General features: G+C 38.1%; 1 protein-coding gene across 1 annotated transcript; it reads left to right on the forward strand.

Moving 5' to 3' along the window:
- Positions 1-62269: 62269 nt before the first annotated feature.
- On the forward strand, positions 62270-119755 carry TBX20 (T-box transcription factor 20; the record flags this gene model as incomplete). Its single annotated transcript, XM_083379087.1, has 8 exons — positions 62270-62396; positions 68539-68779; positions 75183-75347; positions 79425-79533; positions 80052-80210; positions 100670-100746; positions 113814-113926; positions 119415-119755. The coding sequence occupies 8 exons, from the start codon at positions 62270-62272 to the stop codon at positions 119753-119755; spliced, it is 1332 nt and encodes a 443-aa protein (XP_083235213.1).
- Positions 119756-129825: the final 10070 nt, after the last annotated feature.

Raw genomic sequence — 129825 nt, forward strand, 5'->3', positions numbered from 1 at the left:
ATGTTCTTCAATAAAACTTGGATAAAATGCATTGACAATCTACTAAGCATGACAGTCTATGAATTTAGTTAGTCCTAGTAAATTGATGTATGGAATAATAGTTTTCTTGTTTTCTACATAATAAATTACAAATTTACTCTGTAATGATCCAGGGTCATCATAAACTCCATCTGGATTTTTATTCCTAACTGGGATGTATAAATATTACTGTATTGCACTGAGGTTGCTGAATGATTGCTACAGCCCTCTAATGGATGAAATTGACATGACAGTTTCAGTTCTGTTAAGGTCTTTGTGATATTAAGAAAATTAAGCACAAAATTATTTCAAAGAACTGTCTAATGAAAAATATGTGATGCAAGCATACTTTAAACAAAAAAACCTCCATGAAATAATCTTAAGGTATTTTGGACTATAACTATAAATCCCTTCTGATTTATCATGTTGGGGGGATGGATGTGAATTGATGAAACATATTGAGGATCTCAGATTACCTGTCCCCATCTTAGACATGTAGGGAGAAATAGACTGCTCATCTTTCCCCCATTCCCCCGCTAAAATTTATTCAAATATGATCACCAATTGCACATATTTCTAGATATCACTATCATTACACAGTTTTGCATTTAAAACCAAAGAAATATCAGTTTCCATCCAACCTCTGCTTCACATTGTTTTGTGTTGATTAAATATTGATGTCAGCCCTTTTGAAAATCCTTATTCAGCAGCAGCTCCATGTTTAGTAAAGTCAGGCCATTTCTCACCTTAGACACATTAATTGTGCACAATCCTTCACTGTGCTCCGAAGATCAGATCATAAAACGTATAACATAAAATAATATGGTTGGAAGGGATCTTGCAGTCCAAACTGCAAGATCCAAACCTCTGCTCAAGCATGAGGCCCTATACCATTCTAGACAAATGGCTTTCCAATTACTTCTTGAAAACTTCCAATGACTTCTGGAGGTAACCAATCCCACTGCTTAATTGTTCTCACTGTTAGGAAATCTCTCCTTAATTCTAGGTTAGATTTCTCTTTAATAATCTTCCAACCGTTACTTCCTGTCCTACCTTTGGGAGCTTTGGAGAATCAGTAAAGGAAAATATTTGTAACTCAGAGTTGAATGAGAGGTCCTTGGTGGCTCTCAGGTTAGTTGTTTTCTTTCATACATTTCATTAGCCAAACTAGATAACATCATCAGTATTATCATCAGCTTTGGAGAACAGATCAATCCCTTCTTCTCTGTAACAGTCCTTCAAGTACTGGGAGACTGCTATCATATCCCCCCTAGTCCTTCTCATCATTAGACTAGACTCTTTCGTTAGCTTCTAGACACCTTATCATCTTTGTTGCTCTTTTCTGAATTCTTTCTAGGCACAGCGTCAGACGTGACGTATCGTGACATATCACAAAGTTTTTTGCCTTTGCAGAGCTGAGGTGGGCATGGCCTGTGCTTGATGCATCCAACCTGTGGGCCGTCAGTTTGACACCCCTGTTCTAGGGTCTCAGCATCTTTTTTGCATCATGGTGAGCAAAATAATAATAATAATAATAATAATAATAATAATAATAATAATAATAATAATAATAATAATAATAATAATAATAAAAAGTTGGAAGGGACCTTGAAGGTCATCTAGTCCAACCCCCTGCTCAGGCAGGAAACCTTATACCATTTCAGGCAAATGGCTGTCCAGTCTCTTCTTAAAAACCTCCAGTGTTGGAGCATTCACCACCTCTGGAGGCAGGTTGTTCCACTGGTTAATTGTTCTAACTATCAGGAAGTTTCTCCTTATTTCTAGGTTGATTCTCTCCTTGACTAGTTTCCATCCGTTGCTTCTTGTCCTACATTCAGGTGCTTTGGAGAATAGCTTGACTCCCTCTTCTTTGTGGCAGCCCCTGAGATATTGGAACAGTGCTATCATGTCACCCCTCACCCTTCTCTTCATTAAACTACACATACCCAATTCCAGCAACCGTTCCCTATATGTTTTAGCCTCCAGCCCCCTAATCATCTTTGTTGCTCTTCTCTGTACACTTTCTAGAGTCTCGACATCTTTTTTACATCGTGGTGAACAAAACTGGATGCAGTATTCCAGGTGTGGCCTTACCAAAGCATTGTAAAGTGGTATTAGTACTTCACTTGATCTTGATTCTATGCCTCTGTTAATGCAGCCTAGCACTATGTTGGCTTATTTATTTATTTATTTATTTTATTTATTTAGTTATATTTATATACCGCCCTATTCCCTGAGGACTCAGGGCGGTTTACAGGGAATTAAAAATCCAAAATACAAAAATTAAGAACAAATTAAAAAGTATTAAATTAACCCTGTAGTCAGTTAAAAAGAACCCCAAATTAAAAATTCTTCCTCAGTCTGGGCCCGAGAGTTGAAAAAGCCAGGTCTTCAGGCCCCGGCGGAATGATCGGAGGTCGGGGGGAGTCCTCAGCTCCACCGGCAGCTGGTTCCAGAGGGCAGGCGCTCCCACTGAGAAGGCCCTATCCCTGGGTGTCACCCGCCGGCAATCTCTCACCGGCGGAACCCTGAGCAGACCCTCCCTGTGGGAGCGCACTGGGCGAAGGGCGTTTGATGCCGGCAGCAGGTGTTCCCTCAAATATCCCGGACCCAGGCCATGTAGGGCTTTATAGGTGATAACCAGCACCTTGAATTTCACCCGGAGGGCAACCGGAAGCCAATGCAGCTCGCGGAGTAGAGGTGTTACATGGGAGTATCGGGAAACCCCCATTACAACTCGCGCGGCCGCATTCTGCACCAGTTGAAGCCTCCGAGTGGTCTTCAAGGGCAGCCCCATGTAGAGAGCGTTACAGTAGTCCAAGCGGGAGGTCACAAGCGCATGAGTGACTGTGCGTAGGGCGTCTCGGTCCAGATAGGGACGCAACTGGCGCACCAGGCGAACCTGTGCAAAAGCCCCCCTGGTCACGGCTCCTATGTGATCTTCAAAATTGAGCCGTGAATCCAGGAGGACGCCCAAGTTGCGAGCCCTATCAACGGGGGGTAACACCTCACCCCCCATCATTAGAGGTGGAATAACATGGTTAACCCGAGACGCCGATATGCACAGCCACTCGGTCTTGGCGGGATTGAGACGAAGCCTGTTTCTCCCCATCCAGACCTGAACCGCCTCCAGGCACCGGGACATCACGGAGAGGGCATCACTGGGTTGGTTCGGGGTGGAAAGAAAAAGTTGGGTATCATCAGCATACTGGTGATACCCCACCCCAAAACCACGAATGATCTCACCCAGCGGCTTCATGTAGATGTTGAACAGGAGAGGTGAGAGAACCGACCCCTGAGGAACTCCACAAATGAGAGACCTCGGGGCGGATCTCTGCCCTCCTGTCAACACCGACTGCGAGCGGCCCCGGAGGTAGGAGGAGAACCACCGTAGAACGGTGCCTCCCACTCCCAACCCCCTGAGACGCCGCAGCAGGATACCATGGTCGATGGTATCAAAAGCCGCTGAGAGATCTAATAGGACCAGGACAGAGGAGCAACCCCTGTCCCTAGCCCTCCAGAGATCATTCACCAGTGCGACCAATGCCGTCTCCGTGCTGTGTCCGGGCCTGAAGCCCGATTGGTACGGGTCCAGATAATCAGTTTCCTCCAGGAACAGAGGGAGCTGATGCGCCACCACACTCTCAACAACCTTCGCCAGAAAGCGAAGGTTGGAGACTGGACGATAGTTGTTTAAAACAGCCGGGTCCAAAGCAGGCTTCTTGAGGAGGGGTCTCACCACCGCCTCCTTCAGGGCGGCAGGGAAGACACCCTCCTTCAAAGAAGCAGTTATTACTGCATGGAACCAGCCTCGTGTTCCCTCCCGAGCCGCATAAACTAGCCAGGAGGGGCACGGATCCAACAAACAGGTGGTGGAGCTCAGTCTCCCCATGATCCTGTCCACATCATCAGGGGAAACAGGGTCGAACTCAGTCCAGATAACATGCTCAAGACCGCCTGATTCCTCCACATCAGACTCTGCCCAGTCATAGTCCAGACCGGTCCAGATCCGAGCGATTTTGTCCGCCAGATGATGACTAAACTCCTCGGCTCGTCCCTGCAAGGGATCCTCTCTCACCTCCTGATTAAGGAGGGAGCGAGTCACCCTAAACAGGGCGGCCGGGCGATTATCTGCGGATGCGACAAGGGCGGCAAAGTAGTTAGACTTCGCCGTCCTTATCGCCGCAAGATAAGACCTTATAAAGGTTCTTAACTGCAATCGGTCGGATTCGGATCGGCTGGATCTCCAACCGCTCTCTAGACCTCGTCTCCGACGCTTCATCTCCCGGAGCTCCACAGAGAACCATGGGGCCCAACGGGATCTGCGCCGAGTCAGAGGTCGCATGGGTACAACGCAGTCGAGTGCCCTGGTGGCAGCCGTTTCCCAGGCCTCCACCAGAGCATCGACTGGGCTGTGGGTAAGGGTGATAGGTATCGGCCCAAGCACCCTCTGGAACCGGTCCGGGTCCATTAGGCGCCTGGGGCGGAACCACCTGGTCGGTTCCGCCGCCCAGCGGCGGGGGATGGCATGACAGAAAACCAGCCTCAGGAGGTAATGATCTGACCATGACAGAGGGGTGATGGATGGAGAACCCCCTCCCAGATCATCCAACCACTGTCTAGACAGGAACACCAGGTCGAGAGTATGATCCCCCTCGTGAGTAGGGCCCTCAATAACCTGGGTCAGGCCCATGGCTGTCATGGAAGCCATGAACTCCCGAGCTAACTCCGACGACCCCCCCAGTGATGGGAGGTTGAAGTCACCCAGGACTATAAGCCTGGGGAACTCCACCGCCAACCCTGAGAGGGTGTCGAGCAGCTCAGGCAGGGCTGTTGCCACACAGCTGGGCGCCAGGTATGTGAGCAACAGGCCCAACTGAACCCGAGGACCACATCTCAAGAGGAGGGATTCACTCCCGGCCATCTGGACAATGGTGGCCTCCCGAGGACACAAGGTCTCCTGAATAACCACTGCCACCCCACCACCCCTGCCCTGAGCTCGTGGCTGGTGCAGAACCCGGAAACCTGGCGGGCATAACTCGGTGAGAGGCACCCCTCCCTCCGAGCCCAACCAAGTTTCCGTGATGCACGCCAGATCCGCATATTCCTCCTCGATCAGATCCCGGATGAGGGGAGCTTTGTTAACTACGGATCTAGCGTTAAAATAGACCAACCTGAGCTCAGGGGCCTGATCACCCTCATCCCCGGGTAAGAGGGTGCTAACCGGAGGGTCGGAGCGCGCCACCGCTCGGAGATAGCGGGGGCGCGATCCCAGATGTTGATATGGCCCTCCGCGCAAACACCTGCTGCCATTCCCTATCGCCGTGGGGATTTGAAGCCCCACCCCCACATTCCCAGAACCAGCAGCCACCTCCCCAGACCCCGTCCCGTCAGGACCTCTAACAGGACCCAACTGAGTGCCGGTTAAAGATTCCCTCCCTACCCCCCCCACCCTCCCCCTCCCTAACTTCTTAAAATAACCGGCTAAAAAATTTATCAGGGGCCTCTTAGCATGTCTTAACTCGAGGCCCCTATCTAAGCCCAGCTTTTTTGGCAGCTGCAGCACGCTGCTGGCTCATATTGAAGTGATTGTCTACTAAGACTCCGAGATCCCTCTCACAGTTACTACTATTGAGCAAGGTACCACCTATACTATACCTGTGCATTTGATTTTTCCTGCCTAAATGTAGAACCTTACTTTTTTCACCATTGAATTTCATTTTGTTAGATAGTGCCCAGTGTTCGAGTCTGTCCAGATCCTTCTGTATCTTAAGCCTATCTTCTGGAATATTGGCTATTCCTGCCAGCTTGGTGTCGTCTGCAAATTTGAGGAGTTCCCCATCTATCCCCTCATCCAAATCATTAATGAAGATATTGAAGAGCACTGGGCCCAGAACAGAGCCCTGGGGCACCCCACTACACACTTCCTTCCATGTAGATGCGGTTCCATTGAGGACCACACGCTGAGTACGGCCTGTCAGCCAGCTACGAATCCATCTGGTGGTGATGCTATCTAACCCACATTTTTCTATCTTATCAAGTAGTAGGTTGTGATCTACTTTATCAAATGCCTTACTGAAGTCCAAGTAAATTATATCTACAGCATTCCTCTGGTCCACTAATTTTGTCACTTGGTCAAAGAATGTAATAAGATTTTTCTGGCATGATCTGTTTTTGACAAACCCATGTTGACTTTTAGTGATGACTTTGTTTGCATCAAAGTGTTCGCTGATTTGTTGTTTGATTATCTTTTCCAGAATCTTCCCAGGTATTGAGGTCAGGCTGATAGGTCTGTAGTTTCCAGGATCTATTTTTTCCCTTTTTTGAAGATGGGAACAACATCAGCTCTCTTCCAGTCCTCTGGTGGTTCCCCAGTGCTCCAGGATCTTTGAAAAATATAGTTCAGTGGTTCTGAGATCACGTCTGCCAGTTCCTTGAGAACCTTGGGGTGTAATCCATCTGGTCCTGGTGATTTGAACTCATCTAGGCTGGACATGTGCTCACTTACCATTTTCTTGCCTATCTTAACTTGCGTTTCTATTCTGTTATTTATGGCACTGGTTTGGGTAGGTTGGACTGTTTTTTCCCTTTGTGTAAAGACAGATGCAAAAAACGAATTAAATAGTTCTGCTTTCTCCCTATTGCTTGTCACCTTCTTGCCACTTTCCCCCACTAATGGACCAATCATTTCCTTAACATTTTTCTTATTTTTTATATGTTGAAAGAAGCATTTTTTGTTATTTTTGACTTTGGTCACAAGCCTTAGTTCATTTTGAGCCTTAGCTTTCCTCACTTCATCTTTGCAGGCACGGGCTATTTGGTGATATTCTGACTTAGTTATGTGCCCCTCTTTCCAATTCTTATACTTGTCCTTTTTATCTTTCAATTTATCAGAGAGTTCTTTATGCAGCCATGCTGGTTTCTTTTGAGAGCTGTTATTTTTCTTCTTTGTTGGTATTGTACTAGACTGGGCCTTTATTATCTCACTTTTCAAAATTTCCCAAGCTTCTTGAGTTGTTTTCCCCTTTAGGATTCTCATCCATGGAATTCTTCCCATGGTCTCTCTAAGTTTATTGAAATTAGCTCTTTTAAAGTCCAAGACTCTAGTTTGGCTGTGTTCTATTGCTTGTGCCTCCAGAATGTTGAATTCCAATATTGCATGATCACTTCCACCCAAGGTTCCTGTGGCTTCGACACCTTCTATCATTTCATCTCTGTTTGTGAGAATTAAATCCAATATGGCTAATCCCCTAGTTCCCTTCTCTACTTTTTGGGAGAGAAAGTTGTCTGCTAGGTTTGACAGGAATCTGTTTGATCTTCCACTTGGTGCAGAGTTTGTCTCACAGTTGATATCAGGGTAATTAAAGTCCCCTATTACTATTGTGATGTGCTTCTTACATACCTTAGTTAACTGATTAGCAAAAAGTTCATCTATTTCCTCTGCTTGGTTGGGTGGCCTATAGTATACACCTATGGCAATGTCATTTTTTCCCCTTTTATATTGACCCAAATGCTTTCAAGTTTACAGTTTTCATCATTGTTGTGCTCTATTTCTGTAGAGATAAAGTTATTTCTTATATATAGAGCAACTCCTCCTCCTCTTTTGTTTAGTCTGTTTTTTTTAAATAGTTTAAATCCCTCTAGCTGTGTGTTCCATTTGTAGGTTTCGTCCCACCATGTTTCCGTAATGGCAACAATATCATATCTGCCCTCATTTACCTGAATTTCTAGTTTATCCTGCTTACTGTTCATACTCTGTATTCCAAGTGTAGTCTCACCAGTGCAGTATAAAGCACCTCTTTTAAAAAATCGTCTTTTAAAGATTGGTGAGCAATGTTAAGAGTTTGGTCTTGAATAGTGAAAGTAAAAAAGATGAGGTGATTTTGGAAAAGAAAATGGTTTATTTATTTTTTATTTTATTTTATTATTGGATTTCTATACCGCCCTTCTCCCTAGGGACTCAGGGTGGTTCACAGGGCATATATAAATAGGTATACAAAAATTAAAAGAAAATTAAACCATGCCCAAATTAAAATATAACAATAGTGAAATAATAAAACCAATTAAAAAACCCAAATACCCCTTCAGGCCAGACCAGCTAACTCGAACAAGTGGGTCTTCAACCCGCAACGGAAGGATCAGAGGTCCGATGCCATCCGGAGCTCAACTGGCAGTTGGTTCCATAGTGCCGGGGCACCCACAGAGAAGGCCCTCCCCCTGGGGGCCACCAGTCGACATTCCCTGACTGGAGGCACCCTGAGGAGGCCCTCTCTGTGGGCACGCACAGGGCGGAGGGGAGTTGACGCCGGCAGCAGGTGGTCCTTGAGGTATCCCGGACCCATGCCATGTAAGGACTTAAAGATCATAACCAAGACCTTGAACCTCACCCGGAAGACAACTGGTAACCAATGCAGCTCACGGAGCAAAGGTGTAACATGGGAGTACCGGGGAACTCCCAAGACAACTCTCGCGGCCGCATTCTGTACCAGTTGGAGCCTCTGAGTGGTCTTCAAGGGAAGCCCCATGTAGAGAGCATTACAGTAGTCTAGGCGAGAGGTCACGAGCGCATGAGTGACCGCACACAGGGCATCCCGGTCCAGATAGGGCCGCAACTGGCGCACCAGGCGAACCTGGGCGAAAGCCCCCCTAGTCACGGCTACTATATGGTCTTCCAGGGTAAGTCGTGAATCTAGGAGGACTCCCAAGTTGCGAGCCCTATCCACGGGGGGTAAGAACTTAGAAAATGGATGTTTGGAAGGAGAGTAATGAGAATAAGAGTTCTATTAGCCTTCTTGAGACTGAGTGAAAGCAGATGTTTTGGAGGGGGGACAAGGTTAATGAATTTGGTTTTTGTAGGGATTAGGTGCAGGGTTTGGATAATGAGGTGGGTTGGGTATGATATTTTGAGTGGAATGTGGATGAATGTAAGTGGTTGAGTGCATAGGAAGAGAGGATAATATTGAATTGGTGGGAAAATGTTGGAGAAGTCAGTTATGGAATAGGGAATAGTGTTCCATGGTATTGAGCAGAGGGAGATGTGATGGAGATAACTGGATGTATCATTACAAAAGGACAATCAGCAATTATGTTTTTACTTCTGATCTAGTTTATGCCCAAGGTCCCGAAGGTCAAATTTCTGGGGGGCCCTATCCAGAATAAGACTTAATACATTCAGGATAAGATGATGGATGAAGACCATTGCAGACATGGCATGTATTACTAAAAGCTGTTTGGGAGCAATAATGTTGTCTTATCACAGATTTGCCTTCCTTGTTTTAGATCTCTCAGTAGCCTAAGCACCAGAATTGGAGCTATAATGATTATTCACGACATCTTTGCAATGACTACACACACTGCTCTAACTGTACTTGGTATTAGTGCCTTTATAGGAAGATAAGAGTCAGAACAAGATAGAACCTCTGTGGGTAAATCATCCTTCTGCCTGACATCAGTGCCTGAGTTCCTGCATCTCACTGCAGGGCTGGTAGTAGGACTTCCCAAGCTTTAAGGTTAAGGATTTATTTCAGTGTCCTTGCCATTGATCTAGTGATGGGTTTCTTGGCCTCCAAGTTGAGGTTATCTTAGCTCAGGTCCAGTGTTATCCTAGTTCAACTCATATGATCTCAAAAACCTGATATTTACTTACAGCAAATGGTGTGTGTGTAAATTGATGCTGGAAGATATTGGTCATTCATCCTTTGTCAATCTGATGTTCACTGTTATGTATTGAATTGCTCCAAGAAATGAAACAATGAATAGATGCCTAAAATGATGGTGGGAAACACAAAGAATAAATATGGCCAGTCACAGATGTGAGCTTCAGACTTATACCAAAGGGCTTGTTATTGTTATTAGTTGCTAAGTTGTGTCCAACCCATCGCGACCCCATGGACAACGTTCCTCCAGGCCTTCCTGTCCTACCATCTTCTGGAGTCCATTTAAGCTCACGCTTACTGCTTCAGTGACTCCATGCAGCCACCTCATTCTCTGTCATCCCCTTCTTCTATTACCCTCAATCTTTTCCAGCATTAGGCTCTTCTCCAGTGAGTCCTTCCTTCTCATTAGGTGGCCAAAATATTTGAGTTTCAACTTCAGGATCTGGCCTTCTAAAGAACAGTCAGGGACTGACCGGGACAGAGCAAGATTTTCTGTTTTTATTATAACAATAGATTCTTGTCCAGAAGTTATATTTAAGATCATGAACATTCAATATATCTCTGCTCTTATAGCCACCAGCCAAGGTGAACCAGTTTCTGCTATGTAGGACTAGTCATAAGATCATCTGCAATTACTCAGATCTGTTCTACATTAGATTTCAAATGGAGATGGCTGACCAAGCTGCAATGGCAAAGTGTGATGGTGTGATCTAGGATGGGTTTGAATTAATGATTTGCATAGGTTCTCTGTGCTAATAGTTTAAGTACTTTCCTGATTTATTTAGATGGTTACAGAGGTGACATGCAGTTGAATCTATGCATGAGCTAGGTAATGAGCTCCTTGAGGGGAGGGAATAATGCTATCTATCCTTAATGAGGCTGTGGTATGCCCTCTCCCCAGGAGTACATCCTTGGACCCAACTATTTTAGACAATTAGTGTTCAGCCTTCAAGCTTCCATTTTTAAGGGAAAGCTATTGAGAGGGCAGTTGTGCTATAGTTCCAGAGGATCCTGAAAAATGGATTATTTAGATCTTTTCAGTTGGGCTTCAGGCCATCATTTTGTACAGAAACAGCTTTGGTTGTGCTTCTTTGATGATCTTTGGCATAGCTGGGGTGCAGGTGCATTCATCCATGTGCTCCTTGATCTCCCAGTGGCTTTCGATATCCTCAACCACTGGAGTTGGGATTTGGGGCACCATGTTATGATGATGTTTTTTCCTAGCTTTGTGGCCAGTTGTAATTGGTATGGTCAGGAGAGAAATAGGTCACTTCCTAGGCTTCTTTAAGTTCCTGCTCAAACTATTAGCCTTGAAGGAAGATTCTCTCTTGTAGAAATCTTCAATTCAGTTGTATTTAACAACTATAACCATTTTCCCATTGTTTCTTTGGGGACACTGATGTTAGAAAGGACATACCATTCTGCAGTAGTTTGGACCACACCTTAACATCCACACAGATTATTAATATTTATGTAAAGCTGCTAGGCAAGACAATCTTTGATGGTGAGATATAATCAATATAGTAATAATATCCCTATATCACTACCAGATGCTACACTGAAAATGTTTTGAACTTGCATCTGGAAACTGTGAGAGTCTGTCTGTCTGTCTTATCTATCTATCTATCTATCTATCTATCTATCTATCTATCTATCTATCTATCAGATTCATATAACATAAAAGATAAAAATAAAAAATATGAAATATAAAATATAAAATAAAATCTAAAATATTTTAAACATACAATATGTCTAGATTACAGATACAATTTTTTGTTTCATTTGTTGTGAAATCATCAAAATCTCTATTTATAGGTTATATTTTGGCACTCTGTCACTATATGTTGGATAGTTTGTTTTTCAGTCCCACAGTTACAATATGGTGATGGTATTTTACCCCTTATGGAGGGCATCTGTACATCTACCATGGCCACTACAAATTTGGTTCAGTGTTGTCCATATTGTACAGGGCTGATCAAATCCAGGTGGTTCTTCCAAGAGGCAAGGCAAACTTTGACATGGGGGGGAGGGGAGCAATTTTTTATCCAACATTGTTTTCTAGAGGTTGTATAATAAAATCATCTTCTACAAGTACTTTAACAGTAGAAGTAACTGGATCTCAACCTGTTTCACTCCAGGCAGCCACATGACTCAATACTGGCAGCTGTGAGAATCTAAATGAATAGGAACAAATTTAGATTAAATTCCAGCAAGATGAAGTTACTATCTGTCCAGAAACATATTGGCTCAGAGACAATCTTGGATGGGTTTACATTTCCACTGAAAGAGCATGTCTGCAACTTGGATGCACCTGGACTTACAGTTCCTGCTAAATACAAGTTATGTCTTTTGCCCTGGTAAAAACTGCACCAGTGACACCCATACCTTGTCTGGGAAGTTATGGAAACAGTAAAACATTACAGCTCATTCTCTAGCTTTTAAATAATTATAATTCATTCTAATATTGCTGCCTTTATATATGACATAGATATTTCAGTTCATACAAAATGAGGTAGCCAGAACAATTGTGACTATTATAATATGGTGTCTGTTCCCTTGATTATTGTACTGGTTGCTGTAGGAATTTAAGTCTACTTTCAAAGACTCAGGGTCCAATTTTGACCTATAATGTTATATATAGTTTACCACAGAATATAGGCAGCCCTTGTTTAGCAACTGCCTCTTACAGTGATGGTTTGCAGTTATAATAGTGATTTTAAAAAGTAACTTTACAACCATTCCTTATATATACCATCTTAGCTGATCTTTAAAGCAAATGCAATATGATCTTAAACACAGTCATGACTGAGCAACCACTTTCCTTTATGACTGAGTTGCTGGTCCAAACTGTGGTTAATAAACAAGAGGTCTATCTTTAGGGTCTATCTCCATCAAGTAGTATCTATCTGGTCCATACATGCATGGAGGAAAGGGATACTCATCCTTGCAAGAAATCAAACAATGTGAACCCCTAAAGCAGTCCTTCTCTGTAATGAACTCTATTTGTTGGAAAACTCTGACTAAAAAGATAGGTGCAGAATGTTGTTTATGATTTTTTTTTTACCAGGATATTAAGACAAAGTTACCTGAATGTTTTTCTGGCTGATTGTTATTTCTTTTTGTGACCCAAAAAGGAAAGAACTTTTTTCTATTTGCAATTATAATGTAATAGTAAAGTGTATTATTATAAACTACTTAGAATTGCCGTAACTGGGTGATGGGTAAATAAATACATAAGTACTCATTATTCCAGAAGACACATAGGACATCCCACTTAGGAAAGAAAATGAAAAGTAAATAGAGGCCTTACTATACTAATGTGGAGAAGAAGGTCAGGAATTCTTTATCTTGTTCTATTTTCCACAATAATGCACAGGCAAAGAATTAAAAATCTTCAACTTGCAATTGCTTTATTTATAACTGAATTAAGATCATGATTCCTTTTATTAAAAAAATCCAATCCTATATCCTTTTCCTGGGAACTACCATAGTTTGGATACAATGCAGCATACTTCTGAGGATCAGTCCTACCATTTGATGCTAACTGTTGTTGTAGTTTTGAATGAAAAGTTGCCTTCCAAATTCCTGCTCTTCATTTAACTCCACACGTCTTTGTGTATATGAAGTTCAAAGTGCCAAATGAAGACATGTCAGCTTGATAAACCTTTGTGGCGTGAAAGCTCTTAAAGGGTGTCATTATCGTAGATAATTTCAGCGCTGTTTTCTGCTTCACTGAAGGCACAGGGAAGCTCCCCACCCACTTTTGCACAACCAAGTGTTAAATCACTTCATATCACAGTTGAACCTCAACCTCATCACCCTTAATTTTTCTGATTGGCCTTTGCTTTCTGTCTGAAGGTTGCAAAACTGAGTGCCAACAATTACTACATCCACTCATTCTATTTTTCCCGTCTACAACATTCGATCAGAATGTGTGTGATAGAGACAAGACAGAAACCAATCCAATGTACATTTCTTTTTCTCTGCAATGGAAACTCATCTGGAAATATTTTAAGCTGGTTGATCTTATGGCACCGAAATACTTAGACAGAATATAATGAAGCAGAGAAAATCATGAATAGTTGTTCTTCAGACCACACTTCAGACATGCCAAGGCCAGTTCTCACCCAGTCAGTCTCTCTTATTGTAAGCATGACAGTGCCCACAAAGTTATTTCAATTATGATGAGAGAAGGAGGGGATGTACTGTATCTCTGTGATATACAAGAAAACCTAATTTGTTATCTTACCTGAATGGTTAATATGAGTACTCCCCACACATCTAATAATTAACCCTTTCTGCTTCTGTTTAAAAACTTCCAGTGAAAGAAAGCTGTCTCTTTCTCAAGGTAAACGTTTTACAATCAAGCTGATCTTAATTTCACTTGAAAATTTATTTTTCTTCTTTCTTCTACAGGTTCCGGTGCTGCCCTCTAGAGCAGGGGTGTCAAACTCAATTTCATTGAGGGCCGCATCAACATTGCGGTTGACCTCAAGGGGCCGGGTGGGTATGGCCAGGGTGGGCGTGGCCTACTGGGTGGGCGCGGCTAGAGTGCGTATGACCTATGCATCAAGGGTGCCTATGGGGGCCTGGGCAGGAGTTGGTCAGATCTGAGGGTCTCTGGGCCAGGGCCAAGGCAGTGGGGGCCGTTCCCTCACTGTTTCCAGGATGGCTTCGCGGGCCACATGAAACCACTTCATGGGCCGGATCCGGCCCCCGGGCCTTGTGTTTGACATGTCTGCTCTAGAGCAATGGAGAACAACCCAACTTTTTCAATAGATTTTCCTTGGTTTCTTTGTCATTCTTAAAATATAGCAACAATTCAGTACTATACCCAGGACTCTACGTGTTCTCTGACCAACGTTAAGCAAAGTTGAATAACAGTCCTAAATGTAGGCATCAGGTTAAAGTAGGAGGAGATAAGAATGAGGGTAACATAGCCAACATTAATGGTGTGCCAGATATAATTCAGATCTCCATATAAATTTTGGGAGGCTTGTCAGCATGTTCAACCAACTCGTTTACAAGTGTTCTCTCCAGACCTTTGTGATGAAACCATAAAGGTATATTAAGGTCCAAAATGAAGCTGCTAACCCTGAGATGAACCTCTCACACACATACTCACATCTCTTCTCTGTTTTGAGCCAAGATATAATCATCTAAGTACTTATATGAGATGGAGACTGGCTAATCTAAAACTTGCAGGCCTCCCTTTTTTTGCCAGTTTTTACAGTCTCCAGTCCTTCTCTAATGTATGCCCTTGAAATCAATGTCTAAACACCAATATTTGGTGATGCATTGGTGTGACTATTTTAAACTAACACATACATTTTACAAATTATACATTTTACAAATATGTTTCTACACCAACATGCAAAATTGAGACATTCAAAAAGGTATTCATTCATTCATTTAATTTGTTTGCCACCCATCTGCCAACCCTGGGCAACTTACAACATCAAACTATATTTAACTACCCCCCTCAATAAGACAAAATTATTAAATATTTGGATTGCCTCAATATTATTTACATTGCAGTGATTTTAAAACGTTAGTTCCTGTAGAAATATCACTTAGAACTTCCCCTTTTAATAATGTGTAGATGTTAGATTTTCTGTAACATAGCTTAAGAATTAATCAGTTGTTTTAAAGAGCAGCATTAAACTACTGGCACATATATGGCACTATGAAAGCCTGTGGAGGAATAAATACGATTATGATCTTTCTGGGTTTTCAAATAATTCTACAAATTATCTAGTCAAGCTCAAAATCTGTGCATTAGTTTCATTAAATTTATTTGCTAATTTTGTATCTCACCTTTAAATCTAGAAGCTCAAAATGACCTGTTTGAGAATCTCCCTTCATTTTTTTCCCATAACGAAAACAATCTAGATTTCTCCAGATTTCTTAAAATATCTCATGGTAAGATTAAATAATCTCACAATTATCTAACAGTTCAGGCCTGATATTGAATCTAAATGCAAATGTAGACAGACTTAGCACTGTTTTTTTAAAAAAAGCAGTTCCTTACACATAATTAGATCATAACAATTGTTGACATTGATAGAATGTCAACAATTGTTATAGAAATGGTGATGCCTAGTAATATATTTTTTTAAAAAAAAGGAGCTTGTAGATGTAACATCAAAGGATTGGTGAGAATTTGATTTCATGGCTTGACTATACTGAATTATAGAAGAACATCTTAAATGACAGCTGCTGGAAGAGAAGTATCATCTTTCTGTCTTGCTTATAAGTTTTTAAAAATGGAGTTGGCCACCACATGATACAGAATGCTGAACTATAATGAGCTTTTTGCCTGATCTAGCAATGAACCTATATCCATATTATTTTTTTTGTTGAGTTTTTGTGAAGCATATATTTTCCTACTTTTCTACTTAACATCTACATGAGACTGCAGGGTGAACACATCAACTACCATGAGGTGAAGTATCATCAATATGCTGATGATACTCAACTGCAGTAAGTAGTTGGTAAATTAAGCAATTGTCTGGACAATTCATACTAGTGTCAGGAGACTGTGAGGGTCTGGATGGGGAACAACAGGTTTCAACTATATCCTAGCAACACTGAATGGCTTTGGGTTTTGAGCCCCACTGGTTCTAGGACTTTACCAGCTTTGGTACTGGATGAAGTTGCATTGCCCAAAAAGAGCCTGTGTGCAATCTGGACACACAATTCCTGGACTTACAGTTCCCAGTGGCAGTCATGACTAGGAGGACCTTTGCACAATTTTATATTGTGTGCCATGTGCATCCATTCCTAGATCAGGGGGACTTATTATTCAGTCATGACCTGGTCACCTCCAGATTAGACTACTGAAATGGGGCTGCCATTGTAGAGAATCCAGAAGCTGATACAAAATGTAATGGAACGGGCGGTTATATATGTTTTTTTTAGAACACGTGTTTTTACTTATAGTGGAGGAGATGAGGGAGCAGAGGAACATTAAAAGAAGAAATATTGATTGAATCCTATAATGGAAATGGAATCCCTGCTCATCCTCATTACTATGAGCATTACTACTGTTTTCTTCCTATCTATAGATTCCAGTGCTATAGGTTCCAGTGTGAATTGCACTGGCTGCCAGTTTGTTTCTGGGTCAATTCAAGGTGCTGGTGTTGACCTTTAAAGTTCTTTATGGCACAAGAATGGGTTATTTGAAGGACTGCCTTTCCCTGATTTTATCTGCCTATCCTACTAGATCCAGCAGATTTTGGACCTATGTTTGATAGGCCAAAGGTGTGTGTGGAGGAGTGTGCTGCTGATGGAGGAGGCTTTTCTGCTGTGGCACCCACATTTGGAATCTTCTTTCTCCTGAGGTGAGGAGGGTGTCATGACTCTTGAGCTTGTGCAAGTTCGTCAAGACCTGGCTACGCCAGTAGGATTGGTGTATGGTCAGGTAGACAGGCAGAGAGCATGGACACTTCTCCTAACCCCCAGCCAAGCGGGTGAACCCTCATGATTGGTGTATGGGTTAATTAGAGAGGTGGTTCCAGTGTTTTTAACATCTTTTCCTCCATTATTCTTTGTTTTAGATTGGTTTTTATACTTTTAAATGTATATTAAATTTATATTTAATGTATATTACATTTATTTTCTGTTTATAGCACTGTTTACACTGTCCAGAGTCATCCCAAAGGTGCTTTTTCAAAAAGCTACCCACAGTCGCTTGTTTGTGGGATGGGAAGCTATATAAATCGATTTAATAAATAGACTAAATAAACAAAAATATGCCTTTATAGTTGTCTTCCTTATTATATCTCACTTTATGTTTCCATATTGATCTTACTTTTTTTGCAAGCTTCTATCTTTCTAATCTCTGTCTGTCATCCATTCACAGCTTTACCCACAACCTGATGGTTAACTTGAAATGACATCAACTTTGGACCATGCTACAGCCAAGACAGCATGGATTTCTGAGTTGTGGGGGGAAAAGACTCTAGGGATAAAGCTGCTGATGGAGGAGGCTGAAACAATTTTAAAACATTGTAAACTTTTTTGACTCAGTTTTTTAAAATGTCTTTATATCCATTTTTGAATACAAAAATCAGGGTACTGTGTTTCTTTTTTCAGCTGCTGGACCCAGACCCTGAGGGTCTGGGAATAATAAAAAAAAATGTACAACCCCCACATGTAGCATTATGACTGCATTGATGACAACAGTAATAATGCTCACAGTAATTAGGATGAGCAGGAATTCCATTTCCATTATAGGAATCAATCAATATTTCCTCTCTTAATGTTTCTCTCATGTCTCATCTCCTCCACTATTTTTTTAAATCCATGTGCAAGAATTAAAACTAAAAAAAGAAGTTAAAACAATCTTTGAAAGCAACCTAGAATTTCAAAAGTGAATCTCTAATTCTACAAATGAAAATATCATGAATTAAAATTGGGATTTCATGTTAATTGATATATTTCAGATCTGAATTTCTAAATGCCATTTCTACAACAAAGCAAAATCAAGTATAATAAAGGACTGTACCAACTGTACCAAATCAAGTATAATAAAGGACTGTACCAACAATGACTTCCCTATGTTGATGTATAATAACCCCAATATTATTCACATTTTATTACTCAAACCAGTGACATTATTATTACATTTTATTATACACACACACATGCACATAACTGTACATATGTATACACACACAACTATACAACTCAACACAAGGTGGCAAACATCCTTAATGCTCCCATCCCTATTTTCCCTGAAATAACAACCTTGTGAGGTAGGTTGGTCTGAGTAACTGACCCCAAATCACCCAGCCAACTTTCATGCATAAGGGAAGCCTAGAACTGTTTCCTACTTTGTAGGCAAGCACCTTAACCAACATACTATACAACAGGTCAGCAATATTTTTCAACTGCTGCTAAATATCACACAATCTTACATAATACACTTTTTTTGTTTTTGAAGTAACAACTTCTACTAATAATCCAGAAAATGTAGAAAATTCTACTTGCATATACACTTAGAATTGTTGTTCTTGCCCTATAACTCATCCTCTAGGAATCTCATAGGGTAGATACAAAAATAAAATTAATAAAAGTATTAAAATGCCCAAGATTTCTGAAGCAAATGGCTATTTTGGAGGAGCGGGACACAAAAATATTAACTATATATAGTCAAGATGATGACTCTCTAATGAATGAAATAATTTTCTCCTTCAATTACTATTCAGTGCAACTTCTGGAGATTGACCTTTTGGGGTGCACCTAAACCTTTTGGACCTCAGGGCCACACGTTTTTCATGCTTACAGTAGAACAAAAATAAAACATCTTCTGTTCCCATATTTTGCAGTGCATTTCCCCAAGATGATCCTTAACAATACAAACCAGAAGGCAGAACAAAATGCCTGAGAACGTGATTTTGTAGTCCCAAGAAGACAATCAAACACAAATATTGAGAGAATATAAGTAGAGTCTTGTAGTAACTAGAAATCTGAATTTTGGAAATATTTATTGGCAGATTAAATTCCCTTTTTTATTTCAATTTTATTTCTGAATTTCGTCAGAAGGAAATCATTGAAATTTAAGGCAACAATCCATTTCAACCTCTGTGCATCATCACATTGTATAGCATGATGTTGTTTCTACCACTGGATATTTTAGATGTATTCAGAGTAACTAAATAGGCATTTCTGCCACCTGGTGCTTCTCAGGTGTGTTTTATTATAGTTCCTAAAATCCTTTAATAGACTTAGATAATGGGAATCTGTCTGATCTAGCTGAAGGACATCGGATTACCAAGGGCTAAACTAAAATGGACAACATCTGAAGATGCCAAACCATTCAAAGAAAGCATTAACTACAAACATTATACTGTTGAAATGTCCTAAAGATATTCCTTTACTTATGACCATAATTGGGCAATTGGGACAGAAATTTCATTCAATGGACAGTGCAGTAGTAACAAAAGTCACCATGTGACCAGACCTGATTTATGACCATTTTTATAGTAGTTGTAAAGCAAATCACTTAGACTTATATACTGCTTCACAGTGCTTTACAGCCATCTCTAAGTGGTTTACAGAGTCAGCATATTGCCCCCCAACAATCTGGGTCCTAATTTTACTGACCTCGGAAGGATGGAAGGCTGAGTCAGCCTTGAGCCTGTGAGAATCAAACCACCAAACTGGTGGTGATCATGTGACTACAAGATGTACAACAAGTCATAAACACAAGCCAGTTGACATGCACCTGAATTGCAATCACATGGCCATGGTTATAATTGTGATTGTACGTAATAAAACACTTTTCCCAAGGCTGCCATAACTTTGAATTATTGTAACACGAATGGTCATAAGTCAAGGTTTACCTGTATTCAATGCAGAAATAGAAACAAGCTGGGCAAATATTACATACTAATTAGAAGATTTCTGCAGCAACAGGAACTATATTTGATATAATGTGCAGGAGTGATATATTAATGCTAGTATTATCCTAGCTTCCTTTTGTACCATGTTCTTCAGTATGATGCTAAGGTTCCTGTCATGCATGGAATGCAATTACCATTAAGGTTGAAAAATGAGAGAGATGAACAATTGTGGCAGTTTTTTCTCAGGTTTATATAAACACTGGTTACAAGAAGCAGACTGGAATGCTAAAATCAAAGCATCTCTGTCACATCAGTACTTTAAATCTATAAGTGGCTTCTTTAAAATCATCTAGCTTCACTGCACATGATCACCCGATAAAAGCCTCCATTGCAGACAGTACTGTTAATTTAAGAGAAAGATAGCCCTCTAGTCATTGTCCCTAAGCAAGTAACAATTTTGGCACTTTAGCTTCTGAGAAAAGAAATTCACTTTATTATTATTATTTTTTTAATATGACCAAGAAAAGAAACCAATCTTGCTTGATAATCATTGGAGGTGGGGAAAGCATTTCCTGGCTCTAACTTTAGGGAGATTTACGACTTCAACTGAAAATTAAGATACAGTCTATATTTACAAGGTTATACAAGCAACCTTCAATCCAATTCTAATCCAACCTGACCAAAAGCCATGTGGAACCAGGATTATGGGCAAGTGGTAGACTTCCAAAGTATCTGGAGGGCACCAAATGGGAGAAGACTATGATGCTGTTTATAGACCATCCTATCTCTTTATAAATTTCACTCTTTCAGCTGAAAAATATCTCTAGTTTTCAGTCATTTCTAGCAACCCTGTCCTGGATATTAGTATTCAAAAAACCAGCTTCTTAACATCAGTGTGTATATTTCATCATAATGTTGATTATCACTTCCACTATCATTCTGACTTTGTGTGTGTGTGTTTGTCTGTCAGTCTATCTGTCTGTCTTTAAGTCAGTACTTAAAGTTCCTATAAGTCCCTATAGTCTTCTTGGCAAAATTTCAAAAGTGGTTTGCCATTGCCTCCTTCCTAGGGTTGAGACAGAGTGATTAGTTCAAGGTTATCTAGTTGGCTTTATGCCTAAGTCAGGATTAGAACTCACAGTCTCCCTATTTCTAGCCTAGAGCCTTAACTACTACACCAAACAGACTTTTATCATTTTGGCATATTTACATAAACCTATAGGCAGGTGCCCAGGTCATTTTAATTAGCCATTACAAGAGAAACCCCCTGTTTTTTATTAAATGAACCACCTAAGACCACTTGAGTGTTTGGGAGAAGGATTTATCACACTACTTTGCCCAATTGGTGGTAGGGTAGCATGCCCAAGGGCATGTTGAACAGATGTTTATGTTTATGTCCACATCACTTCTGGTTATTTATGTAATATTGGCTGAAATTCAGAACATCTAAGACATATGGCATGAATTATGTAATTCTTGAAATTCAAAAATCAGCCATAGACCTGCAAAAGGATAGCATATATAGATATACAGGTAGTTCTAAACTTATCAGTAGAATTGGGGCCAAATTTCCATTGCTAGACTAGGTGTTTACAAGTTGCAAGTTGCAATTATGCATTTTTGTCATGGCTGTTAAATGAATCATTGCATTTGTTAAGTGAATCATGTGAGTGTTAAGCAAATCCAGTTTTCCCCATTGACTTTGTCTGTCAGAAGTTGGCTGGGATAGTCGCAAATGGTGGGTCACAAGATCCTAGGACACTTTAACTATTGTAAATAGATGTTGCTTGCTAAGCCCCTGAATTCTGATCACGTGACTGTGTCAATGTTGTGACAGTTGAAAAGGCAAAAGGATTGGTCATAAGTCACATTTTCCCAGTGCCGTTGTGACTTCAAATGGTTGCTAAATGAATGGCTATATGTTGAAGACTATCTGTTCTTCTCTCTTTTGAGTTAGGTGTGGTTATATAGGTTATACATGCCTGTTCTTTCTCAAAGCTTGTTTTTTTCTGGGACTGTTTTCTTTTGTGGCTTTGAGGCAGTAGCCGGGTGCATGGCATCTCAATGCTGTGGATTTGCTGCACTGCAAAAGTTTTGCTCATTTACTTTCTCAGCAGAAGAACACACCCCATCCTGAAAGGAGAGGGGAATACTGCCTGTTAGTTTTTGGCTTATTGGAGGGCTCTGCCCAGTTTGGTGATTGGCTTACAGGAGGGCCCTGACTCCCAGGAGGAGTTGGGCTTGCTCCATGGCAGCAGTGGCAGTGGCAGCAGCAGCCTGCCAAATCTGTGCCGTCTGCAGCCCTCACTGGGAATCTGGCTTGAGTCAGAGTTTGGATTGAATCTCTCACGCACACACAGAGAGGTTGGATCAGATCTCTCTCTCTCTCTCTCTCTCTCTCTCTCTCTCTCTCTCTCTCTCTCTCTCTCTCTCTCACGAGGGGCAGGCTTTCTTTCTCGTTGCTTATTCTTTTCTGGGACTGTTTTCTTGCATGGCTTTGAGGCAGCAGCTGGGTGAGTTTCAATTGCCATGCATGGCATCTCTGCTACTGCTAAGCTTGTAAGCCGCCCTTCTCCGAAGACTCAGGGCGGCTTACAAGCTTAGCAGTAGTAGAGATGCCATGCATGGCAATTGAAACTCACCCAGCTGCTGCCTCAAAGCCATGCAAGAAAACAGTCCCAGAAAAGAATAAGCAACGAGAAAGAAAGCCTGCCCCTCGTGGACGGAAATAGGTAAATGAGGTGATAGTCGAAGGAACGGGGTGGGGTTAGGTTGGGGAGGTGGGGAGAGAACTGAATCACTGAGACTTTGAGGCAGAATTGGAAAGAAGCACCGGCTGTGCTGAAGGGAAAAGGAAGCGATTCCTGAATTAGACCTTTTCTAGTCAAGGGACAGTGTAAAAGCTGAAACCACATTCACTGGTCACCTTGTATTAAATGGTTTTGGTGTGATAACAGTATATTCTACCTCGTTTGTACCATGCAAAACTCCATAGTTCCTGTCCCTCCTCCCCAGCTCCTCCCAGGCTCCCTCCCATCCCACATAAGCGAAGTCAAGCTGGCCACACCCATCCCCACCACTACTCAGGCAACCACAGTGCTAGGGCTTACTTTTGGGGTAGGGCTTATATTACGCCCACCCCCCAGAATCAAGATAAGGCTTATTTTCAGGGTAGGTCTTCTTCTAGGAAACACGATAGTTTTGGACTTCCTGAGCATTAATTTTCTGGTCTTGTCTACCTAATGGGATTGATATGAATTTTCTAATAATCAAAGAGACTCGTTTCAGTTTCATTGAAACCCCACCATAATCTCAAAGAATGTTCCAGTTTCACATCAAGTTCTTGAAAGTGTAATGTCCTTTGCTTAGACTTTGGATCCTTCATTTTTGTCAATTTTGTTATGCTGCAGCCTGATTCTATAGTTGTTGAAATTCTATTTTTTTCTCATTAATCTACACTCAGAACCCCATGACAAAGTGAAAACAGAATTTTAGAAATGTCTATAGATTTATTAAAAATAAAAAACTGAAATATCACATTGGCATATGTATTCAGACCCTTTGTAATAACACTTGAAATTTAGCCCAGGTGCCTCCCAGTTCTCTTGATCGTTGCTGACATGTTTCTACATCTTGATTGGAGTCAACCTGTGGTAAATTAAATTGATTGGACATGATTTGGAAAGGTACACACCTCTCTATAGAAGGTCTCACAGCTGACAATGCACACTGTAGCAGAGCAAAAACCATGAGGGCAAAGGGAACTGCCTACAGAGCTCAGAGACAGGGTTACTACAAGGCACAGATCTGGGGAAGGCTACAATAAAATTTCTGCTGCACTGAAGGTTTTTAAGAACACAGTGGCCTCCATAATTCTCAAATGGAAGAAGTTTGGCACAACCAGGACTCTTCCAAGAGCTGGTCACCTGGTCAAACTAAGCAATCGGGAGAGAAGGGCCTTAATAAGAGAGGTGACCAAGAACCTGATAGTCACTCTGACTGAGTTCCGGAGATCCTGTGTGGAGATGGGACAGAGTTCCAGAAGGACAATCACCACTGCAGCTTTCCACCGATCTGGGCTTTATGGTAGAGTGGTTAGATGGAAGCCTCTCTTCAGTGCAAAATGCATGAAAGCCCGCTTTAGTTTGCAAAACTCTCAGATTGTGAGGAACAAGATTCTCTGGTCTGATGAAACCAAGACTGAAGTGTTTTGCCTCAATTCTAAACATTATGTGTGTGGAGGAAACCAGGCATCGCTCATCACCTACCCAATATCTTACCAACACTGAAGCATGGTGGTGACAGCATCATGCTGTGGGGGTGTTTTTCAGCAGCAGGGACTGGGAGACTGGTCAGGGTTGAGGCAAAGGATAGGGATATCCTCGATGAAAACCTGTTCCACAGCACTCAGAACCTCAGACTGGACCAAAGGTTCACTTTCGAACATGACAATGATCCTAAGCACACAGTCATGACAACACAGGAGTGGCTCAGGGATAACTTTGTGAATGTCCTAGAGTGGCCCAACCAGAGCCCTGATTTGAACCTTATTGAACATCTCTGGCTGTCCACCAACAATCACCATCCAACCTGATTGAGCTTGAGAGGATTTACAAGGAAGAATGGCAGAAAATCCCCCAATCCAGGTGTGCAAAGCTTGTCACATCATACCAAAAAAAGACTCGTGGCTGTAATTGCTGCCAAATGGGCTTAAATAAAGTACTGTGAATGGTCTGAATATATATGCCAATGCAATATTTCAGTTTTTTTCTTTTTAATAAATTTACAGACACTTCTAAAATTCTGTTTTCACTTTGTCATTATGGGGTACTGAGTGTAGATTAATGAGGAAAAAAATGAATATCAACAACTGTAGAATCAGGCTGCAGCATAACAAAATTGACAAAAGTGAAGGGGGTCTGAATACTTTCTGAATGCACTGTAATTGTTGAAGCCAAAAGGATAGCACGTACATATTTAAAAATCAATGGCCATGTTTATGTAAGATACTCCAAATCATCAGTAGGTGTACCTGTCAAAACATGATGTTGATCGATAAACACCACACATTTTGCTTGTAAATATTTTTCATCTCTTCAGTCCTACGCATTTTATAATCCTATTTGGGATTGGGGAACTAGATTAAATGCTTTCTAAACTGATTCAATATTTATTAAAAATTTAGTTGTAACACTTCGGTGGAATAAGAATACCCCTGGGACAGGAATTTTTCAGATGTGAGACAAAACCTGAATACTTTGGAGATGCTGAGAATGTTCTTATGTGTAGAAACCCTTTTTGCAATGTCACATAGCTAAACAGGATTTTTATCAACACCTACTGGTGATAAAATTCTAGGATGGGGAAAGACATCAATGAAAAATAAAGACTTGTGAAAGGAGTCTTACTTAATGAAGAGTAATGTCCTGGTTGATTATTTTTACTCCATCTACACAGGGGGTGCAATTAAGGGAAACCACTTTTGCTTCCTGCTTGCCTTTAGCTTCATATCAGGAGCTAGTATGTTACTGATAAGTCCTCTAAAATTACTGAAATGATGGCTGAGGAAGGCTGAGAGGCAGGAGTGGGGGGTGTCAGCAGGGAAAGGAAGGAGACAAATGGAAACAAAAATTCTTCTTAGTTTCTCAGTCCTCACTGGGGCTCTTTTCCCTATCTGTTCCAGACGAGATCAGTCTATTAAAGAGGAGTTATTCAATTTTATGAAGAACCCATTTTATTTCAATATTCAAAATTTCCCTGTCCTATCATGTATGTACAGGGTCAAGAATCACGATGGTTTTCTTTTCTCTCTGTGTTCTTTGAAATCTTACTTAGGATCATAGAGTCAAATTTAAAAGTGTAATTTGGCCAAGTGAGTCTAACCCATATTTAGTTCAGAAATTAAAGTCAAAACATCCCCAAGAAATGCCTATCTAGTGCTTGAACACATATGAAAATGGAAATCAAACTTGTCTGGCATTCTGGAATGATAAAGAACGGGTCTAGTCTTTTTCAGATCTTCGTTTCTTCAAGAGTAGGAAATCATTGGTGAATTAAAAGCTTCAACTGAGCTTTATGACTTTACTGAGAGACACAAGAAAACTTCTGAAAATGCAACTGAAATCTCTGCAGGGCTATCTATCTATCTACCTACCTACCTACCTACCTACCTACCTACCTACCTATCTATCTATCTCCATCCATCATCTGTCTGTCTGTCTGTCTATCTGTTATTAATGCATTCTCTTTAATGTAGGGAGTGGGAGTGGGAGGCCATTGGGAGGAATGTTTCACCTTTATGTCTCTATTGTCAACTTTCAAACGATTCTGTCTGCAGCCATCTTCACTTTGTTTTCGGTTGCCACAGCAATGGGAAGGAGGAGATGTATTCTTCTAGTTTAGTCATAACAATAACTTTCCTGTGGGAACCAAGGTCAAGCTACATGAGTTTTAGTGGGCTGGAGCTTCCACTAGAAAGTAGTTTATTGGGGATTGTGATTTATGACATATTACAGGGGTGGGAAGTTCAACTTGTTACATTGTAACCTTGGGGGGGGACTTTCAGTCTCGGTTTCACCTTTGTTCATGCTGATACTATGTAACTATTAAAGGTGCTCTTGAAGAAAGCAATTGCCTCAGAGTTCTTATTTCTATTGGTCTCATCTATCAAAACCATGACATTAAACCAAGACTCCAAAAACCACTCACCCACGGGGTCCTGAGTTCCAGTCACCTACCCAAACCTTGGGAGGATGGCAAAGAGTCAGGGAAGATGCAGAGATGGAAAAGAAAGGGGAATCAATCTTGAGCTTCGGACCGGTGGCAGCGGATGGGATGCAGGCTGCTGCTTTGGTAGAGAGTGTGGTCCTGGTAGCCGGAGCAAGACCGCATGTGAGCCTCTGCCACCCCAGCAAAGTCCTAGTCTCATAGTGGTGGAATGGGCCACCTCCCTACTGCCGAAGACTGACCTAACGTCGAGCCCAGTGCACTGGCAGAGCCCGGACCACTACCGATGCCACACCAGCCCAGATCGTCCTCAGCGACAGATTATTCCTGGACATTTCTGTAGTTCTGCCAGCACCGATAGATGCTGGTGTCCTGCTAGCCCAGATCAACAATGCCATTCTCTTAGCCCTGACCGCATCCAGTGAGCCTTCACCATTATCAGCACTATGCCAGCCCCGAGCACTGGTGGTGCCCAGCCAGCCCAGATCACCACCAACATCCACCTGATCCTGATCTCTATCACCGTCATGCCAATCCTGACCGTCACCCATATCCAGCCAGTCCAGGTCCTCCACAAGGGATCTTCCATCAAGGGGATTTCAGCAGCCCCAACCACAGTTGCCTGGTTACTGCAAGCTCTCTGGGATTGTTGTCCTGCGATCCACCTCCCCTCAAGCCCACTTTCAATGGAGACCCTGAGAAGGTAACTATCTTTCTCAACCAGGTGTGGTCTCATGTAAATCGTTATGATTGGGTGAATTTAGATAAAGCCAAGATGATTGATTCTGTAGCCACAAACTTGGAAGGGGAGGCTGCAGAGTGGATGGCTGCTCTATGAGAGGAGCATGGACTAGAGCTATGGAATTTTGATCTATTCACATGTGGGTTGAGAACCAGGTTTGAAGATGAATCCCAGATGGTACAAGCCAAAAAAGACATCCACGATGTGAAGCAGAGGGGTCGGCCAGCAAAGGAATATGTAAGAAAATGTTAAAGGGTGGCAGGATGCATCAGGCAGTGACCCAACAGTCATTGATCCATTACTTCAAAGCATGGTTGGACTGCAATGTGTTCCAGACAAGCATCTGCAGGGGGAATCCGAATCAATTCCATGACTGGTACTGTTTGGCTACAAATTTGGATATTGAGCTGACACAGTACCATAAGCCTGTGGCTTCAGGACCTCAACCAAGGCGAGATCTGGTGAGATGCCAACCGTCGCCCCCCCCACCTGCCATACAGTGTGGATCTGTTTGAGCTTCCACTTGTTTCACAGATCAAATGCTTCAGTGTGGGCAACCTGGGCATAGAGTTGCAGATTGCACAGTTCCTTTTCCTCCTCTAAAAAGTATGACCGCAGCTCCCATGAAGCCAAAGAAACAACCTTGACCAGTGTGAAAGAAGTTGAATTGGATCAGCCAGGTACAGGTTGTACACATCACCTCTCCTCCCCTGGAGAAGCAAGAGGAATCAGCTGAATGCCTACCTGCACCTGATCCATATGACGATGATGGAGGGGAAGATGACCCAATGGTGAATCAACCTATCCCACCCTTTGCCCTCTCTGCTAAACTATTGGTGCCAAAATCAGGGGCTCAGATGGACTTGAATGTTTTGATTCAGGATGCAACCAATGCTTGATCAACCTCCCTACCATACTAAAACTGTGCATTAGAGCAAAATTTCTGTCATGAGGTGTGCTGAAAAAGACTCCTGTGAGTCCCTTGGACTGCAAGACAATCAAACCAGTCAGTCCTAGAGGAGATCAATCCTGACTGCTCTTTAGAAGGCCAGATGTTGAAGTTGAAACTCAAATACTTTGGTGGGGACTTCTGGGTGTCTCTTCAGTGTCGCAGACAGTCGGGATCGACCGCCAGCCCCTCGATCTCATTAAAGCCACAGAACAGCGACAATCAGCTGTTCTGTGGCTTGAAAACCCTTCCCCTCAGGTGAAGAGGGAAAGGGGAGCGCTCTGGGTAGGGGTAGAGCTCCCCTAGAGCCCTAGAATATTTATTCTGGGGCTTGAAGGGTGGGAGCTCCCCTGAAGCCTGGAGATACTCCGGATCAGGGGACTTCTCTGCTATAAGCAGAACAAGACGCTGAATCCACTCCTGCTGGATTTGATTGTTATCTTGAGTAACTGAAACAGGCAGAGCAGATGCGGGAGCTGTATAAATAGCAAGTATAAGACTTTAACTCTGGAACTTCAACTTTTTTCCTGTTTCAACGATCGTTTTAAAAAGGAAGGGGAAGATGGCGCCTGAGTGATTATTATTTTTTTGTAACAAGAATTGAAAGTGTTTGGCTGGTGTTTTTTTTCAAAGTGAAAGTGATTGTTTGGATATTGAGGAGGAATATGCAAAGTGGATTCTCAAAACTTTAAAAGATTTTGCTAAACTTTGGAGCTGTTTAAAAGTGATTATAAGACTTGGACAGATAAACAGATAAACTACAATAGCAAGTGGGGCGGAAAAGTGAAAGTGTGTAACGAAAGTTAATTAGGTGTTAAAATGGCTTCCAAACTGCCTAGAATTCCCATTTCTAAAAGTCCAGGGACATCGCCTGTTCAGCAATCTGGAATTCAATCTTTGATGTCATCTTCTGCAGCTGCTGCACCTATATTGACTTTAAAAAATTTACAAGATTCTTTAAAAGATGCTTTAAAACTTCAGTCTGAAAAAATATCTGACCAGGTGGCAGAACTTATTGAAAAGAAAAATAAGGAAATATGGGAGGATATTCTGTTGGCATTTCAGGGGCTCTCAGGTTGTATTGAGAGTCTGGATGAATGTGTGGAAGAAGTGAAACAAAATAATCTGATGTTGGAGGCTAAAATGTGTGAAGTTGAGAATAAGATGGATAAAATTGATGATGAAGTGGTGATGATACAATATAGAGACATGGAGTTTGCCCTGAGGATAAGAGGTTTAAAAGAAAATCCACAGGAAAATCTGGAGGAGATATTGGTGGATGCTCTGGCACCTATTTTGGGAATTCAACCGGAAGATTTTTTTGTGGAGATAGATAAAGTATTCCGTGTTAATTCTTGGATTGCTAGGCAAAGGAAACTGCCAAGAAATGTAGTTGTGTATTTTACAAAGAGAAAGATCAGAAATGAGATCATTCAAGCTTTTTACAATAATAGATTTAAAGTGGCTAATCAAGAGGTTTTGATTCTGAAAGAGATTCCCCCAAGAATTTTGAGAAAAAGGAAAGATTATTTTTTCTGGCAGATGAATTAAAAAAACAACAGCTTCAGTTCAGATGGGAGATACCAATGGGGATTGTGGTGAATTATGCTGGAGTAAGATATCGTCTTAATACAGTCCTGAAGGCATGTGATTTTTATTCTAATGTATTGAAAGCAGGTTCACCGCCATCTTCAGAAGTTAAAAGAGGAAAAGAAGAAGGAGAGCGACAGTTACAAGAAATATAGCAAATTTCCGAAACCATGCAACCCCTGGTTTTATTAGAAGAATCTAAGACTCAAAGAGTGACACGGGCTGCATCTAGACATAAGGAACAACAACAACAACAATAGAAACATTGTTCTATAACTACAAGTCAGGAATCTACTTCTAGTGAAGGAGTGGGAGGAGCTAGGCCACAGGTCTGCAACCCGCGGCTCCAGAGCTGCATGCGGCTCTTTCAGCCATCTCCTGCGGCTCCCAGTCTTCTGCTGTGTGTAGTCCAAAAAAAAAAGTGGGACTAAAAAAGTTTAATCAATCAATTCAAATATGCAGGGTAGGTGCATATCTCGCCTTGGCTCCACTCTTCAGTCAAACCTTGTTCTGCGCATGTGCTCATGTATGCACATGCGCACACATTTTTTGCAGCTCCCAGTTTTTCCTTTTGTGAGGGAACTGGTTCCGAGTGGCTCTTTCACTGTTTCAGGTTGCTCACCCCTGCACTAGACCAAACTGACTCTGAATATTATGGACATCTATGTATTTTTTTCTCTGCACACCCTTTTTCTCTATGCAGCAAATATCCTTACTCAGACTTTAATTAGCTGACTCAACATAGTTCTGTGGTATCTTCTAACAATTTTTTTTACTCTGTTTCAAGCATCTTCCACAACCACTTTCTTATATCCACTTTCCAGTCATTCTGTTGGGAACTTAATTTATCTTCAGTGCTTTTAAGCTCATATTTTCTCTTCATTCTCTATTTTTTTTTCACTTGTTTTTTATGTCTATTTTTCCCCCAAGTTATACCAAATTATAGTTGGTTCCACATTTTGGACCTCTTATTAACCATGTATTCTTCATGAATTCTCTCGCTTTCATCATAAGGATTCTAACTAATCATGTTTTACATTTGTTTTCATTCCTTTCTCATGTATAAGCTATATTTATGCATAAACCATATGCTCAAAAGAAATAAATTATTTCTTAAGTAGATACTTATCAATCTCACACATTCTTGGCTTTCCAAATGACCCAGACATTTTTAATGTTCTTTCTCACCTTTTTTCCACCCATTTCATTTCACTAAACTGAATAATTTTCTCCATTTGGATGTCATTCTAATTCAGAATATTGTACAATTTCCTTCCAAGCTTATAACTATTTAATTACTATATATTGGAAAGTAACATGTAATGATAACCCACTTAGGGATTCCTATTTTAGACAGCAATCTAGTAACAGCAATTTATGCCTTTTCTCTATATGTGAGACTTTTCATTGATAATTAAACCTATACCTTCACTAACTATATCATCAATTCCACTCTATCATCTTCATTCAGATTCTCCCAATCAGTTTTGGCACAACAATTGTGTAAGCTAAGAGTACTAATGTAAGTTCAAATCCCATTTATCACTGCATATATTTGCATGAAAGAGCTGCTCTAGAAAAAGCAGGTGCCTTTGTACCTCACTAAGACCCTGTCCTTCCCAGAGGATTATCATCTTGACATAATGGAAAGGCTTGGTAACTTCTGTGACCCTGGAAGTAATGCTGTCAAGACCAAGAGCTCCTGGCAGGATTGTCTTTGCCTATGAAGTCAAAAAGATGAAACCAAGAGCAATACAAAACAAGGATGAGAGCGTATGGGAGTCTGTAGGTATGAGGAAACCCAACCTACTTATGAGACAACACATCAAAATCAAATACAAAAGATGCTTAGAAACAACATCTCCATAACAATAAAAAAGATTTAAAAATCCTAAATCTTGAAACTTTTACATGTTTAACCAATGATGAGACACTAGTTTGAGATGCATTCTTCTACATTGGAAAAATATTAAACATTCACAAGGAGATCCAGAAATAGTGAACTGGCTAGTCCAAAGTTTCAAAGAACTCTGCTCATACATTTTACTAATACTTTAAAAAAAACCCTCCTTGTTTAGCAAAGACACAAATAGCTGAAAACCTAGAATGTGGACAGCATGAACTAAGGAAAACTTGAAATGAAATGTAAAATTGGATGTTTTAGGAATAATAGGTTTAAGACTGGAATGGGCCATTTTAAATCAGGTAATTTACTACTCAGAGCATAGAACAAAGTGCCATAAGATATTGCTCATATACATGGCAATAGCTCAATAAACAACATATTAGAATTACATTTGTCATTTTTCAGTTCTTGCTTTAATTTCTTTGTCAATGGGCTATCTGGGTTAGGGCACTTCACATGTTGTTTCCCAGGGGTTATTTAAGAAATAACCTGAGGTGGTGAATAATAGAATCTATGACTTGTTCACATTGGCTTTTATATTGACGCAGTCTAGAGAAAGAAATTATTTCCACCCAGTATGTATTTTAGGGTAAAGTTAAAACAATTAAAATATTGCACCCAGTGTACTTGTTTGGGAGACAGTTTACATGGAGCTTTCAATGCCTCTAAGTTTTTGTGATCAGTCCATACTTCAAATGAAACCAAGTCAATAAAGCCCATCTGATTGCAAAGGCTTCCTTCTCCCAAATGGCCCACCTCCCCTCTGTGTCAGTGAGTTTTTTCAAAGTGTAAGCACAGGGTTGTAAATTCCCTTCATGGTTTTTTTGAAACAGCACTGCCCCACAGCCACATCGCTGGCATCAGCTTGAATAACAAATTAGGATGACGGTTTTTGAGAATTGGTTCTGCAGCAAACAGTCTTTTTAAATTTTCAAAAGTGGCTTGGCACTCTAACCACTAGTGTAGGGGTTGACCTGGTCATGGTTTACCCCCATCTTTGCCAGTTTTTAATAGTCCCATAAGGGGCAAAGCAATCTCAGCAAATGAAGGGATAAGTTGGCAGTAGAAATTAGCAAATCCCAAAAAAATTTGGAGCTGTTTCTGAGTTTGTGGGGGCTGCCATTCAATCACTGCTTTTACTTTAGCTGGATCAATTTCAATGCCTTTGCTGGAGATTCTGTAACCCAGGTAATCCAAACTTGCCTGATAGAACTCGCATTTTGAGAGCTTGGTGTAGAGCAGGGGTGTCAAACTGCTGGTCCATGGGCTGGATGCACCATAGCAAAACCGCACCCACCCCATTGCCAGTAATGGCAAAAAAGTTATGATACGTCATGTCACATCACGTGATGTTGTGAGTTTGACACCCTGGCATAGAGTTTAGCATTCAGCAGGGTGTTTTTTAGTAGTTCTTGTACTAAAACTGTATATTCTGCCATAGTCTCTGTATAGATTAAGATGTCATCAATACACACCAAAGCCCCTTTATATAAATGATCATGCAGCACTTGGTTGATCAGCTGCATAAACACAGCAGGGGCTCCTTGTAATCCCAAAGGCATGACTTTAAACTGATAACTACCCATGGGGCTGTTGAAGGCAGTTTTCCATTCATCATCTTTTCTTATTCTCACACAATAATACACCTCTCTTAGGTCTAATTTGGTAAAAATTTGTCCTTTCACTAGGTGGGCTAACATGTCCTATGGGTAATCTCAGGGTTCTCATCCCCTTCTCCCACCATGTTAGAGGTTTCCACTTGTCCAACAAAGCTAATCCCAAAATCACTGCTTTTTGAAGCCACCACAAAACAGATAAATTCCAAATGCTCCCCCTCTTCTAGTCGCACTGCCTTCGTTAGGTGGGTGACTAAAGCTCCGTCCATTTAGGATCCATCTGCCTGTTCAAGCCTCATGGGGGAGGAAAGCTTTTTTGCTCTGATGCCCAATGTGAGGATGGTAGGGAGGCTGATCAGGCATTGTGAACACCCAGAGTCTATTAACACATGTAAGTCCATTCAGGCACCTCTTAGGGACTAAGAGCTTAGCAGAGAGGGGGAAAGGTGGAACAGGCTGGCTCACCATAAGGTCATTCTTTCCCTCATCATCACTATCATATGGAGTGGGTGAAATGGCGGCTTCAGTCAAAGCCTTGGCCTTCTCTCAAGTAGGGGAGGTGACTTGAGTGGCTTGCTCCTGGTTAATCCAGCTTGATTTTTCTCTGGTGGACTGTGAGCTTATTTTTTGTTTTTATGATAGGGTTGAAATGCTTTTTTACTGAAGAAAAGGAACTGGACAAACAGCTGCTTGGTGGCCTGGTTGGCCACATCTAAAACACTTGATTGGCAGTCCACATGATGCCTTTGGAGAGCCAGTTGCCCCAGCTGGTGGGGTTTGTCAGGGAAGCAGATACCTCATTGGATCTGGCCTTGGTCCAGGTCCAGGAGTCGGTGGCTTCTTGTAGCAGCTTAGTTCAATATCTAAATTCACGGCCAAGCGATACCACTCATGGAGTTGATCATGGATCCCCCTGTAGATGTATGCCTGGAATAGGTCTGGGTCTAGACCAGACTTGAAATGATGAACTAGCGATCGCTCAGTCTGCAGCACAAACCTGCCAGCCACTTTCTGGAATTCACACATGTATTCCTTTGCTGGCCGACCCCTCTGTTTCACTTCATGAATGTCCTTTTCAGCTTGCAGGGCTATGGAACCATCCTCAAACCTGGTCCTTAAGCCTTGGATGAACACTCCCATAGGTGCTTGTTTGTTGCACAGCTGTTCAACCACTCTGCTGCCTCCCCCTCTAGGTTTGCCACTATCACATTGGACATAGTGACAGGGTCTGGATAGGCATTGCCATTCCTGTTCATGTGGGAGTGCACTTGATTCAAAAAGAAAGTTAACTTCTCAGGGTTGCCATCAAATGTGGGTTTGAAAGGAGGGGCTGCTACGGGTCACTGCCCATCTAAGAGAGCCTTTAGCAACCCATACTATTGCAATTGATCTCATGGGAGTCCCACTGCTCAATCAGCTCTTGGCAGGGGCCCTGGACTGTTGCAGTGCTGGTGACATTCGGGACTGAGTACACAGGTGTGTCGCTTGGGACTAATTCTGTAATGATGATGGTCTAGACTAGCATGGTGCTGATATTGGTTCTCTGTGTGGATGCCACTTCCAGAAGCCCATTCTGGGCCTGGGCAACAACAAAAAATAGCTACCAGTTCTGCTGAAGTGATGCAAATCATCTGAATCCCACAATATATATAATTCTGAATATTAGTTGCAAGAGAGTTGGGTAGGAAGGAAATATTGCCCCCATATCCTCTTGGAGCCCCCTTTGGTATCAGAGTAGATGTAGAGTAGATAGGCTTTTGGTTGATACAGTATAATGCATTTTTATGACTTTTTGCTTAGACACTGATTTCATTATTAGCAATTCAATAGTATTTCATAGTTAAACTGGCACCTGGGGATAGATTTATGTCTGTCAACTTCCAGCTCAAATATCCAAATAAAGTCCAGGATTACTTTCATTGCTGAAAAACGTACTGGTTTATTGAACACATGGCTTGATATAGGTGAAGGAAAGCTAACTCTAAAATCCCAAGGCATCTAACCATAGCATATAACAATGATATTCCTAGCCCAAACCCCCAGATGTCCATGTAGCTCATGTGAATAAATTCCCTTTGTTATGAGAACTGTCTGTTATCTTCTCCACACCTACTAGAATATCGTCGAAAGGTTTCCAGACAGCCTTCTTTCTCTAAATGCCCAAAAACTGGAAAGGTTTCCTTTCTCTAACTAATCCAGTCAAAAGCATCATTCCCCCCCCCCTTACTCTAATGGTAAGATGAAAACAAAGAGGCACATAGCTGAAAAACTGTCACTCTTGACATGGTGGCCCCTCAACAGAAAAATGGATCTGGAAAAATATTAAAATAAACATATATATACATTGTTTACATTCTCAGTTTCTTTTTTTTCACTGAGGTTGGTTAGGAATTTCCTTATTAGCCTATCTGTTCTAACATTTGTAGCTACCACCCACTGTGCCCCAGCTAAGGGGTATCCTTTCCATCTGACTTGATACTGCAGCCTCCCCCTGCAATAGCTAGAATCTAAAATTTCTTCAATTTCATAATGCCTTTTTCCCTTCATTAAAATTGAAAATGGAGGTAGGGTTCCAATTGGTTTCAATCTTGAACCTTGAAAAGGTTTTAACAAGCTATAATGAAACACTGGGTGTGTCTGTTTAAACACCGCTGGTAACTGTAATTTCACTGTAAATTGGTTGATAAGTCCTATGATGGTAAAAGGATCAATACATTTCGGCCCTAGTTTACTCGGTATTCTTAAGTTCAAATATCTTGTGGATAAATATACTTTATCTCCTACTTTAAACATTTTTTGGGTGGCTCATTTCTTAAAAACAGGTGGCCTTTTTTAAAAAAAACTTTCTTGTGTCTGTTCTAGACCTTTGCACACTCTTGGCAATGTGCTTTTTATATTATTCATCCGTGTGTTTAAAGTAATATAAGAGGGAATGTCTTGAGAAATCTCAGGCATAGTTACATATTCAATCCCAGAAGTTACCTTATTGTATACCACTTCAGCATAAGTATGCTTAATCATTCTGTTGATAATAGCACTTTATATATTGTTCTGTCATTGCATTCATTCGTTCAGCCTCACCATTGGTACTTGGATGAAACCCAGAACTCAGACCTTGTGATGACCCTATTGATTGGATGAACTCTCTCCAAAATCTTGCAGTGAATTGTACTCCTCGGTCTGATATAATTTGGTTAGGTACTCCATGTAGTCTATAAATATGCTGCACAAACATTTTGGCTAGCTTCCTAGCTGAGGGAAGCTTTGAACAAGGTATGAAGTGTGCTTGTTTTGAAAATAAATCAATGATTGTTCATATAACAGTATTTCCACCATTCTCCAGTAATTCCATTATGAAATCCATTGCTGTTTCTTCCCAGGATCTTTTAGGGTCGACTACTGGTTGTAATAAATCTGGGTGTTTCCCAGGCAACCACTTCATGGAGGCACAAACTGTGCAACTAGGTAAATAATTTTTAATATCCTTTTTCAACTTTGGACACCAAAATTGTCTTTTCACAAGATGAAGAGTTTTTACAAACCCAAAATGACCAACTGATTTTGCATCATGGGCTTTGACTATCTGGAACGTAGACTTGTACCCTTTCCATTTTATCATAAAATCACTTTTATGGATTTGAAACTAGCTATCTTGTTCCACTGCCTCCTTAAATTTCTACTTCACAGTATGAGAAGAATAAAACTCATAGATACTTTCAAAACTACTATGTAAGAAATTCACTAATTTTTGTGTAGGAAAAGATAAAAGCTAAAATCTACTTGAAAATCCCAGGATGGCTTTCAACAATGCAAGCGTTTGTTCACCCAAACTTGGTGCAATATGAAATTTTTTTGACATATAAGGATATTTTGGATACTGAAGGGAAAATAAAATCTAAACAAGAGCTTTTAGACAGGGCATTGAATTATCATGATGGCCTCAATTGCAAATGCAATTGACAGAGTGAGCGCCTGTTACTCATCCCAGCTTCTGCCAACCTAGCAGTTCGAAAGCACGTAAAAATGCAAGTAGAAAAATAGGGACCGCTCCGGTGGGAAGGCAACAGCGTTCCGTGCGCCTTTGGCGTCTAGTCATGCCGGCCACATGACCACGGAGATGTCCTCGGACAAGCGCTGGCTCTTTGGCTTTGAAACGGAGATGAGCACCGGCCCCTAGAGTTGGAAACGACTAGCACACATGTGCGAGGGAACCTTTACCTTTACCTTAAAGATGCAAAAATATATGGCTTTTATAAAGAACAGACATTTGATCAGATATTGTTGACTTCTGATGAAAAACTGATTAAGAAACTGTATAACTTTCTATTAAATTTGAAAATGGAGGATGAAGAAGTGAAAGATAAATGATACAATGGGCAAAAAACTTTGGATATAATATAGAATTAGAGAAATGGCAAAATCTTTGGGAAAGAAATTATAAATTGACAATGACAACTTCTTATAAAGAAAACGTATATAAGATGTTTTATAGATGGCACTTACCACCTGCTAGATTAGCAAAAATGTTTAAAAATATGTCAAGTAAATATTGGAAATATAACCAAAAATCTGGCACATATTATCATATGTGGTGGACCTGTGTTAAAGCAAAAAATGTTTGGACAAGAATACACATTTGGTTAGAAAAGATGTTAGGAAAACTTGCAGATTTTAAACCTGAACTTTTCTTACTAGGTATAATACCAAAAAAATCTGATAAGCAAAGTGTATGTTTAACATTGCATGTAGTAACAGCAGTGAGGATTGTATTTGCTCAGCACTGGAAGAATGAAGAAAGACAATTAGATGAAGAGATAATCAAGAAGATATTGGACTGTGCTGAAATGGACAGACTTACATTGAGGATCAAAGAGAAAGAAGATACAGAATATTTTCAGACATGGACTTTATTTTATCAATGGTTGGAAAAAAGGAATAGAGACTCAGAATGTAACTTGTATTATTAAGCAAATAAATTAACCCAGACAACATATTGTTTATTAAGCACTGATCAAAAGTAATAATAGAAAATTAATAAAAAAATTGGGGGGAAAATTCTGCTTCAGTGGATCCAAGGTTAACCCGAGTGGTTTTCCCCTGCATTGAACCCCTCATGCTGATGCAGCAAGCTGGCTGGAAGGGATTATAGAATTTATCACTTTCTCTTTAGTACTTTTGTATTGAGGCATTCATGAAAAGGCCTCGCTAAAAAGTTTTTTCCTCTGGCATATAACGGAAGCTAAAATTAAACTATAATTAAACTGATTAAAATATTGAGTCCATCTGACTTGTTTAGAAGGCAGTTTCCTTGGAGTCTAAAGTCTCTAAGTTTTTATGATCAGTCCACACTTCAAAGGGAATCTTGCTACCCTCTAGGAATTGTCTCCATGTTAGGAGAGCCCATCGAATTACAAAAGCTTCCTTTTCCCACACAGCCCATCTTTTTTCAGTATCTGATAGCACATGGTTGTAATTCCCCCTTCTCATTTTTTGTAGCAATACTGCCCCCACTGCAACATCACTAGCATTTGTATTATGAAAGGCATTTCTGGATTTGGGTGCCTTAACAGTGGTTCCTCAGCAAACAGTCTTTTTAGGTTTTGAAATGTTACTTGACATTCAAGAGTCCAACTTAATGGCTGACTAAGTTTAAGCATATTCCCTTTTCCATTTTAATAAGTTGGCTATAAGCAAAGCAATCTGTGCAAAAGTCTATAGAAATTGGCAAATCCCAGGAAGCTTTGCAACTGCCTTTGCATCTGGGGAGCTTCCCATTCCATTATGGCTTTTCCTTTCCCTGGATTCATTTCTATGCCTCTGGCAGAAACACAATATCCCTAGTAATCTAAACTGGTTTTGTGGAAATCACATTTTGATAATCTGGCATACAGTTGTTTTTCTAATAATTTTGTTAATCCTGCCCTTACCAATTGTACATGTTCTTCTGTAGTTTCAGTATAAATTAATATATCATCTAAATAAACTAGGACCCCTTTATATAGAAGCTCATGTAGCACCTCATTTATTAACTGCATGAACACTTCAGGAGCTCCTTGTAGTCCAAATTTCATCACTTTGAATTGATAACACCTAAAGGGCAATTAAAAGCTATTTTCCATTCATCTCCTTCTTTATCCATGCTCGGTAATACACTTATCTTCGGTCTAATTTTGTAAAAAATCTTCCCTTTAGACAAATATCCTAACATATCTTTCATAAGTAGCATTGAGATTTTTATAATCAACATACATTCTAAGACCCCCATCCTTCTTCCCCCTGAATAAAATAGGGGCAGCCATTTTCAATTTTTCAGGTTGGATAAATCCTCAAGCCAGGTTTTATCTAAAAATTCTCTGAGCACTTTCATTTTGTTTGGGGTCATAGCATACAATTTAGGTTTAGGAAATTTGATCAGTAGCACTTTCAAGATCGAACTGCTATGAGACCTGATAGCTTGTATTGCTAATCAACTTGCCATAGAAAAGTGGAGAGAGGTAGAAAACACAGGGAGGAAACAGGATTCCAAGAAGCCTTCTACAAACTGTGAGAGCCTGCAGGAATGCCAAGGTCACTAACACAGGTGCCTGATGGAGAAGTGTATCATTCCCATAAAAAGCCTGAGTTCTATCATTGGACAAAGGGAGCACCCCGTGGGTATGGGCTGGGGAAGCTTTTGTTTAACTAAGCAGATTTTCACATGTGAAAACCAGAGCTGATTTTGCTTCTTCAGTTCCAAGATGTGTATTCAATAAAGTTTATATTTTATGGCACTTCAAAGTCTTGAAGATTCCTGAATTTGAGTTCACTACTCAGACAGTTGACAGGCACAGTCTGATGGCCGATGAGGGATTCCTTTTCACTAAATACTTGCATTAAGTCTTCTATATTCAGCAGGTACCATGTGCTTTAACTGCTGAGTTGCTTTTTGTGTATTCCTTTCTCCCACTTTCGATTTCTTAACCACCAGCAAGCAGTAAATAGTTGGCACCTCCTGTGCCTTTTGTTGATTGACTGCTTTGATCCTTAATTGCCACTTGTTGCTATTCCAATCTATAAGGGGATTCCTTTTCTTTAGCTAGACTAACCCTAAAAACATCCTTTCAGTCATTCCAGGACTACAATAAAATGAATGATTTCAGTATGCTTGCCCAACTTTACAGTCACTGGCTTGGTGATATAATTTCTCTTTCTGTGAGAGACCCATCTAGCTGCTTGAACTCCATGGAATGCCTCAATCTTTTAAGGTGCAATCCATTTTTTTTACTGTGAGCAAACTGATCATACACCAAGTGCAGCCTGAGTCCAATAGGGCAGTAAGGGTCTCCTTTACTCCTGAAGAAGGTACAAAATTTGATAGTTATTGGAGAAATAAGACCACTTACCATAGAGTCATCCTCCCCTTTACTTTCACTGTCATGGAAAATTAGGTTTCTTAGAGGTTGCAGTTCTCTTCCTTTCTCCAGAGGTTAGAGAGACCTCAATGATCTATTGAGCCACTTTTGTTCTTTATCTGGGTTTCAGTTCCAGATTCTTTGGCCTCAGCTTGCTAGGAGAGTGATGGGCTGCCATTGGTTGTGGAGCAGGGCACTCCACGGCTTGGTGTCCCCCTTTACCACATCAGAAACATGGTCCCATTCCCTGAAGGGGTCTCTGTCTACTGGTCCCAGCAACATTACTCTTACTTTTCCTCAACCAGCTGGCCATCTCTCATCCACAGGATGATCGCAAAGATCTTGACTGCTATGCTGTCGGTGATCCATGAGATCTAACTACACCTCTGTAGTTAACTGGCACTAATCAAGGAGAAGATGGGGGACCCCTCTGGGTAGACAGTTGGAATACAATTCTTTGTTTAACCCATCTCAAAATTGGTAGACTAACATGTGCTCTGGCCAAACTCTGACACAAGCAACCAAGCTATGAAAATCCTGAATATATTCAGCCACCAGCCTCTTCACTTGCTTGATCATCCAGACTCTCTCATCAGCCTTTCTAGCTTTGGTGGGATCTTCAAACCGATTCCATAGCTCTTGCATAAAAGCATCCACACCATAGAGCTCTGGGGCTGCCTCATCATAGAGGGATACCAACCACTCTGCTGCTTCCCCCTGCAGATTCACTGAAATGACATTCACCAATCTTTCATTGGGATATCATCTGACTCCAGACCTTTACATATAATTCCACACCTGGGTCAGGAAATAAGCCAGGTTTTCAGGTTGAACGTCAAATTTGTCTTTAAAAGGAGGAGGCAAAGCTGCTGCCGGTAACACTTCTTGAGCCCCTCTCTGATCAGTTGACTGATGGTCTGGTGGTGTCTATCCTTTAGGGGACCCAGCAGCAGCTGGAATATGGTCTCTCTGCTCCCCCTACTAGATGTCTTGAACAGGGAGATAGGACAGTAGGGTAGTGAGCCAAACCTACGATTGACTATTTCAGAGAGGCAACTCCTCAAATCCCCTGAACTTGTCTCTCAATTGTTTCACAGAAGGACTGCAAGTTGGCATAGGGAGTTTCCAATCCATTCTGCTGCCATCTTGGATGCTTTCATTGGCCAATGTTCTGACAGAGTCAGACGGAACTCAGTCTTGGCTGCCTTCCTGAAGCCACTCTCACACATAGTTTGTGGTGCTGCCGAAGGAACCTCTACATCTCTTCTTCCTCCAACAGTTCACGTTGGCTCCACTATTCCAGCATTCTCTTTGGGCAAGCCCTCCCTGACAATTCGACCTTTCCCTTCTGGATTATAGTTGCCATCCTGTGGAGAGAAGCTTTTCTGTGAGGTGACCCTCCATCAGTCTTCTTCTCCATTTCAGCATTCAAAAATTACCAGCACTCCTGGGAGATAAAATCAGGCAGGCTGCAAAACATATGAAAGTTAGTTTAATATCAGTCTTCAGCTCAGATATCCAAATAAAGTCCAGGATTACTTTCATTGCTGAAAAACATACTGGTTTATTGAATACATGGCTTGATATAGGTGAAGGAAAACTAACTCTCAAATCCCAAGGCATCTAACCATAGCATATAACAATGATATTCCTAGCCCAAACCCCCAGATGTCCATGTAGCTCATGTGAACAATTTCCCTTTGTTATGAGAACTGTTTATTATCTTCTCCACACCTACTAGAATGTCCTCAAATGGTTTCCAGACAGCCTTCTCTCTCTAAATGTCCAAAAAACTGGAAAGGTTTCCTTTCTCTAACTAATCCAGTCAAAAGCATCATCCGCCCCTCTTACTCTAATGGCAAGATGAAAAGAAAGAGGCATGTAAACTGCAAAATTTTCACTCTTTTTTTAGATAATATTTTATTCATTTTCTCATTTTACAATTGAGTATTTAAAAGCAGCGTGGTGACTGGGTTAATAAATAGTTCAATAGCACCATAAATCTTTAGTATAATCCTCATGTTACAACATCAGATATTTCCTCTCTTTTCCCCTTAATATCTACTATCTCATATTAAGCTAACATAGTTCTTATTATCAACTAAATAAAAACATATTTGTTACAATTATCAATAGTGTTTAGCTTATACATATCCATCAATATTCAAATTAACATTTTTTATTTATGATTTCCAAGTGTTTTATATTTAGGTGACCAAAGTTTCCTTTATCTCAACTTCTTCCTTTTTCCCCTTTCATAACAAAGTCTAATATTCTAAAACACATCTTATCTATTTGATTATAGTCTTGTTCTGTTTTTTTAAAAGTTATCTATTTTCCCCCATGTTAAACCATCTAATTAATAATACCGTATTCCCTCTAATAAGTCAAAACCATTATATGTGTTATCTGGGTTAACCAATAATTCAGTAATATACATAAATATCTTATACTGGGCACACAAAATTCTTATTTTCAACTAAGTAAAAACATTAATATGCACATTAATCAAGACATCAATCTGTTATATGTAAAATTCTTTTTTCAATTGCCTCTGGGCTATATAGTTTGGCTATTTATCTAGATGTGATACTGTAACAAGTGTTTTAATTATGTTCCTGTTTTTCATCTTCCAAATACACACTTGCTAAGTAAATCCCTCCCTCCTTCTTCCTCTTCCAGTCTGTTCCTTGTCAATTCACATCAGTTTAAGGTCAAGGCAACTAATAGGGAACAAGGCGCTACAAGATTGGAACTCAACCTTGCTTCCCAGAGGAACACAACTGACAATTAGCACAAGGATCAGCATCAAAAAAAGAGCAACCCAGCATGAAGTCTGTCTAATTAGTCATATGAACGGAAAGCTTCCCCTCCACTTCCTCAACAAGCACATGCCTGTCAGATCTTATATGGTAGAGATTGCTTTCTTCCATAAGGCCAAGGGAGGCTGACAACAGTCATACTTGTTAAAGAATTTCATTACAGTTTTGTTTAGCATAAAATTTGTCTTATTCACTTCCTCATCCTTGCTTTATAAATAAAGGACATAAAGACAGAGAATAATCATTCTTCTACTTCATATCTTTTCTAGGTAGCCCTGTGTGTATTAATGGACAAAAGCAAAACTTGCACCAGATCACATAACTTCCATCTCAGTTCAAGAATTTACTAAATTTCTTTTCTGAGAGAGAAAAAGAAATCAAGATTCACATCACAGTAGAAATAAATAATACATTTCTCTATACTTAAAAAATTTCCATTTTCACCTACGGAGATCACATTTTACAAATCATGGCTAAATTATTCAGACTAAAGACTTGGCTACAAACAATAGTATAGTGGGAGAGGTATAGATATTGGGTGGATTATTTAAGAAGCCATCACTTTCGGCAACAAATGCAAGCAACACAGCATTCCTAGAGATGCTTGACATCTTTAAATGCATTATTTGCATGCACATTCCATGCATTTACCCAAAAATGAGACATAGATTTATAAATTATTGGAATTGGGCAGCCAATCACCTTGGCAATTTTACTCATTGGACAATCCTACTCATTGAATGCACATTCCACACATCTGCCCAAAACTGAGATATAATTTGTGAAGTTATTGAAGCTGGGCAGGTAATACCCTCAAATAAAATTATCATCACTTGGCAGAGTATAAAGGAGAAAACCTGTGACCCACATTATAAATTTCTGAAGATTTTTTTCAAAGCATCCAGTTTAAAGCAAAGCATGATTTTATCACATGGAATGAAATTATCCTTGATGTCCTGCTGAACTCCAGCATCGTGTCTAGCCTCATTACTGTTGTTTTTGATACTGTCTACTGTGTATTGATTATGTATTGTGTATACTAGATTTTTAACAGGGGGGGAAATATCTGTTGACAGCCTATGGTAAACATTAGAAAAGTATGATATTCCATTCAGTCAAGAAGTGGTTGATAATTACTTCCCTGCTAAGCAACAGCTATCTGTGGTGATTCTTATGGCAGAAGTAAATTCTGAAGTAACATTAAATCAGTCTTCTGAGAACTGTGGGATTTGTGCTCCAGTCCATACAAAAATAATATGGAATATATTTTTTTTTATTGAAAAGTTTTAAAGTACAGTTTTCCATTAAAAAACCCCCCCTTCCCCCTCCCTATACCCCCCCTACCTCCCCCCAACCTCCCTCCCTCCCCTCCTCCCTCCACCCCCCCTCCCCCCCCGACTTCCCAGAGCTAAATACAAGGTATATGTATATAAAAAAGCAATCATAAACAACCATATACTAAAGACTATAGATTCTAAAATCCATCACTCTCTAGCTTATATAGGATAAAACACACCTTAACCATAATAAATATATATAAAAAAACTAGAATAAAAAAGGAGAAACGAAAGAAGACTCATTCGAATGCTACATAAAACTTCTTGACCCTATACTTGTTCTGGATAAACTCAATCCATTTTCTCCATTCCATAATATAACGTTCTTGCGAATGATCTTTCAAATAGGCTGAAATCTTCGCCATCTCTGCCAGGTCGGAAACCTTTAAAGTCCATTCTTCTATAGTCGGCAGTTCCTCTTTCTTCCAATATTGACCTATCAAAAGTCTTGCTGCCGTAACTAAGTTCAACATCAGCTTAGAGTCCACAACTGTAGCGTCAACAATTATTCCCAACAAAAAAAATTGAGGACAAAACTTTATCCTCCGTTTAAAAATCTTCTGCATATTCCACCAGACTTTTATCCAAAAAGCCTTAACCTTCTTACATGTCCACCATATATGAAAATATGTTGCATCTTCATCGCCACACCTCCAACATTTAGGCTGGTATTTCGGATACATACTTGCAAGCTTTTTGGGATCTAAATGCCATCTATAAAACATTTTGTAAAAGTTCTCTCTTAAATGTTGAGCTTGAGTAAATTTTACATTCCTCACCCAAATCTTCTCCCACGTGTCCATTGTAATAACTTCCTGAATGTTTTGGGCCCATTTTATCATGCAATCCTTAACAAGCTCCGTTTCTGAATCAATCTCTATCAATGCAAGATATATCCGTTTAATATGTGCTGGTCCCTGGTTTCTAATTTGCTTTATCAAATTTTCATCAGTCATTGTAAATCCATTTTTCTGATCTTCTTTCCACCTGGCCCGTAACTGAATATATTGAAACCAAGTTTGGACAACCTTCTCTTCTCGCAACAGACTATATGATTTCAAGCACCAAATATTCCTTTCCAAACTTAAAATCTCCTTGTACGTAGTCACATCATGTTTAAAGCCAGCATGTATATTTTCTATTGCGTGTTTTGGAATTGCCCACAATGGTATCTTGCTGCTTAACTTATGTCTATACTTCTTCCAAACTCTCAGCAATGCCTGTCTTAAAATATGCATCCTGAACACAGTATCTACCTTCTTATCATACAACAAATATGCATGCCAGCCAAACAACAGGTCATGGCCCTCAAGATTTAATAACCTCAATTGCGTCAAATTAATCCAATCGCTTATTCCTACTAATGCAGCAGCTTCATAATATAATTTCAAATTAGGCAGCTTAAGGCCACCTCTCTCACGAGTATCCTGCATAATCTTAAGTTTAACTCGTGGCTTTTTCCCTGCCCAGACAAATTTATTGATACCACGCTGCCATTCCTCCAAATTAGAATCTTTCTTAAGAATCGGTATCATTTGAAATAAAAATAAAAATTTGGGCAGGACATTCATTTTCACTGCTGCAATCCGTCCCAGCAAAGACAATTGCAATTTTTGCCAACTCTCCAATTCTTTTCGAATTTTCCCCCATAATTTTTCATAGTTATTTTTATATAGCTTTGTATTAGAGGGCGACAAAATCACCCCCAGATATTTAACCCTTTTAACAATCTCAAATCCAGTTAATCCTTCTAAGAGAGCCTTCTGTGAAACTGTCATATTTCTAGCCAAAATTTTAGTTTTCTGTATATTTACTTTAAATCCAGAAACTTTCCCATATTGTGTTATTATCTCCATCAGGTCAACAACAGAGTTCTCTGGCTGGGTCACTGTAACAACCAGATCATCGGCAAATGCTCTCAATCTATAGTCCTGATCTCCAACTTGAATTCCCTTAATTTTTTCTGAATTCCGAATCTTGGTCAATAGTATCTCTAATGTTAACACAAATAACAAGGGCGATAACGGACACCCTTGCCTTGTGCCCTTCTCAATATTACATGCTGCTGTCAAGCTATTGTTAACTATGATTCGGGCAGTTTGTTTTTGATATAATGCCCTAATCGGCTGCAGAAAATTTTCCCCAAAATCCATTTTATCTAAAACTTTCAACAAAAATTGCCAATTCAATTGAAAAAATAATATGGAATATATTAAAAGTGTCTTATTGCTCTAAATTGCAATGAATCTAGAACAATGGTAGGATTTTTTGTACATTTTGTAAAATAAGTAATTTAAAAGTTTGTATTGATAATGAAAAAATAATCCGGGCCAATTAAAATTGCTACACATGAACAGTTTACTCTATGTGAGTATCATACTCTATGTGAGTTTACTCTATGTGAGTATCATACTCATCTGTAATTTCAATATGCATGCCAGCTGAAAATATTCCAGTGGATAATATATCAAAGGGAAATATAAATAATAAAGAAATATAAGTACAATCAGAGTTTATGCTTTATAATGAAATTGGGAATATGCATCCTAATAATGCATTTTCAATGGAAAAAGTAAATCATCAGTTCCATTATCCATTCACATTGCTTGATTAATTAGAAAAAGAACCCTATATATAAAACTTCAGCAAGGAATGACATTCCTAGCAAATTTGCTGCTGAAAAGGAAACTGTCTAAATTATCACTGGCTTTGTAGCTGTCCAGGATCCAGGCTCACAAGTGATGATAAGAATGCGTTATCTCAATGCTTATGTGGTTTTGAAGATACTGGTGTTTTCTGGCAGCATAAGCACTTCAAAGCAAAGCAGAGTGACTTGTAGATATTAATAGCTTTATATGGAGTGAATTAAAATGGAATGAAAGACCAAGAGTGGTTGAGCGATGTAAAGATTTATGGAGATTTATGGAGATGCTTTGGATATAATATAACCTATTGATTATTGTGGAAGAACTTTAATAAGAAACTTATTGGTGTCTATTGTTCTGATCAGAACCAGTGTCACTTTCTATTAATGGCAGATTATGTATGTATGTATGTATGAATGAATGTATGTATATATGTATGTATGTATGTATATTACTTAGCAGTCTGAATTACAGATTTCCAATAAAAGCCGCAGTGATATCATGTGTCATATTGTCACTGTGCAAATTACATAATTTATATTAATTGCATTATTTTGTCAGAATTGTCACTTCCCCCATCTGCCATAGATACCATGATTCCAACAAGCATCAAGGCAAATGGTCACTTTGGTAAAAATGAAACAATGTGCAGCATCAATCCCACTGTGAAGAGACTGCATGCCATATAAGCCATAGTAGATGTGTGGATCTTATATTTATTTTATTTTTATTTTAATTCCATTTATATCCCGCCCTTCTCCGAAGACTCAGGGCGGCTTACAAGCTTAGCAGTAGCCTTCATTCTATGTATATGCCTGCTTATTAGGGCTTTCACACACACACACCCAAGCGGCATTATTACAAAGTCAGCTTAATTGCCCCCAACAATCTGGGTCCTCATTTTACCTACCTCGGAAGGATGGAAGGGTGAGTCAACCTTGAGCCTGGTGGGATGCGAACCTGCACTAATTGCAGGCAGCTGGTGTTACTTAAGGAGGCATTAGCCCACTGCTCCACCAAGGCTCTCTATATATCTTGTATGTATATATATATATATGTGTGTGTGTGTGTGTGTGTGTGTGTGTGTGTGTGTGTGTGTATGTATATATATGTATGTATGTATGTATGTATGTATATATATATGTATGTATATATATATATATATATGTTTTCTGAGGTTTTCGCGGGTGTTTATATGTGGATCTTTGGTTATTCGGGTTTTTCCCCGCGTAGAACTAAAGGTGTAGGCGCAATGTTTCAACGGAATCCCATCCGTCATCATCAGGCTGGTGGCTATATATATAAATCTTATACATGTATAGGTTACACATGTATATTCAATTACAAAACAATCCACATGATTAAGTTGTGATGGGTTGGACTCAACATTACAATGCTAGCAAGTCTGATATACATGTTCCTAGACAAAAAGAATGTTCATATTTAAGGAAATAATTTTTGGCTCAGTTTTCTAAAGCTTAGGTTCCAAATGATCAAGCTCAATATCCTAATATCCTGTAGTAGGTTATGAAAAAATTAGCCATGATGGCAAAGCAACAGTTCCTAGAAGACTAGCACTGATTTCTTAAAAATAACTTGAACTTTATTTTTTTCATTTCTATCCTGCAACCCTTTTTCCTATCTACAATATCCTTCTTTTAGCTTTTCTGCTTTCAAGCATGAATTTTTCAAGTACCAACAGCAAAGCCGGGGTGTGACACATATACAACAGAACTTTAAATGCATTGTAGTGGTCACCACCTTGACTTGTTTTGACCATATCCAAATGGAAACCAAGAGCAACTAGATGAAATACTTGACCCAAATGTCAGAGCATAGATTGCAGAATTAAAGTAAAATGTAGAGCTCTACTCTTTTGGATATAAACAATAAAATCAATATCTAGGCATATTCTATAAGGTTTGAATAATCAAAACCCACAAAAAGGCAGTGCCTTTATTAGAATCTATGCAACTGTCACAAAATAGTTGGAAAGTTGTTACATTTCAACAACAATGTTCCAGAAGAGATTCTAGTACATATAAATTTGACACCTGGATTCAACAAGAACAGTGTCTAATTCACTATATATCTTGCAAAAAAACATACTGTACATCCTGCTTTGCCAATTTGTCATCAGTGTAGAGAACAACCATATGTTCTTTTGACTGGACTTTGGATTCATTCATTTTCTGCATAGCAATATCACAAATTGTTTGGCTTTTTAGACTCAATGTGCTTATAATCTCTTACTTTTGTCTGTATTCAATGTGTACAAATATGTATAAATTCTAAAGGTTTCTGGGGGCTATACCCCAAAGAGCTGGAAGTGTCAGCTTTTTGAAATAGACCAGACTTGAACGTCAAATTTATGAAGCTATTTTATTATAGGGGTACAGTAACAGAGTCTTGTGACTCTGAATGAGCTCACACCACCACCCCTTTCTTTATTCTAAAGCACGGGTGTCAAACTCACCACGTCACATGATGTATCATGACATATCACAACTCTTTTTGCATTGCCGGCAATGGGGTGGGCGCAGATTCAGTATGATGAAACTGGCCCGTGGGCCGGCAGTTTTACACCCCTGTAATCTAAAGAGGATGAGGAAGAATCATCTCTGAAGTACTCACTATCTTCGATAGAATTATCATATCTGGATTACAAGGATAGACCTACCTGTGGTATAAAAGATATACCTATTCACCAAATTTACCACTTCATGAATGTAAAACAATCTTCCCCAGCTTGATACCTTCCTGATGTTTTGAGTTTTTTACACTAGAATTCTTTGGCATAGACTCTGGTCTATGAAAAATTACTCTGGTGAATAATCTACAGAAATGAAGAAAAAAATGCTTTTGCTTTTAAAGTGTCACAAAAACTTTGTTTTCCTATAATAAATAACAGTCTTCCACATTTATAGAATTCAGTTCCCAGAACTCTCAATATTGGCATGTTTACTTATTGACTGGGAGGGGGGGTCTATGGGAAAAAGTTGGTCTAGACATTGTCATTTCTGTTAAATTTTATTTCAGACCCATAATATTAAAACTTACATAAAACTGAAATATCAATATTGTGTCAGGAGGAGGTATGGTATATACAGTAAGTAAAATATGGATCATAACATTGATAGAAAAGGCAGCTGTATATTAAATAAATTAATAAAAGAGAAAGAAAAATATGAGAAAAACGAGTATACATGAAATTGACACCTACCAAAACTAAGTTGACAGAGTAAATTTAGGTGGGAAGTCTGCATTCTGAATAAAATATTGCTAAATGCAATAGTAAACCCAAAGAAATGGCTATGATTACATTTGTCACTTGTCTTATTTAGTTTGAGTTTTTGAGTGAAATAAATTAAGTAGAAATGGAGTTTGTACAAGAAACAATGGCTTATCACTGAAATTTACTATCAAATCCTGTTTGCCTAGCACTGCATTTCCCCCCTTTCTTTCCCTTACAACTTCTAGTGTAAAATTATTCACAACTGATATTCTGCCTCTTCTGGGGACTCTTGGGATAAAAATATTGTTATCTAGCTTTTAAAATACTTGCTTCACTTTTACCAGGGATTTTGCAAGTCCACATAATTTATTTGAGCAAAGCTAAAGACATTTTCCTTTTCTTGTTCAGTATAGGAAGTTTTTAAGCTAAAAAGATTAACTATAGCAATGAGGAAAATCCTATACTTTGTTTTTTTTTAAAAAAAAGTATTTTCCTAATTCTGGAAAGGTTTTAGGCCAACCCCTATTTTGCCAATATTACCTGTGAGCAATTAGTTCCCATTGCAGGTAATAATAGTAACTCAAGTGAAATGCGGTCAAAGGATGCAACTACAAAACTAAAAACCTGAATATTAACTCATTCCTGATGGTCCTATTGGTCTATTTTAATTACTGTACTAATTAGCACAAATCTTAGCACAAATAAATGTAAGGTTGCCCTTACCTAAGATTCCTGTTAAGCTTGATAAATTTTACTTTGGTGGGATGGATGTGGATACCTACTTTAAAAACATACAAACAAATCTTTCTTGGTACTTGTGGAGCTTGGACTTAATTTCAAAATAAATTTACTTCCATACTGGAAGGAATAATGAAAAATTGTTCATGTGCCTAAATCTGGGGTAAAGTTATTGGTTTCATTCCACTTCAGGCATTAAAGCTGTTTCACCAAATTCTTAAATGAACTCTCACAGAACAGAAATTGTCTCATCGGAGCTTTGCCTTTATTCAAGATTTTGCCATGTGTAACTCACTCAGTGAATTATTCTTTGAAAAGCCAGACTCTCAATTGACTGAAGATAAGATAAGATAAGAGAACCTTTATTGTCATTTTTTTACTGTGGGCATAACAGCACACATCAAAAATGAAATTTAGTTGCCCACTCTCAAAGTGAAACACAAACATGACACACACCTAACCATACTATATGCAGCATATGTATAGACTCACACCCCTACATATACATAACTGATAAATCTTAAATACTATCCATCTTGAATATATAACAGAAGGGGGAAGCTTCAGAGTTCACATGGTTAATGCTATATGCAATGAAACTATGGCTGAATCTGGATGTTCTGCTACGGATACCATGAAGCCTCCTCCCAGAAGGTAACAAGGAAAACCTTGCAAGATTCATTAATTAAAGAACTTCTAACCTTTAAGGGAGTGGAGGGTATAAGATCTGAAATGTATCCTATCATGCTCATCTATGTTTCTACAATTTTAAAACCTGTTCATTAGTTTTCTAAACAATAAAAGCATTCTATATTGTATGCTAAAATAATAAAAGTGCATTTCCTCTGGATTTTTTTGCCACATTGTACTTGTAGTCCACCTCAGTGAAATTAACTGCCAATATCTTATTCAATGTAGTAGTCCTGCATATTTAAATGATCTAAAATTACTGCAAAAGCAGGGGTATATATAACCATGGTGAAGACTATAACTCAGTATCAGAGGCCACACTCAAAAAACAAATGCTCTAGATTTAATCCTTCCTATCTTCAAGCAGAGAATATCCTGGTTAAAATCATGTGTGAACTATCTTTCTCCATTGGACACTAATTTCAATCATAGGTATCAGTATGGCCACTAGCTGGAGAAAATGGGAATGTAATGCAATTCCGCATTACATGTAGAGAGTGATCATGACTAAGTTTGATGCACTCAGCTACTGTAGATGATATGAGTAAACATTAGAAGTTTAAACAAGATAAAACCAGGTAACTAGTCAGCAGCTAACCAATATTGACTGCTCTTGTAAACTTAAGCATGGTCAATTGTGATTAGTACTAAAGTGGGAAATATTAATGATTGCAGACTGGATTGAGAATTTAAAAGAAAACAATGGCAGATCATGTTCTCTATCTGCTAGGAACCTCCTTAAACATATTTATGAATTCACCAGATTTTAAGTTCAGTTAGTATTTTCCTCCACATAGAAGTTTCTAGAATTGAGTCTCTGGAAATTTTAAGGGTATCTAGCTATGGGCTGGGCTAGGCAGGGCTCACATAAAACCCTGCCTTATAGTGGCTGGTTGCAAAAGCATCCAATCACTGGATGGCAGGAAAGTGACACAGAAAAGTTCCTTTGTTGTTATCTACTTGCCATTCAGTATTTTATGCAGCCCAGAAATAGTAGCCTTTATGGCAATCCATCTGGTTAGGCAGGCTGAGCAGCGGTTACTTGCCGAGGCTACAAGAGAGCACTCTGAGAAAACTGTTTTTTTTGGGCCCTGGGTTTGGACTTCCTAATGGGGGTAAAGCTCCTCTGGCGCCATCCTCCAAGCCCTCCTGATAATAAGACTGATTAAATAACGCAGTCAATGGAAAGGAAGAAGGTGGGAGGAAGGAGGAAACAGGCGCCCCCCAAACCCATATCGCGGCTGCCCAATCGTCCCTGTTAACAAGCCAGACAAGCACTCTGAACGTTCTTGCGGCTGCGCACCCAATGAAAGGCAGCAGGCTTCTCCCTTCTCGCTTGTCAATGCGGTGAAAGTCAAAGGGCTTCCGGGTGGAACCGAGCTTACGACCGTATGGACATGAATTAGAATTGGGGAGGGGGGGCATTTGGGGGCGATGCCCAAAGGATTATTTTTCGAAGAAGGAGAAGAAGAGAGAAGCCGATATCCTCCCAGTAATTTCCCCCTACGAATGAAGAAGCTGGTTCAGATTTAAACAGAAATCAAAGGGCGCAAAGCTCCATTTTCCACCTCGAAATCACTGGAACTGCAAGCTTTTTTAAAAAAAAAAGTTTGTCGCTTGACTTCCGATCGAGCGCAACCAAAAATTGCGACAGCTGCTTTGCATGAGAATAAACGTATTGTTAGTCCGTGTGCCCTAAAAATTCTATCTGAGCCTTTTGCTCCTTTCTTCAGACAGTATGTTAAATCTGGGAGGAACAGGCAGCTTACCCATGTTAGTGAACTATCTGCCTTTTAAAAGAAAACTTCCAGTATAGTAAGAAGTTGCTACAAATTATAAATCTCCCTTTTTGTAATTTTACTTTTCCCAACCTTTCAGAAACATTGGGTTGTAAGTTTCATCAATCCCCAACTGACATAGGATATATTGGTTGAGAGTTCAATTTAACAAAAGCAAATGGCAATGCATTTTGCTTCCAAATAACTGTGGCATTGGTTGCACCTTAAAAACACACAGGCCATCTAAATGGAAAATTTGGTCTCCAAATTCGATTGCTGAAAAATAATCAGTTTGATGGGAAAGGATTTGGAAATGTGTAGAGAAGCAGGCTCAACTTACGTTACAACTAAACTAGAAGCATAACACATAGTAAAAAATAAATGGCAACATTTTCTCCAAATCCACACGCAATGATAGTTGCTCTCTTCTTGAGATGGTGTCCTTTACATCAGCAAGGTTGGAGAAGCCAATCATGTTATTGGTTGCTCAACTGTCAGATCCTGGACCACCTGCTTGAAGACACCAAAACTCCATGTGGATGGATGTATATGAAGCATTGGCCAATACCAGCATTCTGAACTCAAAAAAGACCTAATCATTTCCAGAGGGATCCATGCCACAAGTTTCACATGAAATGATGGTGACCAAGATGAACCACAACTTTTATAGTTCTTGGCAACCTGTAATTATATATTGCTGTCAAGATACACAATGTTCTGTTCTGGGTTTCTCATATAGAAGACGGTTCCCCTAATAAAACGTGGAGGACAATGTCTTTCTCATAGGCTGCAGTAAGCAAATTTGAAAAAAGCCATCCAGGAGCCAAGCAGTGCATAGCCATCCAAAAATCAACACAGAACGTAGCCATTAACTCCTACAAAACCAGATATAAATTAGTGGTGCAAAATGCACATATATAAATCCACACACAATCCACACAAATACAGCCATTGGAAAATGAAGTCGGTCCCCCTCATCTTTTCCCTCACCACTCCTCTCCTATCCCAAATGAACAAGAGAGAGAAATCCATTAGGTGATTTGAATTTAATTCCATGTCAGCAAACCTGGAAGAAAGAATCATCTAGGAGAAATCCTTAAAAAAGTAACTTGGGAAATTGAAAGTGGAGGAAGCAAGATATTCAGGAAGGAATCTTTCTGAACCCTTTTCTATAAGTAGGGAATTTTAAAAATGGTCCTATGCAAGCATACCCTACACATTCCTCATCCCAACAGAACAGGTTCCAAGTCTGGGGGAAAACCAAATATAAACAATATAGGAATTCAAACCAGAGGAAGCAAAACACACAAAAAGCAATCTCCCGACACTTTTTTTTCCCTTCAAAAACAAGCTAAGCAAGCGGATTTGAAAAAACCCCACAGACTGCTCAGGGTTCCCACCTTCATCTTGCTTGGCTGGCCTTTCTGGCTGATAACAGCCCCCAGGAATTAGCAAAATATATTCAGCATTACTCTGTACAGAAGCTTTTAGCGCCTAATTGTGCCACAATCTAATTATCAGCCTTCAAATCTTAATCAAGCCTTTTTCTCTTCCCGTCCTAGGATTTACATTTGAAAGATGCTTAATAAGTCTAGTAATGCTTCTCTTTTCTCTGCAAAGGGAAGTGAAATTTGAAATAGGTTGAAGGTGGAGCTGGAGAGGCTCCTCAATCCATGGCAATCTTTCAGAACAGGCTGAAGTCCGAATCTCTTGGAGATTCCAAGAATATATCAGACAATAGAAACACTTCTGGAAAATCCCATTTGAAAGCAATGAAGGCTTTGCTGGAAAATTACTGCTGCACTGCAGTTGGAGAGATTATAGGTGTCTCCCCAGGGAGTGAGCAAATGTTCAACATGCATAACTTTTGATAGTTTGATATCCAGATCTTTGCCCTAGATTAGGGGTCTACAGGCAGTATAATAATTAGACCTGCAAAAAATATTGGCATATACTTCCACCTCCTTGTAGGAGTCCCCCTTTACTGTGTGTCTTGCTGTGCCTTCCTCCAGCTAGACACTTTCATCCTCTTTCTCAGTGATTATCATCTTCCAACTATCTCTCAGGATTCTTTGGCAACTGAGCATGGCAATCCTTCCTTTCTCTTTTGCATTGCTAATTTAATTGTTAAGCAACAAGTTCATTAACATTTATAATAATTTTATTAGCCTTTTAACTGCTAGCCAAATTTTTAAAAAACCAGAGGAAACCCCCAAAATGAAAGTCCTGCATCTATACTGTAAATTTGTTACCTTTGTTTGTTTGCAACTGATAGTGTATGCAGATATAAGGGCTGTTTCTCTTCTTTCCCTTTCAAAGTAGAAGCTCAGGGCAGGAGCAAGGTGAAAAGGAGGGAGGGAATCTAGAAGGCAGGCGCCCTTGTTTCCCCAGGGTGTTGAGACTTGGTACAGATAGCAGATTTGGAGGATAGAATGCTAGGAAACCCTAAAAGATGCAACTTGTTTCCAAATGGTGGAAACAAGGAAGAGCCTTGTTTTCTTCTGCAAATGCAGTCAGCTATATCAGACAACAATATCCACCATCCCTAGCTGAGCACACTTGAGGATGATGGGATTTTCTGCCTAGTGAAACTAATGACGACCAGATGCCAATGCTCTTCCTTGTGGGGCAGATTTTCCTTTGTGACTGGCCAGTTAGATTTGCAGCCACGAGACTGTGGAGGTTAGTCTTCACACAAATTGGCCTTTCTCTCTTTGCATCCTGCTTGAAAAGGTGCGGCTTTTTGTCCTGAAGATGGTTATCTAGGAAGGATACCCTGGTAGGAGGAAATTTCAGCCAGACCTGACACTCACTTTTTTCTCTCTGAAAGGTGTCAGCATAATACATTTACTTTGAACGGGTCATTTGGGAAAAAAAACTCACTTAAAGGATACAAAGATCTCAATTTTCATGACCCCTGACCAGTATTGCCAACTATTGGGGTTGATATAACTTGCCCAGCTACATCTAGTAGAGCTTGGATGAGGTGGACTTCAGCTCCCAAACTTCCTGGCTAGTATGGAAGGAGAGGAAAGTGGAAGATATTTTTCATGTATTTGTTTTGCTGATCTATGACCATAACAAAGATTGATCCATTCATGTATTTGTTTAAATCCTAAAAAGGATGTAGTTATGATTTGAAGCAAGTCACAAAAATATGTCTCTCTAACCTTTTGTTTTTAGTTTTTCAAATCCCAAAATTTAACATCTTGACAAGAAAATAGAATTTCAGACACATTCAGCAGATTCTCCTTAATCCTGTTTCTTTGCTTTCATTCTGTGATAAATAACATCATTAGACACAAAACAGTCATGTTGACTAAGAGGAGGCAAACTGGATGGTTAACAATAATGAAAAAAAAGGAACAGGCATCCAGTTAATACACCAAATAAAGAATCAGATTCTGTGAAGTTGAGAATAGTAAAACAGGAAAAACATTTAAAAGGAGGATCATTATTATCCCCAATTTCTGCTTTACTTTGGTATGCTCGTGTATCTCTTCCTTGCTATCCATGTTTTAAAAAATGAGTATCTGGCACTTTTATCTGGTTTATGCAGTCTGATCTTTTATGTTCCCACTGAACCAGAAGCTAATCATGGGACTGTTCTAGGTTCTCATAACATCCTATGTTAACATGACAATTTGTTCTGCAGTATGTTATAAGAAATTGCACAATGCCTTGAAGATTGCAGGCATATAAAAATATTAATGAAAATGTACAAGGTCAAAACAATTAAGAGTTCTGCATAATGTGTAGAGCCAGATGCAAGGACAGTGGATGGGAAGGTGGAAAGCTCAGCAGAGGTAAAATGTACCCCAAATGTTGGATGTTTAGATGATAGTTACAATATGACCAGTTGCTGCCTAGGTATCCTGGGAACTGTAGTCCAAATACATGGGGAAGATTGCAGGCTTGGGAAAGAAAGATATTTGTTGCACACCTGTTAAAAGACTGCCCAAACTGTAATGTTTTAGAATAGCAAAGGTGGCATGTCTCACTATTTCTGTCTATGTAACTGGATTAAATGCAAGTCCAGAAACATCTCCATTTGGGTCACAATATTGATCAGAACTAAAGTGCACTGGAAAAATATGATTGTCACCCACAAAACAGGGAATACCAAGTAACCCTGAAGAACTCTTTCCACCCAGATGAACTGACATCTCCAACTAACGCTTTCAGTTTCTACCATCAAGCTCTTCAACAGATTCCAGATGAAGTGCAAGGGACTAGCTGCCTGCAATTCTTCCTTAGGGGGCAAGGGTGGCTTTATCCTTGTTTTCCTTTTCCAGAGGCCTTCCTGTCTATATAAGGAAAGTCAGTAATGTCTGAACAGGGGAGTTCTGGAGATCCTACTTCATACAAGAATACAATTTTTGGTGATCTGTTTACTAAAGCCAATAAGGCTGGCATTATTCTGACAAGTGAGATCTGCCTCTTGTTTGACAGATGTTATTTTCATTGCACATAAGGCAGCTGCATTGTACTATAAAAAATATGGCCCGCTCATTTCAGTGGGTGAGATTTGCAGGATTTTAGCCCTAACACTGGCTAATAATAATAATAATAATAATAATAATAATAATAATAATAATAATAATAATAATAATAATAATAATAATAATAATAATAATAATAATAATAATAATAAAATTCCATCACTGGTGGGGTCACAACACTATAATGTGGCTCAGCAGGTTTTGATTTAATGTGCTGGTTGAATTCAGCCATTATATTTTACTCAGCTATAGTTTTAGGGCTAATCTTATCTCATCCTAGACAAATGTTTAGTAAACAAATCAGGGTTGAAAGAAATAATTGGATGCATTGATATGTGAACACGGTCAATGGCTTTCTCATAAAACACACCCTTCCTATTTAAATGACTATTACTTTTAAAAACTGCTTTAACTGAAGTAGATCCATTCAGATGGAAGCCAGTGTCCCTAGGAATACTCAAATAGAAGTGCACCACCAAAACATTTATAGTTTGCAAGGGCAGATTTTTTTACTGAGGAGGGAGCGTGGCTTCCAAAGTCTCTAAGTTTTCTTGCTAGGTCTTTTAACCCGACTACTTGAGCACACTGGAAGTACCGGTTTGAAGAAGTGATTCCTGTGGAAGTCAAAACAACAAATAATTATTGCTGGAAACCTCAAATTTCTCCAAAGAGAAAAGAAGAACTGCCACATTTTCTGTCTTCCAAGGGCTAAAGACACATTACGGAAGACGGAGAGATTTCGAGCACTCAGCTTGTGGCTGAAGTCCCATAAAAAGCGCTGTTTTTGGAAGCAGCCTTCATAATCCTTTAATGCTGAAGTACTTGGTAATAATTTACCGCCCCAAGACTAACTAGCTAATCCATGCCTTGAAAAGACAAACTGGAAAATGTCTGTGGAGATTCTCAATCATCCATGTCATGGTTGTCCCAAAGGTGCTTTTCAAAAGCCAACTGGACTTTCTTGGGGTTTTCCTTGAAAAGGTTTCGCTTTTCATCCAAAGAAGCGAACTGAAGAAGCTTCGTGGATGAAAAGCAAAATGTTTTCAAGGAAAAACAACAACAAGAAAGTCCAGTTGCCTTTTGAAAACCACCTTTGGGTCAGAATGGAATACGAGGAGGAGGAGGGCAGATGCGTATCCGTTGCAAGCAGAGTTTTAGATCCTTTGGAACCCAAAGCATTAAGCTTAATTGCTGCGTGGACCGCTTTAGCAAAGAGACTCGGAGAGTTGCAGCTCATCGGTTTTCGGGGCAAAAGAAAGTTGTCTACTTTTCCCAGATGCAGTTCAGGAAAGGCAGGAGCGCTGCTATTCGTTAAAGGTGGCGCAGGAAAAGGGTGGTTGAAAGAAAACAGAGGGCACCTTCATTTCTTGCGCTGCAAGGCACCGGGCTCACTAACAGAAAGAGAAGCATTTGAGTCAGCTGGCAATAGACTCATAGTTAGCATAGGGACAACCCAGGCAGGGAAATTATCCCGGTAATTATCCCGTTGCACTTTCAAGCAATGCCGTAATTCTGAAACAGGCAGAGGACCGATCCCAGCAAAATTTATGGAAAGAGAATCCATTGACTGGACTCTATAACTCACGATTAATTCAACTGTTTACCCGACTAAGTTTTTTGCGTTTGTAAGATATACCGAGCCTTTGTAACACGTCGTGGGCAAAAAAAATATAATTGAGATTCAGGGTATCCTGAATTCTTTCCAAACCACATACATATGATTCCCCTACAATTTAAACAGCGCGTTTTTCTGGTCTCTCCTTGAAAGCAAGTCTGCCGAGTTCATTAGGCTGCTAATTCAAAATGTGCAAAGGGTTGCAGTTTAAACAATGTGGAATCTAGGACTGGAATTATCTACAACTTTGAAAGTTAGAATGATACCAAGGTGGCTTAATTTTTCCCCTTATTTTACTAGATATAAAACGTTTAGCTGTGTTAGAAGTCGCACAAATATTTTCAAGAAATTGATTTAGGAACAAGAACTTTCTGTGAAATGAAGATCCATAAACTTCTGATAGTGTAGCAGACAAATCGCATTTTATTTATTATAGTTCCTTTACAGAACATGAGTGTTAATCATCCAAGAAGCCTTATTTTGTTTTGTGAGATCATTAAAAAATAATTTAAAAGATGAGGAACAACAGTCTTCCAACAGTCACTCGTTGCATTTTTTTCCCCTAATAAGTGAAACCTACAGTGCCATTGTACCTTAAATATTACTTCTAAGTATGCGGGATATGATGGCCAAGCAGTTGGTGGTGGGGATCCATCAGAAAACCCCGAGTATTTACCGACTCATGCAGATCATATAATGGTCCCTTTCCTCCCCCCACCCCTCCCCCACCCCCAAAAAAGAACTTTCTGCAGGAGACAATTGAATCCATTTTTTCCTCATTTGAAGCAAAGCTCTAAAAATAATTCAGGAAAAGCTTTCATTCCGATTCGAATAGGGACAAGTTATATTTATACAAGCTGCAACTAACTTAACCGTGGCTAACTAAGGAACACGAACATAACCAGGATTTCGGTAAGACTGACTCCATTCCCCTCCATTGCTAGCTTCTTACAACTTATCCATGGTTGTTTAGTTGGCCTAATATGTGCATTAGTTAGTTCCACGACTAGCATGTGTGTTTGATGCAAAGGGTAGGACGCTGTAGGAAGAAACCCTCCAAAAATTAGGTCCTCAGACTGAAACCTTAGACGTGACTGGGGCACCGTTGATTTCCATGGGAGATGGAAGATGTATTTTAAATCTTGCCTACGAAATCCCTGCTTTACAATATCGGGGCATATAGCAAGACCTACTGAGAAGCTCGCGCTGACTGAAAACCCCGTCTCAATGCGCTTGGTCTGAGCAAGCCGGTGGGGCTGCTTTGCTTGAAGAAGTTGGTCGCTGATGCCTCAGTCAGTTTGACCGATCCAAAGGGGGCTTACTTTGAAACGCTTCACAAGAGATAGATGATAGTAAGAAATAGATTGCAGTCTCACTGGGAGGGGGGGGCACTTAAATGCACTTGATTTCCTGCAAAGCTGCTCCGAAAAAGCAGATCCACCTCTTGTCTTCAATTGCCGGACTCGGGTCCAAACCTCTTGCTCCGCGAGCTAGTTTCTTTGCAACCAGAGCCGAGCTGAGGGCGCTCCTGTCCCCGCTCCTTCCCCTCCCCCCTCCCCCCTCCCTTCCCCTTTCGCTTTCCTCTGCTGGGATCAGGGAGTCCTGACGTGGCCAGGCGCTGATTGGCTGGCAGCCGATAGGATCTAGGCGGCCAACAAATTAAGCCGGAGGAGCTAGGGGGGCTGTTTGCATTGGCTGCTCCGCTGAGTTGTCTCTGGCGCTCATTGCCGCCACCTCGAACCCACGCTCCGGGTTCAGGGAAAAGATGAGCACCGCATAACCTGCCCGCCCATCTCCTGCCCGGCTCTCGAGGTTTGCCGCTTCCAGTGCCGCTTTTTCTGCGGGCTGGCTTCGCTCTCCTCCCTTTTGCCTGGGCCGACGACGCACCGTCGGAGGAAAAAGGAGGAGCACTCAGGGTGGGTTTGGCTAGATTTTGCGATTCTGGGCACCGCGGCCTCGGAGACATGGAGTACACCGTGTCACCCAAACCTCAGCTCTCCTCCCGTGCGAACGCCTTCTCCATCGCGGCGCTCATGTCAAGCGGAAACCCCAAAGAGAAAGAAAACCCCGGGAACACCCTTAAGCCTCTGGGTAAGTCCAGCTTCGGGATAGCCCGGTGTTCGAGGAGGAAGTAACGTGCGGGGGGTTTCTGTGGGGTTTTTGCAGCTGCAGAGCTCGCGGCTTTGACTGAGCAGACGGACGTCAACTGGATCTGGTTGGTAGCTTAACTTTTAAAGAGGGGTGGTCAGAACTCATTCTTATCCTAGTGCTGTTTGCGGAATTAGGGAACCTGTGACCCTCAAAGACGACATTGGATTCGCTCCTATTAGACCCAGTGACTGGGAATGATGGGTGGACTGCTTCGGTTTCATCCCCTAATTTAAGATTTCAGATCCCCACCAACAAGCTTAGAATTTTAACGAGTATCGGTCATAGCACAAGCTTTCCTTAGTAACATCCAAGAGATACGGAAAATCTGTACCGGGGGGGGGGGGGGAAATTGCCCTTTTGAGTGAACTTGTTAAGGAATTCATCTGCCCTTGGTTTCAAATTGTGCTAGATACAGGTAAAAACATTTCATGTTCGAATGAAACATTCAAAGCTGTTGTTTGTTTGAGCTTATTAAATCGAAACAACGTTTTTATCTTTTATCTTTCAAAACCCAACCGAATTCCAAAACGGAGAAGGGAAGCCCTGGCGGGTTCTCTTCCCAAGAGTCGAATTGGTGGGGAAATAAGCTTTAATTACCCTGCGTGAAGGACTCCAAGCTCGCAAAATCACCACGGTTCAACCGCCGAAGGAAATAGCATGAAAATCTATTTTCTTCGTCCATTTTATTTGAAGTTCCTGCTTTACAAAATTAACTAAAGTTCTGCCCCATTGAGACTTGACTGCTTTTTCAGTGGAAGGAGAGACCTACTGATCCACACAACCTCCTAGATATAATTGTTAGGTATTCGATAGAAATGTACAAGGCTGCAATAAGGGAGGTCACTGGCACATTCCCACCCCCCACCCCACCCCGTAAACATGATATAATGGAACCCATGCTTTTCTGGAATACATTTTGATCTGCCCGCAACTGGTGATGTGGGAATATAGAATGACACCGAAAGTCCCATTTAAATTGGTCTTGTTTCCAAATATGAAAGCACAGGATCAGGCCATAGTTTGAATGAACAAGTTCTGCCCCCAATCAGTGGCAACAAGCATCCTTGGTTTTAGTAGAATCGATTTTCAGATAATTCCTGGAACTCGATTTGCGCTCTATATTGATGGTGGAGGAACGCAGCCATCAATAGAATGAATCGGTGCATTTACTAATGTTCAGACAGTGATGCTAAAATAATCGGATTGACTCCGAACTGCAATCAGTCCTGGCTGGATTCAAGGGGATTTCTTACCTAATAAACAATTTTCGATTGGAGTTTTAAATTCGCCAGTTAATTGCCAGGTCCTTAAGGTTTTCATTTGGAAATGTCCCCATGATTTTTAAAAGAAATTGCTGTCAGTCTTGAAACGGTGTACAAAATTTAGGATACGAACTTTTAAAGTATGGCTGGAGCTGAATCAGTTGCCGATACTTTTCATAACACAGTCACAAAGTTTAATAGATACCTGCCCCATGGATTTCCTAAAGAAAAGCAAAATTTCCTCCGGTTATTTCCCTTAAACATTATTTTCACAATTTTCTGTTTTGAAAGCTTGCAAAAAAATAAATAAAGCCAATTTTCTGACATAGCAGCCTGAATACTTTCTTTAGAGTTGTTCACAAACATTGCTGAGCAAACATTGCTGACCTTCCTAACCATTAGAGAAAATAGTGCATTTTAGAAAAAAATTAAAAACATTTTTCAAAGAGAAATAGAAAAAACACTTTCTCTCAGTCTTATGTCAAATAAATTAAACTTATGGGTAAAAAACATTCCTTTTAATGAACTTTAGAGAATTAAAAAATGCCCTACACTGCCTTTAAAAAACATCTTGGAGATGAAGTTTTGGGAAAGTTTTTTTTAATGAAGTTTGAGCTATGATTAGTGCAGGGTAGATAGAAAATAATTTTTTAAGCTATAAAATTGCACATCTGTTTTCTCCCAGCTCGGCTCCTAGAAATGTGATTTTCTTCCTTTCATCGCAGATTTCAAACGGAAAATTAAAGAAACTTCAGAATTGAGTCGCAAAATCCTCATAAGAGCCTTACACAGAGCTGCTTTAATATCCACTACTAGACTTCACACAGGGCGACTGGGAAATGAGCTGGGAAATGAGAGATGGGGGATATTCTGCTTTATTTGGGAAGAAGCCCAAGTATTGAAGTCGATGGGACGGACTTTTGTCTGTATCCTGTCCCTGTTGATTTCTGTGTACGAAATCCTTTTTTTTTTTTTTAGCTGCGAGCTACCGAGCTACCGCTCACTGGAAGAATGAGGTTCCACACTATTGTGTTTGGCCTGTTTCCAAATCTCGCTTAGATCCATCCAAGCTTCTCTTATCCTGTTAAGCCAAATAGACATTCCACGCTTTGCCATATTTATTTGATGAGCATAGAGAAAGCTATTTGCCACATTTCTTTAAGGGGCACCAATGTTTTCTGTCCTTCAGATCTGGGTTAAGTGGTTTAGTGGCCCGATCCAGTTCCTTCCATTACTATAAGGATTTCTGACTGCTGAATATCTTCTGGGCAGCACACCCGTGCAGATGCTGACCCAATGCTAGATTTTATTTAAATTTAACAATTGCTTGGATTACGTGAAGAAGTTTTCTAGTGTAACTTCTGGGTTAGAAATGGATTTTTGCTTTTTCCAGAATCCACCTGAAGTCTCAATTAAGAAAGATCAACAATTAAGGTTGGTTTGGTAGAGTTCCAGAAAAATGAGCTCGGTTCCTTTATTACCATTAATTTATTTCTGGGACATTTTTTGTTCCTGGTAAATAGCAGTATGAAAGGAATATAATTTTGTGCTGGACTGATTAAGACATGCTGATTTCAGGCTGTCAAAAGTGGATTCTTCCGTATGGAGGAATTTCATCAAAAGTAAAGTCCTGCACAAATCGATCTGCTCAATAGCACAGAAGTTCTGTTGACCAGGGAAAATTTCTCCCATTCCTTTTAAAGCCATCCTGCCAATACTGTCCTGCTTTTGCCGAGTCCAGCAATTAGGCGAATTTAGCTTTTACGTGGACTTGGCCAATAAGGCGCATCTGGAATTGTTGTGGACTGTTTATTCCCCAGGAGCTCCTTCAGTCTTAGGGACTCCAGGAAAATCAGCTCCGTCTTCGTTAGTCATTGGTCTGTTAAATCGATGTCACAGCTCTCTAGAAGCCCTTCATAGTGGGCCTAATATTTTGCAGGCACTGGACATTTCCAGATTGCTGTCTGGTGTGCATCTAGTCAGGAAAAAGTCACCTCAGCTAAATTTGTAGAGTGCTGAAAGCTGATTGTGATTTATAGAATCACCCAACTATTGCGACCAGTTAAAGTTGTAAGTCACACATGAGAAAATGCCGAAGATTGTCTTGCACATTTCATTCATTAGTTTCTCTGATTCCCACGACTTGGAAACCAAGGCATCTCATCCAATGTGTTTACATGGCATGGATCCCATTAGTCCAGGAGCCACTCCCCCCCCCCCGCCACTTTTCTCCTGCAACATCCCCTTTTCAGATCCTTGCTGTCCTTGGGAAGACTGGGAGAAATTTCTAGTTTTAAAGTGACATTCAGACTAGATGGTGTCTGGCAGCTTTGAGCTAGGTGGACTGCCTTCTAGGCATCTTGATAATTGTTGGAGTGACCATGTTTTTTGGCTCTCTCCACTCCACTACCATACTTAGTAAACTATCTCACCAATTCTTTTTCTAGTTTTTTTTTTTAATTGAATGTGTAGCCTGCCCTTCCTCCAGGGAGCTCAACGTCATGTCTGTTTTCTTTTTATATGGACAATTCTGAAAGATTGGGCTAAAAGTTTCTGGGTCAGTTTTTGGGATTCTTGATAGAACCCAGGATTTGACTCTGTATTTCTCCAGACTTGATCCTGCACTTTAAGCACTATTTCATACAGCCTCCTCTTCCTAAAAAGGGGAAAATTGGATCAAAGTAAAATTAAGTAAGGGTTTCATGAGTTCATTTTGACTGGAAGGTTGTGTGTCTGCAATTATTTTGCACAAGTCTCATTCATCTATATTCTGAATATTCCTTTAACAACTTAAAATACTGGGCAGCATTTTCCATTCTGCTTTTCTTCTAACAATCTTGCAAGTAGACTCATGCAAAATCAGCAGCTAGTGGGTTGTATGAACTTGCTCACCTTGATTTGTTTATGATTGAGCAGAGTTTCCAGAAAACTGGAATGAAGTGAGTCAAGAAAGGTTAAGTTGTTGGTGAGTAAGCTTCTTCTACAAGCAGCCACTTTTGCAGGGAAGTGGCCACACATTTAACACTGCAATCTGCACCACACATTGGAATTAAATGTCATTGTGTTCACTGACCTCTAGAAAATGTGTTTAAAATGACACCATAAATATACCTCTGAAATCTGAAGTTAAGGTTTGGCTGGTGACAGGGATGTCTCTGCCTGGAAAACCACCAGCAGAATAAACCAGGCTTGTAACATATTTCCCAAAGGTTTCCTAAAGACAAATCCCAATGAAATCATTGGGATTTCTGACCAAGATTCTGGGAATTCCCAAAATATTATTTAACATCAGCAGCACTCCCATTCTCCATCAATAATAGATCAGTGATGGCTTATTTTCACTTTTCAGTTGTGTCCCACAAGAGAGGTGGCTACACACTGCAACTGGCTATGTGTGATCTAAAATTCTTCTGAGCAATTCATGTAAGAAATGTTTTTTTCCTCCTTCAAAAGAATTGAAATTAAGGACACGTACAACAGCCACCTTACCTGTTGGAATGATTCTGACCTCCCAACATTTTGTGAGGTGCTCAGATTGCTCTAGAATTTTGTTACTGAATGCTGACCCAAGTAAATGCTCCTCTGTTTAATTAACCGGTACCTCTATAAGTAGAAAACTGGATATAGTAGCTACTCTGACAGTCTAGTTTTCTCTATGCAAGGGTAAAAATCAACCAGGAATTGCTTATACCTGTGAATGCTTCTACCTAAACAGTTAGTTCCTGGATTTTCTGCCAGATTTTGCCTTTTGAACTTTTCAACTGGAGGCTGGGGATGGAGATAATCACAAATCCTTCTATTCACTGTTATTGGCACTTTGCCATTCAGGGGAATACTGTAAATTGCCCTGTTCTGAAGAAACCGGTGGCATTTTTTAATTTATAACTGATTATAAATGCAAATATATTTGGAGAATAGCTCTTTTTCTTCTGAATTAAAATTTTGCAAAATCAACAAGATTGAAAATGAAAAGCAGAACCTCCTCCCCCCCTGACATCTTTCTCTTCTTTTTTTTCTTCCTTTCCCACCCCTTTCCAGTACTGTTGATTCCCATTGTAAGAAGAAAGGTGTGTTAGGGAAAAAAATATCAGTAGTCTGGAAGTACCTTTTCCAACTAACAAATTTTATTAAAAGCCAAGTTCACAAAGGCTACTGTGATTATCAGACATTAGAGCGGATTTATTGCCTAAAAATGACTGGTCTGGGTCCTTTTGTTTCATTTTCTGCAGAAGGTTACACAAATCCATTTCTTTTAATTGTGGAGATTCTAACCTAAAATTCGAGAGCACTGAATTTCTTCTGGAGTTCCAGCGCTCAGCTTTTCTTTTTTCTTTTTTTCTTAAGGGAGAAAAGGAGAGGGGATGATGAACTATATCCAAAGTTGAAGCATCATTTCTCCATCAAAAGCAATTCATTTTAGAATTTGTCAATTTCATTTCTGGGCTTTGAAAGTCTTTTCCCAAAGCTTGTGAGTTTCATGTCTAGTTTTGGGCTTGCTATTGGAATCAGTCAGCTTCATTTCTGATTAATCCAGCCACATTTGGGACTATTTGCTTTGGCTTTATTCAATTAAGAAGGTGAACTTCCCTTCTTCCATGGAGCCTGACTCAAGGGGACTCCATGGGTGGGCAGGTTCCATGGGAGTATATTGCCATTGGTTTCTTATAGTAGTTTTGGTCAATTTCACAGTCTAGCCTACAGCTCTGGGATTGCAGCTTTATGTGCACCCAGCCAGATCTGCTACTTGCAACCATTCCACACACAAAACCATGGCTGATCTTCTCACCAGCATCTTGCTTTTCTTTTCATCCACTTTTCAGAGCAATTTGTGGAGAAATCATCTTGTTCTCAGCCTCTGAATGATTTGCCAAACTTGGACACCCATGGGGATTTCAGCAGCAGTAGCAGCCCTTCCTCTCTCTGCACAGAGCCACTAATCCCTACCACCCCAGTTATCCCTAGTGAAGAGATGGCTAAGATCTCCTGCAGTTTGGAAACCAAAGAGCTTTGGGACAAATTCCATGAACTAGGGACTGAGATGATAATCACAAAATCAGGAAGGTAAGACTGGAATATTGCTTGGCAGGGTTTGGGGCATCTTAACCACAGCTGATGCCATTCGGATGTGTGAATAATTTTCTAGAATTATTTAGCAAAAGTGACAATTGCTACGATTTCTGGAATTTGTAGTTTTAGCACAGCTTCAACTAGGTCAGGCTAATATACAATAAGCAGTGTGTTCTGTTTATTTCTCTGTTTGCCCTGACACCATGGAACATGCTGCTGCAGAGGTATGTTTAAGCCTCTCACTCCAAGCATTCAGAAGAACACTGCTTTTTTGTTTTTTGTTTTGGTAATTGGGCCTCTGATAATATCGAGCAGCTCAGTTGTTTTTATAATGAGCTTGATCTGTACACTGCATGGAGTCATGTATTTGAAGCAGTAAAAATATAGGAATAAATACATTTAAAAAAAGCATTGCTATCTAGTTCCCAGGAGCAGCACACTCAGATATGTATCAGGCACAATGCTAGAGGAAGTCAGCTTTGAGTTGAATTTTAATGAAAATTGGATTGACTTGACTTTATGGAAGAAAACATTTGCTGAGTTAGTTTAAAATGGGTAAATTGTCTATGAACAAGCCTGGAAGGGAAGTCAGATATGTATCCTTCCCATTATTTAAACATCCAGTCTGTGCTAGAAATCTTGTCAGACAATAAAGTGGTGCTGATTTGTTCACTGTGTCATTGCTTTATTACACCACAGCACTGAGTGACACACAGCTGAATGAATGAATTGCCACCCACAGAAAAGTGTTGCATTTGAAGTGTTGTCAGATAACATGATTTTTTTGGTCTGTTTTTGATCTATGATGGCTGTTTCACACAAGCACTAATAGTCAGTTGATGTCAAAGTCTCACAGTGATAAATATACATTGGACATTTGCCCTTATAACCCATAGCAGTCTCTGAAAAGTTACTGTCTCTCATTAATGTATATTGCAAGTCATCAGAAACTGTCTCACACTACTTTATGTTTCAATTTGAGGAGATATACTACATTGGTATATTAATATGTACTGCAAATCTGCACTTGAATTTTTATTTGGGTTAAAATAAAAATTAATAAGAGATTGGAAGTAGAAAAGCAAATTTCAATGAAAGTATTAGAGTGACTAAAATAAAAATCTTTGTAAAATAAGCCATAATTTTAATGGAACAAATCTAATTTATTATTTAAATTGAACCCTTGTAAAATGAGGAAAGTGATATATATAGAGAATTTTACAGAAACCACTTGCAGAGAAGAAGCTACTTTTAATGTCTTGCAATCATAGAGAATTGAGACATTTTTGAAGACCAAAACAGCCATCCCAGACCTTAGACAGGTTGACCTATTAATCCTCTCAGCCCCAACTGGTGAGTTGGTAATAACAACCTGTTGCTTTTAGATTAAATGAATATGTTATCTGTGAATGATAAGAATTATGGTTCAATACATACTGTATTTACAACTAGGAAAGTAAAGCCAATATTTCACTTTGGAAAAATTAATTCATCAGAGTCTAGAAGCCTCTCTACTCTACATAGAATCATATCCAAAATGTTAATTAAATATTGGTGCATACCAGAGACTCTGCTACACTGCTACAGTGCCAATATTTTTATCATCCCCCCCTCCAATCTGCACATAAATTGAACAGTTTTGACATTGTTTAGGCCAAATGTATAACATTATAAAAGGAATAATAACTAGTTTTGTTAGACTGTTTTCTTGTTTCTGCTATTAGCATCTGCTTCTTATAGGAGTCCCATTCAGAGCTAAAAGAAATTTGCAGGACAACTTAATATACTTGTTTATTTTTCACTAGATTGTCTGCATCAGCTCAATCTGTGACCCTGCTGAGTAGCTGAATATTACCCTAGGTCTTAAATATGATGGTAAAAAATATAAAGATTACTTTCATTATCATGGCCTTCAAGAAAAAAACAACCAAAATGGATTTCTATCAAAGAGACAAATAAAAATAATTTAATAATTATAATGGACATATTGGAATAGTATGAAAAGCATCCAGGAAAACAATTGGCATTAGTATTTCTAAATGCTCAAAAGGCATTTGATAATGTTTCCTGGCAATTTATGACTCAATAACTAAAAATAATGGACTTTGGACAAAATTTTATAAATATGATTACAATATAATAATGATGATGATGATGATGAAGAAGAAGAAGAAGAAGAAGAAGAAGAAGAAGAAGAAGAAGAAGAAGAAGAAGAAGAAGAAGAAGAAGTTGTTGGAAGGGACCATCTAGTCCAAGTTGGAGGTCATCTAGTCCAACCCCCTGTTCAGGCAGGAAACCCTATACCATTTCAGACAAATGGCTGGCCAGTCTCTTCTTTAAAACTTCCAGTGTTGGAGCATTCACCACTTCTGGAGGCAGGTTGTTCCACTGGTTAGTTGTTCTAACTGTCAGGAAGTTTCTCCTTAGTTCTAGGTTGCTTCTCTCCTTGACTAGTTTCCATCCGTTGCTTCTTGTCCTGCTTTCGGGTGCTTTGGAGAATAGCTTGGCTCCCTCTTCTTTGTGGCAGCCCCTGAGATATTGGATCACTGCTATCATGTCACCCCTCACCATTCTCTTCATTAAACTACACATACCCAATTCCAGCAACCATTCCCTATATGTCACAAACAGCAAAAGTGATTGTAAATGGAGATTATACATAAAATTTCAACATAAGAAAAGGCACAATACAAGGATGTCCTTTTTAAAAAAAATTCCATTTATATCCCGCCCTTCTCCGAAGACTCAGGGTGGCTTTCCATTGTTATTTATTTTAACTTTGGAAGTTCTAAATAGTAATACTATACAAGACCCAGAAATTAAAGAACTAGAAATAAAAGGTGAAACTTATAAATTGCAAGCATTTGCAGATGACTTGGTATTCATCCTAGAGGAGCCTTTAGAGATAATTCCTAAATTGTTGGAAAAGATAGAAAAGTTTGGAGAGATAGCAGGACTGAAGAGAAGCAGAGAGAAAACTAAAATGATAGAAATCTTACAGATAACCCACCCAAAAAAACAAGTGTCAGAAAAAATAGAATTATAAATACTCAAAAAAGTTAAATATTTGGGAATATACTTTATAGCAAGATGTTCAACAATAAAGGAAGATAACTATATAAAACTACTGAACCAAATAAAACTTGACTTGGAAAAATGAAAAAATTGTAACTATCGATGTTAGAAAGAATTGCTATGGTGAGAAAGAATATATTACCAAAAATATTGTTTCTATTTCAAATGATACTTATAAAACTGGAGAAAAATTCTTTGAAGACTTAAATTCTCTAATTTTAAATTTTATTTGGCAAGGAAAGAAAGCTAGAATTAAATTGGAATGGAAGTTTTGGCTTGCCAGAGTGGGTTTTATTTTATCAAGCATCAGTACTAACATGGGTAAAAGAATGGATAACTCTTAGAAATAAAAGGTTGTTGTATTTGGAGGAACATGATTTACAACTCATGCTTTCTTATGGTATGAGAAAAATGAAATTCATAGATATTTTCAAAACCACTATATTAGAAATGCATTATTTTTACATGGGAAAAAATAAAATGTAAAATATACTTGAAAATTCCAGGATGGCTCTCAAAAATGGAAGCATTTGTACATCCAAATTTAGTCAGTCTTGAGAAAAATATGGATATATTAAGATATTCTAAACTCTGAAAGGAACTTAAAATCTAAACAAGAGATGGAAAATCAGGGTATTGATTTATCATGGTGGGCATATTTACAAATGCAAGTGAGATGTGACAAAGATGTCAAACAATACAGATTTTATAAGGAGCAGACTTGTTTGATCAGATATTATTAACCTCTGATGAGAAATTAATTAAGAAAATATATAACTTTTTTATTGAATTTGAAAATGGAAAATGAACAAGTAAAGAAACAATGATAATGTGGGCAAAGAATTTTGGATACAATATAGATTTAGAGAAATGGCAAAACTTATGGGAAATAAATTATAAATTGACAATGTCAATCTCTTACAAAGAAAACTTATATAAAATGTTTTATAGATGGCACTTGCCTCCAGCAAGACTAGCAAAAATATTTAAAAATTTCAGATAGATGTTGGAAATGTAATCACAAGCCTGGTACTTGTTATCATGTATGGTGGACATGTGTTAAAGCAAAGAGATATTGGACAAAAATACATACTTGGCTAGAAAAGGTGTTGGGAAAACATGTAGATTTTAAACCTGAACTTTTTTTATTAGGTACAATGCCAGAAAAGCTTGACAAACAAAGTATATACTTGATTTTATATATGATAACAGTGGCAAGAATCATATTTGCACAATATTGGAAAAATGAAGAAATACCAGCAGAGGAAGAAATAATTTAAAAATACTAGGTTGTGCAGAAATGGACAGACTTACTTTGAGGTTGAAAGAAAAAGAAACAGAATATTTTCAAATTTGGGGACTTATTTTATAAATGGCTAGAGAAAAGAATAAGGGATTAGGGATTCAGTTTGTACTAGTGAATGATATACTCAGACAACATGTTTGTTGAATAAGTACTTTTGAATTATATTAAAAAATCAATAAAAACTTTTTTTAAAAAAAAGAAATTTGCAGGACAACTTAATATACTTGTTTATTTCTCACTAGATCATCTGGATCAGATTAATCTGTAACCCTGCTGAGTAACTAAATATTGCCCTAGTTCTTAAATATAATGGTAAAACTATAAGGATTACTTTCATTATCGTGGCCTTCGAGAAAAAACAACCAAACAATCCAGTCTAAATTATGGGAGAATAGAGTCATTCTGGTTCTTGGCTCTGTTATTTTCATGCTGCTTTATGGTACAGTCATGCTTGCAAATCAATGGGACTGGCTAAAGAAAGGCAATCTAAGTACTTTACTTTATCTTATCTTATTAATACCCTATTATTTTCTTCCATGGGCTCAAAATAATGACTAATTATTTCCTTGTCATTTTATTCTCACAATGAGTCTCTTCCAGTCAGTTTCCTGATGTTTAATACTGGTAGGGGAAAATTGTTTTAAAAAAACATTTATAGTAGTCATTAAGCCACACTAAATTAAAGGTGTAAATTAGATGCAGATGGAAAAGATTTACTTGTTTTTTTTAAAAAAAAACATTGGGAGGACATTGCTTGAAAAATTCTTGTAAAATATACTGGCATCACATCCAAACCTAACCTTGGTCACAAGTTGTTTGAGACAAATACACCAATTTTTAGATAATTATGAATGTTTTTCACAGAAATGTCTGCCAGACATTCTTTTGGTCTGCAAGAGTCACAAGGCGTGTTGGCACTGCCAACTTTAAAGGCATAACTCATAATAGACATAAGAACTCAAGGAAGCCTAAAAGTTAATTAATGAAAAAGGAAGATAAAGAAATGAGGTGCGTTGAATTGTCACCCTAATCATTAACAGCATTGGACTTTATTTGCTATGACATCAACTTTAATAGTTTGGATTGCACTTCATCAATGCATTGAATGATGCAGAGTGTAGAACAGAGAATTGTATTTAATGACATGAAGTTGAAACTGCAGACATTGGTAGTTATCTTACTAAGGTGGAGATAAAGGTTTCCCTGTCCAGTCCAGACTGGGGCCTGGTGCTTATCTCCATTTCTTGGCCAGCATTATCTGAAGACATTTTCCATGGTAATGTGGCCAGCCTGGCTATATAAAATGCTGTTATCTCCCACCTTTTTTCTCCTTTTTTGAAAAATGTTTAGTGCAAAAGTTTCCCTTTTATTTCTGAAGAGGAAATCAAGATAATGGATTACTGGCACAAGATTGTTTCTCATATATGTGCAGTACAGAGAAAATAATTATTTGCTTCAGATGTCATGGAAGCTCAAATGGCTAATGCTTCTGCAATTTATCCAAGATCCAGAGTTATAACTATTTTTGTATTGTAAAATTAGATGTGTAGTGAAATGCATCTGATCTCAGTGTTAGGTTCTAAGCCCACAAGTTGTCTCTCAACAAAATCACTCTCTGTATATTCAGTTGATTATTTTATTGTTCCTCTTTTGAAAAAGGCTGTCATTGTCTTCTGAGATGTTTACCCACCATCCTTCTTTTCGTTTTGTACAGTTTCCTTTAGCAGGGCAGGAAGAGACAAAGGCAGACATATGTGTCAATTATAACACAGTCTGAGCCCATTCTCTTTATATGAGTTCCAAATGTTTACAAGAATGGGGTGCTTTAAGGCAGTGTATATTGTAGGGTGATATGGCTTATTTTAAAAATCCACAAACACAAAGATTCCCTCCCTCCCTCTCCTCCCCCCTCTTCCCCCCTCTCTCTGATGGCCATGCTGCAAGGCTGTATTTTTCTTAAATCAGTTGTGAGAGAATTCTCTTATTCTTTTTTTCATTGTGTTTTTTCTGTTTCAGAAGGATGTTTCCAACCATTAGGGTCTCCTTTTCTGGCGTGGATCCAGAGGCCAAGTTCATTGTGCTCATGGATATAGTTCCAGTGGACAATAAGAGATACAGATATGCCTACCATAGATCTTCCTGGCTGGTTGCTGGCAAAGCAGACCCCCCTCTGCCTGCAAGGTTAGTTCACCTGAAAATAATGTATATGCATGCAGACACTTGTATACACATACACACCTCTGCTATTAATATTTTCTTTGGTTTTAGAAAAATTACAGCCAGAGATGAACAAACAGGAAAAAATGTTTATGGATACAAAATGTGTTTCTACTGTCACAGAAGTAGTACAGTATATACTTTTCTGTCACTCTTCATTCATTAAAATGCTTAAAATCTCTAGGCATAAGTTAAACTAACAAAAGTCCTATGTCTAATATGAGACTGATGTAACCTATTGCTCAACTATTCAGTCCTTTTCTTAATATTTTTGTTGTATTGTAATAAGTGACTTATTTTTCAGGAGGAAAAATAATAAAACCCATCTCTTTAAACAAGCGGGCCTGGCCTGATGGGACGGGGTGGGATTTTTATTAATAACTTCAATTTTAAATTTGTATTATTTATGGGCATTGTTTAATCATGTTTTAATAATTTTAATTTTTGTATCTAACTTTTATGTATTGCCCTGTTCACCGCCCTGAGTCTCTTGAGAGAAGGGCGGTATATAAATTAAATAAATAAATAAATAAATAAATAAATAAATAAATAAATAAATAAATAAATAAATAAATGCTGTTTTTTTCTAGGTATCTTTCAGATCACACGTTTTGGTTATTCTTTTATTTCTGTTATTTTTCTATCTCAACTGAGAAGCACAACTGAAAAGCTGTTACTTATGTCCCTTTACTATGGAATAACCTTTATTGAAAAAGGCAGGATCCATTGCGAAGAAAGTTGCAAGGAACAAAATGTATTTCATAAATATTGAAATCTTAAGAAACTGTTTACATTTGCTTCCAGTCTTTGGAGCTGCATCTGTGACAGGTTCCATCATAACCATTATAGAGATGCATGCTTCGGGGGAAAAATCTTAGAAATAGTGTTTTTGGATTGTTCTCTGATTGCACTAGCTTTGACTGTTTTTAGTGTGATGGGTTTGTCCCTTTTCCTACTTGAGTTTATTGCAGATTAAACTGAAAATCTCAGTGGTTTAAATTGAAAAAATAAGTTAAGCCTTGGCAGTTTTGAATTTGTGTTCTGAAACTTTGATTCTAAAGCTCTTACTCCCAAATGTATTTTTTGAAATAGTGGTGATTGTGGTTTGCAAGTTGGTGAAATTAAATTCATTTGTTGATCTCAGAAGGACCTGTACATTCATTTCTTCTATAAGGGGCGCTCAGAAAGAAAGAAAAAGTCACCCATGTAGGTAAGCTTTGGTGACATTCATACCCTCGAGCATTCTCTGCATCATCTATAGAGAAATAACTTTCAGCACTACAACTGCCAACTCTGTAATGAATAAGGATTATCCAGCATCATTAGAAAGCATTCCCATTCATAACGCTTCATCACAGATGACCATTAAATCCTTCTTTTCCTGCTGTCAACATGTGAAACAACTTTGTCTCTGTGTACAGTATGCTGTGCAGGCATGAGGTTAAAATTCCTTCAGGGAAAACAAATCTATTGTGAGTCATTGCTTAAATAGCCTTATTAACCCAGCCAAAAGTCTGAAAGATGCACCATCTTTAGGATACTAACTTGGTGGTATCTCTTCTATCTTTTTTGAGGTTTTGTGTTGTAACTTGAATGCAAGTTCGGAATGTTTACTTTTTTCTTGAAGGAAAGAAACAATCCTTTGCTCTTGACAATCCAGGATAAGAATGCTATACAAATCGAACTACTGCTCTAACAAACAAACATTACTCAGTGGGAGGAAGGGGGTAGACAATCACTATACCTTACTCTTCTTGCTGTTTATGCACTGACTATACAGGTAGTCCTTGACTTACAACCATAACTGAGCCCAAAATTTCTATTGCTAAGCAAGACAGTTTTTAAGTAAATTGTCCTCCATCTTACAACTTTTTTGCCATAATTATTAAGTGAATAATTGAAGTTAAATGAATCATGTGGTTATTAAGCAAATGTGGCTTCCCCCTTTGACTTTGCTTATCAGAAGCTCCCTAAGAATATTGCAGATGATAGCCCTTGGACCTTGGGATGCTGCAATGTGATAAATACATGCTGGTTGCCAAGCACCCAAAGTTTGGTAACATGACTGTGGGAATGCTGCAATAGTCATAAATGTGAAAAGTGCTCATGAGTCACTTTTTCAGGGCTGTTGTAACTTTGAATGTTCATTAAATGAATACTTGTAAGTTGAGGACTATCTGCACCGCCTGTGGTTCTTGCTAGCTCAGTATCCACCCTGCCATTTATATCCAGCTTTTCTTCCAATGAACGCAAGACCACATTCATGGTTACCCCCAATTTGATCTTCATAAAAACCTATATGGGCTGGAGCAAAAGTAAATGTTATGGGCTGAATTTTGTCTTTTTTCAGTGCTTCAACCTATTTTTCCAAGGGTGACTATAGTTCATAATTGGAAGGCATCTGGAGAAGGCCACTTTAATTCCTGCATCTCAGTGGAAAATGCTTATGTGACCTATGTGTTGTTATTTCAAGCTCGGTCAGAATAGCTTCAGGAAAAGAGAAACAGTGTAGTCTATTTGGACAAAAAGATAGCAGAGACCACACTTCATATACGGAAACATTAAGCATTCACAAAGAGATAAAAATATGTCTGAGCCTTTCTAAATAACAGCCTTAAATAGAAACATTTATTTGTGATGAGACCAGTAGATGACCAATACTTGGTGGGTCTGTTTTATGTTGGTCGTATTTATTTAGAATTTCCTGTTGATTTCAGTGGAATTCACTAGAGGTTGCTGCTCTGCAGCTTGGTTTTATCCACAGTGTGCTTGTAAGTAAGCCACGCTGTGTCCTTATTCATACAGGGATATGGATCTAGAATTTTTCCAGAGCAAAAATATGAAATGAAGTTTTTTCTATACCTTGAGAGGATCAAAACTATGCAAGTAGAATACATTATATTCTTTTGCTTCATGAACCCTGTTGCAATTTACATTATTTTTTCTGGCTGAAAAAAATTGCACTTCATGCCAGAAAAGCCATCTTTCAATCAGGATGATAAGAAGCAGTGGTATTTGGTTTCATAATATTTTTATGAATAATAATGCATTGATATTTTACTATAGATGTTTTACTTTATGTAGGCTTTAAATCAATATTTTTTGAAATGCAAAGTGCCAGGAGTCCATTGTGAATCTGATGTATCAATCACTGTTCGGATTGTTGGTAAAAGAAGCCTTCTTGGATCATCTAATATGAAATTATTCTATTACCATTTTATGAGATTGATGCATGAAAGGCCAGAGAATTTATGTCTTAATAATCAAATTAATGGAAAAAAATAGAATTATAACACAGTCAGATAACTGGTTCCTCTAGCTTAGTGCTAGATTTCTGTATACTGCTAGATTTCCAGATTTATAACGGGAATCTTTCCTGGAGTTTTACTCTGAGTTTCCTGAAGTCATCTTTGGCATCTTGAGCATAACAAGAATGTGCTTTAACACTGAGAGATGATTGTAATCATTGTTGGAAATACGTATGTTGGAGGGAAATGTCTTTGATTTCATCGAACACAGGTAACTTCCCCTCTTTCTAAGTTATAATATCAGCATACTGTTCTTGAAGATTTATTTTTTTAAGTTTCCATCTACCCTCTCCCCCCTTGCAATTCCAAGTAAGAAACTAGTATTTCCTATCCAGTTTAGAGAAATCAACACTTGAAATTGTTAAAGGATTAGGAAAGATGAGTCACAATGGAAAAGATTAAAAAATAATAATATTCAGAATGGAAAAACCCAAAGAGTCAATTTTCAGAAAACTAAACTTATAATAATAATAAAAATAAGTTCTTTTTTATTTAGTTCATTTGTTTGGAGCAAATATCTTGTAAAATCCTGTGACTAAACCTGTTCCTCTACTTCTAACATCTTAACTTCAGATTTATATCTGTTCTAAATATAGTTAGGGAAACTGAATTAAAGTTTTGAGGATGTTGGCTACTAGTTTAAGTGCTGATGTTTTATGAAAAGCATCCGTCTATCTTTCTGTGCTCTATCTGCTTGCTGGGCCTTGATGAGCTTTGTTATTTGGCTTCCCAGGCTGTATGTGCATCCAGATTCTCCATTTACTGGAGAACAATTGCTGAAGCAGATGGTATCCTTTGAAAAAGTGAAACTCACCAACAATGAGCTGGATCAGCACGGTCATGTGAGTACTTGGTCCTGTGAGAATGGAAAACAATGCTACACCTCAGGCTCCTTCTGCCATACTGTTGGAAATGCCAAAACCACCACAATAGTTGTTCCTATAATTATTAAGTAACCTTTAAAAGTTGTGAAATTTCATGGACTGATAGAAGAGGATGGGGCATGTAACAGGATCTTAAACCACAGAAAATATTTTAGTATTTATTCTGCTTTGAAAGCCATTTTAGACCATCTGTAACAGTCAACTGTTAATCATCTGTCCCCATTTTAAAACCTTTAGCATCCTTCCTCTTACTGAATCTCATGGAGTGGAATTAATTTGTGGCAACTGGCATATGATAGAAGTGAGCCTAGGACAAAAACCAGAACCCAACTGATCCATGGTGTCTTCTGATACTAGCCAGGAATCTAGCATGTCTTCTTTGTCCTCTTCTGGTATAGCAGTTTGTATGGATGAGACAATATAATTTGCTGGTTGAAAATGATTCTGATTGTGCTTTCTCTCCTTATCCCCACTAGATAATATTGAATTCAATGCACAAGTATCAACCTAGAGTGCATATCATCAAAAAGAAGGATCATACAGCCTCCTTGCTTAACTTGAAATCTGAAGAATTCAGGACATTTATATTTCCAGAGACAGTGTTTACAGCTGTCACTGCCTATCAAAACCAACTGGTAAGTCTTTTCGCCCAATTCACTAATTATTGTCAATGTTGTTCTTTTGTAAATTCTACCTGACTGAAATACAAAGAGGAGCTGAATGATACAAACATTCTCAGAGTGGGGCAGAAAAGACAAAATGATCTATTTTCCTTTAACTACATATAAGCAAAACATCTGACTGGGATCCAATTTAATTTTAAAAAGACCTGAGTAGAGTCTAGCTTAGCTCCTTCTCTTCTTGGTCCTGAATGTTATACGTGACAAAAATAACACATAAAAATACTTGGCCAGTGCAGAGTTTCAGTTCTGAGGGTCAGAACTGGCAGTATTAACATTTTTCAAAAAATTATTATTGCCATGGCCTTACCTCAGAATCTGTTACTTAGTTCAATCAGAACATATATCAATTTCCTATGTAAAAAATAACTCCCCTCTCCTCTTTTTTTCAGTAATATTTGGGGACAGATCTTTGTCTACACAACTGATATAGATCTCTTACACAAATTTGTAACATGTATCAGATTTGGATAATCTGGGTATTTTTTTCTTCAGAATTAAATTTGAGATTCTTCTTCAGTCTGCTATTGCAGTTAACTAACATAAGGTGATTATGCATGTTAACACAAAATATTGATCATAACAAAGCCAGTTGAGAAAAAGAATAGACGCTCATCCTCAGAAGGTTGGTATTTGTTTCAGCCCTCAGAGTTCCTAACCATTTTGGTCTGAAGCATGTATGCATACACATGTGCTCATGCTAACCACACCATTTCTGCCAATTCTAAGATACAAGGAAAAGGACTCGTTTATAAAAACCAGCATGTTACCGAGTTGACTGGAAAAATCGCTTCTGATTATATGACATAATTATTTACTTTCAAAGATTCCTGCTGTAATATTCCTGGGTCTCTTTTGAATTATTCTCTTCCAATCAGGAGACATATATGATTACTCAATTAACTCAACTAAAATTGAAAACTAAGAACAACTTTATTAAGAAAATTGCAGGAACAGAATGGGGGAGCACAAGCCAAAACATTACCACTATACAATCATTAGTATATTCTATTGCTGAATACTGCACAACTCTGTGGGGAAGAAGTTGTCATATAAATTGATACTTGCTTTAATGATGCAAGGAGAATAATATCTGGAACCCTTAAATCCACACCACTTTCATGGGTCCATGCTTTTTTTAATATTGCCTCTCCTGATCTCAGATGACAAACAACAAACAGTTCGAGAGTGGAATAAGATAAACAACCCATCAACTCTTAGAGATCTTCCAGTATATAAAATATTAGAGTATCTCTCACCAGGCTTAAATTTAGGAAACCAGTTTTGAATAACATATCACAGTCTTACAATCTAGATGAAGAATGGCGATTAAAATGGGTGACTTTTAATAACCACAACCAAACAGATCACACAGATCCACCAAAATCACTTCTAGGAATGCAGCTCCCTGAAAAATGTGGAGCCACTGAATAGAATCAGGACAGGCCATGCCAGAACTAGGGCAAAGCTCTTTAAGTGGGAAATGGCCAAGAGCCTGCAATGTGACTATGATACACCGGAACAAACGATAAAATATATAGCTCTAAAAGGTCTACTCAGGGAATTTCAAGGCACATGGGATAATCTCACTACAGTCACACTAGTCACATAACATCTATCCCATTGCAATTCTATGGCTCCATATTATGGTGATTTTATCTTAATTTATTACCTCTATTGTCCACGTTCTCTCTCTCTCTCTCTCTCTCTCTCTCTCTCTCTCTCTCTCTCTCTCTCTCTCTCTCTCTCTCTCTCTCTCTCTCTCTCTCACACACACACACACACACACACACACACACACACACACACACACACACAAACACACTATGTTGGTATATATTTGCTGATGTTTTATTTAAATTATATTTTGTATGTCAGTGATTGCATGATTTCTGTAGATGCTATACACTAAATTAAATAAATAATGAGACATATCAGATTAGTAACTATTGTGAAACACATTATAGTAGATAAAATCTACTAAAGAAAGTTTTAACATAATTAACAGAGAGATGGAAATTTGGAGCCCTCTTAATTTTGTTGTAATGTAATTCTTATCAACACTTACCTTGGCTCTCAATTGCCATGTTTTTTAGTACTAGATTGAAGAATGTGCCACCAATTGCAATCTAAAGTACACATTTTTAAAAATATATCACTTCCTCAGAGACATACATTTTCTCAATGGGATGTTGGATCTGCAACTTTCAGGACTCTTAACTAGCTGGTAGGGAAATTGAAAAGTTACAATTCTTTACACATTCTTTACACATTTAGATATTGCCCAGTTGTTAATTGATACTGCAGAACACAATGTTGAAATGCATGTAATATATAGTTTTGTTTCAAGTAGGTTTACAGTAAGGGTAAAAATCAGAGCTGCCTTATAGTAATATATTATTTAAAAAAAAGGTGCTGGAACTCAGAGGTGCTGTCACTGGGAGCGATGCCAGTGTGTTGCTACGGCATTGCCGCCCGTCCTTTGCACCCCCCACCCCTGCGGCTTGGAGCCACATGCCATGGGGATTCCCCTCCGCGTAGTTACCATGCCGCAGCCTGTGCTGAACCCCCACCCAGAGCTGCTCTGAACCCCGACCCAGAGCTGTGTTCCTCATGGCAGTGGTCTCCAGTACCAAACAGCCTCTTTCCAACCACATCCAGAAAAATTTGTAACAAACATTGGAATTCTCAAGGCCATGTTTGGTATTTCCCAGCAATCTGTTACTGGAAGGAAAAAGCAATCCCTGCTGCGTTACTGATTCCAGAGAAGCATTTGCATGTATGCAGGTATCCTTAGGGTGCCATAGTTATGGATGAGAAATATTGGTTGCAAAGTTGGCATTTCTGGATGTAATACAGATATTTTGGACTTATTTTTGTTTCTTTGCATGTTTGATATTTTTAAAAAGTCATATGCTACTGACTACACTTATGCACATATGTTAGCAAAGTGCTTCTTGAGTTATCAGGAATTGTGATAAACAGAAAAATATTTTACTATTAGGTGTAAAAACAAAAACACAATCCAAATAAACAGTCCAGGTCATACACAAATAACAACAGATAAGCAACAGCAACAGTTCAGGGAGTATCCAAAATACAATGTCTTCTTACCGGTCTGAAGGTCAAGTACACAGTTCCTAAGGTTTAACACAGTAGTAAGCCAAAAAGCAAAAACAATGAGAGCAAAGAGAGAGAGAGAAGCCATGTTCCTAGCTCTCTCTTATGGCCATTGGAAAAACTTACACACCCATTGGCCAATTAGCACCTTAAGGTTATAACTTCATGGTTTATATATTTCTAACCCAACCAGGTAGGCTATAACCATATGCCTAACATTCCCCCCATTTGGGTAGGATAATATATAATTTCCTATAATCTTAGGCCAATCTTTTCACAACTAGCCTTGTGTTTAACAGCACTTTGGACCTTAGTGAAATGGTCTGCGATATTCATATCAGTTGAACAATATTCTAGTTGTATTAGTTTGTCCTTGACACATTGTCTGACATTTAAGTAACGAAGATCTGTATGTTTGGATCTTGTTCTGACGGCAGCGTTAATTGCCATCTTTATCGCAGCTTGGTTGTCCTCATATACAATAAATAGATCCCTTACAGTTAAGCCCATGTCCAACAATAACTGTTTGTACACCAGCAATTCTGTACATAAAACTGATAAACATGAAAATTTGGCTTCCATCATAGACAGGCTTATGTGCTTCTGTTTGATGGATTTCCATCCAATTATAGAATCACCCAACATTATAGCCAACCCTGATGTTGATTTACGAGTGCTTGTATCAGAGGCAAAACTTGCGTCTGCATAGGCTGTGAGAATTAACTCACGATTTGGCTCTAAATATAACGAGTAGTGAATAGACTGCTTGAAATATCTCAATACCTGTTTAGCCGCTTGCCATTGTCTGACAGTCGGTTCATTACTGTATCTTGCTAATTGGTTGACACTGTAAGAAATGTCTGGTCTTGTCCAATTACTCAGATACATAAGACTACCTATTAAGGATTGGTATATAGTTTTATCAAAAACAGGACTTTCAAAATTAGTGTCCTTAAAATCCAGAGCCATCGGAGTCTTTGTTGGTTAGCCGCCCACACTAAAGCTGCTCTCAAAGTAGTTGCCCTCAGACTAGGTGCAAACACCTCATCATAGTCCTCGGTGGTTTGAGCAAAACCTTGTGCTACTAATCGTGTCTTATGGGTAACAGTCCCATCTACACCCTTCTTTACCTTGTATATCCATTTGTAACCTATTGCATGCTCACCAGGTGGCAGTTTTGCTTTTTTGTAGACCTTTAAATCTTGCAAAGACTTTAACTCCCTATCCATTGCAGCCTTCCATGCTTTCTGTTCCTTTTCAGGATACATCCTAATTTCATCATAATTAGAAGGCTCTAAGTCAATTTGGCATATCACACTAGCCTCATAGCAATCAGGTGGATATCTGTTGCGCGTTGAACGCCTAAGTTGTACAGGGCTTTGTACTGATGTCTCCTTTTCTTCCTCCTTTATCTGTCCTATCGAATCTTCATCTTTTACAGGTACAGAAGATGTATTATCATTTCTAGTTATGTTATCAGGGGAGTTTTTAAATACAAGAGGATCAGTATTAACATTTTCTTGCTCCAGCCTATCCCAACCAACGTGCTCAAGGAATTTGGCACTTGCACTACAATGTATATTAGTGGTGCCTTGTTCCCAAAAATGATAAGATTTATGGTTGGATTCATATACCACAAAAAACAATTGCCTTGCCCTATGCTGGCCTTTACTCCTGCGTTGTGCAGGAATGTGAACCCATGCTGGGGTGCCAAACGTGTGCAGGTAACCCAGGTCTGGTTTTCTGCCATGCCATTTTATGTATGGTATTTTACCGGTAGAAGAGTTCACCACGACATTTAGGACATGGTTTGCACATTTTACCACCTCCCCCCATAGTCTAACTGTTAAGCCAAAATCTGTTAACATAGTCCTTATCATAGCTTGTAACGTTTGCCCACGTCTCTCAACAAATGCATTGTGTTGAGGCCTGTAAGGGGCTGAATGCTTGTGCTCAATGCCGGCTGATTGTAGCATATCTACAAAATGCCTGTTAGTGAATTCAGTGCCGTTATCAGTTATTATATACTGAACTTTTCTCTTTGTTTTTCTGTCTACAAACTTGAGCCAGTTTGAAAAATGTTGGAACGTCTGCCTTTGATTTAAGTAGGTAACAAAACCCATAACAAGAGTAATGATCCATGATGCTCAGGACAAAATATGATCCCCTTAAACTAGGCTTCATGGGGCCGATAAGATCTGCAAATACAACTTCCAAAGGGACAGTGGTCTTGAAACTGTTTAACCTGTTTGCAGGAGTTGCCTTGCTCTTTTCCTGATTACATGAATTACAATTCAGGTATCTCTTACATGGCTTCAGTCTTATTCCTTTCACTAATTCAATAGTCCTACGTAGTGCGGTAAAGTTCACATGCCCTAACCGTCGATGAAGCAAATGTATGCACTCATCATGCAGCTTCTTGTTCTCACATATAGAGTTAGCATTAGTTGTTTTAACTGGGTTGCCAGTGAGAACAAACCAACCATTTTTTAGGTTGGCAGTAACACAGGTTCCATTCCTCTCCATAATACATTTTTCCCCTTTGAACATCACCACAAACCCAGCCTTAACCAATGTCTTTACAGATAAGAGGTTAAATCATAGTTTCGGCACATACAGTATTGGTAAACGTTCATCAATATATGGACAGTATGCATTACCTTCACCAGAGGCCTTCATCCTCCAACCATTGGCCAGTGAAACATGTTGATTGCTGCGTTTCATATGGACAAAACCCTCTTTGACTTTGGTGATACATTGAGAAGCCCCACTATCAACCACCCACAGATCGTTGTATATGGTTGTTGGTTCACCAGAAACAGCCAAACCAATGTCCTTCTTTGTCTTCCTACTGCTATTTGCATTGTTTTCTACCCTTCCTACAGAACCTAGCTATATGCCCGTTAGCCCCACAAGAATAGCATTTCTTAACAGTATAAGCAGTAGTATACTGATGCTCCTCTTGTGGAGATGGCTCTCTCTGCTGGTCTCTGTCTTGCCTCCTTCTGGACTCCTCCAGCAATCTTCCGGTTATCCCTGGCAGTGTCATCTCATCTTTGGACAGGACTTCCAAAGAAGTTAGGTATTCATCATAACTGTCGACTAAGGAGGACAGGATGATATAAACCTGATGCAGCTCTGAAAAAATCAGTTCTTTCTCGTGTAGCTCTTGCAGAGTTGTCTTCATGAAGTTCAAATGGGTTAACATATCCCCATCCCCAACACAAACTCAGCTATGACACTGTGTGTACTAACTCTCAGTACGTATCTGGGCCTATAACCAATGATAGCAAAGTGCTTCTTGAGTTATCAGGAACCTACAAAGGCAAAAAGCATACTGAGAATAGTAAGAGTCACACAGTAAACACACAGATACACTGAGTTGTGATAAACAGAAAAATACTTTACTATTAGGTGTAAAAACAAAAACACAATCTGAATAAACAGTCCATAACAACAGGTAAGCAACAGCAACAGTTCAGGGAGTATTTATTTATTTAATTTAATTTAATTTGTATACCGCCCTTCTCCCGAAGGACTCAGGGCGGTGAACAGGGCAATAAATACCAAAATACAAAAATACAAAAATTAAAAACAGATTAAACCATGGTGCCCAAATACAATAAATAAATTACTTAAAAACAATAATTAAAACCAAAACCCATCAGACCAGGCCGGCTTGTATCCAAAATACAATGTCTTCTTACCGATCTGAAGGTCAAGTACACAGTTCCTAAGGTTTAACACAGTAGTAAGCCAAAAAGCAAAAACAATGAGAGCAAAGAGAGAGAAGCCACGTTCCTAGCTCCCTCTTATGGCCGTTGGAAAAACTTACACACCCATTGGCCAATTAGCACCTTAAGGTTATAACATCATGGTTTATATATTTCCAACCTAACCAGGTAGGCTATAACCATATGCCTAACAACATATGTAACTTCTTTTGCTAGGATACATGACCACTGCTTGTCTAGAGTGTGAAAAGTGAAAGAGTGTGACTAAACAAAATTTTAATGTACAGATAATACCACCAGGAATTATTTTAGCCTTTTTAATAAATGTTGTTATTGATGTTAAGCTCACCATGGAAAACATCATATATTGTTATGTATATACTAGGTTAATTATTTAAAGACTGAAGTGCAACATAAGTAGATTCTAAATAATCTATTTTTCAAAACACACAACAGTCCAAACAGTAAAAGTAAAGTCCAAATTAAGAATATTTCATTCTTAAGAATTGTTTAATTTAAAGTGGTTTAGTTGTAATAGATGGTTATAGATTCAAAATAATTTTCAAGAGTGTACAAAAGATAATATTTTTTCTAGCATCAGCTAAATTAGACATATTACATTGAGAAAAATGTTTCTCATTTCTTTCCTGTTACCTTTATTGATTTCATTGCAGAGATATTAACATAGGAAATAGATTATTTTGTTATCTAATTTTACCTTCCAAAAGACAGAAGCAGATGAAAAATGTGAGGTTCTTTCCTGTTGGCTTTTTTGAATTAGCTGTTTTAGATTCTAAAAGTTTAGTTCCTAAAGAAGTAACCTTGTAAATAATTTTAATGTCCTCCTCTAGTGCAGGGTAGGCAACCTTGGCTCTTTTACGACTCAAGGACTTCAACTCCCAGAATTCCTGAGCCAGCATTGCTCAGCTTGGAAACCTCTCTCTTTCCCCTCAGCATGGCTGGCTCAGGATTTCTGGGAGTTGAAGTCCATGAGTCATAAAAAAGAGCCAAGATTACCTACTCCTTAAGCCAATAGAGGGAGCTCTTTTTTGCAAAAAAAAAGGTGACAGAACGCTGTTCTGAGCGTTCTGTGAGAAAAAAAGCCGTGTCTCTGTGTGTGTGCACGTGTGTGTAGAGGATTATTGCACAATCAGTCTGATGTTTAGACTGCATTTGGCATTTTTATTCACCTTCAAACCAGTTTTTGACTCTTGGCGACTGCCTGGACAAGGCTCAGCAGATTCTTGGCAAGATTTTTCAGGAGTGATTTGCTTTCTTCCTACCATAGGACTGAGAAAAAGTGACTGACCCAAGGTCACCCAGGTGGCTTTGTCCCTAGGATGGAAGTAAAACTCACTGTCTCCTGAACTTTAACCTGGCACCTCAACTACCAGCCCAAACTCTCACATATTTCATTATGCTCCTCAGAAGACCGGCCTAACGGCACAAAGGATAAAATTTTAAAGAATTGCTGGGCAGCCACCAAGTTCATTTGATGTAACTCACCATTTCTGAGGGTGCTTCCACACTGCAATTTTCATCTCTCTCCCTCCCCCATAATGAAGCTGATTGATAGTCACTGAGAACATTGAAGTGTTCCTTCCATGTGTTCAATATAAAAAATTGTGATCAGTATCTAGTGCCAAATCATTGCCATCCAGTAGCTGTAACTCCTATTCTCCTATTTAAACAGAATAAGATACATTTTGCTATTGCTGTTCCCTATTCATGCCTTTTTGTTTGTGAAATTGGTGGATTATTTGGTAGAAAGCTAAAAACTAATTTATCTCTCTGCTAGATTTGCATAGTTTACTATGAATCTGCAGCAGCTGAATTGTGTTTTCCTACATAGAGAAGGAGGCTGATTTGAGTTCATGAATCAAAAACACTCTTCAATGGGAAAATAGATTACCCAAAGCTCAACAAATGTAGGGAACTGCAAAGAAATCAACAGTTTTACTTTGGTGTCAAAAAGCTGCATTGCAGCAAGAAAAATCAATTCAGCTTTCAAAACTACCTTATACTATATTTGCATTGACTGTAGTTGTTTCTAAACCAGCACAAATGCTATCCATCTAGCCTATCAATGCCATAGAGCTTATTGTGAAACTGAAAGGGAGATGGCCCAAGATATTATTATTATATGATGAGCCTAATAAAATTAAAATCTATGGGCTTTCACTAGATTGGAGATTGTAGAATTGCTGAATTCTTCATTTTGATAAATACCATTTTTCAAAGCCTATTTAGAATTCTTTTTGTCTTCTTTAATATTCAAACAATTTTCTAGAATGGCCCAAGAAACACTTTATCAATGGATATGATGAATGCCTTCTCTTGAGCGAATTTAATTGAAACACTCCAGAGGCAGGTTTGGAATCAAGGATGTTTTTCTCCATCTCCCTCCTAATTGTCAGACTCTCAAAATAGTTTTCCAACATACTTCGTAAACTATGTCAGAATAACCCTTCTCTGATCCTGGGTGCACTTGCATCCTAGTCATTTGGGGAGGTGTTATTGGAGAATTACAAGACCACTGCTTATATCTGAAAGAGGCAGACTTTACCAACACCTTGTTAATATAGGCAAGTCTGAGCTTGTTGATTACAAAGAGAGGCAGCATGAACAATCCAGATGAAGTGGTACCCTGTATTACTCCAGACTAAAGCCTGGCTTACTGGTTCAGGTAACTAGCATTAATAAGATCTTAGAGCAGGCATGTCAAACTCACGACATCACATGAAGTTGCACGACGTATCGTGACTTATTCCCCATTGCCAGAAATGGGGTGGGTGCAGTTTCAGTATGATGCACCTGGCCCACAGGCTGGCAGTTTGACATGCCTGCCTTAGAGGAAGTGGGAAGCTGTTCTGGATCCTTTCTTTATTCTGGATCTGGCAATCATTAATATTTCCATTAATAACTCAGAAGGAATGCCTATCAAATTTTCCAGATCTGAGCGAAATGCCTAGATTCTTAGGGAAAAGAAATCAGATGCCCAAATATAGGATGGAAATACAAGATTTGGAAATACTGCGTGTGAATATTGTCAGGTGCAAACAACCAAAGTGGCTCAGAGGCTTAGATGAAAAGGTTTCTTTATTGTTGACTCGACTGTACACAAGAATCTTGCAAGCCTGCCTGCTTTCTCCTTAGAAAGCCAAATATAGACTTAAGTGTTTGACTTCATACACATTGTCCCACCTAATAGAGTCCAACCTGGAATGTATCTTAACTCCCCCCACCAAGGCGTCCTTCCTTTTAGCCATTGATTTCACTACATCGTGTTCCTGAAACTGTAGTTGATTCTACAAACTAACATAAGTTATCAATGACTATTACAAATACACATGTAACGTTTACTATATCAGTAGAGAGACTGTTTCCAAATCACTGAAAGCAATAGTCCCTCTCTTTTCTCCATTGGCCAGAACTCATCTTGATATCCATACTTTTAAAAAAGTTTTAGAGAAACTTGTGCAAAGAAGAGCATAAGGATGCTCGTGGGATTAAAACCCAAATCTTAATGATTAAACCTATAGGCAACTGAGCATCTCTGATTTCTAAGGTAGGTATGGCAACCTGATTGTATTATTTGTCCTTAGGCAATTCTATCCTCTCTCCCACCATTGTATTTTAATTATATTTAAATATATTATCATTTAAATAACATAAAAGAAGTTAGCATATAGTGAAGGAACACACCAGCTTGTAGCACTAGTTTTATTTCCAGGAACAGGTACTGAGGGAAGCAATAGGAAACAATTGAACAACAAAGGAGGGGGCCCACAGTTGCCTAATGGCAGACAACAAACAGAAAAGACACCCCCCATCCCCACCCCCACAGACCAAGTGGCTGCTGAAGACTTTTAGACTTGCAAGATTCATGTCGTCTTTTGTGGCCTTTAGGAACACCTACAAAATTATTATTTTTTCCTCATGGCATTAACTTTCTTTTGCATTTTTCTTGCTTTAACAGTTGGATTGAGGTATTTATTTATTTTTTGTATATATTTTATTAATTTTTATAGGATTAGGAATAGGGTAGGGTCGGGGTTAGGGTTAATACAATTCTTGCTGCCGTTAGTACATGTAAAATTAAATATATACAGTCTTCCTCGTAATTTGGTCTTATTATTCCTAACAAAAATAAATCTATTTGTTTTTTAGTCATTTTCTCCAACCATAAGTGCATATTTGACCAAAATCTTTTAGCTTTAGGGCATGTCCACCAGATATTATAATAAGTACCTGGCTTTTGTTTGCATTTCCAACACTTGTTTGAAGTATTTTTAAACATTTTTGCTAATCTCACTGGTGTTAAATGCCATAAGTTTTCTTTATATGCCACTGCTTTCGTTAATTTAGCATTTCTTTCCCATAATGTTTGCCAGTTTTAGCAGTATCTGGTCAAATTCTGTCTGTTCTTTATAAAATCCCATTGTTTTAGCATCTTTTTCATATCTCGTTTGGATTTGCAAATATGGCCCCCATGATAGATCAATACCTTGTTCTTGTAAATCTTGTCTGTCTTTCAATTTCCCTTCATTGTACAAGATATCTTTATAGGTCACAACTTTGTCATAATTAATTAAATTTGGGTAAGCAAATGCTTCCATCTAGGTATCTTGATATAAATTTTCACTTTTATTTTTCCCATTCTAAAAGAAGTGCATTTCTTATAAAATGATTTTGAAAGTATCTATGAATTTTATTCTTCCCATAATTTTATTCTTCCCATTCTTCCCATAAGTCATGCCAACCAAGTTGTAGGTCATGCCTGTCTAGGTATAATAGTCTTTTACCTCTAAGCATTATCCACTCTTTTAGCCATGTTAATATAGTTGCTTGGTAGCGTCCAGTCTGGCAGTCCAAATCCTCCACTTTCTTTTGCTTCTTGTAACATTTTCAGTCTGATTCTAGCTTTTTTCCCTTGCCAGATAAATTTCAGTATTGTTGTATTTAATTCATCAAAAAAGGCTTTTCCCAGTCTTACAGGTATCGTTTGGAATAAAAAGAGTATTTTCGGTAAGATATTCATTTTCATTGTTGCTATCCTCCCCAGCATTGAAAGTTGTAAATTTTTCCACTTTTCCAAATCCAACAGTCTTGCATAATTGTCTTCTTTTATTGTTTCACACCTTGCTGTTAGATAAATTCCCAAATATTTAACTTTTCTAACTATTTGAAGATTTGTGTTGTTGTTTTTTTGCTAGTTGGTTTTTTGGTTTTTCTCTTAGATTTTTAGTTAGCACTTTAGTATTTTCTCTGTTTTTTTCAGCCCTGCCACTTCTCCAAATTTTTCTATTTTCTCCATAAGTTTAGTGCTTGTTTCAAGCAGTTCTTCCGATGTAAAAACCAAGTCATCTGCAAATGCTTGTAATTTATATTTTTCATCATTTATCTCCAATCCTTTAATTTCTATATCTTGTCTGATGTTTCTATTCAATACTTCCAGTGTTAGTATAAATAATAATGGAGATAGTGGACATCCCTGTCTTGTGCCTTTTTTAATGTCAAAGTTTTCTGTAAAATCTCCATTTACAATTATTTTGGCTTTTTGTTTATAATAAATTGTTCTGAGTACATTTATAAAGTTTTCTCCAAAATCCATTTTCTCTAGTTGCTGAAACATAAATTGCCAGTTTACGTTGTTGAAGGCTTTCTATGCACCAAGAAATATTAAAGCCATCTGTTTTCCTGGATGAATTTCATAGTACTCTAGAACATCTAAAATCATTTTTAAATTATTTTTTATAGGTCTTTTAGGTAGAAAGCTATTTTGGTCTGTATGTATAAATTCGGTCAAAAATTTCTTTAATCTTTTTGCTATTATTAAGGTGAAAATTTTATAATGTACATTTAATAATGATATTGGTCTATAATTTTTTATTTGTGTTAGATCAGAGTCTTCTTTGGGGATTAGGATAATATTGGCTTCAGTCCGTGTATTTGGCATTTTAACTTCCAAAAGTATTTCATTGCACAGTTCTTTCAATATTTTTATTTTTATTTTAATTCCATTTATATTTATTTATTTATTTATTTATTTTAATTCCATTTATATCCTGCCCTTCTTCGAAGACTCAGGGCGGCTTACAAGCTTAGCAGTATTGGGCTTAGTATATAGCAATATTGGGCTTAATATATAGCAATATTGGGCTTAGTATATCTTATAATGATTTATAAAGCTCTGTGGTTAATCCATCTGGACCCAAACTCTTATCATTTTTTTTGCCTTTTTATAGCCTCTGTAATCTCCATCATTGATATTTTTCCATTTGGTAAGTCTGCTTTTTTAAAAAAATATTGCTGTATTTTTTCTTTTGAGATTTCCTCTGCATTGTAAAGTATCTCGTAATAGTCTTTGATAATTTTTTTAATTGTATCATTGTGAAACTAATTCATCTTTTGAGTCTTGCAACTTGTTTATCAGTTTTTTCTCTTTTTCTTTTTTCAATCTATGTGCTAACCATCTCCAGCTTACTGGCATTTTCAAAAAAGTTCTGTTTAGCCCTTTTAATCTTTTGAGCCATTATTTCTGTCTCAGCTAGGTTTAGTTTATGTTTTATTATCTCCATTTTCATTTGTGGGTCTATTTGTAATTCTGATTCTAATTTTCTGAATTGTTCCTTCAACTTTAACTATTGTTGTTTCTTTTCTTTATCTTTTTAACAGTATAAGTTATAGCCAACCCTCTGAAATATGATTTAGCTGTGTCCCACACATTTTGAAGTAAAGTCTCTTCTTATTTGTTTATTTTGAAAAAAAGTCCATTTTCTTTGTCACTAGTTGCATAAATTTTTTTCTTTCAATATGGATTTGTTCAAGGACCATCTTAATTTTTTCTTGGCTCTGCTCCAGGACATCTTTATTGGGTTATGATCTGCCCAGATATTAGTTTCTATCTCAATTTCTTGTATCATCATGCTAAGTTCCGAGGATGTCCATATCATATCAATTCTAGGCCGTGATTTATGTCTATTTGAGTAAACTGTATATTGTAGTTTCTTTGAATTTTTTTCTCTCCATATATTCTTCTGCCATTTTTAAAAATGCTTTAGGTAATATATTTCTTCCTTTCCTGCCTTGTTTGGTTCTTTTATAGTCCAAAGTTTCATCTGTTATTGCATTGTTAGGGCTAAATTAATTTAATTTTACTTTTAACTTTTGTACGTTGTATTTAATTCCCTGTACACCGCCCTGAGTCCTTTGGGAGAAGGGCGGTATAGAAATTCAATAAATAATAAATAATAATAATTGAAGTCTCCCATTATACAAAGAATTTAATAATCCAATTATAATATTTTTTAATATAATTTTTGGTATAACTGTTCTTGTTTATCATTTGGTGCAGATACCATCAATATCTGTTTTTGATTCATCATTATTTTCATCATTAATATTCTTCCCTCTTCATCCACATAAATTTGTTTACGGTTCATTGTTTCTTTAATGTATAGAGCTATTCCTCTTTTCTTTTGAAGTGAAGTTTACCAATTTTTGGTTGTTCTAACAATTTATACTGTTGTCTCTTAATATGTGTTTCTTGGAGGCAAATTATATCAATTTTTTTTGTAGTCATGTAAAAAATGTTTTTCCTTTTTGAGGGAGAATTTAGTCCATTTATTTTCATTGACAAAATCCCACTTTCCCTCTCCATCTCTTTCACTTATATCTAGGTCTTAATCTTCTAATCAATATTATCTGTCTCTGTTCTCTTGGTCCTGCTCCTTCTTCTATGTATGTATTTTTAATTTCTTCCTTCTCTCTTGGTTTAATTGCTCCTTCTACTGCCATCTCTTCCTGTTTCTTTGTTTCTTTCATTGTACAAGGTTCAAAATCACCTCCTTCCAGAAACGCTCTATAGTTGTCATAGAATTCCATTGCTTTATGTGGCATATCCAGTCTATATCTTTTCATATCCCAATAGATTAAAATCCCTTCTGGAATCAGCCATCTGAAATTCACTCCTTTTCCAATTAATTTTCTAGTTAGAAATTGGTATTCTCTTTGGGATTCTCCCTTTTTCTTTGTATTTCAGAGGTTCATCTCTTACTCTTCTCAAAATTTCATCTCTTATAGATCTTTTAAGAAATCTAATGTGTACATCTCTGGGAATTTTATTTCTTCTAGCGTAGTTTGAGTTGACTCGATAGATCTGATCTAATTCTCCTTCCGTTTCCTGTTTTCCAATTCCTAATGCATCTGTTAATAATTCCGTTAACAGGTCTAGAAGGTCCTCTTCCTTATCTTCTATTATATTTTGAAATCTTAAAAAGTACGAGGCCTTTTCCATTTCCATGACAACTATCGAGTCTTCTAGTTCTCCATTTATTTGCATCAATTTCTGATTTTCATCTTTTAAGACTTCTAATTTCTGATCAACCTCAGTTGATTTATCTTCTATTTTTTGAATTCTTTGTTGGTTGTTTGTAACCATCTGTTTAACATTTTCAAATTGAGAGTCCATGTTATTAATTTTTTGGTTCATTTTATCAAGATCACTTTTCATATCCTCATGGTTTCTTGTTGTAGCTGCCATGTGAGAAGCAATTGCCTCTTGAATTGCTTGTAGTGTTACTTGAGCTTCTTTTTGGAAGTTATTAGCCTTTTCTTGTTGAAGCATTGTATCAATTGATCTCTGATAAACTGGACTTGCAGAAGCAGAGAAGGGAGCAGAAGTTACTTGTTTTCTGACTTTAGATAGCTTTGGGATGCTCATCTTTTTCTTTTAATCATACTTTATAATCCCCCAAGTAAATCAAAATTTGTAATCAAGTACGCTCCTAACAAATAGGAGAGGTAAATAGTAAAAAAATAATAGATAATAAAAAAGAAAAAAAGGGAAAATATACCAAAATTTGTAATCCAAAGTGTTCTGCTAGTAGAAGTTTCTTGTTATTCACTCTGTCAAAACAATTTCTAAAAATTCCAGGTCAAGCTGTATTTGTAATCCAGGGAAGTCAGATGATTTCAAAACAACTTTTATTTATAATTGTAATCCATCCTGTAGAAAAGGGCAATCCAAAAAGATTCTTCTCTTTTCCAGCCACAATCTCCAGAACTATAAATTCCAAGGACATCAAAAAGTTTAAACTATAAGCTGTGTCTGGGCATCTAGCCAAGTTCTAGGGCTCCAGTCAAAACAGCTTGATAAGATTAAAAATGTAAGGTTAAATGCAGTTCTTAGTTTTGCCACTAGATATCATTAGATGTCCATTCCCACCAAACTTTTAAAAGTTTAGAAAGTTAAAATCCAATGGTTTCCAAACAAGAAATAAAAAGAAAGATTTATAAATGCAAAAGTTTCCCAAAATATCCCCCTTCTATCCCTCAATTGTCTTCACAATGTTATTATAAGTCAATTTTAATTTCCTCTAAAGCTTAAACCACACTTATAGTTCAGGAGGGAGGGGTAGAGAAAGAAAAAATACCCCCCTCCCTAAAGCTTGGGGATTTCTTGATTTTGCGAGCTTTTTCCAGAACCAGCATTTTTTCACTTGTAGAGAGGTAAGGAAAGTAGTCTCACCCAGATCAGCTGTTTTGCTTTCCGCTTGTTTGTGTTCGTTATCTCCAATGATCAGCGCATGGGTGTGGTCAGCTTTCTTCCTGCTGATCCCGAGTACTTCTTTGGATTGAGTGGGTCAGCTACTGCTGGCCAGCAATCTACAAAATTTTACCCTTTGGCAGTTGCCTCTACGGGGTGACTTTCGGTCCTGTTGGACCCCCCCAGCGGGTAGAAATCAGACTTGGGGAACAGAGCTTTGTCACCGGTATTTATTACTTTACTGAGTTTCATCCAGGCTTCCATGATGCAGACACACTATTCAACTTGTTGGGTTTTGTAGCCTAAGTATAAATGTTAGCGATTAAAGATGCCTTTTCTAAGATGGTACCTGAGTTATTGTTTCTTTAAAAAAAACAAGTGCTGTAGAAAATTCACAGATTTTAAATAAAGATACTGCCAAAATAATAGGCAGCACCACTTTAATCTAACTCAGGGCAGATGGAAAACCATGTTTCTTCAACTGTCGCTGCACCCAAAATCTCAGCAGCCTGGGAAATTCAAGGATGAGAGGCACTGCAATCCAGCAAAGTCTGGACTCGCCTCCTGATCAATATACAAATAGGGCTTCATTATACATGTATACCGTACTTAGGAGTAATTTGTCTCATATTTAAGTGGGAAGAGGTTCTGTTTGATACAATAGTTCTTACTCTTGAGTAAATATGTACTTTATGCTCTGCCTTACGTTACAAGGCTACACCATTATGCAAGTGTTTGAGTTCAGATATCTAGCTATGTTAAGATTAAGATAAATGTTCATATTTAAGGCAAAGCAAAATATAATGCTCTTGCCTCCAGTTTAGAGATCCAAAGCCAGACAATATCTTTTTATTACCACAGAAAAAAGAAACAGTAAAATCCATTTATTCTTCCTCTTAGGCAACTCACAATGATAATGCATTAAATACCGAAAAAATATATTCTTTCCTGTTGTACGCTATCCTTTCCTAATGATAGTTTTCTAATGTATGCTGTACATTCCTTATGATAGTTTTCTAATGTATGCTGTACTTTCCTAATTAAAGTTTAGAATGGAACTTTTTGGCAAAAGATGTGATATGAGTATAAGTCCCAGAGTTCTACTGGTCATGCTATGGCTTGAAATTTTGGGAATTATAATATTAATATGCCTGACAAGTGGAAGGATGAAAAAGGTATTTCTGAAAATCTGCATACAGTGGGTTGATTGTTGAATGGAAGATTTTGAATATATTGATAGCATTTTGAAGTCTAATTCAGTATTGAAGTCTATTTATTATTTATTTATTTACTCAGATTTATACGGTCATTAATCTCACTGAAGATGACTCTGGGCAATGTAAATTAATCCAATTTCCACATCTGGATTATTTTGGTGGGCTAGGTTAAATATATTTTAATGAATATTATGTAAAATTTTCCAAGATTTCAAATATTTTATACATATACATAAGCACTACTTCAGTTAAAAACAATTTAGTCAGCCATTGCTGACTGGTGCATGTACAGGTTCTGCAAAACAGTGGGCATGTACATTGATATAGCAGTGTTTAAAAGTGCTGTTTTGTTTCTGAAGCACATAACGTAAATCCTGTTGAATTTCCCAGTGGAAGTTCTCTGAAAATACTGGAGATTGATTCTGTCATAGTATCTATGACTAATGAAGATGGAACCTCTCTTATTTTTTACCATTTCTTTCTGTGCTGGTTTTAAAGGGGATGATTACATTTCTTCAGGTTATTAGATAAGAGCTAAATACATTACACTTTCAACAAACTATCTCACATTTAAGATTTAAAGGTCAGACATTTGTTTAAACAGTCAAGCCACTGCAAGAGAGTTGAATTGTAGGTCAACTTTCATTTTGACAAGCTTTCTTGAAAATGCTTTCTTCAATCATATACAAACTGATTTTTCCCCTTTCCCTTTTAAGTGTGGCTTCATAAAAATATCTGTATATTATCTAACAGCATTAACCAAACTGCTTCCTTTTCTAAAGGCAAACTGAATTTTACTATAAGTTAAAACTGTTAATTTTCCACAGTAAGTGAATAGGAATTTCTTATTCAACAATAGCTTTAGCATCTCTTTTATAGAAATTTCTTAATTTGTATAGCAGTTGTCAAATAATGAATAACTAACTAATAAATAACTAAGTACTGATAATACAAAACCATTTATCATATTATCCCCACCTCTGGTTGGTTTTTCGAACACACAGCTTGACCAATTATTTGCATTTATATGGCTAAATACTATGTTAGGAAAATTACCTCTTTACCTCCAAGGAGCCGAGAAATTACTTCTCTGTATAGTGGCCTTAAAGTGCATTATATTCCAGGCAATTCCATTTTGTTTTTGTTTAATAAGATATCTCAATCCACTGCTTTGCTGACATTCTCTATGTGGAAGAGAACAGTTGGTTGGTTCAATTAACCTGATCTGTTTTGTGGTACATTCTGGTAGTGAATAACTGCTCTGAGTTTCAGTTATATTACACTGATTTATAGTGGTGCAAAAATATACTAAGCTTTTTCACAATTCCTTACTGAAATTTGATGAAACTTCTAGGTTCCTGTAAACTAGCTTGAATGTTTTTCCTACACAAAAGCTGCCTTTTAGGTTTGCTTTGAGCAAAAGTATTTTGGATAGTTTAAACACATGTAACATTTCACTAAAATACTTTTCATAATGCTAGTACATGTTTTAAAAAATAATTTTAAAAAAATACTTCAAATATGTGCAGAGATAACACAGTGTTTTAGGAATTGTTTTAAGAGTTTTAATAACAACAGAGAGGAGTTGCACTCATGGAAGATCCAGAGCACATCTTTCAGTTAATTGTCAAATTATGCACAGCCCCTACATTTCCTTATATTTGGAATGCATCTCTAATATTTGTTTCAAAATGTGCTTTAAAATTGCATTTACTGTATATTCCAAATATTGCCCTATTCCATAAGATTCCAGGTGGTTAACAATCATAAAATCTTATAAAACAGAACAAAATTACAAAACAATGAAACCCTGATTCCTGCAAAAACCAGTAAAATCAAAAGAAAAGAGTCAGCAGAAAATAATGAATTTCCAATCATCATCCCTATAAAGCAAGGGTGTCAAAATACTGGCCTGCAGGCCAGTTTCATCATACTGAAGCCTCGCCCACCCCATTGCTGACAATGCAAAAAGAATCGTGATACATCACAACACGTAATGTGACATGGTGAGTTTGACACCTGTGCTATAAAGGCAACAGCCTGCTATTTTCCAAAGGCTTAAAGAACAAAGCAGTTTGCATTGTTTTCCTGAATGATTTAGATTTACTGAAATACAGATTGCTTTAATCAGGATAATTAATTGTTTCAAGGGGTTAACTCTATACAAGGTTAAATAAGAATGTACAGGTAATCCTTGACTTACAACAGTTCATTTAGTGACCGTCTGAAGTTAGCACAGGACTGAAAAAAGTGATTTATAACCACTTTTCACACTTACGATGTTGCTGCATGGCCCCAGGGTCACGTGATTTACATTCAGATGCTTGACAATATTTATGATGGTTGTAATAGCCTGAGGGTCATCTGGCCATCTTTTGCAACCTTCTGACAAGCAAAATCAATGGGGAAGCCTTTGTCAATGTGCTTCTGGCAAGCAAAGTCAATGTGCTCACTTAAAAAACCATGTTACTAATTTAACAACTGCAGTGATTCACTGCAAATGAGGCAAGAAAAGTTGTAAGGCCAAAAGTCACTAAACAAATTTTTCAATTAGCAACATAAATTCTGGGCTCAATTGTGGTTGTAAGGAGGACTATCTGTACTGTATCTCTAATTAGCAACTAGCTACAGGATGGTGAATCAAATGAGCAAGTTTCCTTACAATTCCAGCACAAAGACATAATTTGTTAATCAGTTTCTGAGATGAAATATGCTACAATTCAACCAGAGATGGGTTTGTTTAAGTAACATTGCTATATGCTGTAAGACTTTCTCATCTCTTTCTGTTTTTAGATAACCAAGCTGAAAATTGACAGCAATCCTTTTGCTAAAGGATTCAGGGATTCTTCCAGACTCACAGATATTGAGAGGTAACGAGGATCTGTTGTATATATGGATAGATTCTAAAGGGAATGCTAACTTGTCCCCATGTATCATTTCTGGCCTTGTCTGTAAATATAAATCTTCCAGGTTTTCTCAGGGAACATTTTCAAAGAAGTAACATATCATGCAAATTGTGATAAAAAGTTGCTTCTAAGCAGCATAGACAGTATGTGTTCTCTGTAATGGGGTCCTCTGTGGTTATATAAAAAGAATGCATTCACTGATGCATCTTGACTGTTTTTACTTAATGTGTTTATCTGTTTGTGTGAATAAAAGATAATATATGTGATAATAAAAGCTAATCACATATTTTAAATGATATGATTGCCGATTAGTGGTACTATGAAAGATTGCTTGACTTTGATTCAACAAAGTCCTCCTGGATTCACAGCTTAATTTGGAAGATCATTTAACGGCCGTGACCGGGCGGGCCTTCGCACAGGTTCACCTAGTGTGCCAGTTGCGCCCCTTTTTGGACCAAGATGCCCTATGCATGGTTACTCATGCCCTCGTCACCTCTTGCCTGGACTACTGCAATGCTCTTTACATGGGACTGCCCTTGAAGAGCACCCGGAGGCTTCAACTGGTGCAAAGTATCTCGGTACTCCCATGTTACACCACTCCTGCGCGAGCTGCATTGGCTTCCGGTTGCCTTCCAGGTGCGATTCAAGGTGCTGGTAATAACCTTTAAAGCCCTGCATGGCTTAAGCCTGGGGTACTTGCGAGATCACCTGCTGCCATTGTCAACATCCCATCGCCCGGTTTGCTCCCACAGAGTCGGCCTCCTCAGGGTACCATCAGCCAGACAATGCTGGCTGGTGACCCCCAGGGGGAGAGCCTTCTCTGTGGGCATGCCGACCCTCTGGAACGAATTACCCCCGGAGTTGTGGATGACTCCTGACCTTCGGTCCTTTCGCCGTGACCTGAAGACTTGGTTGTTCCAACAAGCGGGTCTGGACTGACTACGGTTTTTTAATTAGGTTTTATCGGGTTTTAAAATTGTCACGTAATTGTTGTATAATTTTTTTTTTAAAAAAGGTTCTTATGTTTTTTTAATTTTTATTGTTGCGAGCCACCCTGAGTCCTCAGGGAGAAGGGCGGCATATAAATTTAAATAAATAAATTAAATAAATAAATAAAGTGTTTGATGTCATTGAGAAAACAGTTTTCCTGACTGAAGTAAGAAGTCATTAAATCAGTTTGCTATTTTATATCTTCTAGCCCTGTGGTGGTGAACCTATGGCATGCGTGCCACAGGTGGCACGCAGAGCCCTCTCTGTGGGCACGCACGCCATCGCCCCAGTTCTAGGCCTTCAGCTGGGTTTTATAAAACCTTTTCGCTTTAGGCCTCCAACACTGTGTGCAAAAAAAAGTTCAATCAATCAATCAATTTCAACTTCTTGTGGGGAAAAAAAAGATCTCGCAAAGTTGGAATTGATTGATTGAACTTTTTAGTCCCACCCACTCTGCCATTACCACTGCAGCCATGCCCACCCAATGGGCCACGCCCACCCAATGGGCACTTGGTCTCTAAAAGGTTCGCCATCACTGTTCTAGCCACTTCAAAAGCTGCAAGAGGCTTCCAGTTTTCCACTCATGTGTTGTACTCATGTAAAAACTGTTTTGGATAACAAACTAGAGGCATTGAAAGATGTTTTATATGCATAGCACCTACCCCAAAACATTGAGCTACTGAACTTCCAGAAGCTGTGTTTTTCAGTGAAACCGGTCTATCAGAGAAACCTGGTCTACCCAACTATGGGACGGAGCATACTGCTTCTGCTTCTGCCTTTCAGTCCCAATCTTTCACAGGCAGTCACTTCTAAATTTAATACTAAATTTAAATTTAACACATTTCCAGAAGCTATTTTGAGGAGAAGTAACATAATAGCTTTCTTTAAAAATAAAAGGGGTGAATTCATGCAACAGTTTTGAATCTGAGCTTAGATACTTTTCTTAAATATTGTTGAATCCTTCTGCATCATGCACATTCATAAAAAGTTCATATTTTCTTGATGTCTTAATTGAATCTAGGAATTAGCTAAGAAGCAGTGATTGTTCCTTTTATTGTGTAGATTTTAAACATGACAATATAGAACAAAACCAAATCTTATAAGGTAATGTTTTCAGTTGCAGCCAAAGTTATCACAAAATCTTATATGAGCATTCTTTAAAATCTATAATATACTTAAAATATAATCTTTTTCTGAACCATATTTTTGGATTGTTGAATAGTAGTTTCAGATTGTTTCAAACAATTGTTTCTGCTTTACAGAAATAGACCAGTCAAGATCTTTATTTCAGTGACTACATAAATAGAATTGCTTTCACCTACGTCCTTCAGCTTCTAATGAAGATAAGCAACTAGCTAGAAGCCTCTGCTATTTTTCCCAAAATCTTCAATGAGTATATAATTTTAGAGGCAATAACATAAAAATTGTTTTTAAATGCAGACTACAAATAAATTCCCAATAATTACTCTGAAATAAATCTAACATAGATTATTTAATTTATTTATTTACGGTCCAAGACTAAGTCACAGAATTTAAAATACTGCTTACCATTAATACATGTACAGTAGATATGTAAAAGGAAGAAACCTTATAAAAACTTTTCCCTGAAAATATCAAATGTTTCTATAAGCTAAAGCTATAAATTAAAAAAAAGCTATTGGCTTCAAAACACCCATGTATTGATTATTTAATACTTCAATCTCCCTGTGATGAGTGGAATTTATCATACTTAATTTTAATATTCAGCTAAAATAGATCTTACTGAAAAACAATCCATAAATCTAACAAATAGGATGTCAATGCTGCTAACATCGGATGTTCTTGCTTTGACAAAAAATGAAGAAGCACCTATTTCATATTTCTACTTGTGTATCACTTTTAAAGTTAGTTGGAGAAGGGAGGGGGATGAGAAATTAGTTAGACATAAACAATAGTAGCGGAATAGTTTCAAGGTTGAATGTAACAAGAGACAATAAGTAAGAACTGGGGGGGTTACACTAAGGATGGAGAACTAACCCTTCAAACTAATTGGAGAATGTGATTAATGACAGCAACGAAAGGAAGAGAATTGTGTTTAATATTATTGTGCTAAGGGGAGTGGAATTCAGATTCCAGCTTCTCACAAGCATTGCCGATGTTATAGGGCTCTAATAAAAGACTTTTAAGGTAAACAATGCCTCAGAGTTCTTTGAAGAGCTCATCCGTGGGAAACTTGACATAGGACACAGTAGGAAAGATCTTTTCTGTGCATATATTATATGCAGTAAAAGCAATGGATTACAACTTCAATACATTCCTTGAATGATGGCCCTTGAGGACAATCTGCAGAGTTAATAAGGTCTCCAATGCTACATTTACAAACAAGCAATATTATCAATTTCACTTAAATGACTTAGCAAAGATTGTTAGCAGATTGACTCCCCACCTTGGAAACTAGATGTTTAAGTTGCCCCTGTAATCAGAAAAATCAATCTTATGAATAAGTTTCCTAAGGCAAAAACTCTTTGTTATCAATTGTTTGGAACATTAGCTTGTTTTCTTTGCTATGCAAAACATCCTGCAGAACTCTTATTAATCATAAGCAGTGAGACTTTGGGTTGACCTAAATAGTGTGAATGTGGGACAAAGCTTCATATTTAATTTCCAGATATTTAAGTCTGCTTCCCCCCCCCTAACTAGCCTTTAGGGAGGGAAGCAAATCAGATCAATTGATCTTTAGAGACCCAAAGAAATTAAATTAGGCTGGAGTCAGTTACTGCACTAAACCATCTAGTAATTGGATTGCTCCTTGTAACTGATTGAAAACAGCTTCCATCTGCAGCAATATAGGCTGGGCTTCCATACAACAAATCTGAGAGAAAAACACATCTTTTTATGACATGATGACAGACATTGCACTTTTCTAGCTTAATTGAATATGGTTTTATAAATACATGACTCTAACAATTTCAACTGTGTCATTTCAAATTTACAGTCTCAGTCAGACCTTAATTTAAAGTAAGGCTCCACTTTGGAATTTTTGAAACATATTGTCAATATCAGGGCTTAATTATGGACTACTTCAAATAATGATGAAAAGAAAGAAAGTACTCATCAATATCTCCAGAAACCTTCCTCTTTATTAGTGAATACAGTATATTTAACAGATTAAGATAAGCTCCCATAGAGAGGATCTGCTCACAATATACAAAACAGATTTTTGGTTTTACCTGTAAAGTTGGATAAAACACTGATTTCTGTTCAGTGCTAGGTAGCATTTTGCCTAGCAAATGCTAGGCAAAGCAGGTGGTGCTTGTCTCATGGGGTTTTTTGGCAGAATTACTTCATATGAATGCTTAAAGAGTACTTAGGATTTATGATAATGATTGCAAATTTTATGTTCTTTAAAGAAATTATTTAATTTATTAATTTGATCCCAAACTCACAGTGGCAAATAACAACAAGCAAAGAAAAGAGAATCAAAGGTTGAGAAACATTTTTATTATTTCTATTTTTTTAAATATTCTGTAACATTGTATATTCCATTCTCAGTAAAAATAATATATCCAAATTAATTATTTATAATTCTCTATTTGCATCCATATATACAGTATTTCTTCTTTATTTAATTAAATTAAACATTATAACAGATATGCTTCATGAAAAAACTTCAGGTTTGGAATCCTCTATACCCTATCAACATATGGGAATAAATAAACTTTCTGAAGTAGAATTTTTTTCCATTTTTCTTCTAAAGAGTTGTTTTTCACCTATTCAATAGAATAACACATAGAAAAGTAATACAATTTTTATCATAGTTACCTTTTTTGAATTAGATCTAATTTTCCCCCATCAAGCTATATTTTTAAGAATTGCAAACGAAACCACAGAAGAATCGATTTGTCTGAAATAGACTTGTGTAATTGTTTGCTATTGGAATATCTAAAGATGAATATTCATGGTGCTTTGAAGAACTGCTGATTTTGAAGGGGAGCTTATAAATCACAAATCCAGATTTAGCAAAATATACTTTAATATTGCTATCTCACCAAATTCCAATAATTAATATTTTCAGGATTCTTTCAATGGATTTGATAGTAGATAAGCATATTATTCACAATACAAATTCAAGCAAGTTTCTTTAACTTGAATCAAGAACCTGCCCCTCCTCGTTCTTTCATTTAGTCCATGATCTGCACCCAAAGTTCCATAGTCAGAATAAATGATAAAGGACCTTATAGGATGGCCTTATAGAACTAACACCCAGAAATGATGTCCTTATCATCATGGGGGATTGGAATGCTAAAGTAGGAAGCCAAAAGATAACTGGAATAACAGGCAAGTTTGGCCTTGGAGTACAAAATGAAGCAGGGCACAGGCTGATAGAATTTTGTCAACAGAATACGATGGTCATAGCAAACACTCTTTTCCAACAACCCAAGAGACGGCTTTACACATGGACATCACCAGACGGTCAACACAGAAATCAGATTGACTATATGCTCTGCAGCCAAAGATGGAGAAGCTCTATACAGTCAGTAAAAACAAGACCAGGAGCTGACTGTGGCTCAGACCATGAGCTTCTCCTTGCAAAGTTTAGGCTTAAATTAAAGAAAGTAGGGAAAAGCGCTAGGCCAGTCAGGTATGAATTAAATCATATTCCTGTTGAATATACAGTAGAGGTGACAAATAGATTTAAGGAATTAGATCTGATAGACAGAGTGCCTGAAGAACTATGGACAGAGGTTCGCAACATTGTACAACAGGTAGCAACCAAAACCATCCCAAAGAAAAAGAAATGCAAGAAAGCAAAATGGCTGTCTGAGGAAGCTTTGCAAATAGCTGAGGAAAGGAGGGAAGCGAAAGGCAAGGGAGAAAAAGAAAGATATGCCCAATTGAATGCAGAATTCCAAAGAATAGCTAGAAGAGATAAGAATGCCTTCTTAAATGAACAATGCAAAGAAATAGAAGAAAACAATAGAATAGGGAGGACCAGAGATCTTTTCAAGAAAATTGGAGAGATGAAAGGAACGTTTCATGCAAAAATGGGCATGATAAAGGACCAAAATGGCAGGGACCTAACAGAGGCAGAAGAGATTAAGAAGAGGTGGCAAAATTACACAGAAGAATTATACAAGAATGAGCTTAACATCCCTGATAATCACAATGAGGTGGTCACTGACCTCGAGCCAGACATCCTAGAATGTGAAGTGAAGTGGGCCTTAGAAAAGCTGAGCAACAACAAAGCTAGTGGAGGTGACAGTATTCCAGCTGAGCTATTCAAAATCTTAAAAGACGATGCAGTAAAAGTGCTACACTCAATTTGCCAGCAAATTTGGAAAACTCAACAGTGGCCACAGGATTGGAAAAGATCAGTTTACATTCCAATTCCAAAGAAAGGCAGTGCCAAAGAATGTTCAAACTATCGCACCATTGCACTCATTTCTCATGCTAGTAAAGTTATGCTTAAAATTCTACAAGCTAGACTCCAGCAGTATGTGGATCGAGAACTACCAGAAGTACAGGCAGGATTTCGAAGAGGCAGAGGAACTAGAGATCAAATTGCTAACATACGCTGGATCATGGAGAAAGCTAGAGAGTTCCAGAAAAACATCTACTTCTGCTTCATTGACTATGCTAAAGCCTTTGATTGTGTGGATCATAACAAACTGTGGCAAGTCCTTAAAGAGATGGGCATACCAGACCATCTTATTTGTCTCTTGAGAAATCTATATGCGGGCCAAGAAGCAACAGTGAGAACTGGACACGGAACCACTGATTGGTTCAAAATTGGGAAAGGAGTCCGGCAAGGCTGTATACTGTCGCCTTGCCTATTTAACTTATATGCAGAGCACATCATGAGAAAGGCAGGGCTAGATGAATCAAAAGTTGGAATTAAGATTGCCGGAAGAAACATCAACAACCTAAGATATGCAGATGATACCACTCTAATGGCAGAAAGTGAAGAAGAACTAAAGAGCCTGGTGTTGCGGGTGAAGAAGGAGAGTGCAAAACTTGGGTTGAAACTAAACATTAAGAAAACCAAGATCATGGCATCTGGCCCTCTCAATTCCTGGCAAATAGATGGGGAAGAAATGGAGGTAGTGACAGATTTTATTTTCCTTGGCTCCAAGATCACTGCAGATGGGGACTGTAGCCAAGAAATTAAAAGACGCTTGCTCCTTGGGAGGAAAGCCATGGCAAATCTAGACAGCACACTAAAAAGCAGAGACATCACCCTGTCAACAAAAATCCGTATAGTCAAGGCTATGGTCTTCCCAGTTGCAATGTATGGCAGTGAAAGCTGGACCATAAGAAAGGCTGAGCGCCAAAGAATTGAAGCCTTTGAACTATGGTGCTGGAGAAGACTCCTGCGAGTTCCTTGGACTGCAAGGCGATCAAACCGGTCAGTCCTAGAGGAGATCAACCCTGACTGCTCTTTAGAAGGCCAGATCCTGAAGCTAAAACTCAAATACTTTGGCCACCTAATGAGAAGGAAGGACTCACTGGAGAAGAGCCTAATGCTGGGAAAGATTGAGGGCAATAGAAGAAGGGGACGACAGAGAATGAGGTGGCTGGATGGAGTCACTGAAGCAGTAGGCGTGAGCTTAGATGGACTCCAGAAGATGGTAGAGGACAGGAAGGCCTGGAGGAACATTGTCCATAGGGTCGCGATGGGTCGGACACGACTTCGCAACTAACAACAACAAGGATGGCCTGGTTTTACTCCTGTATAGGGATAGGAATTCAAATTATTTATCCCCATAATCATAGATACATTAAAAATTAGATTGAATTGATATGCCTTTAACACATCTTTCAGATAAATACAGTTTACCAAATGGAAGCACTTATAGATATATAAACTATAGAGACATAGTTCTCCCAAGTTGGAGAATTATGTTCAAAACATCCAAATTAGTGTGACAATATACATAGCAGGTAGAAAAACATTTGGTAAGTATGTCTGTGGAAATTCTCAACCATCCAGGACCTGGTTGTCCCAAAGATGCTTTTCAAAAGTATCTTTGAAGCCAGGATTGAAGAAGCTTCTTGGATGAGAACCAAAATGTTTTCAAGGAAAAAACAAAGAAAGTCCAGATGACTTTTGAAAAGCACCTTTGGGACATTTGGTCAGTATAATAATTTTCTATATTTATCTCTCTTACATTGATAGTCAGAAATGAATTAAAGAGGTCCATTAGGCCAGGAATAGAACAGTATAACTCACCAATTTATGATTTCCAGAATAAAGATTTTTCCCCAGCCTTGGCAAAATTATCTTTTGTCGCTTCATTATTGTTAATCTGAAATAAAGGTGTATTTCTCATTTTCCATATCCATATCTGTGATTATAAAACTAAGATTGAATTATTTTTTTTGTTGCAATGAAACATGGAAAGCTCAGAGCAGCTTTAAAAATTGCTCACCGCTTTCTAATCTGGCCATGAAGCTTATATCAAAACAAAGTGGGGGGGGGGGAGCTGGAAATGAAATGAAGAAAAGGATCATTCCTCTGAACTGATTTTCTTCGGGCATAAATCTCAACAAGGGGAAACATCTCACTGTGTGTGTCCACTGTGGAGCAACCATGGCATAGTCTGTGTGCTGGAACTCTGTGTATACTGTATTGCAGAAGATATACAGAATCGTGCAGTAAAAACTACAAAGTCTATCAGTCAGTGGAGGAAAGGTCTATTGCTTTAAAGTATTGCTTTAAATTGGTGGTATTGCCACAATGTATCTTTTGATAAAAATGGAATTAAATGTTAAAGGCACGGGATTCTGATTATAAACAAGCTTAATGATTTTCTGAGATTGAAGAATGTGCCATTGACATATTTTTAGGACATAGAATTATAACAGCAGATATATTTACATGTTGGCAATTTATATTTTTTTATATTTATTTATAAAAGATACCAGTGTACTAGTAACCTGTTACAGCAGAATCATGTAATTCAAGTCCTGTATAGTCCTTGTTTCATGAAAACTGATGGCGGATCAATGATGATTTCATGATTAAATATTTGGAGGAGACTGTAGAAATTGGAGGGATTTGGTTCCCATTTGCAAATAATTGATATTAAAATTGAGTACTGAGGTACTGAATTTAAATATATTATTTAAATAGTATAATTAAAACAAAGTGTGTATATTTCTACAAATATATAATGTGTATTAATTCATTATGCATGTAAATTCATGTTTTTAATCCCATTATTCCAAAGCATATTCATTGCTCAGGCCACCTTACTCAAGGAGGTGGGTTGTAAATTGCTGAGAAGATATTTGGTATGATTCAATGATAGCTGGATATTTGACCTAGTGACAGGCGTAATGTTCACATGACATGTGTAACCAGGTTATGCAAAGTCTTAGCAGTAACAGTTGCTCAATATGCTTTGTTAGTATTAACCTTTGTTTAGCACTTCATGGGTTGGAAGAGGATGTGAATCTAGTTCAGTTGCTTAGTTGGTGGAAAAGGTAATAACTATGTCGAGAATGTTGCATGAAAGCAGCCAATGTACCTGATGTAAGGACTAACGTGCTAAAATTGATGAACTCTAAATTCTTTGGCCAACATAAGTTTAATAATTCATTTTCTAAAGCTGCTTCTTCTCTTGTTCCTTTTGCTTGTCTCGTTTTACTAGAAACAATAGAAACAATAATTCATATCCATGATGTAACCAATGCAGTTTTTCTCTTTTTCTTTCTACAATAAGATCTTCTGGAGATAACTCCAAAATAGCTAGTCTTTAATCACTTAAAAAGGCAATAATTCAATTATAGTATCCTCTGAGTAGCAATTGCCATTGCCTTTGTGTTCATTTCCAGTCCCTGCAAGTAAATTACTTCGATAAGATTCTCTGTCCATTCTTTACTCACATTTGTTCTACAGAGACTGCATATAAAATATTAGCAATATTACAAGGACAAAACAATTCTGTGCTTTAGTTAGGAACAGAGGAGGGGGGGTTCATTGTAATTATATATTGTACCCCTTTTTTATGCTGAACACCACACTAAATGCACTATTTTTTGTGCCATGCTGACATCAATGGGCATGAGCAATGAAGATATCTGCTGAACACCAGATTTAAATAGCATTGGTTAACTGGATTATCTAGGATGGCACAAATAGACCATTGTGCATCAGCTCAGATTGTCTTTGGGGAATCTTGCTAGCTAAAATAGTTTTGTTCATAAAAAGATCAACTCAGTAAATAATTCCTGCTTCTTAAAAGTTGTCATTATAACTACCATTTTCCACCTGGTCTTAATTCATTATCCTGTTGGATTCATTTCCTTCACTCTCAGTTATTAATAGTTTCAGGAATACTTTTGCCCATTAGAGCTTGTTTGATAATATGAATTATACGGCGAACAAAAAAGCCACCTTAAGCAGTACATAATACTGTGCTTACCTTAAGTCAAAAGATTATTTAAATTCATGAGAGCTTAACATTGCAGGAAGTGTATCTATTTATCCATCCATTTATCTATATCTATCTATCTATCTATCTATCTATCTATCTATCTATCTATCTATCTATCTATCATCTATCTATCTATCTATCTATCTATCTATCTATATATATATATATACAATTTCAACTTGTTAGGTTTTGTAGCTTAGGCATAAATGTTTGTCATAAAAACGTCTCTCTTCTAAGATGGTATCTGATTTTTTAAAATTAAAAATGCTACAGAAAATAATCAGGTTTTAATAAAATGTAGTGCCAAATAAGAGGAAGCACCATTTCAATCTAATTCAAAATGGACAGAAATATGTGATCTTTCAGCTGCTGCTGCACCTGAAATCTCAGCAGTCTGCAAATGTGAAGATGAAAGGCACTGCAGTTCAGCAAAAACTCACCTCATGATTGATACACAAATAGGGGTTCTTTATGCATATTTATTCAGAAGTTAACTGTCCCATATTTATCTGAAGCAGGTTCTTCCTCACACAGTAGTTCTTACTCTTAAATAAATATGCATCTTATGGCCTGCCTTAGGCCACAAGGCTGCAATATTATGTGGTATTTGTGTTCATCAGTACTTAGTTAAAACTAAATTATGACAGTTTTTGTTTCTGAGACAAAGCAAAATTCAATCCTTTTAGGTCCAGTTCAGTTTGCAGTTATCTAAGTCCAATAAACCAATAGGCACCAAGGACAAAACTGTGGCACATGTAATTATGAGCAGGTCTCCTTATGCTTGTTATGTAATACCTCTCTTCTCTATAAGCTGCTGTGATCATCATGAGGTTTCCAATTCAAAGTGCTGATTATTACTTATAAAGACCTGGGGGGCATATAGTCTAGTTGTACCTGCAATTGTCCATCTCCATTGGTTTTTGTCCAGCCTGTACAATCTGACAAAATTGCTATACTGTGGATCTCATCAATTAAACATGTCATCTACTGAGGCCTTGGAAGTGTGTCTTCTCTACTGCAGCACTCTAGAACATTATCTCTGTGGAGATTTGAACTGTTCTAACCTTGCCATAAATGAGCCTTAAAAATCTGGTGCTCTTCCCAGGTGCTGGGCCAAGATAATTGCTGGAGCTTTTAGATTAGACATAGCATGGAAAAGATGTTTTTTGTTGTTCCCACTAATTTCCTCTAGTCTTTTTAGATGCATTTATGTCCCACTGTAGGCCACTCATATTTATTTTGGAGTCATTTGGCCCTAGAAATGTGTTTTATAAATTAAGTAATTAAACACTAAAATCCCTTTACTATTTCTCTCCATAAATTAATACTAATAATGTCTGAGATAACTAATATTTTGCTGCCATTCCCTGATGAAACTTTAGATGTGAACTTTTCAAAGTACTTGATGATGTAAATCTTCATATTGTATTCTTGCTGTCATCTAGTAGTTGTCTGGATTTATTTCACCCAGTACCTGTAGCTCTTTCAGGAAGATTTGATATCACGTGTTAATGTGATATTAATGCATAACCTGGAACATCAAGTTATTGATTCTTATGATGCTGTTTTCTGAGCTATTACATTTCTCTATTTTTATTTAGCATATGGCATCTAAACAGATCATGCAATCACTGATATACATATTTTGTTTAAATAAAGCATCAACACATTTTAATAAAGACTTTTTAAAAATAATCATTTTTTTAAAAAAAGCTTTTTGATGAATGGATACTCAATATAAAAAATATAATGAATGCAAAATTTATAAACCAACAGCATAGTTGATATTCTCATCTTAACAAAGCAGAGAAACAAAGCAATAACAATGTTTTGCAGTTGTACTAGAACTGTCAGGTATTCAGAGACCTTCACATAATAAATCAGAGGATACTGTATGTCATCATTATAATCCTGTATTAAACAGATAGAATGACTGAGGTAAAGAGAATGAGAGAGACATATAGAGACAGAGACAAAGAAGAATTGCCAATGGCTGTTTAGTGAGTTCATGGCAGTAGTTAAATTTGAAGTTCAGATTTCTAACTATGTTTCATGGCCATTACCACAGCTATTAAATTGTAATAGCTGAGCATTAGGAGAACATGAATGGAAAAGATTCCTTGGAAGCTAGTTCTTCTTCCAATTCAGCACAGTACCACTCCCACAGACTGTTAGTTCCAGCTAAAAGATTGCTGTTTGTTCCACAATGCACTATATTTTTATTTTGCAACCACAATGACTAATATTTTAAACATAGTTAAAATAGTTAAAAGAAAGTAGCAGGCACAGACAACTTCAGCAAACTATAATCTTTGGTTTGAGACACTGATCACATGTACAAACTTAATGCATTGTTTTCCTACATCAGAAGAACAGTCATTATGAACATTTTAGTATAGGTTGGTGTAATATGAAATTACAAAGTAGGAAATTCAGAAAGATATTTTTGAAAGTGCCCTTAATAGGAATATGGAATAACATTATTTATTTTATGTCATGTTAATTACATGCATGCAGTACACAGTTAAATTCCAATAACATGACCATTTGAGCAGTAACTGATTGTGCAAAGGTAAATTTTTAGTTGGTATAATACTTAGCATGCTGGGTTTTTTTTTACAGAGAAAGTGTAGAGAGTCTTATACAAAAGCATTCCTATGCTCGATCCCCCATCAGAACCTATGGAGGAGAAGATGAAATTCTGGGAGATGATAACCAAACAACACAAAGCCGAGGTAAGAGGAAGTAAGCCTGAAGTAATCCTCAAAGAAACTGCATTTGGAAAATAGAGGCATATCCCACCTCCACCCCGCTTCAGCAATGTTGCATCTCTTTGAATGTAATATCACTTAGTCATTTATTTGAATTCATGTCCTACCACTATCTACTTTTTATATCAATTCAATAGCAGACTATTTAGACAGAGTCAAATATTATACCTGTAAGCTATCAAATAATGCATAGCAAGCCTCATATTGGCAATTACACATTCATTCAGTCATATAGGTAGATGACACAGTTTAGAAGATGAAGAGGGTCTTTTGTAAGTTCTTGTTACTGCATCTTAATTTTAATAAAATGAATACTTCATATTTATGTTTGCTCAAAAGTAAAAAAAGATTGATTCATAGATATGTGCAGCTAAACACATCAATGTTGTGTTTCAAATATCAATAGGTGATATGTTTTAAATATCAACAAGTCCAAGGGAGCATATTTCCTTTTTCATCTTTGTTGTTGTTAGTTACAAAGTCACGTCTGACCCATCGCAACCCCATGGACAACGTTCCTCCAGGCCTTTCTGTCCTCTACCATCTTCTGGAGTCCATTTAGGCTCACGCCTACTGCTTCAGTGACTCCATCCAGCCACCTCATTCTCTGTCGTCCCTTTCTTCTATTGCCCTCAATCTTTCCCAGCATTAGGCTCTTCTCCAGTGAGTCCTTCCTTCTCATTAGGTGGCCAAAGTATTTGAGTTTCAGGATCTGGCCTTCTAAAGAGCAGTCAGGGTTGATCTCCTCTAGGCCTGACTGGTTTGATCGCCTTGCAGTCCAAGGGACTCGCAGCACCATAGTTCAAAGGCCTCAATTCTTCGGTGCTCAGCCTTTCTTATGGTCCAACTTTCACAGCCATACATTGAAACTGGGAAGACTATACGCACCTTGACTATACGCACTTTTGTTGACAGGGTGATGTCTCTGCTTTTTAGTATGCTGTCTAGATTTGCCATAGCTTTCCTCCCCAGGAGTGTCTTTTAATTTCATGGCTGCAGTCCTCATCTGTGGTGATGTTGGAGCCCAGGAAAATAAAATCTGTCACTACCTCCATTTTTTCTCCATCTATTTGCCAAGAATTGAGGGGGCCAGATGTCATGATCTTGGTTTTCTTAATGTTGACTTTCGAGCCCACTTTTGCACTCTCTTTCTTCACCCGCATCAAGAGGCTCTTTAGTTCCTCTTCACTTTCTGCCATTAGAGTGGTATCATCTGCATATATGATATTTCTCCCGGCAATCCTAATTCCAACTTTTGATTCATCTAGCCCTGCCTTTCTCATGATGTGCTCTGCATATAAGTTAAATAGGCAGGGCAACAGTATACAGCCTTGCCGGACTCCTTTCCCAATGTTGAACCAATCAGTGGTTCTGTGTCCAGTTCTCACTGTTGCTTCTTGACACACATATAGGTTTCTCAAAAGACAAATAAGATGGTCTGGTACTCCCATCTCTTTACGAACTTGCCACAATTTGTTGTGATCCACACAATCAAAGGCTTTAGCATAGTCAATGAAGCAGAACTAGATGTTTTTCTAAAACTCTCTAGCTTTCTCCATGATCCAGCGTATGTTGGCAATTTGATCTCTAGTTCTTCTGCCTCTTCGAAATCCTGCCTGTACTTCTGGAAGTTCTCGATCCACATACTGCTGAAGTTTAGCTTGTAGATTTTAAGCATAACTTTATTAGCATGTGAAATGAAAGCAATGGTGCGATAGTTAGAAACTGACCTTTTCCAATCCTGTGGCCACTGTTGAGTTTTCCAAATTTGCTGGCAAATTGAGTGTAGCACTTTTACTGCATTGTCTTTTAAGATTTTGAATAGCTCAGCTGGAATACTGTCACCTCCACTGTTGTTGCTCAGATTTCCTAAGGCCCATTTCACTTCACATTCTAGGATGTCTGGCTCAGGGTCAGTGACCACCCAATCGGGTTATCTGGGATGTTAAGCTCATTCTTGTATAGTTCTTCTGTGTAGTTTTGCCACCTCTTCTTAATCTCTTCTGCCTCTGTTAGGTCCTTGCCATTTTGGTCCTTTATCATGTCCATCTTTGCATGAAACGTTCCCTTCATCTCTCCAATTTTCTTGAAGAGATCTCTGGTCCTCCCTATTCTATTGTTTTCTTCTATTTATTTGCATTGTTCATTTAAGAAGGCATTCTTATCTCTTTTAGCTATTCTCTGGAATTTTGCATTCAATTGGGTGTATCTTTCTTTTCTTGCCTTTCACTCCCCTTCTTTCCTCAGCTATTTGCAAAGCTTCCTCAGACAGCCATTTTGCATTCTTGCATTTCTTTTTCTTTGGGATGGTTTTGGTTGCTAAATGTTGTACAATGTTGCGAACCTCTGTCCATAGTTCTTCAGGCACTCTATCAGATCTAATTCCTTAAATCTATTTGTCACCTCTACTGTATATTCATCAGGGATATGATTTAGTTCATACCTGAGTGGCCTAGTGCTTTCCCCTATTTTCTTCAATTTAAGCCTAAATTTTGCAACAAGAAGCTCATGATCTGAGCCACAGTCAGCTCCTGGTCTTGTTTTTACTGACTGTATAGAACTTCTCCATTTTTGGCTGCAGAGCACATAGTCAATCTGATTTCTGTGTTGACCATCTGGTGATGTCCATGTGTAGAGTTGTCTATGGATTGTTGGAAAAGAGTGTTTGCTATGACCATCGTATTCTCTTGACAAAATTCTGTCAGCCTGTACCCTGCTTCATTTTGTATTCCAAAGCCAAACTTGCCTGTTATTCCAGTTATCTTTTGGCTTCGTAGTTTAGCATTCCAATCCCCCATGATGATAAGGACATCATTTTTTGGTGTTAGTTCTATAAGGTGCTGTAGGGCTTCATGGAGCCGGTCAATTTCATCCTCTTCAGCACCAGTGGTTGGGGCATAGACTTGGACTAATTGAATGGTTTGCCTTGGATTCAAAGTAAGATCATTCTGTCATTTTGAGGATTGTATCCCAGTATTGCTTTTCCTACTCTTTTATTGACTATGAAGGCTACTCCATTTCTTTTGAGGGATTCTTGCCCACAGAAGTATACCTGATGGCCATCTGAATTAAATTCACCCATTCTTGTCCATCTTAGTTTGCTGATTCCTAAGATGTCTATGTTCAGTCTTGTCATCTCTTGTTTGACCATGTCCATCTTGCCTTGATACATGGATCTTATATTCCAGGTTCCTATGGAGAGTAAATCTTTACAGCATCAGACTTTCCTTTCACCACCAGATTCATCCACAGCTGAGCGTCCTTTTGGCTTTGGCCCAGTAACTTCATTCTTTGTGGCGCTACTAGTACTAGTCCTCTGCTCTTCCCTAATAGCATATTGGACACCTTCCGACCTGAGGGGTTCATCTTCCAGCGTCATATCTTTTTGCCTTTTGGTACTGTCCATGGGGTTTCATGGCAAAGCTATTGGAGTGGGTTGCCATTTCCTTTTCCAGTGGATCACATTTTGTCAGAACTCTCTGCTATGACCTGTGCATCCTGGGGGGTCCTGCATGGCATAGCTCATAGCTTTGTTGAGTTACACAAGCTCCTTCGCTGCAACAAGGCAGTACTCCATAAAGGGGTTTTTCATCTTATGCTTCCCCAAATTGCAAGGAGCATATAAGTTAACTGTCTTTGTTCAGTTAAGAGAATTTAAGAGCCGTGGTGGCGTAATGGTTAGAATGCAGCACTGCAGGCTAACTCACTGCTCACTCCAGGAGTTTGATCCTGACTGTTTCAAGATTGACTCAGCCTTCTATCCTTCAACTGTTGGTAAAATGAGGATCCAGATTGTTGGGTACAATATGCTGACTCTGTAAACAGCTTACAGTGGTCTGGAAAGCACTATGTTTAATTAATCTTGGGCATTGATTTTTATACATTTAACATTCTTAAATATGTATTTTAAAGGAAGCTGTTCAAATGGTCTTATCCCAACCTAGAGACACAGATTACTATTTTTAATAATTAAAATTTATAATTTTGTCCAAAAAGTAGGGTTTAACCTTAATTTTCTATGAGGAGTTGGACTATAAGCTTCAGCAATAAACATATTTTCCCATCTGATTGTACTTACAAAATTGCAGAATCTTTGTAATATTTTGCTTATGGCATTCTATGCTTTATAATACTATATCTATTGCATTCTACCATCAACAGACCAATGGTAGATTCAGAAAGATTCCTTATTCTAGGAGAATCTGTTCTCTCTGGTTTTGCAGAGAATCATGTAGCTGGTTAATAGTTTCTCTCCTTAAAAAATTTCCATGGATGACTAAATAAATTTCTGCCCATATTTCTCTATGACTATGAATCAGCAACAATGTTTGAGGTGCTTAACTTTTCTGAAGTAGCTTGTAGAATAGCTGATTTTTCCCTTGATAACTTTAACCGCCCATCTTAATATTGACTAAAGTTAACAATAAGTTGTGAGTGTTGGTTTTTTAACCCTTCCTTCCTTCCTCCCTCCCTCCCTCCCTCCCTTCCTTCCTTCCTTCCTTCCTTCCTTCCTTCCTTCCTTCCTTCCTTCCTTCCTTCCTTCCTTCCCTCCTTCCTTCTAATTTGTTTTTTGGTTAATCCATTACATTGTCAGTGAACATATTTGCCTGGTAAGCAAGTTCAAAATAGTTATTAGAAAGCCAGAATATGTGCTAGCTTCATTGGAGGTTGTCAGAAAAGGATGGAGATCTATGAAAATATATTCGATTTCTATATACAGAGAAAACATAGATCGCTTTGTCTGAACTTATCCACCGGTCTGTTTGCTTTCCTATTTGGATTTCCATATGCTCATAACCCTGATTCCCCAGCATAATCAAGCCTTATTTTCTGTTATGCAGGAAAACATTCTGGGGAAAATGACCTATATGTCTCTAGAATTGCCTGGGGCAATATGGGTTCTAAAATGCCATATGCATTGCTCATGGTTAAAACCTCTAATATAGTAGCATGGGTCTGATATTTTCCATTTTCTACACATACTGTAATCTTCTGGGATGTATGTGTTGCAGATAAATCTTTGGGTACTGTTATATAAGGATGCACAAGGACACAATAGTACCTAGAATTCTCAAATGACACTTTCCCCCCCAAATCAGATAATTTATACTTCCAAATGCTTTTAAATGTGACTATTGGTAACATCCAACAGATTCTTTGGTTCCTGTTCAAATGAATGCTGTCTAGATTAGTTGCACTGGCTTTGATTCTTAAGAATAGACCTGTGGATTAATCTCCTGGGGTGATTCATTATGCTTTTATACTGCAGTTATCTTCTGTGAACTGCCTGATATGCAGTTGCTACTTCAGGAACATGCTGTATGCTGGCATCTGGCAATGTTTTTCTTTTGCTCTCAAAGCTTACTTAGAGTTGCTGTGATAGCTGTGTTATAAACATGACACAACTTCTTTGAATCCCCTAAAGGTTTATATTGCTTCTCCTTGTTTGCAGGATCAGCTTTTACCACATCTGATAATTTGTCCCTCAGTTCCTGGGTCTCATCCTCTTCCAGTTTTCCTGGATTTCAACATCCACAGTCCTTGACTACTCTTGGTTCTAGCAGTGCCTCAATAGCCACTCCAATTCCTCACCCAATTCAAGGATCACTGCCTCCATTTAGCCGTCTTGGAATGCCTTTGACACCTTCTGCCATTGCTAGCTCAATGCAAGGAAGTGGGCCCACATTCCCATCTTTTCATATGCCCAGATACCACCATTATTTTCAGCAAGGGCCTTATGCAGCAATTCAGGGACTACGCCATTCTTCTACAGTGATGACGCCTTTTGTATAACTGACCCCAAGCCAAAGAGAGGCAATATTAGGCCCATAAGAATGATGGATATACAGTATTGCAAAGATCTGAGAAGAAACATTGTAAGAATTCAAGAGAAAACCAGCCTGCGTGTGACATGATGAAGGAATTAAAGTTACATGAAAAACGTGCTAATCAGAGTGGTTGGGAAGTCTAAACCTAATGTTGCCAAATGGATTCTGAATGTAACAAGGTTTCCAACTAATTGCCATATTATGTGAAAGTGCATCAGAGCCACTAGATAAAAGCCTGTGTTAATGCAATAGTATATAGCTGTGCTGTCCCAAAGATGCTTTTTCACGAGGTAACTGGACTCTGTTTTGTTTTGTTTTTTGAAGACATTTCATTTCTCATCCAAGAAGTTTCTTCAGCTCTGACTGGACGGTGGAGAATGGAAGGATTTATACTCCTTGCAGACAGCTGGTCATTTGCTTTCTTTTAGAGAGCCATTGAAGCCACCTGGAGGTTTATCTGTGTTGTCACCTGAATAATGCAAATGAGTATAGAGCCTTCTTGGAACTGTTGAAAGGACTGTGTTGTAGACTGGAGATAAATGATGTCGTATCCCTCCTCCTTTGTTGAGACAGGGCTGTTCAATTTTGACATAAATGGACTTTTTGATCCCTCTTTCAAACCAGTGGTCCTCTCTGTCCAAAATGTGGATTTTGCAATCCATCTGCATTTAAAAGACAAAGGCCACTCTTTTGAAGATAGCAAAGTCCACATTTTGGACAGAGAGGACCGCTGGTTTGAAAGAGGGTTCAAAGAGGCCATTTATGTCAAAACTGAACAAAAAGAGAGGGAGGGATCTGACATCATCTCTCTCCAGGCTACAACACAGTCCTTTCAACAGTTCGAAGAAGATTCCACACCCATTTATGCCACTCAGGTAACCCTGAAGACACAGGTAAGTCTCCAGGTAGCTTTAACAACTCTCTAAAAGAATGGAAATGACCTGCTGTCTGCAAGGAGTATAAATCTTTCCATTACCCACCATCCAATCAGAGCTGAAGAAGCTTCTTGGATGAGAAGTAAAACATCTTCAAAGAAAAACAAGAAAGTCCAGTTGCCTCCTGAAAAAGCACCTTTGGGACAACCATGACCTGGATGACTGAGAATCTCCATGGACATATAGCTATGCTGTTTCTAGATTTCCTTCTCAACAAAGGCAAAAGAGGCAATATTGGTGTAGTAATTTAAGGGGGGTGGGGAAATGAGCATATTTAGTCATTGCAGTTCTCTCTAGAAGAAACAGAAGGAAATGTTAATCAGCATTATCCTCTCCCTTCTTTTTAATTCCTTAAATATCAATTCCTAATTAGATGGAGGCGACAAATCACTGGAATTCCTTCTACAGAATAGAATAGAGCTGGAAGGGACCTTGGAGGTCTTCTAGTCCAGCCTGCCGCATAAGCAGGAGAACCTACACTATCTCAGACAGGTGATTGTCTAGTCTCTTCTTAAAGATCTCCAGTGATGGGACGCCCACAATTTCTGGGGGTAGGCTGTTGATTGTCCTCACTGTTAGGAACTTTCTCCTTAGATCCAGGTTGCTTCTCTCCTTGATCAGTTTCCAACCATTGTTTCTTGTCCTTCCCTCTGGTGCTCTGGTGAACAACCTGACCCTTGCTGCCTTGTGGTAGCCCCTCAGATACTGAAACACTGCTATCAGGTCTCCCCTATTTCTTTTTTTCTTTAGACTAGCCAAACCCAAGTCCCGCAGCCGTTCTTTGTACGTTTTAGCCTCCAGGCATTTGACATCCTAGTTGCTCTTCTCTGAATTTTTTCCAAATTTGCAACATATTTTTTGTGATATCGTGACCAGAATTGGCTGCAGTATTCCAGATGTGGTCTTACTAGGGCTTTGTAAAGCGGTACTAGTACTTTGCGTGATCTTGATTCTATGCCTCTCTTTATACAAACCAGGATTGTATTAGCTTTTTTGGTTGCTGCTGCACACTGCTGGCTCATAGTCAAATAATCGTCCACTAGGACTCCAAGGTCCCTCTCACAGTCACTGTTTTTAAGCCAGCTCTCATCCAATCTGTATTTGTGCCTTTGGTTTTTCCTGCCTGAGTGTAGGATTTGCTTTTCTCCACATTGAAACTCATTTTGTTGGATAGGGCCCATTGTTCAAGTTTGTTAAGATCTCTTTGGATCCTGAGTTTGTCTTCTGGAGTGTTGGCTATTCCTGACAGTTTGGTGCAGTGAATGAAAGTTGTGCAAGTGCAGCATGCACTTTTGTGAAAATAGAGCATATATGCATGTATTAATCTTTTTAGAATTAAAATATTTGTACATAATTTTTCTCCAGTGCATTATGCCCAATCAATGCTCCAGACATTGAATATACTTATTCAGTGACAAACCTAAAACAAACAAAAATCCCCAACAAAGTTCAAAGTTATTTTAGTTCAAACTCAGCGTGGCTAAAGTGCATTGACATAAATACTGTACATAAGTACATAAAATGATACTTAGCTGAGAAACATTTCTTGGAAAATCTTGGATTGAAGCAATTTAAACATTGGCTTCCTGGAATGGAATCTCTTAAAGAAAATCTGAACATAAAATAACTTCATATTTTACCCTGAATCTTTTCAAAACATTACATACTGTTAAATTTCTATCAGAAAATTATAGCAGTGCAAAGGGATTGTAAAGCAGGGCAGACAAATCTAGAAGCAAGACTTCTAACTGAATAGATTAACTGGTATAGACCAGATTAATCTTACAGTAGCTTCTCTTTTTTTAACCCATACTGCACTCATTCAATTCAATGAACTCCCTGAAGTTTCTTTCAAAGAATAAAAATACATTGAAATTCTCACAAACTGTTCTTATAATTACTTGTCAACACCAGTATGAGAAATCATTGCTTTCTGAGTGCAGGAATGGATAGCATTTCTACTTCCAACCTCTTACAAATATATTCTGCACCAAAATTTTCCAGCTTTGATTCAAACTACTGTTTTGCAATTTGACTTAAAACTCTTCAGAAGTACTGCATTCCATTCTAATGGCAGAACCAACTTCAACTGGGTGCAGTGCCTGGCCTGGCCCTTCCTCTTCAGCATCTAATCACTTACCTAGGCAGCCATTTTCTGCTAGGCTGTTATGTACTCTACTTTTAAAAAAAAACAATCTTGTAGTTGATCCAATAATTGCCTGATACAGCAATGACCCATTCTGAATCTTAAATAGGCATTGTCCATCCAACCCTTACGTTATCTAGTAGGTGCCCTTTTGATTTCTGTTTTCCTTGCTTTACAATCTTTGCAAAGCTTCCCTTTCCTTATTTTTTAACATCTTAAAGTTGCAATATAAGATTTTTTTTCTAAAATAAATACTTAGTTCTTCCTTGCTGCAAAGTTTCCATTGACCTACAGAGGAATATATGAACAAAAGAAAATCTTATTCCTATTGCCTTAATTATTGTACATCAGACTAAAATAGTACCACAAGAGAAAAGGGGAAAAAAGAGAAAATTCAATATCAAAAGAGATGATGTGGGAAGTGGAAATGAAGGAATTCATGTGTATAAAAATCTGGAGAGGAAAATAATGGCACAAAGATTAGTAAAGAGGGGACAAAAAGCAGATATTCATAGCCTAGTCTCTGAAAACTTGCTGTCCCTTCATTGATGGAAGGCAGGGAAACAAATATCAGATTTGTGTGGTAATCATAGTCCAGAGTGAATGCTAACTAGGCCCTATTGACAATTCATTGCAATCTATGGGATACAATCAACTTAAGTTGCAGTATGGAATTTCTCTTAGTTATAAACAATTAATGGAAAATATATGAATGTTAACCTCATATTTATCAACTTTTTGATTGTCTGTAGTCTTCCTCACTTCTCAGTCTTCAATTAAAGCATAAAGGAAGACATCAGGAGGAATTTCTTCCCACTAGGCTTTTGCAGCAGAAGTGCTCCTGAGGGCTGTTACACATGGGGGATATTCTGTTTCTGGTGCAAAATAGCCTGCACATGATGTCATTGGAAGCAACTCATAACAAGCAGTTCCAAATTTCAAACTTTCAAGTGAAGGATTCTCTTCTATTACATTCTTCTCTCCTATTCTTTGATTTTGGCTGGAAGCCTGACTTACCATCATGCCTCTCTCAACAAACAGAATGTAAACTAATCCTGTGGAAGGGGCAGGGAAAATCAGAGAATATGTTTATTCTGTTTTGGTGTCAGCTATCTAACTCATCAAGTCGGAGATGTGACAAATCTACATGTTAGGGATGATAATGATTGGAGAAAGTGGTTCAAACATTTCTCCTTCTGCTTTGAGGAAATTGCCTACCCAATTTCCTTGCCCACAAATTTAGACAGAAACGCCCTTTGAGGACAGCTCTAATTTTAAGTGAGAAGTTACCTGCTCATTTTGAGATTATACTCTGAAAAAAAGATTGCTAGCACCCAACTGCCATTCTGGGCCTTTTTAAAATGCAAACAGGGTTTATTAAGGCAAGAATGAAAAAGAGCCCTACCAAAGAGAAAAACAAAGATTAATACTCACAAAAGATGATCTCCAATTTAGACCCATTATTGCCAGTTTAATAGAATAGAAGATCTCTTTCTCATTGCTAGATATTTCTAGACAATAGTTTTATAGAAAGCTGGAAGTTAAGGTCACTATGTTAGTTTTCCTTTATATTCTTTACATTTGAATTTTATTTTTTTTTTAATTGAAGAGTATCAAAGGCTAATATAGCTTCTTAAATGAAAGCTTTCTTCTCATTAGGCATTTGATGCTCCATTTGTATGTCAAATATTCTAGCCCAGAATGCAGTTGGGGTGGGAACTCAGTCTCATAGGAATGGAATTCCTAACTCACACTTCTACTACATTTTTTTCTGAAATATTTAGTACAGGAAGAATAGGCAACGCATACTTCCAAGCTCCGTTTTGAGAGTACAAAGATAATGTCTCTGAAATTCAGGAGCAAAACACCTATTAATGCCAGCACAATTGTTTGGTGACGAAAATTGAAATATAGGTAATTATATTAGACTTAATTCTTCCTTATTTAATTATGCTCTTCAAAATAACAAAAGAGGTCCAAAATTTTTCTCTATCTCTTCAGTGATGTATTATGCACCTTATGACTTTTAGCCATCTTGTCCATGAGGAGTTACTGAATTTGGAATAAGTTTTAATTCTAATTACACTATTCATAATTTTAAAAATGTTTTCCCCTTATCTTTGGCAGAATAAATAATTTTTAAAAGAGTTGAGTTTTGACCAAATAAGATTAGTATCTCATAGACTGACTCTATTCTTACAAAGTTTTTGTCCAGTTCCATTGTTGCTCTCTGGCTGCTATAAAAGATGATGAATTAAATGGTTTTGCTGTGGATTGAACATTGCTGTTTGAGTTGTTTGGAAATCCATGGAAATGGTAACAGGAATTCAATGACTGAAGACAACAGAAAGCCATATTGGTGAATCTCTTCAAAATGAAATAACTGTATTGTACTTAATTTATGTTAATTTTAGGCTAGATAAAAATTAAATATTGTTCAAATTTATTTTAGGCAATTTTGCAGTTTTGGAATGTAGAGATGAATTGCCTTTTTGTTACATAATGCTCTAAATTGTTTTAATTGTGTGAGCACATTCACCATATAATGATGTATGTTTTCCTCACATTCTGTGTGCTGAATATTTCCCCAATTTAATCTGTTAGAATCCACTGCTGAACCAGGATCTGTATAGATATCTATATAGAAAACACTGGAAATGTTGAATTAAGATTAATGTGTTTAAAAATAGTTTTCTTTAAATTATTGCAGCTTGCTTTTATAGTGAAGTCAGATTCTTTGATTTTTGTTACTAATTTGTAGCAGAAATATAATTTTGGTATTTTCCCCTTTCTTAATGGGGAAAATATGTATTTTGATAGTAATAAAATTATTTTCAGGTTTGGTTAAAAGTGTCAGGGTTTGACTTTTTTATACTAAGCAATGATTTAAATCAATAAATTCATAACTTCTAAAGGAATTTAGACACAAAATACAGATTGCTGTATTTTATCTCTGACATATTTTAAATTAGCATCTAGTTTCTTTTATAGCACCAGAAATATGAGGAAAGATTTTCAGTGTATGAAAACTGGAGATAGTCTCTCTTATCAGAATGTACTTCCAGTCTCTTGATTGCTGTGTTAAATTGTTTTAATTAATTGTGTGAGCACATTCACCATATAATGATGTATGTCTATATGTATATTGAGGTAAGACGGATGTTTTATGAAAAGGAGTCATAAATTAGAAAGTAACACCCAACAAAACATTTATTTTTAAGTGCAATATATTTATTTCTGCCCAAATATCTCAACATTATCTGTTATTTGAAGTACTAAAGTGATTTGTAAACACTTAAAACAATTTATAAACAGCTTAAAATAATTATATAATCATATTGTACATATGCAAATGTGTGAATATTCATTTTCTTTCAGTAAAATATTGGGATTTTTAAATATAATACTGTACATATATATTATTTAAACTTTACACTTCATGTTTGGGGTTTAAATCATTTGCAAGATGCAAAACTTGTACCACTTCTCTGTAACTCCCTCCCAATGCTTCCCTAGAAGCTATAAATAAGAAAAAATAGTTAAACCCAAACAGATTTAAAGATATACTTTATTTAATTTCCCTCCAAAACTTCAAAAACACTTCCAAGAACTGTACAGTATTTGTTTTACAATCTGGGGCCCTGCAGGCTAATAAAAATGCAGTTTTTGACTTGGTTGTTTATCTAGTGAGCTTATTCTTCATATTCCTGAACATTCTCATCTTCCATATACTCATAAACATTTGATGTCTGAGGTGCAATGTTTTTTCTGAGGACAGTCTTAATTATGACCAGTGCTTTTTTTCTAAAAAAAAAAGGTGCCGGAACTCAGAAGTGCTGTCACTGGGAGCGATGCCGGTGTCTTGCTACAGCGTCGCCACCCATCCTTTGCATCCCCCACCCCTGCGGCTCAGAGCCACATGCTGCGGGGATTCCCCTCCTCACAGCCGCCGTGGGGATACCCCTCCCCGCAGTTGCCACACTGCGGCCCATGTTCAGCCCCCACCCGGAGCTGTTCCGAACCCCGACCCAGAACTGTGTTCCTTGTCGCAGTGGTCTCTGGCGTCAAACAGCCTCTTTCCAACCACATCCAGAAATTTTTTTTAACAAACATTTGAATTCTTAAGGCCATGTTTTGTATTTCCCAGCAATCTGTTACTGGAAGGAAAAAGCAATCCCTGCTGCGTTACTGATCCCAGAGAAGCATTTGCATGTATGCAGGTATCCTTAGGGTGCCATAGTTATGAATGAGAAATATTGGTTGCAAAGTTGGCATTTCTGGATGTAATACAGATATTTTGGACTTATTTTTCTTTGCATGTTTGATATTTTTAAAAAGGCATATGCTACTGACTACATTTATGCACATATGTAACATCTTTTGCTAGAATACTTGACCACTGCTTGTCCAGAATGTGAAAAGTGAAAGATTGTGACTAAACAAAATTTTAATGTACAGATAATACCACCAGAAATTATTTTAGCCTTTTTAATAAATGTTGTTATTGATGTTAAGCTCACCATGGAAAACATCATATATTGTTATGTATATACTAGGTTAATTATTTAAAGACTGAAGTGCAACATAACGAGATTCTAAATAATCTATTTTTCAAAACACACAACAGTCCAAACAGTAAAAGTAAAGTCCAAATTAAGAATATTTCATTCTTAAGAATTGTTTAATTTAAAGTGGTTTAGTTGTAATAGATGGTTATAGATTCAAAATAGTTTTCAAGAGTGCACAAAAGATAATATTTTTTTTCTAGCATCAGCTAAATTAGACATATTACATTGAGAAAAATGTTTCTCATTTCTTTCCTGTTACCTTTATTGATTTCATTGCAGAGATATTAACATAGGAAATAGATTATTTTGTTATCTAATTTTACCTTCCAAAAGACAGAAGCAGATGAAAAATGTGAGGTTCTTTCCTGTTGGCTTTTTTGAATTAGCTGTTTTAGATTCTAAAAGTTTAGTTCCTAAAGAAGTAACCTTGTAAATGATTTTAATGTCCTCCTCTAGTGCAGGGTAGGCAACCTTGGCTCTTTTATGATTCAAGGACTTCAACTCCCAGAATTCCTGAGCCAGCATGGCTCAGCTTGGAAACCTCTCTCTCTTTCCCCTCAGCGTGGCTGGCTCAGGATTTCTGGGAGTTGAAGTCCACGAGTCATAAAAAAGAGCCAAGACTGCCTACTCCTAAAGCCAAGAGGGAGCTTTTTTTTTGCAAAAAAAATAGGTGACAGAACACCATTCTGAGTGTTCTATGAGAAAAAAGCCCTGATTATGACTATGATTGAGGGGTTCACTTCACATTTTATAGTACCCACATTCTATAGGATGAAAAAACCTCAATGGAATAAGGAAATAAGAATTGTTTCATGACCTAGTATCATGATTCACTGAGATTTATAATTTTCTTTTAAAGCTATTTAAATAGAGAATTCAAGAAGGTCAATGGGTAAAATCATCCAGTAAATTCCACAATTTCATTAACATTCCTTACAACATATTCTGAACTTCAGCAACATTAAGATGTGCAGAATTCCAATGTTCCCTGTTGGCTTCCCACAAGCAAAGTCAATGGAGAAGCTAGCAGGAAGTCAGATGCCATGGTAATGTGAGGTCCTTGCTTAACTGATGGAAGGAGTGATTTTAACTTTTAAACAGCAGAGGTTCTGACAACTGAATCCAAAAAGGAATAAACGTCTTTGAAACACTTAAGGTGGCATTTGGGAAGATGCACATTAAATCTGCATGGAGTAAATGCAGCAAGAGACTGAGGAAGAAACTACTGTATTGGGTGTTACAACTATAGACTGCTAAATTCACAGCATAAACATGGACTTTAAATGCATAGCATAAATGGAGCAGATGTTTTCCCCCAAAGAATAAAACATAAAACAAGATATGATTTGTTAACAGGAAATGCACATAAAAAGTTAAAAAATATTTGATTTGTAAACATTTGGGACAATAATTTATTTTGGGGAGACAAGTAAAATGTTTTATACATAAACCATAACTATCAAAAATGATACTAACCAATGACTATGTTTAAACATGACTGAATGAATGAATAAAACTAAACTCAAAAATACTGGCAAGCAAAAATAGTGCTTTCTCTTTTTTTAGCTCTTGATTGAAATGTGGTCTTAGTCATGCATTTTCTTTATTTAGCTTTTAAAAACCAAATTACTTTATTGTTGCTCTTCAATCAGCAGATTTTATTAAAATTAGCCACAAGGTGGCATTGCTATTTCACTGAAATTTTGTAGCTGAGTTTGAGGGGATAGATTTCAGCCACTTAATATAAGTGACTTTATTAAAATGAAAAGATATTCAATAAAATGCAAAGATACGATGTGTCATATGACTAGCTAGCGAATCCAAGAAAGAAACTACTGGGACATTGTTCTTCCCAAAAGTATTGAATACACTACATTGGCACAAAAGAAGCAAAACCAGCTCTGGATTTCCTGCTCAAAATCCACATAGTTAAAGCTGAATCCCCCTTTGGCTAATCCCCTCAGTCCATTGTGTTGTCCAATCAGTTACGCTCCTTTTGTTATGGGAACAGCCTGGATCATTCAAAGCCCTGTGCTGCATGGCCTTGAGGGGGAAGCAGGGTCTCACAGTCTTCAAAGTCTTGGCATTCCATTCTCACCCCAAACATTACAACCACCCCCTCCTGATTGTTGTCAAGTTGAGAGTGAAAAAGAAACCAGGTGAAAGAGATTCACTCTTGACATGCTGACCCCCCCCCTCAGGAAAATAATATATCTGAAAGGAATATAAACACACAAAAGCATAAACAACACACCACTACAAAGCCTTGGTTTAATTTGGTCATTTGGGGTACCTGGCATGAAACCTCTTCACTAGTCAACTGCTCTAACATCCTTTGCTGCCACCCATTCTGTATCCTCTATGGGATAGCCCTTCCACCGCACAT

Source organism: Vipera ursinii, assembly GCF_947247035.1.
Source record: "Vipera ursinii genome assembly, chromosome: Z".
Classification (NCBI taxonomy): Eukaryota; Metazoa; Chordata; class Lepidosauria; order Squamata; family Viperidae; genus Vipera; species Vipera ursinii.